We start from the raw sequence: 144,179 nt of genomic DNA on the forward strand, positions 1-144,179 counted from the left end.
TGCTATAGAGCATGCATTTTACCTGCTAAAGAGGAGACTGAAGGGAGTAATACAAACACTGAGTAAATGCATTGAACAAATCAATGACTGGACGAGACAGAACTTTCTTCAGTTAAACAAAGAAAAAACTGAAATGATTGTTTTTGGAGGAAGAAAGGTTAAAGGTTACTGCTCAGCTCCAATCTGCACAGATGAAATGTTCAAACCAAGCCAGAAACCTTGGTGTAGTCTTAGACTCAGAACTTAATTTCAGCAGACACATTAAGACAATTACAAAGTCCGCCTTCTATCACCTTAAGAATATATCAAGGATTAAAGGACTTATGTCTCAGCAGGATGCAGAAAAACTGGTCCATGCATTTATCTTTAGCAGACTAGACTACTGTAACGGGGTCTTTACAGGACTCCCTAAAAAGTCCATCAGACGGCTGCAGCTCATACAGAATGCTGCTGCTCGAGTCCTAACAAGGACCAACAAAGTAGACCACATCACTCCAGTTCTTAGATCTCTACACTGGCTTCCTGTCGGTCAGAGAATAGACTTTAAAATCCTGCTGATGGTTTATAAAGCACTGAATGGTTTAGGGCCAAAATACATTGCTGATCTGCTACTACTTTATGAACCACCTCGACCTCTGAGGTCATCAGGTACTGGTCTGCTTTCAGTCCGTAGAGTCAGAAGGAAACATGGTGAAGCAGCGTTTAGTCATTATGCACCACATATCTGGAACACACTCCCTGAAAGCTGCAGGTCTGCTCCAACTCTCACCTCTTTTAAATCAAAGACTAAGACTTTCTTATTTACCTCTGCCTTCCTATCTTAGATTATTTTAACTCACTTTAAATTAAAATTTTAATGTAATTTTTAATATATTCTAATTTTCCTTTTGTTTTATCATATTTGTCATTTTAATTGTGTTCTTTTATGCTTGTCTGAATGTCTTCAATGCTTTTAATGTTTTAATGTAAAGCACATTGAGTTGCCCTCGTGTATGAAATGCGCTATACAAGTAAAGCTGCCTTGCCTTGCCTTGTCTAACGCCCCAAAACAAACAACAACTGAAAGGCTGCGGTGAAAGCCTGGAAAAGCATCACAAAAGAAGAATGCAAAAGTTTGGTGATGTCAATGGGTCACAGGCTTGATGCAGTTATTGCAAGCAAAGGATTTGCAACAAAATATTAAGTCTTATTCACTTTAATTTATTTTAAGTGTATCTGTTCCAATAGTTTTTCTCACCTAAAAATGTGCTGTTCCTTTACAAATAATGCTATCTTCTAAGTTGTGTATCAGATCAAGTTGTAAATACCTGGAAATAAAAGCTGAAATGTTGATCTCTTGTCTCATGTTTATCTTTTGGTGTCAAACCCAAATGTTTCCAGTCTACAGCAAAAATAAGGGAATTGGCCTCACTGTTCCAATACTTTTGGAGGGGACTGTATATATTATGTTTATTACTTATCATTTAAACCTGATGCTCACACAGAACTTTAAACTAATGCACTTCTACTCCCACTTGACTAATGCAGGAATACAATCACATCCTATCTTGGATAAATGTGTGATGTACTGTTATGCATGATAAGAATTATGATCTTTATTAATCATCCTCATACTTTATAGTTCAATTAATATAATGAATGTTTGAAAAAGCCATTTCCAAATCTCCATCATTTTAAATAATGACTTCTGTTTGAATCATTTTTAATGAAGGACAGAGTCTGACAACAACTGTGAGATTACAAAATGTTACAATCACTAAAACTGAATGGTAATGATCATTTTTGTCTGATGAAACTTGTTTTATCTATCAGATAATGTATATATTTTGTGAGCTGTTTGAGACAACATAAGAAGCACAGCTTTCTCTGAGGTATAAAATTGAGCCAAAGTGATGTAAACATTCTGTTTATCAGGTTCAGGATATCTTATTTTCTGAGGGATCAAGTAGTCATGAGATTTCAGTGGCAGCAATTTACAAAGGAGTGATTTTTACGACTCCTTGGCAACTGTTCGGACAAATGCTGTGAGAGCGATATGCTTTTAAGAGCAAAGATTAATGTTCTGTGAGACTGACTGGAGGAGAGCACACTGCAGTGAAACACCGACACGAGTAAAATAGAAACATGCAGAGAAAAAAATACAGGAAGTAGCAGGAGGTGAGCCAGACTGCCACTTCCTTCCCATCATCTTCAATAAAAGTCATTTCTCCTTGAGCTCCAGCAGCACATGAGGTGTGTCTTAATCCAGACAAAACTGCAGGACGTATGCAGCACGAGGTCCTTGATGAATGCGAAACATCTATTCTGAGCGGACGAGGGGACAAAGTTTGTTATCTCAGAGCTGTCAGGATGAAGAGCTCCTGCTGATAAATGGATCAGGGCTTTAGAGTCGTGGTGTGTCGGAGCTGGGAGGATGATGCACTGATATCCCGTGTTGGTGCAGGGATTTAGCTTGTCCGTATTCAAGTATGAGGACGCTTGCTCCAACAACAAGATAAGACCTTTCTATGTGTCTGACTCTGCAGCTAATGAGGCCAGAGTTAGCTTTGTGATGCCTTTCAATGCCGACCTGAGTTTAGCATTATGAAAGGTTCATTTTGGTGCAAACTGCATCCATCTGCTGAAGAGTAAAGTCTTTGATATCCTACAGACACCTGCATGAATCTGAGATATGTAGGTAACTAAAGTGTACACTATTATAAAAGTAAAGCCATAAATAAAGATGCTCAAATTAAGGACTCAGTCTGATCTCATCTTAATCCACCGTGAGCAGAGCACTTTGCAGAATTTAGCAAGTTACAGTGGCATGGATAAACTTCCTTTAACAGGCAGAAACCTCCAGCAGGACCAGACTCATGTTAGACACACATCTGCTGAGACCGTGTTGGAGAGAGGGATAGAGGGAGATGAAGAGAGAGAGAGATGATAGAGGTGAGATGGATGGTAGTAGTTGTAGCAGCTGGACAGTGCTCTTCAACCACGACATCAAAACAGCAAATCCTAACACCGCAAGGAATTGAGGGAAGAGGCTGAAAATACTTACTACAAATACTCTTGACATCGACAGTCAGATGTGTCACGATTAAGTGGTTAAAACCTGAGGCCCCCATCACTCAGTTCATGGATTGATAAAGTTTCCGAAATACATCTGATGGAAAAGATAACATACTCTGTGAGACTGCAGAGGGATGTGTTTGATGGAAGGTGGAGCCCTGCCTTGATTCTGTTGGTGAAGTGAAGTGCTCTTTTTAGTTTCTTTTATTTATTCACTTCTTTTTTATTTATATTTTTATCTTCCTTCCCTCTTCTGTTATCTCTCTCTCTCTCTATATATATGTATTATTTACTCTTCTTTGTTAACTCATTCATTTAAATGTATGTCTTTTGTGTTTTGTTTATTGTTATATTATATTCTATGAAATCATATAGCAACAGTAAAGATGTGTAAATGAATGTTTAAGTTGCCGAAAGCAAAATATAAACTAAGTTTAAAAAAAAAAGAACAGCAAATCCTCAGAGACAATGACGCTCCAAACACCTGACCCCAGGAGCTTTGAAGGTCCCTGTTTGATCCCTAAGTTTGTCATCCTGCTGGATAGTAACTTAGTGTTTCTGGTAATAAGAGTAGGGATGTTAATTTTAAGTATTTGCTGTGATCAATCTTTGGAAATGTTAACGATCAATTATCAATTAATCATTTAAAAAAAATTTAACATTTCCATGTTTCCATGAATCAAATTTTCCTTCAAGACACAATGTATATAACTGACAGTATTGAATATCTAAGGATCATATTGAGGTGTTCAAAATGTTAAACACGCTGAATATCAACATGTGGAGCAGGCTCATAGTCTCCAAGGACACACAGTCATAAAAGTGAAGACTCAGACTTCAACAAGGGAACTGAACAGAATCATATTTCTCACAGTGTCCAGTTTTCTGTCTACTCGTTCTTATTGAGAAACATAAGCATGTGAACGTGGTCAGGTGTCAGCCGGGAGCACAACCGGGTCAGAATCAATCCGGCGGCGGAGAAAAAAGGCGCTCGTGGAGACCTGTCACTCAGCCGCAGCCCCCAGCTGAGCATCTTTAGTCAGCTGATTCACATCCAAACATGCTTTAAACTTAAAACATCTCCCTGATAGCTGAACCAAATATGAGACCACATGATGTTTGTGCCACGTGATAGAAAATCGATAGTCGATTAATTGTTGACATCCTTAAATAAGAGGATTAAAAGAAAGACAAGCTGACATCATCCAGACCCTGAATCCTCCTGAATGAACGTGAGCGATCAGTAAAAGGATATCATTCTGAGTGCTGTCCGCTCGGATGACGAATCCCTCATCATCCACTTCCAGAGGTGAATTCTGCATGAATGGAAAAACACACACAGGAGAAAGACCGAGTCAGACCGGCTGCACCACTTCAGCTGCATTTCTCACAGGCAGAAGAGCTTTGTCAGTGTTACTCCACTACAGCATACATCACCCGTTGAGAGCTCTGTGAGTAGAAACAGATACTACAGATGCAGTCAGTGTGAGTCAGTGACAACGACTGTGAAACATTTCACACAATATAGCCGACGAGTTAAACAGCTTCAAGTGTGCTGGATCCAAATCTTATTATCAAGTCAGGATGTTTGGAAACATGTAAGCTGCTTTTTTTTGCTGTTGTCATATGATCCTCAAAATAAGAGACATGAGGAGAGGCGATCCAGTCACAGGGGTGCAGTTATTTTTAGACCTAGTACTTGGACACACACACAAACACACACACACACATTGATGGTATTTGATGAGGTCAGATTTCAGTGAACAGATCTACAGGACAAGAGACGCTGCAGACTGAGGTTTGTTCAGTTTCAGATCAGAGATACAGATCACCTGATTCAACTCAAAGTGACTGCAGAGGTTTTGTTTTACTAACTACAGACAATCATTTAAAGCAAAACACTATTCAGCAGTCACAAGAAGTAATCAAGGATTATTCACATAGTTCTCCCTCCTCCTCTGCTGTGCATAGATATTATAGAAGTTTATTACCCGGCTTTCTTACTGATCTTCTGGTTCTGTAAGATGCTTGATTCTGATTGGTCAAAACCCCTTTGACAATGGTTATTAACTTTCACTATCATGAGCAACTCCAGAGGCAAACTGATCACACGTCATGTCAAATCAATCCGTGGAAAAGAGTTCAGACACATTTAGCTTCTGCTTGTTGACACCATAGACCAGTGGTGTCCAAACTTTTTTCAAGGAGGGCCACATTTGATGTTGTCAGAATACCTTAGAGCCAGTGGCTCCTACCGAGACTTAGGAATCATAAAAGTTAAAGATGAAATCTCTATTAAATAACAATTATTTCACATTTGTTCTCAATACATCAGTAACTAGGAAGTCCTCAGTTCTCCACAAGCCATGTAAACATTAGCAAACTTTATCTTCTTCTGGAGGAAAATGGTCGGGCAATGTGGGAAAAATATTGTATCATTATTTTCCTATGGCAGGATCAGGATCTGGATTTCATCACACTTCTTTTTCATGTTGTTTTTAAGACTTGTCTGACCAGCAGACAACATTTTTAGAACTAAATCATTATTTTCCTGCTTTCTGAACAATTTTTATGCACCAAATTTTTCCTTTTCTGCACAATTTCATAATTTTGATTTTGTCTTGTGTCCTCTTTTGTGTCTTCTGAACTTTTAGTGTTCATCAAGAACATTTTCACATCATGATAAAATCATTAATTTGAAGTCAACTTTAACAGTTCTTGTGTTTCTTCTTTATTGCCATCTTTCAGAATTCCCAGAGGTTTGGCTTTATACAAGTAGTCCATATGAAGCTTTTTGAGACGTTTCTGGATTGACTTTAGTTTTGTGTGTGCGCTTGAACGAAACTGCAAATGTACAAATGATTCAGAATGTGATTAATTTATAATGCTATTAATTAATGCTATAAATAACACACTTTAAGATGGAAGCTTGGGGCCATAAATAAATGGACCTTGGGCCGCAATTGGCCCCCGGGCCGTACTTTGGACACCCCTGCCATAAACCGTAAGGTGAGGTAAAACTGTTAGCTTCCGTTAGCATCAAAACAATGTGGCTACAACGTTAGCTTCAGTTAGCATGCTAAATCTGCAGGCTACGTACATTTTCGGGAACATGCCTATGTTCCCACATTTCGGCATCTATAAGCTCTGCTTCAGCTGAAACCCTTTTCGATCAGCCTATTTTATTTTTTCTTGTAATGATTGTGATTGTGACGATTTCTGCTTCTGCTGATCGGAATAAAATGACTCATTCATTCAGTCATTCATTCATTTACTATAAAGTGCTTCCAAAAAATCTTGTGGGAGGATAGGGCTTAAATGTAGGGAACACAAGACCTAATTTTGAAAATGTCCTAGAAATGTGGGAACATAGGGATGACCCCACATTTTCATCTTGGATCCTGTCCAGCAATATGATCAAGGAGTGGAGCAGGTGAGAGAAACTTTGGGTTAGCGATCTCCACAAAGAAACTTAAACCATGAGCGGTGGTGATGATAGCAGCAGGGTTCAAAGTTGTGACATTAGTTTATTTTTAAAGGTGTGTGAACCACAGAGCTCAGAGAAGAAGGAGAGCTGAATGAAGACAGGTTCATGTTCAATCCACCGAAACAGGCAGATCAGAATCCATCACCATGGAATGCTGAATCACTGGGACTATTTTTAAAACTGTTTACATAAATAAGTTTAAATCAATAAAATAGTTTTTGAATAATGACAATATGACAGTCTGCATGTGGCTGGTTGTAGTGATTAAACCACAGAGGGTTATCGACCGGCTCTGTGGCTCCACTTGGCTGTACAGAGCCCTTTAATGAGTTAACTTCATTGTTAAGCACCACACATATACACTGCCAGTCAAAAGTTTGGAAACAGCTTCTCATTCAAGAGTTTGTATTTATTTGAATTGTTTGGAAAACTGTAGATTAATACCAAAGACATCAAAGCTATGAAAGAACATATATGGAATTATTTAATGAACAAAAAAGTGTTACATTTAAAATCCTTCTTTTAACCTACAAAGCCCTTAAAAATCAGGCACCCTCGTACCTTTAAGAGTTCATAGTTCCCTATTACCCCTCTAGGACTCTACGGTCCCAACACGCAGGCCTGCTGGTCGTACCTAAAATCTCTAAAAGTAGTATGGGAGGTAGAGCCTTCAGTTATCAGGCCCCTCTCCTTTGGAATCATCTACCAGTCAGGGTCCGGGAGGCAGACACCCTCTCTACTTTTAAGAGTAGGCTTCAAACTTTCCTTTTTGATAAAGCTTATAGTTAGAGCTGGCTCAGGCTTGGACCAGCTTTTGTTATGTTGCTATAGGCTTAGACTGCCGGGGGAACTGGCGCACTGACACACTGGGATCCTATCTCACCCCCTTCCCCCCCAACCACCCATCACTTACTTTAACTCTGCCTGTCCCATTAAAGTTACTAACCATAGACCTTTCTGGAGTCCCTGAGCTCCCTTATCTCGTAGGTCCCTCTGAGCTGCTGTGGACGTTCTGGACTCCAGTGGCAACAGCTTCTACTACTCGTCTCATCACCAACACCTCTCTCTCTTACTCCCCTCTATCCCTCTTTCAAGACCTAACTCGGTCGAGGCAGATGGCTGTCTAACATGAGTCTGGTTCTGCTGGAGGTTTCTGCCTGTTAAAGGAAGTTTTTCCTCGCCACTGTAACTAGCTAAATACTGGGATGTGCAATGCTCATAATGGACTAAGGTGGGGTCAGACTGAGTCTTATCCTGCCTTGGTGTTGGGTCTCTGTTCATAATTTGACATAGAGTGGTCTAGACCTCCTATGTTTGCAAAAACATCTTGAGATAACATTTGTTGTGATTTGGCGCTATACAAATAAAGATTGATTGATTGATAAACAAACCAGAATATGTTTTATATTTTAGATTCTGTAAAGTAGCCCCCTTTTTCCTTCATGACAGCTTTACACACTCTTGGTATTCTCTCAGTCTGCTTCATGAAGTGGTCTCCTGGAATGGTTTCTAATGAACATGAGCCTTGTCAAGAGTTCATTTGTAGAATGACTTGCCTTCTTAATGTGTTTGAGACCATCAGTTGTGTTGTTCAGAGGTAGGGTTAGTACACAATGGATAGCCCTATTTGACTACTGTTGTAATCCAGATTATGTCATAGTTTTGATGTCTTCAGCATTAAACTATAATGTTGAGAATAATTAAAATAAATAAAAACCATTGAATGAGAAGGTTTGTCCAAACTTTTAACTGGTAGTGTATATTTATGGTTTGTGTTCTCTTATTGCTGCCACAACAGGAAATTCTTTCTTGTAAAAACTCAATGTACACAACTCGCATGTCACCAAGCAGCCGACAAACACCAACAACAACACTCGGTGAAGGTGCATCAGTGCATTTAAACTCTTACGCAACATGTCCTGAAAAGTCACCTCTGCAAATGTTACTGACACCTGAGGAACGTGACGCCGCTGGACGTGTAAAGCAGCAGCTCCTGTGGGCTCTGATGTGCTGTTTACTAGCCTCTGCCATATTCTCTGGCAGCACACACTAATACACACACTAATACACTCACACATGCATTCTCTCTGATACACCCCTTACACGCAGGCAGGCTCGTACATAAACACACATCCACACGCTGTCATGGAGTAACCCACTTCCCCTCAGGCTGCCAGAGTATGTCTGAACATCTCTTCTCAGAAGTCCAGGAATAAACTCAGGAAACCTCACACCGGTGGTTATGTCATCATCACACACTCATGATTTCCTGTTCACCTTGCCACAGATATATACACATGACACGCTGCTGTTCAAAACACACTCCCAGTGAAGAAGCGATCAGGGCAGATTATGAGCATGAAATATATCTGATACTTACAAGTGCTTCTGTCACTGCTGAGTCTCTGCAAACACAAAATCACACACATGTATTAATTACTCTACAGTGTATGAATCCTTCAGCATAGAGCACAGATTAAGATTGAACGTCAGGGCTTGTTTCTGTGTCTCCATGTGTGCACCCACTCACGTAGAGTCTGGCTCCTTGTCCCTCTTTCCCAGGCCGGGGATCCTGAAGGCCTTTGCGCGACTCTTCTTCCCTCCCTCAGGTGCCGTCATGTATTCCTCAAAACCAACCAGGGCTGCAGAAGACAGGTAGATGGATAAGAAGAACATAAACAAACACAAACATGCATATGTGCGTGGGCTCTTCTAGGAAGTCAAACCACTCACTTGCTGTAGTATTTGTCACTATTAATTGTGAGTCTGCCTCCACGTACACACATTAGTGTTTACAGTGTGGGTGTCTCATTGTTATGCAAACTGCTCGTTCAGAGGCATTATGCTTGTGTTTCTCTGCAGCTGTAAAGAGGCACAGAGTTCCCTTCCTGGGCACTGTTCGGTTCAGTCCTGCTGCTGTGGATGTTCCAGACTCCAGCTGATACAGACGTGCTGGACTCACAGCTACTACTACAACTATCCGTCTCCCCACTATCATCTCTCTCTCTTCGTCTCCTCTATCCCTATTTTAAACCCCAACTCAGTCTCAGCAGATGTGTGTCTAACATGAGTCTGGTCCTGCTGGAGGTTTCTGCCTGTTAAAGGAAGTTTGTCCTTGCCACTGTAACTTGCTAAATGCTGCAAAGTGTTCTGCTCATGGTGGATTAAGATGAGATCAGACTGAGTCCTGTCTGTGAGATGGGACTGGATCTTATCCTGTCTTGATGTTGGGTCTTTGTTAATAATAGAACATAGAGTACGGTCTAGACCTGCCCTGTTTGGAAAGAGGCGCTATATAAATAAAGATTGATTGATTGAACAAACCCCAGAATGCTTGTGCTGCTGGTCTGTGTGCAGCCTCTCTCACTCTGACATCCCTGCATGAGTGCACATCCATACAGTCCTGTTTGTGCAGTGTATTTGAGACTACGTGTGTGTGACTTGTTTGAAGAGTGAGACTAGAATCTCCCCTCAGGGATCCATAAAGAGGAGATGTTCTGTACCTGGCCTGTCTTTGCCCGTGCCTTTCTGCTCTGCAAATTTCTGGATGAGGTTGTCGATGCCGATGTTTTCCACGTTCTGCTTGAATTCCTCGTGGACCTGCAGCAGAGCAGGAAGAAAAAGAAGTGAGCGTTTGATTTGATCTACTGAAAGCAGATACCGTCTGAAATGATAACATGGTCTTTTTTTCATTACCAAAGATCTGTGTGGGCATTTTTCATGGTATCATATTATCTTACAATTATTAGCAGTGTTTAAACGAGTCATACAGGAGGTAACAATCCTTAATTGTAGGTCTTCTGAGAGCTCTTTTGTGCGAGGCATGGTTCACATCAGGCAATGCTTCTTGAGAATATCAAACTCAAAACTGGTGTGTGTTTTTTTTATAGCGCAGGTCAGCTTTAACCAACACCACCAATCTCTTCTCATTGATTGGACTCCAGGTAGGCAGACTTCAGACTCAAATTAGCTCTTACTGAAGTCCTTAGCCCCAGGGTTCACATACTTTTTCCAGCCTGCACTGTGAGGGTAGCTGTTTTAAAGCTGCAGTTGGAAGGACTGGGTTAAAAAAAACCGACTTACTTTGTGCCGTGTTTGGCAAAAAAGTTATAACACTCACCAACAGTCATCAATAAATGAGGTATTTTGAGATTATGGCGAGATCTCTGTATTTTCCTATGCCTCTATCCAGCAATCTTTAAATTCCAATCGCTCCCGTCAGCTCTGACCAATCAGAGCCACTCTGCTAATTGGTCCTTCTACATCGTCCTGATTAAGCGTGCACTATGATCTGATGGCTTTAATGGGAAGGGTTCAGAGGTTGCAGGATTGTACTTGTGAAGGAATCTGATAAGAAGTTAAACTCATCGATCTAAAATCATGACATGCTGAGGGGGAGTGTAACAGTTTCAGTCATAACATTATACAACATATAAAATATAAACAATAATATGGAATACTGCTCTGCCATCAAAGTAGGACATAGCGTACCTGTCCCACTTGAACGTGGGTGTCCTCTATGGAGTGAGAGTAACCTTTGATCAGCTGTTTCATCTGACGCAGGTGAGCCTCCTCGATTTCCTGAAACTTCTGCAAACACAAATCAAAAGAAAAGAGAAACTCTGTTACCATATGAAACTTCAAAACTGTTAACGCTGGTTAATGTCACTTTCTGTGTGAGCTGACATTTCCTGCTGACCATCTGTGATGATTTCAATCCTTAAAAGAAATAACAACAAAGCAACATTTACTACAAAACACAGCTGTTTCTTAAAAACCCTGACACTAGATTGGATTATTCTGCTTTGATTAACAGCTTACTGCATTCATTGATTTCCCAACTTGGTTAATTATAATAATAGATATGTTGTTGGGCCTGGAGATACACAGAATAATCATTGCTTTGAGGCTGATGTGTGATTCTGTGGTTATAACTTTGTCTTGCTGTTCATGACTTTGGCTGTTGTTCTGCTGTTTGTTGACTTAAAGCTGTTTGTTTATGTTGTGGCTTTGACTTCTTTTAAAAAAGCAGCCTGGTGGGTGTTTCAGCAGCATTTAAAGAAGCACTCATAATCCAATAAAGCAGAACCTTACACCGTGTTTCTTCATGCAGAAGTTGACACAGCCTTAACGAAGGATCGGGGGGAATGAGCAGCAGCTTTTTTTTTATTTAGCCAGCAGAAGAGGCTCTGAGTTGCCAGCTCTTTAAACCAGATATAATTCAGGAGGATTAAGTCTGATCCTGCTCCTTAGCAGGCAGCTCATTTACTGAGGTCTGGTTCATGGGAATTGTCTTGATGCAGTGCCATTGGCTTTGTTTGAGAATTCAGATCGTGAGCTGAGTTTTGCCAGTTCCTGATCTCTCATTAACACGGCAAGACGTGGGCAGAGAGCAAACATAAAACACCGTCCCCCGACTCCTCGCTGCTGCTGTCATGTCGAGGTAGATCACTCAATTCCCATCGGTCCTCTGCACCTGCTGCTGGTCTTACTAAAGAGTCTCACTCTGAATCAAAACCTCTTTCTACCTTTATTCTATTGCTCTAAAAACTGTATCTAAGACTGCATCTACAACCAAAAACAGGCTCTCAGTCCAATTTCAGAGGGTATGTGGATCAATGAGAGGACTATATTACAGGAGAGAGTTAATTCAAGAATGTATTGCTTGTTAGATTGATGGTAAATCCATCTTTTGATGTGAGGACAGTTCATTCGTCTTTGTATATGCAAACTGTAGCCTACATTGTTCCTATTAAATGGGAATTACTTAATAAGGATTATTCCTAATTTATTTAATGTTTTATGGTTGTGTTGCAATATTTGCAAACAGGGTGTTATTTTTATTTGTTGGAGGTTTGGTTTGAACTGCTCTTGTTTTTTTGTGTGGTTGTCTATAATGTGTGTTTTAGGGCCTGGGTCCATTGACACATTTTTTTGCACCCTCAGCACCCACAACCTCAGCTTTAGAGCGTTACTCACAGCTCTTACTGGTGCAAAGTGACAAACGTTTGCTTCCCCTAACAGTGATGGTTGTGTGCGTTTTAAAATGAATCGTCCCTCAAAAACCAGAGTGTGGTACGGTTCTCCTCCGTACGGATCTCCGCTATTGTTTTAAAACAAATTAAAATAATAATAATAATAATACATTTAATTTAAAGCGCCTTTCTAAGCACTCAAGGACACTTTATAGAGAGGTTAAAAACACAATAAAAACAACAGGATACAATAAATAAAGACAACAAGCAAAGTGACACCAAGTTAAAATGAGGCAGTGAAGTTAAACAGAGAATGCAGATTGGAGCAGATCGGTTTTGAGTTTGGATTTGAATACAGGAAGTGAATCAGTGTTAAGGATGTCTGGTGGGAGTGAGTTCCAGAGTTGGGGACCAGAGCGACTGAAAGCTCTGCTCCCCATGGTGCTGAGACAGGCAGGGGGCACTGAGAGGTGGAGGGAGGAGGAAGACCTGAGGGAGCGGGAGGGGGTGACAATGTGGAGGAGATCAGGCAGATACAGGGGGGCGGGGTTGTGGATGGCCTTAAATGTGTACAGGAGGATTTTGAAGTTGATTCTGAGTTTGACTGGGAGCCAGTGGAGCTGCTGGAGGACGGGGGTGATGTGGTGAAAGGAGGGGGTTCTGGTAATGATGCGGGCTGCAGAGTTCTGAACCAGTTGAAGCTTATGGAGGGATTTGTGAGGGACACCGAAGAGGAGTGAGTTGAGGTGACGAGACTGTGGACCAGGATGGCAGTGGTGTGAGGGGTGAGAGAGGGGCGGAGACGGTTGATGTTGTGGAGATGGAAATATGCAGACCGGGTTATGTTGTTGATGTGAGAGTGGAAAGAAAGTGAGCTATAGAGGATGACACCCAGACTCTTTATCTGAGGGGAGGGGGACACTGTTGAGCTGTATGCTCTATGGTGAGGGAGAAACTGTCGGCTTTGGATGAGGTGGATTTGGTACCTATGAGGAGGAGTTCTGTTTTGCTGTTAAGTTGAAGGAAGTTGGAGGTGAACCAGGATTTGATCTCTTAATAGTAATATAATAATAATCTTAATTTATACAGCACTTTTCTAAACAAAGTTACAAAGTGTGAGTATTAAAGAGCAGCACCTTCTATCTTCTATTCACTTCCTTGGTCCAGACCACATAAATCCAGTAACAGGTGTCCTTGTTGGCAGAGAATAAACCCTGTGATCTTCTCCGGTGTTATGAGTGATAAAAAAAGGATTGTGGTCTCTTGTTTACTGATCTGTTTTTTATTTGATCTTCATTTCTGCTTTGATCCTTCTGACATGTTTTACTCCCAGGTAGCACATGCTGTCCCCCCCTCCTCATAATTATGGACAGGTTTATTCCCTCGAAGCTATTAAAAGAAGGTAATTGGTCACGAGGACTTCAAATGTAAAACACAGAAGCACTCGTTGGGGTTTGTTTTGGACTTCCATGGTAACAGCAGCAGTAACCATGGCAGCGTGGAGGTGGTGATTAAAGGTATGAGGTGGGGGGGCAGGATGTGCGTGCGTGCAGGAGTCAGTGGGTGTTTTAGGAGTCGGGTGTTAGAGTCTCCTTGTTTTGTTGAAGGCATGATGCAGGATAATAAATGAAAGGATGAGACGGGGGTTTTTGTGTGATGGGAGGTTACAGAGAGCGTGAGTCACAGAGATGAAAAAAAAGGATGAAGCCTTAGAGAAAAAGAAACGCATAAAGACCACATCAGAGAGAGGAAAAAGAAGGGTCCCTCTGCTCAGCTGACCTGGGCCGACTCGCTCATCTTCTGCTCGAACTCTCCTCCCACGCGGTTGTACTTCTCGATGCACAGCGCGAACGACTCGGCCGCTTTCTTAGACTTCAGCTCCGCCTAGTGAGGAAGGATAGGTAAAGGAGAATCAAGACCATAAGCTGTGCACTCTCATTCATAAACATTACATACCTCACCAGAACGCAGCAGCTAGGCTTCTAACTGGTTTTAACAGACAACATTACATCACATCACTCTTGTCCTTGCTTCTCTCCACTGGCTTCCTGTGTGTTTTAGATTTTAAGACTTCACTGATCACTTTTAAAGCTCACCTTGGTCTCACCCCAAACTACATTGCAGAAATGCTAAAAAATTACGAGCCATCTTGCGCTCTTGGATCCTCAGGCGGGGCATTTTTGGTCGTTCCAAAGTCGAGGCTCAAATGCGAAGGGGATTGAGCTTTCTCCATCAGAGCCCCTCGACTTTGGAACGACTTCCCTGAGGAGTCAGTGACATCTTTTAAATCTCTTCTTAAAACCCATTTTACAGACTTGCTTTTATGTGACTTCATCCTTCCACTTTCACTTCTATTTTATTATAACTTTTAGCTTTTATCCAACTATTTATTGTTTTAATTTTATTTGATTATTTTATTTGATTATTTATTGTTTGGATTTTTTTTCATTTATTGTTTTATTGTTCCTAATTTATCCTTTTCACTTTTTCTAATTTTCCTGATGTGATGTCTTCCTCTTATTCTGAAAACCTAATAAATTACCCTTTAATGCCTTTATTTACTTTTCCATTTTTATTTATTTTATTTATTTATTTATCCTTGAAAATCCTCTTAAACAATGATTTATTGGTCTATTGCAGGCATGTCCAAAGTACGGCCCGGGGGCCAATTGCGGCCCGAGGTCCATTTATTTATGGCCCCAAGCTTCCATCTTAAATTGTGTTATTAATAGCAAAGAAATGAATCACCTTCTGAATTATGTGTACATTTGCAGTTTCTTTCAAGCGCACAAACAAAACTAAAGTCAATTCAGAAACGTCTCAAAAAGCTCCCCATAGACTACCTGTCTAAAGCCAAAGCTCTGGGGATTCTGCAAGACAGCAGTAAAGAAGAAACACAAGAACTCTTAAGGCTGACAGGTTTTCAAATTAATGTTTTTATCATGATGTGAAAATGTTCTTGATGAACACAAAAGGTCAGAAGACACAAAAGAGGACACAAGACAAGATCAAAATTATGAAATTGTGCAGAAAAGGCAAAATTTGGTGCATAAAAAATTTTCAGAAGCCAGGAAAATAATTATTTTGTTCTTAAAATGTTGTCTGCAAGAAGAAGATAACGTTTGCTAATGTTTACATGGCTTGTGGAGAACTGAGGACTTCCTAGTTACTGTTTTATTGTAAAAAAAATTAAAATAATTGTTATTAAATAGATATTTCATATATAACTTTTAGGATTCCAAAGTCTCAGTAGGAGGCACTGGCCCTGAGGTATTCTGACAACATCATATGTGGCCCTCTTTGAAAAAAGTTTGGACACCCCTGGTCTATTGTCTCACCACTTTATTCTGTTTAATTTCCGTTATATACCTTTTATTCTGTTTTGCATTGTTATAATTCCTCCTCCCTGTCTGTCAAAAGGTTTACTTTGTTCCAAAGCTTATCCGTAAGACAACTGGACTGGTAGAAATCCAGTTGCCTTACGGGTCAAGCTTTGGTTTACCATGACCTGGATGACTGAGAACCTTCACAGACGTTTACTTTGTTATTCATGCCATGCTTTGTTTGTCAAAGCACTTTGTAAACATTTGTTTTTAAAGGTGCTATATAAATAAAGTTATTATAACTAAATATACTGGATCACTACTGAAGAGCAGTTGTGATTATTGGAGGGGGAAAAAAGTTTTGATTCGGTTTCTACTCACAAATCAAGAACAGATATTTACACAGAAGGCCGAGTTCTGAGAGCAGAGTAAAAATACTTTCCAGAATTTTCCCCACAGTGGCAGATTTCAGAATAAATAAGCTCCCAATTTAAAAAGATGTGGCATTCATGAATTTAGAAACACAGGTGTGAATGCATCAGCAGTTTTAGAACAGGTTCATAAATCTGATCTGGAGCGCCTGTGGCCTTGCAGTGTAAGCGTGTGCCCCATATACGGAGACTGTAGTCCTTGTTGCAGGGGTTGCAGGTTTGACTCACAGTCTCGACCATTAGCTGCATGTCTGTACCTGCTTTGTAATCCCCACATTTCCTGTCTCTATTCAGCCGTCCATTAAAGGCAAAAATACCCAAAAATATAACTTTGAAAATATATAAAAATCTGATCTGGACATTTCTTATGAACCCTCCACAGAACCAACCATTATATTTTAAGGGCACTGTAACACCTTCTAAGAGGGGGGTCAGAACACTTAGAAAAAAGGGAAAAGTTTTGGCTAACTTTCTCCAGCTCTTTCTGTGGAGCTCCTTCCTTCCTGAGCCGGTCCAGCTCCAAACACTTGGCGTGGTATCCCTCCTTTGACTTCTGAAGGTGACCGCTCTGAACCTGCAGGGCCTGCACCGCCTCCACTGTGCCTACCATCTCTTCCTTTGTCTGGGACACACACGCACACGCACACACACACACACACACACACACACACACACACACACACACACACACACACACACACACACACAGTAAAGAACAACGCATGGACATTCTGTACAGATCACTATTGTACTTGATACTTTCAGGGAAACTGAAGCAATTACTGTGAAGGGAGGAGACAGTAATTGGATTTTGTGTGAGATAAATTAGATTAGGATGACAGCAGCTCGATGAAGGGCAAATATTAAGAAGCTACACAAGTCCATGTTCAGGAACAGGAACAGAGAGCAGGGACTATAATCTGCAAATTCTGAGAATAACAGCAAAAATGTAAGTCCCTTGATCCAGGTATAAGTACCTTGCGGTGGATTTTGACCTGCTCATCTCCGTACTTGTTGATGTCTCGGATGAGATCGTTCATCTTTCTCATCAGCTCGAGGTGGCAGAGGGCCAGTTTGTCTGAAGAGACTCTGAAGATGTCCCACATGGGAGCAAAAGTCCTAGGAAAACACAACACAAACATCAAGCACAAGATTCAAACTCTTCATCTCAGCTTGAGGCTGAAAATGAGAACATGTTTTTGAATTACGAATTCAAGATAAGAACTTCTAAAAGAAAATGCTTCCAAAAAGTTTAAATAACAAGTTTTAACATCTTTGCTCAACTCAGTGACTGAAGACGACCGAGCAGAAAAAAACATGTTTATCTACAGTAGGGGAGAACAGGGTTGGTTGTCACACTCGTTATATCTCACCACCAGGGGGCACTGTCTCTCAAATTGGGGTATGGACATTACCAGATAACATATAATAACAATAAAAAACCAGACAGTGAGATCTATAAGAGGTAGATACTTCACAAAACTCTGCAAACCGACTCGCCATGGAGCTCGTTTTTACATCACTGCAGGAAAGTGAGAAGTCAAACCTCTGGAGGTCAACAAAATAAAAGTCATTTTAAATAATATTGGTGTGACAAAGTAGATTATATCGTCTTTTAAGCTTTGTCTTATCTTACTGTTATTTATTACACTTCGTATAAAAATAAATTAACTTAGTGCTGTCCTTCCCTCTGGTCTCATGTACAGATCCAGTGCTTGACTTGTAGCATGTACAGTATATATGATGGATGTGTTATAAATGTTAAATGTGTATGGTAAGCTATAAATGATTTGCCCATATTGGGATCAATAAAGTTGTCTGAATCTGAAAAATGTGATTTTCAGCCACTCTTCAGATGTCCTTTAATAGTTTTAATTTAAGAGTTTCTGACATTAAACAGCAACTAAAAAAGCAACAGTCTGATTATAAGAAAGATTCCAGTTAAAAAGTGCAAGAGTTGTAATTAATTCAGAGACCATCATAAAGCTCTGGGAGAGAGGAAGGTGAGATAATTAGATTCAGTATATTGTTAACCATCCAGCTGGCATCACATATGGACTTTAATGTTACTCCATCATATCACCCATCTGTTTCTGTAGGCATGTTTCGAAGCCAATCGTCGGTGGGTGCCATATTGGAAATGCTGAACTCAACCTAACGTCTGTCGAGTTAGTGTAAGGTAAAGAGGCGGGCTTTGAGCCTCCATGCTAACAGCTACAGTGTTCCCGCCTGTCAGTGAAGTCAGCTGTGCCTCTCATTATGTAAAACTTGTAATCATAATATGTCTTAAACTGAAGCATTATAAAAAAAATGTACCCCCCGTACAGTGTGTGCCGATAGAGAAATGAGCAATTCAGACTGAACTAATTTTTTGTTCCTGGCTGTAAAAATGTTTATTTCTGCTGTAAAGATCTGCTTTTTTGAATTGGTGTGTATGTGGTTTCTGGTACTTCTGGAGCCAGCCTCTAGTGGACACTCAAGGAACTGCAGTTTTTAACACTTTCGCATTGGCTTCAATTCTTGCGGCCGGAGGTTGTTGCTCCGTTTGAAGTTGTTATTCCACACTTCTCTAAGTGACATCTTGTCCATTAGAGAGTTGCATCTTAATAAAAACATAAAATGTGAAACTTTCTCACTCTGGCAGAGACTAGCGTTCATGAAGGACCCCATTAGTCAATTTATAAAGAAATTATGATCATCATAAACTATTATAAAGAAGTGTGAGAAACATATTTAATAAAAGTGGATCAGGGAACCTAATCACAGTAAATGGCACCATGAAAAAAGAGCAATACATCAAGATTCTCAACAACAACATCAAGCAGTCTGCAGAGAAACTTTGCCTTGGGCACCAGTGGACAAGGAGACCCTCCTACCTGAAAGAGTTGGAGCTCATCGCTAAAGATGAATGAGCAAAAATACCAGTGGAGACATGCAAAATGCTGGTCAGCAATTATAGGAAGCGTTTGATTGCTGTAATAGCAAATAAAGGCTTTTCTATTGATTATTGAGAAGGGTATGAATAATTTTGGACATACCACCTTTTGTTCAAATGTATATAAAAGCTGAGAAATAATTTTTTTTCCACAATGCTGCCTCTTGTAAATTGTCTTATTGTCTTCTGGGAGACACCTGTGTCATTTCCAATCAAGAAAATACTTGCTGGTTGAATAAAAGTAACTTTAAGTCAAAATTTGCCAGGGGTATGAATAATTTTTGGATTGACTGTATGTATGATCACACAATAGGTAACATATGGGAACAATCTGAATGATAAATATTAGGGGTGACCCCAAATAGTCGAATATTCGACGATTCGTTCTAACGAGCCTTAGTCGACTGCCAATCTCATAGTCGAATATTTGCATGTGAAACGTGGATCATTCCATTCAAACCATGGGGGTGCTCAATGTCTAATTTTACATTATTTTCCTGTTTCCCGTAAAAATAGTGTCTCATATATCCTATTTTTATATAAATATAGACTTATTTAATGTAATTCTGAGAACAGCTCTTGAAGTGTTAAATCTCCTTAAAGTGGTAATTAAATCTCCCCTGGTAATTAAAGGTGGACTCTCCCATTTAGTGGGACCTGTGGAGCAGACATACCTCAGCTGGCCTTTAAATCTTTCTACGTTCATGGCAGCTCAAAATGTCAGGAAATAAAACTTCAGTTGATCCTAAAAAATAGTGATGAAGATGAGGAGCAGCTTCATGAAGAGGACTGTGAGATCAAGGATTACCGGACCACACAAAAACTGTACGGGGCCAAAAGAACCAGGAGGGATACCCAAAGCTGTCCGAAGCCTCAAAAACAATCCACAGCATCCCATCCACCTCCACACCATCAGAGAGGATATTCTCAAAGACAGGATTTACAGTCAACAAAGCAAGGAGCGCACTTCTGCCCGTACACACGATGGTTTTCCTCACGTACAATTTGAAAAGACTCAAACGGACAAAGACGTGATGAAAGACTGTTTTAAAAGGTTCTTTTAAGAGATTTAAAAACCCTTTAGCTGGTTCAGGTTTGATTTTGAACATTATACAAATGTTTAGTCTTAAGTTGGACAAACTACCCTCTGCTGTGCTGCTCTCCTCTGTGTGAACACTGTTTAAATATCTCCTGATTCCTTATTCTATAACGGCGCGTTGTTTGAGGTTTAATGGATGGTGGCCTTATTTGAGTTTTCTCTCCTTCATCACCTCGTTGTTTTTGCAATATAGATTTAAAAAATCTAAGTTTTATACTTATAATATTCTGCTGTCCCTTTTACTATAAGCTACGAGTCTCTTAATTGTAAAGGGTTATGAGTAATATTGTCATGCGGTCACCATCATGCAGACTTTGGGTCAATAAGGAAAAACAACAAACATTCGACTATTCGTCGACTATGGGCAAAATCTGATTAATCAGATTTGACCAAGCAAATCCTTAGTCGGGCTCACCCCTAATAAATATGGACATTTGGTGATGCAGATGGCGTTCATTCATATATCATGTGTAGCCATATGTATAGTAATCATGGAATCATATGTTTTCAGGAGCTGAAGGAGGAAAAGAGCAGCTGCTGGGGGAAGCAGGCCTCGCTGTAATGTCAATAGTGTACAAGGCTGGACTCACCCCTGTGGACTTCCATTGCTGGCCATCTTTGCTAGTTTGCTCATTGATTTGGAGTAGGTCTCTTCAACAGCAGCACTGCAAAACACAACAACATGAGCAGTTTATTAAAAACAATATCTCTAAAATGAAGCTTCATAAGAGACATTTTTAAAAATCCTAGATTCACAGATTCTTTAAGTTTACTGAACTCTAAATTGCAGTAATCAAACAAGAAGAGTGATGCTGTGTTCACTCCTTAAAATGCAAATTCTTCTAATAGACTTTGGACCGGTGAGTTTAATGCACTATCCCACAACACTATTGCCTGTGCTAATGGCCTCATACGTTATGTTCTCTATCTACTGCTTACTTCGCTCCAAACTCCAGACCGAGCCAGAAAAATAAAGATTGATTTTCAGCCGTGTTGGGAAAATGGTGCAATAAGCCACATGTAAATGATAAATGGACTAGTTTTCCAAGGCTGAGCATAAAACTTTAATATCCATCTGTAGACCCTGAAGAGAAAGAGGGAAGAAACATTGATCCAAATGTCCTGAGGGAGAACTGAACAACTTGCAACTGAAAGACATAAACAAACACACCATCAGGCATGATCCGTCTCAGGAAGCGAGGTTGGAATTAAACTGGAACTCAAATCCTGTCACAAAAAGAGCCAAGCTAATATTTTCATTTAAAACAAACAAAAAAAGCCTGTTTGTCTACAAACAACGGCACCAATACACATTTGCATTCAGACCTGAAACTACAAATTCACTCAATACATAATAGTTTGAATCATCATGTGAAATGATGTAAAAGGTTCACTTGTAGTGTTGAATTTATACAGATTTATCACCTTAATCTGCAGCTCCCCTCAGCCTAACAGACCTTCAACCAGCTGTTTGGCTATCTGTCAACACTACTGATCATCTTGCTCTCTGTGCTCTCAAAATGTTACATTTGTCCATAACAAGCATCTGTTAACAGAAAATGAGTCAGATAGCTTCCCTAAGAAAGTGGTGGGGACCAAATACAGAGCAAAAAGAGTGAAATTTGACTTACTAACACTCCAGAAACATAAAAATAAACAAAAAACACTGTTTCTCTGTTCAGATGTTTGCTAATAAATTGCTATAAACAACATAAACATCTAATTATGTGTTAGTTTTGGGTTCAATTTTTGTTTCTGCTGCCCCCAGGTGGCCAAAAATGGCACATGCAGAATTAGATATCAAAAGTTTTAAACCCCAATCAGATCTGTTGACTTAAAACAACACTTGGGTGTTGGCATACATGCCAACACCCAAGTTTGGAGTTTTAACTCTTGATTATTTAGACGGTTGATGATTCAATTATTCATTTATTATGGCCTGGCATAGAAAACTGACTTCCTCAATTCTTTGTGGTCAGGACTTATTATTCTCCTTGATAAGCTTGAAGCAGTTATATACTGTAGCTTCATACAGCTAATAGTTGTAATCTGTTTATTTTTTTATTTTTATTTAAAGTTATATTTTTGGGCTTTTTCGCCATTAATGGATAGGACAGCTGAAGAGAGACAGGAAATGCAGGGAGTAGAGAGTGGGGGAAGGCATGCAGCAAATGGTCGACCGGCCGGGAGTCAAACCCGGGACCTCTGCAACCAGGACTATAGCCTCTAAACGTGGGACGCTTAGACCGCTAGGCCACCAGTGCCCTGATAGTTGTACTCTTAAAGCTGCATAACAAAAAGTGATTGACTTGATTCAAATAATTCAACAATGAATTCTTTATCTGCACGGTCTGACTTCTCCAACTAAGATTGAGATTCTTTAATATTTAATATTTATGTATGCAGTCCGAAAATTATAAACTATTTCAACGACAAATTCTCAAAGACTTTTATCGTCTTAATTTTTCACATCAGAGTCCAAAAGCCCAACAAATAAGACAAATAAGCTAATTTTGCGCTGGAAGAACTGGTGCATAAAAATATTTGGTGTTAATTGCATTAATACCTGATTGAAAGTTTCCTCCATGTCTGAAATAGTTGGAGACTTATTTCTGGTGGTACACAGAATGATTTCAGCCTTGAACTCTTTATTTCAGCACAAGTTAAAGCCTGATTTCTGTTGTTCCAATGATCCCAGGATAACAAAAGACAGTTTAACCGAGTCCTGTTGAGTAAAAGGGTGAGGACAGTTTACGTGACCTGTAGTCTGGAATTGTTACCGAGCGTTTCACCCTGTGCCTCATTTCAAAACCAATTCTCCTGCAAGCAGAGCGTGAGACAGATGGAGGACATTTATATCAACACAATTGCTTCAGTTCTGTCCTGAGGGATCACACACTATTTTACCCACAATGCCACCATTTCATTTCCTGACTGCTGATTTGTTGTCTGTTTCTATCCCAGCAGATAAGTGAATTTCCCCCTGAGAGGAATGTGCACAGGCGGTCTGAATCAATGTCAGGATTATATCATGGGTCTGAGTGTGTGAGTGTGTGAGTGTGTGAGTGTGTGTGTGTGTGTGTGTGTGTGTGTGTGTGTGTGTGTGTGTTAACTTCCAGCTGTGAGAGCACAAACTCCTGTGGGAAACTCATTACTTGCCTCACTTCACTCACTGCTTATCACTAATTAGAAGACAAAGTGCTTATTATAACAAATTAGCCTCTGAGTGAAGACAATTTTAATGAGGTAATTGACTGCCCTCTGCCCTGCTACTGGTTAGCAAGACAAGTTCTCAGTGTATTTAACAATAATAATGGTTGAAGAATTATAACTCATAACTTATAGCACATTTTTGGAATGAATGGGTGCTTGGTTAAAGGGTTGCCAGAACTTGCCAGAACAAAAAGTGCTGCTAGTTTCATTGAGCTAACGTAAATTTGGACATTCCAAACAGCAACAGATGCTAATCAGCTTTAGCCAGCCAACACATCACAGGACTGTTAGCTGTTGAAAACGATTCCTGTCACTAACTTTTTTAATGTTTCCAGTGAGCTTTCAAGCATTCAACTAAGTTACACTCAACAGGTTTGATGCTAACACACTTCATTAGCTTTAGCAAGCCAACACATTACGCTAACGTTAATCAAGGCACAGATTTAGCCAAATGGTTAGTTGTGTGTCCATATAGCATTTTTTCCTTTCTCTGCTTAGCTCTCTCAGTGCTCAGCCCCAGCTCTGCTCACAGCAGAACTTTGTTTTGATTGGTCAGCATGGCGGCCATGCGGCCAATCGCATGTGAGGATATAGGATACAGGTGATGGAGGGGAGGCTGTGTATCTTGGCTTCATCTGTTCCTTCTGAGAGGGTTAGGGTTCTTCTCAAAGACCGGGCAAATACTCACTGAGAGGAGAAATCAGATCAGCCCATCCAAGCTGAGGCATCTGATTTATCTCAATGCCAACCTGAGGACATTAATAATGTTTGCTTGAGTTGGTTCTGGTTCGGTTCTGATTCGGTTCTGGTCCGGTTCTGGTTCAGTCCTGGTTCGATTCTGGTCCGGTTCTGGTTCGGTTCTAGGTCAGTTCTGGTTCAATTCTGGTCCGGTTCTGGCTCGGTTCTGGTCCGGTTCTGGCTCGGTTCCGATTCGGTTCTGATTCCTTTCTGGTCCGGTTCTGGTTCGGTTCTAGTTTGGTTCTGGTTCTGTTTGCTTGAGTTGGTTCTGGTTCGATTATGGTTCGGTTCCGGTTCGGTTCTGATTCGGTTCTGGTCCGGTTCTGGTTCGGTTCTGGTTCGGTTCTGGTTCGGTTCTAGTTCGGTTCTGGTTCGGTTCGGGATCGGTTAGGGTTCGGTTCGGTTCGGATTCGGTTCTGGTTTGGTTCTGGTTCGGTTCTGGTCCGGTTCTGGTCCAGTTCTGGTTCAGTTCTGGTTCGATTCTGGTCCTGTTCTGGTTCGGTTCTGGTGCGGTTCTGATGGGGTCCTTGTTCGGTTCTGGTTACTTGAGTTTGGTTCTGGTTTGTTTGCATTAGTTTGGTTCTGGTTCTGTTTGCTTAACATTAGTTCTGGTTCTAATCCTAACCCTAAGCCTAATCAAAACCCTAACCCTAACCCTAAGCCTAATCAAAACCCTAACCCTAACCCTAATCAAAACCCTAACCCTAACCCTAATCAAAACCCTAACCCTAACCCTAACCCTAATCCTAACCCTAACCCTAACCCTAATCCTAACCCTAACCCTAACCCTAACCCTAACCTTAACCCTAACCCTAATCAAAACCCTAACCCTAACCCTAACCCTAATCAAAACCCTAACCCTAACCCTAATCCTAACCTTAACCCTAACCCTAATCAAAACCCTAACCCTAACCCTAACCCTAATCAAAACCCTAACCCTTACCCTAATCAAAACCCTAACCCTAACCCTAATCATAACCCTAACCCTAATCCTAACCCTAACCCTAATCAAAACCCTAACCCTAACACTAATCCTAACCCTAACCCTAATCCTAACCCTAACCCTAATCCTAACCCTAACCCCAACCCTAACCCCAACCCTAACCCTAACCCTAACCCTAATCCTAACCCTAACCCCAACCCTAACCCTAATCCTAACCCTAACCCTAATCCTAACCCTAACCCCAAACCTAACCCTAACCCTAACCCTAACCCCAACCCTAACCCTAACCCTAACCCTAATCCTTACCCTAACCCCAACCCTTACCCCAACCCTAACCCCAACCCTAACCCTAATCCTAACCCTAACCCCAAACCTAACCCTAACCCTAATCCTAATCCTAACCCTAACCCTAATCCTAACCCTAACCCTAACCCTAACCCCAACCCTAACCCTAACCCTAACCCTAACCTAATCAAAACCCTAACCCCAACCCTAACCCTAATCCTAACCCCAACCCTAAACCTAACCAAAACCCTAACCCCAACCCTAACCCTAATCCTAACCCTAACCCTAACCCTAACCCCAACCCTAACCCTAACCAAAACCCTAACCCCAACCCTAATCCTAACCCCAACCCTAACCCTAATCCTAACCACAACCCTAAACCTAACCCTAATCCTAACCCTAACCCTAATCCTAACCCTAATCCTAACCCTAACCCTAACCCTAACACTAACCCTAATCCTAATCCTAACCCTAACCCTAATCCTAACCCCAACCCTAAACCTAACCAAAACCCTAACCCTAACCCCAACCCTAACCCTAACCCTAATCCTAACCCTAACCCTAACCCCAACCCTAACCCCAACCCTAACCCTAACCCTAACCCTAACCCTAACCCTAATCAAAACCCTAACCCCAACCCTAACCCTAACCCTAATCCTAACCCTAACCCTAATCATAACCCTAACCCTAATCAAAACCCTAACCCTAACCCTATTCCTAACCCTAGGATTAGGGTAAGAATGGTTTTGTAACAGAATAAATGCACAAAATTGGGCGGTTATAAGGCTTCTCCTAAAAACACTGCACATAAAAGGATTTTCAACACAAACCGTTATTTTTTGCAAAGTTGAGGTAAAACATACGGCTACAAAAGATCCTAAATTAAGAGCCGTTCGGGAGTCGAAAGAGTCGTCTATTCTTTGGGAGCCGAGTTAAAAGCGCCGGCTCTCTGAAAAGAGCTGAACTTCCCATCACTAAAGCACATGCTTACTACCATTTGCGCTCTTAGCTGACCTTGGAACTATTTGTATTGTAAAACGTATCAATGTAAATCCTTCAGACCTGTACCACAGTGATAAACAGATAACACTTCAATTTGAATCAAGTAAATACCACTTGTATGCTTTAAAACAGAGGATCATTTCATTCCTTGTGGACTCAACATGACAGCATTTATACTTTTCAAGTAATTGATCTTAAACGCTTTCAGAAAATTAACAGTAGCAAGACTCACATATCCCTTCGAGCCACTAAATGGTATCATAACAATGGTGTATGCTGTTTTGTAATGACACAGCACAATTTTATAATTTATTAGAAATGTAATCAAATTATTTCACAGACCCCCACACTACGGTTCGCGGACCACCAGGGGTCCCAGGACCCCACTTTGAGAACAACTGCTTTAAACCCAGCAGTTACAAACGTGGATAGAAGATATACCTCTGTACTGCAGTAAGCTCAGATAGTCCAGCTATTCAGGCCTGAGTGTGTGAGTTTTTGAAGATGGTGCACTTGAAAAGTAGCACAGTAGTGAGGACTGGGGTCAGAGATCAGAGCATGAGCAGTTGTAACAAAGAGAGACTTGTTGAAGAGCTCTCACTTAAATCTACATTCCTCTTCAGAACTTTGAATTAAGTCATGAAACCTTGTTGGAAACACGAAGAGTTGAAAAACAGAAAAATATCTTTTTTTTTCTGAAGCCTTTCACCCAACCTTGGCACAAACTACCGTCTTTTTTATCAGAGTTTCTCCATCCGGGCCCCATCACCGGTGTCACCTCCCACACAGATATTCACAAATACACACAAACCCTACCTCTCACGGACAAACTCGGCGAGCTCCTTCGTTGCCAGTTGGCCATGCTTCATGTTGTGGTAGAGCACGTCGAAGCCGGCATTCTTCTCCCCCTGCCAAGGTGCAAAAAAACACACACACATACACAACGTCTGTTAGCACCTGAAGGACATCCAGCATGAGAGAGAGAAGTGGTGATGTCAGTCTGTGTTTGAGCACAGGGGTTTCAAATGTAATTTATTAGCAGCTCCCAGGAAACATTTCACCATCAGCCACATAAACAACATTCAACAAACACTCGTGAGATTATGTAAAACCAGTTTGGGTTTCTGATTAGAGAAGGATACGATTTGATGAACTGCAGGCAAATTATGAGTTTCAGCAACACTTACATCAGCTATCACCTTAAACTGACAACACACTCACCTGTCAGTCAAATCAGTCATGCTCTTAATCATGCCTAAATATGCATAACTCTTAAGATAACAAAAAACAGGTGAGTCATAAAAACAGAACCTGTATAGTTGTAACAAATAATGAAAGAGCTTTACACACCAACGCTGTAAAAACAGGCATGTTGGGGGGCTTCTCTGACTTTTAAATTGGGATGTTAAAGTGACTCAATCCTAATCAGCAACCTCAGCCCACGAGAATTTAAGCTAATGCAGAAGTGCTAAAAACTGCAGTTCCTCGAGTGTCCACTAGAGGCTGGCGCCGTAAGTACAGGAAACCACATACACACTCATTCAAAAAAGCTGATCTTTACAGCAGAAATAAACATGTTTACAGCCTGGTTCAAAAAACAAGTTGAGTCTGGATAGCTCATTTCTCTATCAGCACACACTGTACGGGGTAGGCCTGGGTGATAATTTGATAACGATAATTATCGCGATCTACTTTTTCTCAATATAAATATAAAAAATGTTTGATAAAAAAAAATGATATAAATAAACCTGTAATTACACCCCCCAACCACTGGAAAGGGAGGCGCTAATGAGACTTAAACGCTAGTGGCCACCCAACAGTAGACAGACGAAGAAGACTGCATTGAACAGCCAATCATGTTGCAGGGTGAGAGGTAGGCGGGGCTTAAAGACGTTCGGGGCACAGCTGACTTGATTGACAGGCAGGAACACTGTAGCTGTTAGGGAGGAGGCTCAAAGCCCGCCTCTTTACGTCACACTAGCTCAACAGAAGTTAGGTTGAGTTCAACATTTCCAATATGGCACCCACCGATGATTGGCTTCAGACACAGATGGGTGATATCACAGATACTTTACCCATTCACTAAGCAGTCTTTTGCAGTATTTTACACTCATTTCTTAATATCAGAGGTTGCTGCTCGGTATACAAGTCATTTATTCAAGCAAAATGAGTGGGGTTTTTTGCAGCAGATTATAAAATACAGTTTGCCATATTTTGTTTCATCACCCAGCTGCTGTAACAAACTTTTCAAGGTACAGCTTGAAATAAGTACATTAGGTGACCAATCCATCAGCAAAGTGATGGGTTTGTCCTTATACAACAGCTTGTGTTCTTCATGTTCTTTCTCGTGTCACAAAAGTTGAGTTTTAATAAAAGTGAAAATGTGTTCACTGTTAATGTGGAAAACTAGAAATTATGCAAAATAATTTAATGTATTTCTGTCACTCCCCTCTAAGAACGAATTAAACCTGAGAGTAAAGCACCTCTTGCATGCATGAAAAAAATACGACCCTCATGTTGGAGTTTAATAATAATTAAAAGTTCTAAAATGTTGGAGTAAACTGTTAAAGTAAATTCAGTGTCAGGTTGGCAGCCACAGGTATCTGATGCACAAATACCCCAACTCGGTCTCAGCAGATGTGTGTCTAACATGAGTCTGGTCCTGCTGGAGGTTTCTGCCTGTTAAAGGAAGTTTGTCCTTGCCACTGTAACTTGCTAAATGCTGCAAAGTGCTCTGCTCATGGTGGATTAAGATGAGATCAGACTGAGTCCTGTCTGTAAGATGGGACTGGATCTGATCCTGTCTTGATGTTGGGTCTTTGTTAATAATATAACAGAGTACGGTCTAGACCTGCTCTGTTTGGAAAGAGTCTTCAGATAACATTTGTTGTGATTTGGCACTATAAAAATAAAGATTGATTGATACAATATTAGCTGCAATTCACATTATGAAACATGTTTTCCCAAAGTCTCTGGGGCACTTTGCAATTTCCTGCTTGTAGTTGTTTAAACATGGCTGTGATTTAAAGCTAGTGTAAGGAACTTTCATTCTGTATTGGTATTTGGCGCCCCCTGTTGGTGGGGCGCTGGTTGACCTAGGAGTTTAAGCACACCACATGTTCAGAGGGGTCAACTCCCAGCCGCGATCCTTCGCTGCATGTCTTCCCCCACTCTCTACTCCCTGCATTTCTCGTCTCTGATCAGCTGTCTGATCATAAACGGCATAAGAAAAGCCACAAATAAAATAAAACAGAAACAAAAACAAAAAAGTTCCAGCCTCTTAAAAGTTAATCTTTGCTAAAAAATTAAAGAGCAAAAAGGCGATTTCTGCAGCTTGCTATCAATCCCCTTGAAAGTTGGCAGCAGTAACAGGAAGTAAATAATACTGATAATAATGATGTGTAAATAATTGATCATATTTCTGACAGTACCCTTTCCTTTTGTAGGTCGTACAGAGACATCAGTATTAATTGCAGTCTGTGTCATAAGCAGCTCAACCTCCTCACAGGAGCTTTAACTTTGAGGGACCAGAAGTTTCTTTTTGCTGATGCATCACTGTGAGGTTCAATTACTGTACACGAGCCTCTGAACTGCTGCTGCACTCCCAAAGAACTTATCTCATGGTTTGTTATTCATCTGTAGAGCACAAAGCTTCAAGGCGAACGTGACTCAGTGCAAAGTGAGAAACCACAGAGTGCAGGGCTGCTGCTGTTGAGAGGAAAGTTGCCAACCTTGCAGCTATAAGCAGATTTACCACAGACTCCAGCGTCACCTCACACATAATTACACAAAACAACATTTCTGTTTGCTGCAAACTTTCTAATCCTGGAAGATGCTGACTGAGGCAGCATCTTAACAAATCGTCTGCCTCGTTTCTCCAGCCTCACCACATTGTTCAGTCAACAGACGGCCGGCTGTGTGTGCAGACGGAGACGCAGACAGCTGCTTCTCAGGACCTAAAAATACCCCGCTGGAGGAGAACAGACCAGTTCCCAGGTACCAGGGGAATGGCTGGAATGCCAAGGAAGGGTCACCCAAAACCACACACACACACACTCACACACACTTTGAGCATGCACAGGGACACAGTCAGACACACTGAGCTACTCGCACTGAGGGATGAGAGACGGTTGTTCTGAGATGAGTCGCAGACGGATCGATCATGAGATGTGACAGAAAACAAACAAGAGTTACTGCTGACATCAGCTGAAGACGTTCAGCTCACTGAGGCTCATCTTTCAAAAAGCCTGAGAGCATCAAAACTTTCAAAACTTTACCAGTCTGAGAAAGAAAGGACAATATTTTATGTGTCACTGAAGATCCCGTCTAGATGAGTCGTGTAAGCTTGACCTTGAAAAAACAAACAGCACTTGATTATCGGTGGGTCAATAAAGAGAGAGCAATATTTTACATTATCTCTATCCTTTCATGTCTGTCTTCTTCTTCTTCTCTGACTGAAAGGTGAACATCTCTAAAGTTTGGGTTTAACTTGAAACAGAAGAAGCTAAAAATGTGCTGCCAGTTTTTGCACCATTACACCTCTCATGTTTAAACAACTACCTTTCTGCATTTTTTTCCCCATCAAATTAAAACAAACAAAAAACAGGTTGCTTCTCCTGAGACAAATGTCAAGTGAGATGTGTTTTAACGTTGATAGATTGTTTTAAAAAATATTTTATGGGGCGCTGGTGGCCTAGCGGTCTAAGCGCCCCACATCGCAGGGGTCGCCGGTTCGATTCCCGGCCGGTTCTTCCCCTCTCTCTACTCCCCATATTTCCTGTCTCTCTCCAGCTGTCGTTTCGAATAAAGGCCAAAAGGCCAAAAATATAACTTAAAAAAAAAAAATGTATTCCTCTTTTATTGAGTTTATTTTATTTTGGTTTGCTAACCTCAGCTAGCAAAAACAGGCTGGGTAACATTGTCAAAGTCTGATGAAAGATTGTTGGCATTAACCTTGATGATCTTGATTATCAAGTCAGAGCCCCTCAGAGGGCAAAGGCCATCCTTAAAGAGACCGTCACCACCCTCTTCATGCAGAGTTTAGACTTTTGCCAGCAGTCAATGTGTTAACTTCCACTGGATCCAGTTCTTGCATTCCAGCATATCTGATCCAGCAGGTGGGAATGCAACGGATCAGATACACAAGACTTCTATGTTTGCAGGATGCTGGAGCACGACGCATCAATCTCAACAGAGCAGATGGACAGGAAGTCAGGTTTCACCAAAACAAAATGAAAACATCCTGTTAATTTAATTTAAGAATTTAGAATAAAACACTCTGTGTTATCACCAGATCGTATTTCACTTAACTACAACAACAAACCAAAGTCATGAAGAGTGGAGCCAGACCTGGAGTCAACAGGTCAGAGGTTTTCAGAGGACCAGAAAGACAACATGGATGAGGAGAGGAGGGGGAGAATCCTTGATTCAGTACTAATCAATGCAACCGGTGAGTGTTGAAGGATGAGAGAGCACAGAGCCAGATCGCAGTGGATCAGAGAGGGACCGGACAGGGAACTAGGATAGGCTCAGAGGACCAAATCAAACCGATATCTTAGATCATATGTGCCATCAGCACACTGTAGGGTTGTTGCCATTGCACAAAGGAATTGCACTAAGGATCGTGGGGGCTTATGTCTCATATCTCACTGCAGAAAAATGACGTGATCCACGGGAGTCATGTATTTAAATAATATGTATGATTTATGTTTGTTTATCATGTGTACTGCCTGTGTTATATGTGATGCTTGTGGGGACTTCTGTTGCACACCAAATTGCTCGCTTGGGAGAAAAATCCAATCCATTTAAAAGGTCAGTTTATCTCTACATCACACAAGCACAGCTCATGTTTAATGAAAGCTGGAGCGCATCGTCTGAGGACTGAGTTTTCAAAATGTCATATTCCAATGTTTGCAAGATAAACACTGCTCAAGGCGATCCGATCAGGCTGTAAGCAGAGATCTCAGGTCTTAGTGAACACAAATGTCATTTGATTGAACAAATATCTGGCTGGTGTTCAACAGAACTAAATTAAAAGAGATAACATGTTGTTGTAGTGTTTGTGGTTGTAATTGGGTGAACTGACTCTGCTCCTGTGTGTCATGATGTTAATTAAACTGCTTAGATATGACAAATGCAAAACTGAAACTGTTGCAGCTTTAGTTGAGCATGCATTGCCTCTGACCTTTGTTTGATTATTTGTCTTGTCTGCAACACTTTGAGCTGCCTTGTTGGCTGATATGTGCTTCAATAATAAACTTGCCTTAAAAGGTGACATAGCATGCAAAATTGACTTTTTAATGGTTCTCTACCTGAAATATGTGTCCCTGGCATGTCTATAAACCCCCCGAGAATAAAAAAGATCCATTCTGCCCCTGTTCTGATTTCTCCACCTTTCTGTAAATGTGTGTGAAACGAGCCGTTTCAGACTTCCGTGTTTTTGTTACGTAACAACAATATCCAGTCTGTCACGGAGTCAGAGCTCGGAGCTTGTTCAGCCCATAGACTGTATAAAATACAACTCAACCCCTCCTCCGTTTTTCATTCCCTGCACAAATGTGTGCTAACAAGGAGCTTAGGAGGGAGGCATGCTAGTTGTGGGCTGTCTTAATAAACACAAAGGTCGGTTTTACTCCCCACGTCTACAGATTTGAAGATCTAGTGGATGATTTTTATTTACCATGGATAAGTGCTAGCGCTAGTTAGCATAGCTACATAGCCACATGTCGTAGCTGTAGCTGTGTACCAAGACACACGTCGACATACTGACAAATAAAACAACAAGAAACACAGAATCTGTGACCAATCCTTCAGAAAGGTCCCGCTGCCTTTCTGGTAGAGGTCGCTTTTACTCCCCACGTCTGCAGATTTGATGATCTAGTGGATGATTTTTATTTATCATGGATAAGTGCTAGCGCTAGTTAGCATAGCCACATAGCTACATGTTCGTAGCTGTGTACCAAGACACACGTCGACATACTGATAATAAAAACAACTAGAAACACTAAATCTGTGACCAATGGTTCAGAAAGGTCCTGCTACAGGCGCCTCTCCGTCAGGATCAGATTCTGGGTCGGATTCAGAGGGTTGAAGTAACGTGATCTCTGAGCAGCCGTGTATATTCAGCCAACATGTAAACATTAGATCAACGTGCTGGAAAGCCGAGGCCACACCCACTTCCTGAGGGGGCGTGGTCAGAGAGAAAACAGAGTGTTCTGAGGAGGACTGAAGAAGAGGGTTTTTCAGGCAGACCAAAATCTGATTTCAAAGTGTTTTTTTGAGCATAAACTTTAAAGACATGTTTTGGGGACCTCTTAGACCAATATATATTGATGAAAAAAGCGTGATATGTCACCTTTAAAACAGAAGGAACACCAGCACCACTTAAAGAGAGTCACATTTAAACTACATTAAAATAGAGAACTTGTTTGCCTCAATCAGACCCAATATCGTTTTTATTCCATCTTGTCCACTTTTATTCCAGTTTGTTCCACTTCCTGAAGTAAAATGTAGGTTTTTAATATCTACAATGGATGTTTTTTTTCTTTATAAACGGTAGATAAATGTTTCAAAGGCGGTATAGAGTTCACTGATGGCAGCTTTTGTTGAAACTCTACCCTCCCAGCAGAAAGGTGAGCTGCCAGTTCAAGCCTTCAAAGCACACACACCTCCCTCTGCGCAGCACCTCTCCAGCACTACTAGCTAGCTTTTCTTCACTTATAAAGCTCTTAATATTCAGGCAGCAGACTTCAGAGTGCCTTATCACCCTACTCAAACATTACCCTCCAAGAATGCAGGTCTGCTCATACTACCTACAGTCTCTAAAAGTAGTATGGGAGGCAGCACCTTCAGTTATCAGGCCCCTCTCCTTTGGAATCATCTATCAGTCAGGGTCTGAGACGCAGACACACTCTATGCTTTTGAGAGGAGGCTTCAAACGTTCCTTTAAGATGAAGTTTAGTTATGCCGCTGTAGGCTTAGACTGGGAGCTGGAATTGGTTGACAGAATTGCAGAAGTACTTTCTTTAAAAACATAAATATGCACATGAAAATTACATGTGATCCCTTGCAGAGGACAGAGCAGCTGAATTGCCTTTCATAATGCGTCTCATTGTTTGGGAACACTTGTCTCAGACGAGCAGGTGCTGCAGAAATGAACGTGCATTATCAAAGTGTAACACACCGACAAGTCTTCATTCATTCAGAATGATCCAGAACTAACCTGTGCATGTTAAAGTGTGCAGGCTTTTGATTAAGCAACATGTTGAGTCATGCCGAGCAGTCTGAGAGCACATTACATGAAGCCTCCTGACAGCCTTCTTCAGGTTTCTTCTAGCTTCATAATGTATTCTTTAAGTGCTCAGTGAAAGAAAATCCCTCATGTCTGATGTATGCAAACCCCCTCTCTCCTCTCTCCGCTCTCGGTGATCTCTTCTTCATCAATTAAGTTGACCGTTTTGGTCACGCACGATGGACTCCATTACCATCACAATGACGGGGATGATGGGAGAGGAGAGGAGAAGAGAGGGATTGAGGGGGTTTATGGGAGGTGTAAAATCTGTACAACTTTCTCATGAAGACTTGTGGAGGCTGCTGAGAGCTGTGGGGGATCTGCTGAAATTTGTTAAGGGGGATGGTAAGTAGCAGGGTTTTATCATTTCATCTCAGTTAATCAAACGGCAGCTTTTCACTGTGGAGAAGTTCGGATCCCTGGTTTTCTCTTCCTTCCACAAACTGTTTTCACCTTCACTGATCACCTGACAGCTGGACAGGACACTGAGCTTTAAAAACAGGTGGACTGAGCTCCACTTTCAGATATCCCAAACAACACAACATTTGTAGTAAATCAATTGTTCAAGCTTCCCACTCCTGATAGTGCAAAAGCAACTCCTACTAAAGGAAAGAACACATTAGCGTGGGTCAACGACTAAGTTCAGCCAAGGGTCACTTCTTTCAGCACCGTTCAATGGTGGAGACGCTCCAGGCTCATGTGTTGAGGAAACACAAGTCCATATGTTAGTTCAACACTCTGCCAGTTAAGTATTACTTAGAAATATTAAGTTTATTACTTTGAAATTAAAACTTGAAAATGCTGCGTTTTCAGAACATAGCACCGAGCAGGACCACCGGACAGCTGGGGTCATGTGACCGAGGTTTCCCCACAGTAATCACTGAATCAAGGATTCTCCTCCTCCTCTCCTCATCCATGTTGTCTTTCTGGTCCTCTGAAAACCTCTGACCTGTTGACTCCAGGCCTGGCCCCGCTCATCATGACGGTTTGTTGTTGTAGTTAAGTGAAATACGATCTGGTGATAACACAGAGTGTTTTATTCTGAAAATTAACCGGATGTTTTCATTTTGTTTTGGTGAAACCTGACTTCCTGTCCCGCTCCATCTGCTCTGTTGAGATTGATGCGTCGTGCTCCGGCATCTGGCAAAAAATAGAAGTCTTGCGTATCTGATCCGGAGGACTCCGACCTGCCGGATCAGAGACGGAGCTGGAACGCAACAGAGCAGATCCAGTGGAAGTTAACACACTTCCTAGAACTTAAACCTATCAGATCCGGTGCCGTGATATATCAGAGACAGACTGGACAAGGATCTGGTGGAATCTGGCTGTAATGCTGTTGTACTGATGTGATCCAGGATTCAAATCTAATAAATTAAGAATATATATATTATGAATCATCATCAATTCACCTCTTCTAGACTGATCAGCAACTCAGAAGACACAGCACAGAAATAATCCAGGGGTAAAATAGAGACATATTTCAAATGATAACAACAGAGGCATATCCTACATATTGAGCTCTACATATCTGAGGTATCTTTTGGTTATCAGTCTATTTGCGTCTTTACATTGACTTTACTTGAAATTCACTCACATTTATGCTTTAATTCACGCCCCATTAGAGGCTATCAGACCAAGACTGATTTGGGTACCAGTTGCATACATGTTTATTCCTGCTGTGAAGATGAGCTCTTTAACAACATGAGTGTTAATGGGGATTCCTTCGCTTTTGGGGTCAGCCTCAAGTGGACACTCAAGGATCTGTGGTTTTCAGTGACTTCATGATGGTTTATAAAGCACTGAATGGTTTAGGCCCAAAATACATTGTTGATCTGCTGCTACTCTATGAACCATCTGGACCTCTGAGGTCATCAGGTTCTGGTCTGCTTTCGGTCCCGAGAGTCAGAACGAAACATGGTGAAGCAGCGTTTAGTCATTATGCACCACATATCTGGAACACACTCCCTGAAAGCTGCAGGTCCGCTCCAACTCTCACCTCTTTTAAATCAAAGACTAAGACTTTTTTATTTGACACTGCCTTCCTATCTTAGCTTACTTTAACCTAATTTCATTTTGAACACATTTCTAATTTTCCTTTTCTGTTTTATTATATTTGCCATTTTAATTGTGTTCTTTTATGCTTGTCTGAATGTTTCCAATGCTTTTAATGTTTTAATGTAAAGCACATTGAGTTGCCCTCGTGTATGAAATGCGCTATACAAATAAAGTTGCCTTGCCTTGCCTTCATTTTTCAACACTGGTGGTCGCCCCTCGATCCTATCCCCAACATTTTCTATACATTATGCCTTTCACCAAGGCCTGCAGCTGAGGCCTTTCTCTCTTCTACATGAAACAGACGGAGAAACGGCACCTAAAAGAAAGCAGCTGTGACTTTTTGTTTGATGTGCTGAAGAATCAAACTGCAGACATATGGACTGAAGTCAGAGGGGAGTGAGGACTGTTTATATCCTACAGACTTTCAGATTTTAGTGAAGTTTGTTTCTTGTGTTGAGCTTTCTCAATCTGACATCAGGAAAGGAGCATTAAACTCAGGAGGACGACAAGCAGGATCGGGGGAAACTCATCCTTCGCCACATCGCTAATACATTTTCATAAAAGCCAACTGTTGTTTGTTGAAGGAATGACAAACTACGCTCCAGGGAGAGAGCTTTGAGGTGTTTGAGGTAGAGCTGAGTGACGTTTTAAATGAAGTGGGTTTATTTGGCATCTGTTAACGGTCTGTTTTGTTTATTAGACCTCATTCAAGCAGCAGGCGTTGTCGAAAGCGTGATTACATAGTCTGGCATGTGGCACAGAGGAGACATATTTTCATTGGACGTGACATTTTTATTGAGATTTTGATTATTCTGAACTAGCTACGGTTTCTGAGACGAGCCTGAAAGTTAAGATGCAGCTACAGGAGGTCACTTTGAGGATCCTCAGCATTAACTTGTCTTTATTGCTGCTCAGAGAGGTTCAGATCTGCTGCTGTGTGATGTAAGCTGATGTCTCTCAGCTCAGGTGAGGAGAGGAGAAGAGATTCTTGTTCTAACACAGAGGTTTTTAAAAGCTTTACAGTGGGGACTTTTAAAACTGAACAAGGCCCACAAGTCTGGCCTTGATAAATCTTCCTCACACAGCTTTATAGCCAACTGATGATTTTCTTTACTCTGAGTCAGAACCGGCTGACATCTTTCCACCTTCACTTTTGTTTAACTTCTGTGAGGCTGCGTGCCTGCTTGTGTTTCACACCTCACCAGACTTTGCTCTGTCTAAGTGCTCTCACTCGATTCTAATTGGACTCATCTTCAGACTTCCCCTCCGGCTCGTATGAAACTAATTAATGACGGTGAGGAAACCTGGGATGAACTAAAGTCTGTGCTGCGGGGCGAGCTCCACAGCTGCTTCACTACAACAAATAAAAAAAACTTGGGTGAGATGTTGCCTTTAATGTCTTAGTTGTGAAGTCGACCACAAAACAACAGACGGATCGAGAGGCAAGGAAGCAACTGGGGATCTGTGCTGAAGGCTTCCAGCAACAAAACTTTGAACTGTTGCAAAAAACTTTATTATTAAAAGGTGATAAAAACATCTGTTCTCCCTGAAGCTGCAGAAACAAGGATCTTGAGACGCAACATCTTACACATTTAGCTTTTCTCTTTGTGCTTTGGGGCGGCTGTGGCTCAGTGAGTAGAGTTGGTCGTAAGGCTGGGCGATATGGCCTTAGAATAAAATCAAATTTTTTTTTTACAAAAAACTAAATTTACGATTTTAATCGATTTTGTGTTTTTCTCCTGAAAATAGTAATTAAAGCAGTACAACTTAAAGGTGACATATCATGCAAAATCGACTTTTTAATGGTTCTCTACCTGAAATATGTTTCCCTGGCATGTCTACAAACCCCCCGAGAATGTAAAGAATCCATTCTGCCCCTGTTCTGATTTCTACACCTTTCTGTAAATGTGTGTGAAACGAGCCGTTTCAGACTTCCCTGTTTTTGTTACGTCACAACAATATCCGGTCTGTAACAGGAAGTCAGAGCTCGGAGCTTGATCAGCCCATAGACTGTATAAAATACAACTCAACCCCTCCTCTGTTTTTCATTCCCTGCACACGTGTGCTAACAAGGAGCTTAGGAGGGAGGCATGCTATTTGTAGGCTGTCTTAATAAACACAAAGGTCGGTTTTACTCCCCACGTCTGCAGATTTGAAGATCTAGTGGATGATTTTTATTTTTCATGGATAAGTGCTAGCGCTAGTTAGCATAGCTACATAGCTACATGTTTGTAGCGGTGTACCAAGACACACGTCGACATACTGACAAATAAAACAACAAGAAACACTAAATCTGTGACCAATTGTTCAGAAAGGTCCTGCTGCAGGCGCCTCTCCGTCAGGATCAGATTCTGGATCAGATTCAGAGTGTTGAAGTAACGCGGGTCTGTGAGTGGCCGTGTCTATGCAGCCAACATGTAAACATTAGATCAATGTGCTGGAGAGCCGAGGGCTCATCCACTTCCTGAGGGGGCGTGGTCAGAGAGAAAACAGCCTGTTCTGAGGAGGACTGAAGAAGAGGGCTTTTCAGGCATGCCAAAATCTGATTTCAAAGTGTTTTTTTGAGCATAAACTTTAAAGACATGTTTTGGGAACCTCTTAGACCAATATATATTGATGAAACAAGCGTGATATGTCACCTTTAAAGAGACTGAATTTTCCATCTCATGAAAATAATAATTTCTTTGACTGTGACATTAAGCACCATGATCCAAAACTACTTCAAAAAAGTAAAAATAAAAGTACCTCCTCTGGCAAAAAACATGACTTTTGTAGAATAAACCTCCTTGAAAACTAAATTATTTATGCTATTGCTGAAATAAAGATCAATTTCCCCATTGAGATAGATGTAGTGCAAATATATCTTTCATCAAACTTCACATTTTTGCAGATAAATAAAAAGTGGCTCCTATATCCCTGAAGATAAATAAAGTCAACTGCATCACATGTAAGCATGAGCATAACATGAGGTGTGTGGTTTTTATCTTCAGTTTCAACATTCTTTTGTTCCTTAAATATTTTTGGCAATAAAGACCAGCCTGTCTACTAGATACTATTTAGATTCTACAGACTTTAAGCAAACTTTGCAGCGGACAGTCACATGTCGAAGTGTCCTTGAGCAAGACACTGATCCCCAAATTGCCCCCGCTGTTGTTCAGCAGTGTGTGAATGTGTACAAATGAGAGATCAGCTAATATGGTTCCTTACATTAGCAGCCTCTACCATCAGTGAGTGAATGGGTATGAATGGGTGAATGCGACGAGTAGTATGTAAAAGCTCTTTGAGTGGTTAGACTAGAAAGGCGCTATATAAGTTTATTTACCAGAGAGGTGCTTTAAAATAAGGATGGGCAATGATTTTCATATATATGAATATTCATTCCCTTAGTAAAAATCAAAGAGTTACTTTGAATATTTCTCATTTTAAAAGTACAATTTTTCATCGTTTTTACCGGTGCCTGGTTGTAATACGGTATTTCCACCAGACGGTGGCAATAGAGTGTCTTAAAGCTGTTTGCTAACCGCATTAAGTAACAGAAGAAGAAGAATGCTAACTGCATTAAAAAGCAAAAGAAGAAGAAAACATTTTCAGGCGATTTTCTAAATTTCTAAATCTACCTCAGGTGCATCTTTGCTGCTTTGCAGGGAGAATTTGCTGCTATTACAGGGTTCCCACTCTTTTCCAGAGATCATTTTCCAGGACATTTCAAGGACATTTTCAGTGATGATCAAGCTGGTATGACAGTCTAAATTTAGTTCCTAATTTAGTTCCTAAATAGTCTAATAAGTTCCTCTCAGTGGAAGTCTACATTGAAGACATGCGGTCTATGGCTATCCATGAAATCATCTCTTACATGCTTAAAAATTATGGCAAATTGATTATAGAATAATGCAACCACAGATGTACAGCACTTCACTTTATTCGTGCAACCAAGCAACAATGATGGGCAACTCTCATCTCAGCTTTCTCTTTTCTCAAAAAATATGTAATTAGCTAAGTAAAAAACAAAAGCCAGCGAAGGACTCTGGAAGCTGCCTTAGTGAAATAAATAATAATAATAATAATAATAATAATAATAATAATAATCAGAGGATCAGTGCATAAATTGACCTAAATAGATCTGAATGACAAATGGCCACAAATGTTGAATGGGGATGTGTTTTTTTAACCTTTTCAGGTCGCACACATTCATGTTGGAATAATTTTCCAGGACATTTGACTTTTTCTCCCATTTTCCAGGTGTCTTCCAGGACTGGAAAACTGGTCAACTGTTTTCCAGGTTTTCCAGTTTTTCCAGGACGCATGGGAACCCTGTATTACCAAAGCCAGGCAAAAACTAACATATCCTCTCTGACTTATTTTATGCAGAACATTTAAGTTTTTAAACAAGTCACATATAAACACATATTTGGGATATAAAACTTTTCACACTACACCGCTACTAGCAGCACCTTGTCCTGCTGCTGGTTAACGTGACTGTCACACAAACGGGCCGCTAATGGGACATGTGTGTGTGTGTGTGTGTGTGTGTGTGTGTGTGTGTGTGTGTGTGTGTGTGTGTGTGTGGTGTGTGTGTGTGTGTGTGTGTGTGTGTGTGTGTGTGTGTGTGTGTGTGTGTGTGTGTGTGTGTGTGTGTGTGTGTGTGTGTGTGTGTGTGAGAGAGAGAGAGGGAGGGAGGGAGGGAGGGGGGGGATTATTTGAATAATCGTTGAATAGATGCCAATGATTATCGAATAGTGCTTTGGCTTGAAATGCTCATCCCTACTTTCAAACCCAGTGAATAAGAAGTGATTGACAGCTCCCTCTTTCCTTCAGACGTCATCAGCGACCCCTCCTTCACCTGACGGGGAGAAACGTGGACTCAGTGAGCTTTCAGGAGTCAGACTGTGATATTTTGAAAGACTAAAAACTGATTGCAGCTAAATTAGCGTTGTGAAAGTGTATTTGAGACGTTAAAAGGCGCGTGGGTGTGACTACAAGAAGAAAAGGGCTGTGAGGTGTTTCTGGGAGGACAAACAGAAAAGACTAAAAGAGATAAAACAAGTTCAGGCGAATCAAAATCCAATTAGCAAACCTGCCGCTCTATTTCAACATCCAAGAGGAATAAAAGGAGGATAATCCAGAAAACTGGTGCATCCTGTTTTTCAGTTAGTCGGCGGCACTTGTTAGTCCGTCAGAAGTTGAAATCTTTCATTTTTGCACAAAGAGAACTTTTCAAAACTTTCCTCTTCTACACTTTTCCTTTTTGTGTTATTACTCTTCCAATTTCAACATCTCCTGGAGCAGAGCGGTGAAGTGCTGCACAGCTAAGCTCTGGCTTTTTTTTTTTTAATACAGTACTTCATTCTCTGGCAACTTAAGCTCTGGCTATCTGTCAAATCTCTCCTTACAGTGTGTCTGAGAGTGGATCCAGTGTCTGAGGACATTCCTGCTCTGTAATACAGCTCTTCAGTTATATGAAACTAAAAAGGTGCAGAGGAGAGCTGAGCAGAACAAAAGAGGAAAGAAGGGCTGGATAAAGGAGGAATTATGCTCCTCTGGTCTGCATGAAGGACGCAGAGCACTGAGGGCGCTCGGAGGTATTTGTTGATCTGTTTGTAAGACTTCTAAAGGCGTTTGTCTCCTGAGGAGCTTTATTCCACTTAAAGACTCTGTGTGTGTTTTCGGGGGTCACAACTCTACCTGAATATCTACCAAGGAGTCATTCATTGTTCTGTGACTGTAATGTGAATGTGAAGCAGCTACAGCCTGAGTAGTCTCAAGGTCGCATTCAATACACACACCTTTGTTGTCACTTTTAAATCCAGATTTGTTTTATCATTTTTTAAGCAATATTAACAGGATTTTATAATTGTATAACTTTATAGTTTCTCTGGAGTGAAACTCCACAAACTCCACACAGAAAGGCACCTGCCCGGCCGGGGGATTCGAACCGGGAACCTTCTAGCTGTGAGGCACCAGTGCTACCCACTGCACCACCGTGCAGCCCATCCACTGTCCTGTCCTCTCTAATAAACTATGATGTCCTCTAAAAGTCATCTCTGTACTTCTTTTAAACACATTTCATTTGCACCTCTATGCACAGAGTTACTTGAACTTCTGACTGTGTTAAACGTCTCTCTGAATGCAGACAAAAGTTCACTGTTTTGTATATATATATTTTTATTCTGCTGTTTTTCATCTAGGACAAAGTTTCCCTGAGGGACATTAGCGTCACAGACAAGCCACATTTTCTCCCTCTCTCTCTCTCACAACAGTTTTGACGTGCAGCAGATGAATCATTCAGATTACATACTATCTCACTCTGGACGCCGCACATTGTAGCTCCCTTTTATCAGAAGAGCTGAAGGCAATTTGCTCTTACATCAGACAGTAAATCAGCAGCCATCCAGCTCACTCACTGACCGGCCGCTTTTGGCAGTGCTGCGTGAGTTTCGCTGACTCACTGAAACTTTTTCTGCTGACTGGGTCGGTTGAGCTGAACAACAGTCCCACAGCAGAGAGGTGTCAATAACATCAGGAGCAGGTAGCAGCAGCCTGTCATCACTGATGGCTCCACACCAATCTGCTGTGTGAGCCACTCTGAGATCCACTTCTGCTGCTCTAGGAAACTTTGTTCAGAGAAAGAGGAGGGATGTGGATATTTCCTGGAAAGACACCTTTGTTTTCTGTTTTTAATTTAAGACACTTCAAATGATAAAACAGACTTCCTAGAAATTCAACAATCTGACAAAGAAAACAACAAAAACATCTCTTTTTGTCTGACGCCGTCAACTTCCTGTCTGAAACTCAAGCTACACAATACTTTCATGCTTTTAAAACCCCTCATGTGGACTCACATGAACACAAATACAGTAGCTCTTATGTCAATCAATCTTTGCTCTTACTCCAACAGAGACACAAGAAGAAAGACAGATGGGATAGAGGGATGTTTGGGGAGAGATAAAAGGAGAGAGGAGGAGACGGAGGCAGGAGAGGGAGGAGAAAAAGTTCAACGCTGTTTGTTTACTGTTTGTAACCCCGAGAGAAAACACCATGACTCAAAGTGAGGGGAGGGCAGCAGCTTTGGCATCATTAAACTGAGAAGCAGGCAATAATAAAAACCCACTGGGTGTTGTTTCTGTTTTGCGGGTGCGGGTGTGGGTGTGTGTGTGTGTGTGTGTGTGTGTGTGTGTGTGTGTGTGTGTGTGTGTGTGTGTGTGTGTGTGTGTGTGTGTGTGTGTGTGTGTGTGTGTGTACACTTCTTTATCTGCAGGCGAGGAAAGGAGCTGTTTCTAAGAAGAAATGATCCTGTATGCTGAAGCCTCAAACACTTTATCTCATTCCTTGAAATAGTTCATTTGAATCCCCTTGCAGACACAGATTCTTCACGGTCTGAACTGACAGCAGAGATAGATATATTGATTCTAAGCATGTTCAGTTTTGTGGGATTCATGTCCACCGGCTAAAATCCCACCAGACCGAGGTGACTGTCTGCAGGGGGGCCATCGAGAACGGCTAGTACACATGGGCTAGCAGGGCTAAGCTCTCCCTTTTCTATAATAATTCAATAATTTACAATAGATTGTTTTCATTCACCAAGCTGCTGTCTTAAAATATGAAGCCAATGCTGAAGTGCTTAAAACTGCAGTTCCTCGAGTGTCCACTTGAGGCTGGCTTCAGAAACACCAGAAACCACATACACACCCATTCAAAGAAGACGATCTTTACAGCAGAAATAAACATGTTTACAGACTGGTTCAAAAACTTATTTTAGTCTGACTAGCTAATTTCTCTATCGACACACACTGTACGGGGGTGAATTTTGCGTGCGTGCGTGCGTGCGTGCGTGCGTGCGTGCGTGCGTGCGTGCGTGCGTGCGTGCGTGCGTGCGTGCGTGCGTGCTCAAATAATTGTTGAATAGAAGCCAATGATTATCGAATAGTATTTTGGTTTGAAATGCCCATCCCTATGAAAGATATTAAACTTACGAGTTTTGCCCAAATAAGGGCGTGGCTGACTTGATTGACAGGCAGGCAACCTGTAGCTGTTAGCAAAAAGACTAAAGTCCTGCCTCTTTACCTCACACTAGCTTGACAGAAGTTAGGTTAAGTTCAGCATTTCAAGTCATGGATACTACGCCCATTCATTATCATTATACAGTCTATGGTCCGATACAACAATTTGTTCAGCTGCACTCTTGCTGTCATATCTCTCCTACGTTTCTCTCTATATTCTGATTGATTGACAAAGTTGCTGTTTATCAAAGTTGGGAGATAATGCCTCCATTCTGTACCTAACCTTTTAATTTATGCTAGCTGTCAACGTGCACAACATCAGGTATGTAATCAAATATGTAGGAGAAGATTTGAGGTATGGAATCTACTCGCTCTAAAACATGTAGCTGCAGCTTTCAGGCACCATAACCTGTTTGCCCAAAACACTGAGAAACACAGCAACATGCTTTGACAGAGTTTTGACTTTGTTTGGAGGGTGTGTCTGAGGTTCAGCAGTGTGCATATAAACCCTGATGTATTAAACGGGTAGTGTGCATTTGGAACACAAAATACACAACAGTGTGTTCACGCACCACTATTTATATTTCCATAAACGTTTGTCGCTGCTGAACACACCCTGAGTAAACATCAAGCTTTATGTCAGACAACATAAAAATACCTTAAAAGCTCTTGTTAATTAAGTTAATGCTCTGCTTTGGTGGTAAATGCTCTCATGTTTCCAAGCAGTCAAAACACCCAGAATCACCCGGCTGTCAACTCAGACTATCAGAGTCAAAGTGTCTGAAACTCAAGGCATTTGTTTGCTTTGTTGGTTGACACTCTGGACCAGAAGCAGTCACAGGATCAGGGATGAATAACAGAAAGTGAAAGACTTTTTTCTTCATCAGTTATGAAAAACTCTCTCATGAAGAAGTTGCATTGTGTTAGATAAAAGCCTTCCTTAAAGGAAAAATTAGTTCCAAGAAAATCAGAGCAGCCTCAATCCTTTCAGTAATTCAGTTTGTGAGACTCAACAGTGCTTTAATTTACCGAGGATGTACTTAATTATCTCTGATGGGCTTCCCCCTGTGGGCCCTGAGCACAGCCCTTATATAGTTAATGGGAAAGGACAGCGTGCTATGAGGAGGCTTTGTGAGCGGCTGTGAATGTTCTTGAGCCAAACAAGACGAGGCTCTGTGTGTGACTCGTTCCCAAGTGGCTGTGATACTAATTAACTGAAGGGACGATTTGTACGACACAGCTATTTGTGTCTGAAGCAGGCCGGGCAGGAAGCACAGCTCTGAACGTATAAACGTGCATGAGAGCTCATTAATAACACAACATGACTGATGTGGAGGATATCTTTGTGTTCCAGAGGTGGTTTTTTTTTATGACATCTCTGTGATACAGAGGTAAAGCAGTCCTCTGACCTTGTCTTTCTGTCTGGTTGAAGTTCTGCAGCATGACTGCCAGTCTGCCTCCCTCCTGCCACACCACACTGCTCTCATTTTCTAGCTTTTTCCACAGCCTGCAGACCTGCGTGTGTCTGACTCTGCCCAGAGCAAAAACACTGCAAAATCCATGGATCACAGAGGGTTGTTAAGAGGCCAAAAATACACCACCAGCAAGAACTGTGAAGGTCATAATGTCAGCCGTCGATTAAAAACACATGGAAATCAACAAATAGGTGGTTTTGAGCACCAGAGTCTCTTTAATACTTTGACCTTCATGAGTAAGACCTGAACTTCTCTCTAATCAGCTATATTTCTAGATTCTGGAGTTTTTAAGACAAAAGCAGACCGCACAGATCAGAGCTGCTATCGTTGTGTGTTTGGGACTGACTCAGCAGACATTTTTACAGCCACAGTCCATGTTCTGTAGACCTTGAGCACTGAGGTCCTGGAGTACTTTCTTTTTAGCCCAGGAGTGCATAATCTAAATCATTGTTTTAACAACATTTATTTATCATATTTATTTAGTAATCTATTTATTTCTTGAACTTATCTAATACAGTTAACTTTAACTGAGTTTTGATTTTATTTTCTACCCTTACTTATTTTATTAATTCTACTGTATTTTATTTTATTTTAAGTATTTCTTTAAACAAAATTTAAATGGTATTTTATTCCAGAATTTTATTGTATAGATTTTATTTTATTAAGTATTTTTCAAATTAGTTTTACTGTATGGATTTTATTTAATTTAAAGTATTTTTTTATTTTACTGTGTGGATTTTATTTTAATTTAAAGGATTTTTTTTATTTTGATTAATTTTACTGTATAGATTATATTGTATTTTTAAGATATTGTTTTATTAATACTACTGTATGGATTATTTTTATTTTATTCTACTGTACACATTTACTTTATTTTTAAGAATTTATTATTTTATTTGAATGATTATGTCTTGTATCATTTTACCCATTTCTGTTGTTTCTGCCTCTATTGTGAAGCACTGAATGTACTGGTGTTGATGCGTTGACCTGCAGGTCTTGAAAATGAGTGTGTGTGGTTGGGCTGCTCCAATATCAAGGGTGCAGCTTCTCCTACAATAGGGTGCATTTAACTTAAACAGTAATACACACAGACAGGCTCACAGCCCACTTAAAGCCTGCTGAAACAAACAGCTTTGGGTATCATGAGGCCTCTCTGGAGGACGTGCTCAACACCAACTTTTTCTACCTGCGGGCACATTGGTAATTTGTTTTGGGCCATAGCAGTGAAGGGAAACATGGAGAGAGGAGAAAGGGGGATGCCATGCAGCAAGGTGGTCGGGAGTCCAGGAGCTGCATCAAGGCCTATAGCCTCTGTGTACGAGGTGTACTCTTCAAATGCTGAACTAAACCAGCGCCCAGATTTGATAAATTCTGGCTGTAATAGATCGTCTTCTCATTAGCTCCAAAACGTCCAAAAGCAGATCTGTTCTCTGAGCAGAAAAATGTTCTCCAACTTGGCCAATAGAACATTTAAAGAGATGCACTTCATTCTCCTGTTGCTGGCTTATAAAGGGCTGAAGTTTAATCAGTGTTTTACCAAAAACAGACTCACAATAAGTTCAAGGACTAAATCCAACCCTCTGCCTACTTGGTGGAGTTTCCATAGATCATATTTTGAGCGATGCATCAGTAGATATCTGACATTGATTGATGAACAGAGGATGATCGCAAACACAAAGTAAGTTTTATTCATCTCATTGATTTCCTTTTTGTAAAGTTTGTGTTCAAATGTTTAAATGGACTCGCCCCTCATCCTTTCTGCAGACACAAAGAGACTACAGAGCTGCAGCAGATCCACCAGAGCAGCTTTAAGTGGTGAAAGTTTCATTCTGAGAACATCTTTTGTTCAAACAGCTCTCTCTGTAAAAGGAGTTAAATCCTCGAACTCTCTGCCCGATCACTTCAACTCGTTACAAACTTCCCCACGTTTAAGAGAGTCACAGAATCCTGGTTCATTCAGCAACAAAGCTGCACTCATGTCTGATGTTCTGCATGTTTTGTCAGAACCAAATGTCCTTTTCTTTTTTCTTTTAACTCACCGTCTCAAAAGCCCTTTAGAGGACGGGTTTTGCATATTGGCATTTACTACAAACGCTATGATACTTGCCTGGGATGGTTGTTCTCAGCTTGTCTATGTATACTGTATCCTTCCCCAACAAACAAACCAGAAATAAATCTCTGCCCCGGGTTCAAAACCCTGGATGGAAAAGAGATCATGAAGAGGAAAAAGAGGAAAAACCTTCAAGGTTTTAAAACCCTCTAAGGTATATATGTGCTTAGGGTCACCTGAATCATATTTCATGTTTGATTAAATTTGGCCGAACTGCTTGAATCTTACTGAGGACTATTTCTAAGTGTGATGAGGCGAGGAAGAAGAAGAAGTAGGGCACACCTGAAATAGAAGTACCAGGTGTGCAGGGACGGAGCAGACAGAGAGGGAGAGAGAGACCTTGTAAGAACTTACAAAAGTCAGCGGGGTTGGGGTTTGTAGAGGACGGATACAAAAAACATTTTTTGTAGTTTTTTTGTTCATAATTTGACATGGAGTGGTCTAGACCAGGGGTTCCCAAACTTTTCAGCCCATGACCCCAAAATATAGGTGCCAAAGACTGTTGCTTCATACTTCAAAATGAATTTACCTACATGCACATGTGACTGTGCCGCTGTGAAATAACCTGCTGCTACTGATCCTTTTGTTAATTAAAGCTGGGGCTGGTAGTCAGATTTAGATACACTTTTTGTTATACTGGTTAAAATGATCTTTATGTCCTGATGGCAATCAATACATAATGTGTTCTTAAAAAAGAGCGAAGAAAAGCTGCTATCTACAGCCAGAGTAACCCTGGGAAAACACCAACCAATCACCGTTTTTTGGGTGCCAAAATATTAAACCATTCAAATCCCGTCCTGCCGTTCTGCCCGCCTCCTGCACGTTCATTTCCCCGGCGTGCACTCTGAGTCCCCGTCTCCTGCCGCTGCTTCCCCTGACTCTACTGACTGCCCCTCTCGCTCCACCTCGGGCCTGTCCCCTCTGACCCGATGAGGTGCTTTGCTCAGGACTGTAGTCCGGATCAGAGTCTAAAAAGCTCTCACCACGGGGGCTCTGACAAGCAGAAGAATTAATGACATTTAGTAAGTCCTACAGAAAATGTGGATGTATTTTAGCGTCAACCAACAAAACAACAATCAATGTTTGAATGAATGAAGAACTTCTCCTCTTGTCTCTCCTCTCTCCCGCTCACACACTCTACACCTCTCCTAATGCCTTCACTGACTGTCAACACTGTAGGAATTAAGAACATCTACACTGAACCCGTTTAACAAACAGTAGAGCTGTTACAGTATTATATATGTGTTATAACTTTTCTCCTGATATCGTGACACCAGTACAACTGGATAATGCTAGCATGACAGTTGTGAGTGCTAACAGCAGCCATGTTTGTTTGTGTTTTTAACTTTCACTATGAGAATGTTTTGGTGAGGACCGGTTTTGAATCAGTCACCATCATATGGTCGCAAGTCAGCGGCGCTCGTGCATGTGAGCGGGGGGGGGGGGGGGCGTCGTTTTGGAGGAGCTCTGAGGGAGGAGGGGAGGGGTTAGACGGAGTCCTGAGGAAATGCTACATTCAAATTCATGCTAGTTTTCTGAGACTACCAACCCTAGCTTTAACTGTTAGCTAACCCTGACCCTAACTTTAGAAGTCGTCTGGCAACAAAGAAAGGCAGAAAGTTAATGAAATGTACTTATTTGCAGGGTTTTAGCTAAAATGTAACAACTATTTTTGTCTATATTTTTTAAATAATGGGTAAAATAAGCAAATTTAAAATACTTTTTAAAAAAAAGAAATTTGGAAGACATCTCACAACCCCTCAGAGGGTCCCAACCCACGCTTTGGGAACCCCTGGTCTAGACCTCCTATGTTTGTAAAAGCGTCTTGAGATAACGTTTCTTGTGATTTGGCGCTATACAAATACAGATTGATGGATTGATTAAATCTAAATTATTATCCACACACACTGAGGTGTCAAACAAACAAACATTGTGATTATAAAGGATCTAAACATACTCCTCGCTGTGCCATAGATGAGATATACAAAGACGTGAGCTTCAAGATTTTTGTAGCATTTGTAAAAGCTGAAACTAAAATATCAAGTTGTACATTTTCCAGATTGCCCGTTTTATTTAGTAACACTTCGGGGAAATCTCTCCACACAAGAGTAATGTGGATGAAATTGGTTTCCGGGTGGCAGGAAAAAAAGATTGCTGAATACAAAATTGATCTCTTTCATTTTGCGTGTGAAGAAAAGGAGGAGACGACAAGCAATTCCCTTCGAGTACCTGGCAAGCAGCAGGTAACCAGGAAACTGGCTGCAAAGGAACATAAATGAAACCCCAGTGACTCATAACTCAGCTATAATTACATGAAGCAGTAATCTCTGGCAGTGAATGCTTGATGTGTAAAGGTCTGATGGATGTATCGTATGCAGGTGTTCCTTTGTAGAAGCTCCATCATTACGCAGGCTCATTCATCGTCATCACTTACCCAGAAGTTATTCTGAAAGACGGCCATCTTCGCTCAGAGGTTCTCAGCAATCTGTGAAAGAAAAGAAGAGAAAGAGAAGAGTGAGTTAAACGAGAAGGTGAAATCCGTCTGACCTATTTTTGGTCTTTGCATCACAGTTTAAGTGAATTGCCCACAGGCTCTGTTAAACGCCCCGCCTTGTCTTCGCCCTCAGACGATAAACTGTGGAACTGAAGTCTGCACACAAACAGGCCTTCAGAAAGTCCTGACTTTAAAACAACTCCTCCTGAGACACCTTCAGTGTAGGAAGGGAGATCCTGAGGGAGAACAGAGTACAGCTTAACAAATGACTTCAAAGGATAAACTCAGAGGATGGAGGGAGCAGAGGAAGGAAGCACAGAGGAGGAGGAGGAGGAGTGACAGGAGAGATGGGGGAGGACAGCGAGGGGAGATTAATCGATAGAGGGAACGAGTCGAGCTTCAGAGGAAGCCACAGAGGATACTGGAAGCTGTGGTTCTTGTCTCTGATTGGCTGAGCAGACTTTGGTCCCAGGATGCTGTTGATGAGCTCCATTTCTAAACAGGCTGTTTGATCTGCGACATCAATGCACTGACGATACGAGTGAGCAGATTCAGTGTTTATTTACTTTCCAGTCCACATAACACATTCATGTTACAGAAATCCAAATTATACAACAAAATTAATATTTCAGCTGCCTGAACAAGACTTAGAGGAATAGTCTGGGACTCGTTTGCTTTCTTGTTGAGTGTTAGACGAGAAGATTGAAACTCTGAAATCTGAAAGTAAATGTGATGATGATGATACAGCTCAAAGGATCATTACAGAGGAAGCAGCCTCACAGGTAACATGACGTCACTCTTAATAAGCATAGTCCTCAAAAGTTGAGTATCTGCATCAAGTTAGTGACATCCTCAGCTTATCTCTTGGGAACAAATAAATCATTACACTGGTGTTACAAAGTGATTAGTATAATTTATTCATTTATTTGAAATAATAATAACTATTCTTGTTTTTTATTATTATTATTATTATTATTATTATTATTATTACTATTCTTCTTCTTATTGTTGTTATTATTAGTATTATTATGTTTATTTATTTATAATTATAGTTATAATAATCATTATTATTATTATTATAACAATAGTTATTTTTTAAATTTGTATTCATACCTATTATTTTTTTTATTCTTATTATTAATATTATTATTATTAGTAGTAGTAGTAGTAGTAGTATTATAATTAGTAGCAGTATTTTTATTTATTTATAATTATAATAATTATAGTTATAATAATAACGATTATAATAATTATAACAATTGTTATTTTTTAATTTGTATTCATAACTATATATTTTTTTAATTTGTATTATTACTATTGTTATTATTATTAGTAGTAGTATGTAGTATTTTTATCTATTTATGATTATAATAATAAAGATTAATAATTATAACAAATGTTATTTCTTTAACTTCTTCTTCTTCTTCTTTGTAGTTGTAGTAGTAATAGTAATAGTAGTGGTGGTGGTGGTGGTGGTGGTGGTGGTGGTGGTGGTGGTGGTGGTGGTGGTAGTAGTAGTAGTAGTAGTAGTAGTAGTAGTAGTAGTAGTGGTAGTGTTAGTAGTGGTAGTGGTAGTAGTAGTAGTAGTGGTAGTGTTAGTAGTGGTAGTGGTAGTAGTGGTAGTATTAGTAGCAGCAGCAGCAGCAGCAGCAGCAGCAGCAGTAGCAGTAGCAGCAGCAGTAGTAGTAGTTATTTAGTTATTTATTTATCTATTTATATATTTATCTATTCATTTATTGTGCATTTTTTCCCCTTGCATTGATGGTCTACTCTATCATAATGTTCCAAGCTCGCCCTTCTTTAAATATATTGTTGCTACAAAGTTTGGAAGCGATTACCAAACTTGTTCTAAGTTGAGGAAGATAATACCTGTCCAACATCAGCAGACAGAGTCAAAGGAGTCCCCAGTCTCTGACAGTCACAGGTGCTGCTTCTTTGGTTTAATTTGAGAAGTAAGCATATTGAACTTCCTGCTTATCTTTTGCTTTGATAAAATGTAACCGAGCTCTTTGCACATCTAGCCATCCTCCCAAGGACCTGACCACCACTATTCTTCTTTGTGTAGTTTAACACTTGATGACTGGCGAAGCAATGTTGTTCAAAAACTTTATCAAACAATTGATAAAGTTTGGCCTGCAGGGATTTCATTTAAGAGACTAAACTGGAGATATAAAGTTCCATCAAAGGGCCGACGAGGCTCCACAGCAGAGCTCAAACATTATTGCCTTTTAGGTTTTGAACACTCCTGAACCGTGACTTTAATAGAACCAGATTTGGATCTCTATCCCTCTCAGTAAGCCGTCAGAGACTAAAGGAAAAGCTGAGAGTTTTTGATACCTCTGAAGAGGATTTCGTGACTTTAGTGATCTTGTTCTCTCAAACCTCACACTGAATTAAAAATGAATCCCCTTGCTTTCTTTTCAAAGCGACTTTAAACAAGATTTGTGGGGATTTGGCGTCTCAAAAGACTCAGAGCGAGTCACTGTCAACAAGTAATAAACAGGATTTAGGAACGTCTATCTCTGCCTCATCATTTCTCCTTTTCTGTCCTCTCTATGTCGACCTTCTCTTTGTCGTCTGGCTTCTGCCACAATGACAGGAGTTGTTTACTTCGGCCCTAACTTATCACTGGAGATGGTTACCTCTCATCCCTTGATACATTGCAGTGTGATGTATCATGGTTTCTTTCCCCCAGTGAAAAAAAAGGCTGTAGCATCATCATTTAGCAGTTATTTGAGGTTCATCAGTTACATAATGTTGCTTTAAGCATCCAAAAGTCTGACTCTAACCTACAAAGGACGTCTTCTTAACTTCTGAAATTGAAGTTTGCTTTGTCATGACTGCAGGCGGTGTCTTAATGGATGAAGAGCTTTTTAATTGGGCGATGGAGGGAGGAATTAAACTCACAGCAGCTGAGCACACACTTTCTGACCCCCAGCTCACTCGCATTAACACAAGCAAAAGCACTGAAATTTGTTCCTGCCCTTTCCAAGTGAGTACATAATGCCAAAGTGTCTCCCCAGGGCTGCCCTCCTGCAGGGCGCGGCGTGTGTGTGTGTGTGTATGTGTACTGACAACAGCCCTCTCCCTGTTTTGGCACAGGCTCAGCTCAGGCCTGTTGACCTGGCATCCGGCAGGAGCAACACGCAGAGACAAAAACACAACACACACACACCTCACACCACCCCCCACCTCACACACCTCACACCTTGTTAATTAGCTCAGTGGTGGGACTGGAGGCCCCTGCAGACAGCACTCTGTTTGGCAGAGCAGGTTAGTCCGACACAGAGGGGGGTGAGGATACGAAAGGATACAGAAAGGCCAAGTTACATCACATTAATAATTCAATAAGCCATTTTAATGATTATCAGGGGTGACAGGATGATCAGGTCCTGTGTTAGTTTATTTTAGGCTGGGTAATGAATTTGTGATCATTAGAGAGGTCAGTTATTTCACAGAGCCTGATAAAATCAATCAATCAATCTGTATTTGTATAGCGCCAAATCACAACAAACGTTATCTCAAGACGCTTTTACAAACATAGGAGGTCTAGACCACTCTATGTCAAAGAGACCCAACACCAAGGCAGGGTAAGACTCAGTCTGACCCCACCTTAGTCCATCATGAGCATTGCACATCGCAGTATTTAGCTAGTTACAGTGGTGAGGAAAAACTTCCTTTCAACAGGCAGAAACCTCAGGCAGAACCAGACTCATGTTAGACAGCCATCATGCCTCGACCGAGTTGGGTCTGGAAAGACAGATAGAGGGGAGTAAGAGAGAGAGGTGAGAGTGATGATAGTATCAGCTGGAGTCCAGATCGTCCGCAGCAGGAGGACGTCTACGGCAGCTCAGAGGAATCTACAAGACAAGGGAGCTCAGGGACTCCAGAAAGGTCTATGGTTAGTAACTTTCCATGGGACAGGCAGAGTTAAAGTACGTGATGGGAGGGTTGGGAGGAAGGGGGTGAGCTAGGATCCCAGTGTGTCAGTGCGCCAGTTCCCCCGGCAGTCTAAGCCTGTAGCAGCATAACTAAGACCTGGTCCAAGCCTGATCCAGCTCTAACTATAAGCTTTATCAAAAAGGAAAGTTTGAAGCCGACTCTTAAAAGAGAGGGTGTCTGCCTCCCGGACCCTGACTGGTAGATGATTCCAAAGGAGAGGGGCCTGATAACTGAAGGCTCGACCTCCCATACTACTTTTAGAGATTTTAGGTATAACTAGCAAGCCTGCATGTTGGGAGCGTAGTGTTCTAGAGGGGTAATAGGGCACTATGAGCTCTTTAAGATATGAGGGTGCCTGATTTTTAAGGGCTTTGTAGGTTAGAAGAAGGATTTTAAAATGCACCGTCATGTAAGGCTGCGTGGTTTGACTGCATCATGTCTGCTGTAGAGGAATAGAACGACATCCCCTCAGTGCTCTAGTGTCTTCTCACATGTACGCTTGTGCAGATGGGAAGCACACACACCTGAGGTTGATAGTTATAAGCATGTGGATAAACACCTGCTGTATATGTGGGCTCCATACCTTAGTGATATGCACGGCTGAATAGGCTGCTGTAACGTGGATGTTAGGGGTGTAACGATTCATCTACTACATCGATGTATCGATTTATATTCCTATCCTATCCTATGATCCAACTACATCTATCTGTGCTCGGCAAGTTGGCCTTCCATGACATCTATCGATCTAACGTCTTTTTAAAAGGTAATAAATCGATTGTATGGATGCTAGGAAATAACACATTGGATTTAAAGCTGCTGTTGGTAGGAATGGTGTAAAAAATGTTACTTTTTATCTGCTGGGTTTGAAGAAAAGGTCATAATACCCATCGATAAGTGGAGTAATTTGAGACTATTGCGAAATCTCTGCCTTTTCCAATGCCTTTGTATCAAGCAATGTTATTATTCCCCTTGTTCCCATTATGACGGACCAATCATAGCTAGCCTCCAATCCTCTGTCCTGATTGGTTAAGGGGCGGCCCCTACTACATCCTCCGATTGGTTATGAGTCCGGCGCTATCATGACTGCACACGCCGATCTGTGTTGGGGGGCTAAGAGGAAATCTGGTTGGGAGGGGTAGTGTTGACATTCAAAGTCCATCTCTCTGAACAGATGTTTACTCTGTGAATACCAACAGCAGCTTTAAGCACGGCAGACTTTATATGGATGTGGGTTTTTTTTTGCACTTTTAATGATAGACATGAAACGTTCCTCAATTCAGGCTTCCTGTCTGTGATGTCATCACCACGCGCCAGCAGACAACAAAACATAGCATGGCAGATTGCAGAGAAGAAGCCGGTGAGCAAGAAATTGCGGTCCATTGCGGTCCAGTGTGTGGAAACACTTTGGCTTTTGCATAGACGGAGATGTTCTTAATAAGTCGCTTGCTGTTTGTAGGATATGTAAAGGTCAAGTAAAGAACCACGGTGACACCACAAATCTATTCAACCACCTACTAAGGCGCCATGGGATTTCACACAACGCCGGCCGTCCAGGCACCACTTGCAGCGTTCATCAAGCTAACATCGGCTCTGCAGAAGCCTCAGCTCTCACCAGCATGTTTAGTCAGAAACTAGGACAACACAGGAATCTAGGACTGTCCAGTATCAAGGTATTTATTGAACTGTCACACGGGTTGGATTTTGGGCTAAAAAGTTACTGAATCGATTTCAAGTCACTGAATCATTTCAGATCGCATCGTTCTTAATGAATCGAATCATTGTTAAAAAGAATGGTTACCCCCCTAGTGGATGTTGCTGCTGCACACTTCCCAGCAGTGCCTCTGCAGGTTCGTGCATAAAGTTAAAGCAATGGCTGGTGTCCTGTTATAATGTCCTTATTCAGTTTTAACCAATAATGCTCATTACAATAGCTTCCCCCTGTGTCTCTTTCTTGTCTTCTGGATGCAGAGGGAAACTGCTTTCAGCGGGTGTTTGTGGGCTTTAACGGTCTTATGCAACCTGTAATGAGACACATTTCTCCCTCTGTCTAAGATGCTGAAATTAATTGGTTGTGCTGCTGCCTCCAGTTGGAGCAGCCTTTGAACAAACTTTGCAGTGGACTGTGGTTTGTTTGAGGTCCAAATGGCTTATGAGACTGTGGCACTGTGCCTTTTATAGGAACAAATTCTCCATTAACTCTGGCAGCCATGTTGTTGTTGGTGCCTCTGTAGGAAGTAAACAAGGGTGGAGGGTGTGAACTGTGAGAGGGGGAGCAGCGGAGGTAGGAAAGAGAAAGTCTTGATTTCCATTTTAAAAAATCAACCTGAACTCATAGACTGTATAAAATATGAGCGTATCTGTTCCTGAGCGCTGTTTAGAAGCCAATTGCAGCCATATTGGAAATGAAGAACTCAACCAGGCAGAGTGTGATTTAAAGGGGCGGAGTTTGAGCCTCCTAGCCAACAGCTATGTGTTCCAGTCCAGGAGTCAAGCCAGTCATGTCCTTATTTGGGCAAAAACTCGTAATCTTAATATCTTCTGAACCGTCGCGTTAGAAAAAAATTCGCCCACCGTACAGTGTGTGCCGATAGAGAGATTAGCTACGTAGAGCCAAGCTGTTTTTTGAACCAGGCTGTAAACATGTTTATTAATGCTGCAAAGATCGTCTTTTTCCCATTTATGTCTATGAGGTTTCAGGTGTTTCTGCAGCCAGCCTCAAGCGGATTCTCGATGTATTGCAGTTTATAAAGCTTCCGCATGGGCTTCATAGTTTGAGACCGGAGGCTGCCTCTTGCCTGAACTACATGAAACACGGTCTCAGCAGGTGTGTGTCTAACATGAGTCTGGTCCTGCTGGAGGTTTCTGCCTGTTAAAGGAAGTTTGTCCTTGCCACTGTAACTTGCTAAATGCTGCAAAGTGCTCTGCTCATGGTGGATGAAGATGAGATCAGACTGAGTCCTGTCTGTAAGATGAAACTGAATCTTATCCTGTCTTGATGTTGGGTCTTTGTTAATAATAGAACAGAGTACGGTCTACACCTGCTCTGTTTTTAAGAGGCTTCAGATAACATTTGTTGTGATTTTGATTTGGCGCTAAGATAGATTTGGGGTGGAAAGAGGGATAGAGGGAGATGAAGAGAGAGAAAGACAATAGTGAGATGGTTAGTAGTTGTAGCAACTGGAAGGACAAACTTCTTTTAACAGGCAGAAACCTCAAGCAGGACCAGACTCATGTTAGGCAGCCATCTACTGAGACTGTGTTGGAGTTGGAAAGAGAGATAGAGGGAGAAAAAGAGAAAGAGAGATGATGGTGAGACAGATAGTAGTAGTTGTAGCAGCTGGAAGGACAAACTTCTTTTAACAGGCAGAAACCTCGAGCAGGACCAGATTCATGTTGGGGTTTGAGAGAGGGATAGCAGGAAATTAAGAGAGAGAGATGATAATTGTTATGTCTTCTTTGATCAGTAGAGTTTGGACCTCTAGATTTGACTCACTGATCACTTAAGTGTTACAGTAAATATCCCTTGTTATCTTAAATACTCGTATTCTAATGATATGGGGTCACGTCAAAAGTCTGAAAAACCTAAAATAAAGCAGCAGCTAAGACAAGGAGAAGACCAGACTATGGGATAAAGAAATACAAAAAGAGTTTAATTTAATATCTAGCCTAAATTTATCACAGTATCAACACTCTGTATATAAATTTACAGCCCAAAAACGACAAAGAGGAACTCCAACACAAGCAACTGCTGAAGTGACACTTTAAAGGGTCACCAGCTCACAGCCAATAAAAGCTCCTTAGGCAGAGTTTAACTGCAAAATTCCCATGCAGAGGGAGACCCTGACTGGACCAGATGGTTTTAAAGGAACAGACTGGAGACAAAGAAAGAACGACAAACAACACTTGTTTACTTATTGTAGACATGCAGAGGATCTGAGTTAATCAACTGTTGTCTTGTTTTCATCCTCACGGTTTTGTCACAGCACGATGGAGACACACAAAGACAGGGAGAGGTGTGCACTTGGACCCCATGTGGAGAGCAGCCATGGTGGGATGCATGGAAGAAGCTGACACCCAGCATTCTCCATCTGCTTCCTCCTGAACGTTCGGCTGAAATCAGCTCTGAGGCAAACCAGCAGAGAAGAAGTGGGACACGCTGTGACCTTGATTCCTCGTGCTCAAGATCATCTTTTATTCAGAAATTAATGCCCCCACAGATTTGGGTCTTGGTGGTGTTTGTATACAAGCTCGTATGGTTAGAAAACTGCAGCTAACCTCAAGAGATGGATTACAAAGTGTGAAGAAACGTAAACATAGAGAGCAGACAACGCAGAGATGGGAATATCTTAGAATCAGTGATACTTTGAGTTTGAAGGACTGTTTTTTTTAATAGATAAAATGTCCAGATTTTACTAATCTACCTGTTATAGGTTAATAAACTCCCCTCTGGAAGGGTTGTCAGAACAGATACAGCGGACAACTCGAGGTTCCTTCTTTTCACGTTTATTTCACACTTCAAACGCTCAGTGGCTAGAAGTTGTAAGACTCTTAATTAGTTAGGTTGTAAACCTGCAACATAAGCAGAAAACACAACTCAAAATTAACCACTATAAGTCTACATTAATTATTGTTTGAAACATAATCACTGACAGTATACAATTACTCACCGACAAGGCGTACCAGTCCTGACGCTTAACTAAGTGAAAATGAAACTTTAAGGATTATCTTTACTTTTTGGTAAGCCCTGCCCACTCCACACACACAGTTGGGAGATCAGGATACTCCAATCAAATACAGTCATGTTATGCTCTCATGAAACACCTATCACTTAAACAGAAAATGGTTGCAACTACTGTAAAGTTATACATAAATGAAAGCTGATGGGAATTGTCTAAGAGGCTTAAACCAAGGTGTTTAAGTGAAGCATAACAATATTCAGTTAATCAAGTCAGAAGTAAACTGGGACTGTTCCTCTTTATTGAAGAGCTTATTTTGTTTTTAATAAAGGCATTGTGGGTTTTTATAACAAGAGAAAGGGGAATTCTAAATATGTGTTTAAAAAAAAAAGTTCAAAAAATGTACTCGATCAGTTTCTGTCGGACAACTCTGAAAAGCTTTCAAAGAGGAAACAACAGTCGTAGAATTAAAACAGAGACTTCAGCAGGCTGATATCTTCATGATGACATGGTAACATAATGTTTAGGGATGCACAAAATTAATCGATTAATCGATTGTTAAGACATTAAACGAAACACGCATTTTTGTTTTCAATGTTCCGTCACATGGAATGAACATCATGTGGTCTCATATTACATTCAGCTATCAGGGAGGTGTTTTAAGTGTAAAGCATGTTTCAAAATGAATCAGATGACTGAAGGTGTTGCGCACAGCGGAGACGCTCAGCTGGCGGCTGCGGCTGAGTGACAGGTCTCCACGAGCGCTTTTTTAAAGAGGATCAATACGCAACTGCTGCCAACAACGACACAAAGGTTGACAACTTTAAACAGGAGATTTTAACCTTTAAGATACAAACCAACAGACTGGTTGGAATTGCTAGTAAACTATGTTTGCAGACCAGCAACATCAGAGTCATCTGGGCTTCTCTGCTGCTGGACTGATTATCAATCAATCAATCAATCAATCAATCAGACTTTATTTATAAAGCGCTTTTCATACAACGACATTGTAACACAAAGTGCTGTACATAACTTAAAAATAGAATAAATTAAGAAAAAGATCAAACAACAATCAAGATATTATCTGAGACAATAAATATCCCACAGCCCTCGGCATTACCAGGAGTCACAACCAAGAGTCGTAAAGTATTGAGGTGATCAGTTCTGATATAATGCCCCAACAGTATTTTGTCCCATCCCTATAAACACAGGTATTCCTGGAATATATATATCTATTACCTGTGCCTAACACTTCTGTTTACAGTCCATCCTGCCTGATTAAGTCCTGTTTTTCATGGTGGACGTTGTACGATGAGTCAGAGAGTCACACAAACAAAGAAAATGTGTGCTGAGGGAGAGCAGCAGCACCACAACACAGATAAGGCAGTAAATAAAGAAACACGAGGCTTAATGTGAGCGTCATATCTTCAACAGACAGACAGCAGGTCGGTTCAGGAGTCGAGCCAATCGTTCTTATCAATGGAGACACGCTAACCTCAACTCCTGCTCTCTGCCACCCTCACACCGCCTGACAACACACAGATGGCTGCATTGAAAAATGAAACCCAAAGAAAGGCAGAAAGAGAAGAGTGAAAGAAAGTCTCGTAGACAGAGAAATCTTTTCACGGCTCATTTCATTCCTGAAGGAAATAAATGGAGAATCCTCTCCGCCCATACTAAGCAGCTCTGTTTATATTTCCTTTTTCTATTTCTTGCTGCAGGAGAGAGAGACAGAGAGAGAAGTACAAGCAGGTGTCTCTCTGAAGCAAGTGAGGGAGTGGAGGTCAACATGAACTCCCGCCTCCTCACCGTCTCCTCCTGCTCTCTCTCTCCTCCGGGTGACAGAGGAGATATGAAAGGTTGGACAGAAATTACTCCCCGTGTCACTCCAAACTCTGTCGGTGAAATTACCCGAAAACAGCACAAAATCAAAATGGATTTGGGTTAGATGAAATGACACAAGAGAGAGTGGGATAAAGATGCTTCACTAACCTCTGAACAGACACATTTGTCACACGCTCAGGGAGCAAGGCAGGAGGGAAATGGGAAACGACAAAGAGCTGGAAAAGAAAAAGCAGAAAGACCTTGCAGAGGTGAAAAGCAGAGGAGGAGGTGAATGGAAGATGACAAACACGACCAGACACGTTGATGAATGAGACAGGTAAACATAAACACGCCTCCAAACAGGTGAAGGACGAGTTGGATAAAGGAGGTATGAGTAAAGTGACACAGCGGCTGTGGAATGAATGAGATGAATAGATGGAGAAAAAGAAAACAGTGAAGAAAGCAATGTGACAGTTTGTGTTTTACAGGCTGATGATGGAAACCTTTAAAGATTAAAAACTGTAAGTGTCTGAAAGTGATGACAGAAATGCTCCTGAGGTTCCTTTATTAATGTACCGCCAACAACTGTGTGGACTTATACTCCGTTCAGCCATTACATCATGACCCCTGACAAGGCGAATTCCCCCAGATCCATGTCCGGACCATTAGGGCTCTGTTACAGCACAGGATCTGATTCTAGTTTTCTATTCTAGTCAATGTGTTAACTTCCACTGGATCCACTCCGTTGCGTTCCGTCTGCGTCTCTGATCCGGCACACCAGAGCCTTACGGGTCAGATACAGAGCAGATGGAGCAGGACAGGAAGTCAGGTTTCACCAAAACAAAATGAAAACATCCGGTTGATTTTCAGAATAAAACACTCTGTGTTATCACCAGATCGTATTTCACTTAACTACAACAACAAACCGCCATGATGAGCGGAGCCAGGCCTGGAGTCAACAGGTCAGAGGTTTTCAGAGGACCAGAAAGACAACATGGAGGAGGAGAGGAGGAGGAGAATCGCTCCATCCTACGTTCTGAAAATGTAGCTGGTGGGTGTTGACAGACAAGAGAGCACAAAGACAGACCACAGGAGATTGGACTAAGCTCTGGTGGAAGTCCGACGTTATTATTATTATCACGTCAGTGGGAGGGATTTGTTATTAAAGAAGAAAGAAAGAAAGCTACTTTATTAAGCCCCAGGGGGGAAATTCTTTTTTTTCACTCATGCTATTTTTTGACATGCTACACATACAGTTTTTTTTTGGTATATTCATACAAATGCACACACATGCAGTGAACATGCTTAGGGAGAGATGTCAGAGTGAGGATGCTGCCATCAACCAGAGCACTCCGAGCAGTTGGAGGTTCGGTGCCTTGCTCAAAGGCACCTCAGCAGTGCCCAGGCAAGTGAACCAGCACCTCTCCAGCCACCAGTCCACTTGCCAAACTTCGTCCATACTGGGACTCGAGCCGGTGACCCTTCGTTTCCCAGGCCAAGTCCCTATGGACTGAGCTACTGCCGCCCCCAACTAGTGAACATTTAGTTGTTGAAGTGTTAAAAGCAGGAAAAAATGGGCGAGTGTAAGGATATGAACGACGTTGACCAAATCGAGATGGCTGGACCATTGGGTCAGAGCGCCTCCAAAACTGCAGCCCTTGAGAGACCGTGTTTCCAGTGTGCAGGGGTCAGTACCAACCAAGCAACAACCGCCGGTCTAAAAATATAAGTCCAATGTAGATTTGCTAAAAACTGCAGTTCATAGCCCACACCAATTCAACAAAGACGATCTTTACAGCAGAAATAAACATGTTTACAGTCTGGTACAAAAGACGAGTGTAGTCTGGATAGCTCATTTCTGGATCGGCACACACTGAACAGGGTGTGAATTTTTTTCTAACGCGGCCATTTCGAAGATATTGAGATTACGAGTCTTCCAATGACAGGCACAGCTGACTTGATCGACAGGCGGGAACACTGTAGCTGTTGGCGAGGAGGCTCAAAGCCCGCCTCCGTCACAATCGCTCCACAGCAGCAATATGGCTGCCACCGACGATTGGCCTCAAACAGCGCTTCAGAAACAGAAGGGTGACGTCACGGACACTACGTCCATATTTTATACAGTCTATGGTCAGTACCTACCAAAAGTGGCCAAAGGAAGGAAAACCAGTAGAAGTGGTGACAGGGTGTATTAGGTAAGCGTTCACAATGCTCTGGCTGATTGATGTATCTTATCAAGTAATCGCAGTGACAAGCTGGGTCATATTTTCAGAAGCAGCAGGACCTTTGGAGGTTTATGTCCACAAGTCTGTGCTGAATGTAGTTACCCATTGTTTTGGCCAAGTGGTTATGTGCTGGTACATTCTGACCAAATCCTGATCAATGCATTAGATCTGACGATGGCACAATTAAGTATCTCAGAGCAACATTAGTACCCGAGCTAAATTTAAGGACAATCTGTCCAATGGATTCAGTGAGAATCAAACAGATCTGTGTTAGCTCCAGCTTCTGGGTTGCTTTGAGACTATCATGGTAACTTTATATTATCCAAGTTAATCATTTAAAATAATAATCTCCAGTTAATCAGAAGTGAAAAGAATCACTTGTTGCAGCACTGCAGCTGTAGGGTGTTGAGAATAACATCTCCAGTATGCAGGCAGTGACAGGCGGTGGGAGAGGTAGGACGAGGACAAACAGACTGAATTTAAAGAGCAGCTGGAGGATCATAGGGAAGTCTACTGCACTGCAGATCGACTCGTCCGTCCTTCAGTGTTAGTTTTAAACTTGATTTGCTGAGGCGTGGAAGGGAGATCATTTTACGTCAGGCCTAATTTCCCCTTCCCCACCGCTGACAGCCTTCTGCACCTCTCTGCTACGTCTACCAGCGTGGGATGACTCACTGCTGTGCCTGGTTATTTAGAGCAAGACTTCTCTGTGGACATTTGGTAGCTTTCATCAATATGAAACCTGCGTGGGTTGTTAGGATTGGTCAAGCTCCGTTACAGGCTGCAGTTAATCTCTAAAGATGACGCACGATTGAGTTTCTGTGAATGGACCATATCTTTTAAAAGCACAATGAAGCACCGGATACATTCTGTATCACTGCATTGGGATCACTAAAGGTGGGGAAACACTTTGCCTCAAGGCACAACATATAAAACAGTGAATCCAAGCCAACACATCAACCTTTAAAAGACTCAGAGCTTTTAATATTTTCATTTGAATAATTTGAATTCCCTTTCATTTTGACTCAACCAGTCACTATATCATGACCTCTCAAGGAATAATTAATACAGAAACTTACTTTGTAAGGGCAGTTTGTGGTTTTTAGTCAGATATAATGATGCACCTTTATATGGTTGTCTTGCAAACTGAAAAAAATAATGCAGAGTTCCTGTATTGTGATAATATCGCTGGGTGTCTAATCTTATTGTTTAGTTTCATGATGTATCGTATTCTATTGTTTTGCATTGTGTCATGAGTTACCCTGAAAGTAGATAATAATGCTTATAATAGAAACCTGTCCCCTACAGGATATCTCAGTCCAATTCAGGGTCTGCAGCCTTCGAAGGCCGCATTTGAAGACCAAATGCATCACATTGAAGGCAGTCCTATTTCGAAGGCACCTCCAAATGCATCATACTTTTCCCATGGAGGACGCATCAGGCACATCCTTCATGGTCCAGCATATCCTGTGATTCTTTTCACGCCAGCTCAACAACAAGATGTTGGACTTAAGACAACTGCATTGTAACTTTAATTTATCTTCAAAATGTCTGATGCAGGGTGCCTTTGGTCTAGCGGTCAAAGCGTGAGCCCCATATACAGAAGCTATAGTCCTCGTCACAGAGGCTGCAGGTTCGATTCCAGCCTCAACCATTTACTGCGCGTCTTCCCAGATTCTCTGCACCCTACGTTTCCTGTCTCTCTTCAGCTGTCCTATCCATTAAAGGCGAAAATGCCCCAAAATAATTTTGGTATGCTAACAAGTGAGCAAGCGAGCTACCATATGGTAGACAACAGGACAGGAAAAGATAGTGACGAAAACAGGGAATCATCCATAGACCCAAGAAGCAACCTCCAGCCGCAAGAAAGGAAGCCAATGCGAAAGGGTAAAAACTGCAGTTCCTTGAGTGTCCACTAGAGGCTGGCTCCAGAAGCACGGAAAACCACATACACACCAATTTAAAAAAGCAGATCTTTACAGCAGGAATAAAGATGTTTACAGCCTGGTTGAAAGACCGATTTAAGTCTGGATATCTCATTTCTCGATCGGCACATACTGTACAGGGGTGAATTTTTTCATAACGCAGCAACTTCAAAGATATTAAGATTATGAGTTTTGCATAATGAAAGGCACAGCTGACCTGATTAACAGGCAGGAACCATAGACTGTATAAAATATGGATGTAGTATCCGTGACGTCACCCATCTGTTCCTGAGAGCGGTTTTGAAGCCAATCGACGGCGGCAGCCATATTGGAAATGCAGAACTCAACCAGGCAGAGTGTGACGTAAAGGAGTGGAGTTTGAGCCTCCTAGTCAACAGCTATGTGTTCCAGTCCAGGAGTCAGTCATGTCCTTATTTGGGCAAAAACTCGTAATCTTAATATCTTCTGAACCGTTACGTTAGAAAAAAATTCACCCCCGTACAGTGTGTGCCGATAGAGAGATTAGCTACGAAGAGCCAAGCCGTTTTTTTAACCCGGCTCTAAACATGTTTATTAATGCTGCAAAGATCCTTTTCTTTGAATTGGTGTCTATGTGGTTTCAGGTGTTTCTGCAGCCAGCCTCTAGTGGACGCTCAATGAATTGCAGTTTATAACACTACCGCATGGGCTTCATATTTTGAGACCGGAGGTTGCCGCTTGGCAGTAACACTGTAGTTGTTGGCTAGGAGGCTCAAAGCACGCCTCTTTACCTCACACTAGCTCGACAGACGTTAGTGAGTTCAGCTTTTCCAATATGGCACCTGCCAAGGATAGGCTTCAGAAACAGATGGAGGACAGTCTACAGTCTATGGTTACACCAGGCCGAGCAATAATACCAAATATGTTCTGGTTTCAGCTTCCCAAATTTGAGGATTTGCTGCTTTTCTCAGTTTCATATTCTATGAAGGGAATAACTTTGGGTTTTGGATAGCTGGACATTATTTTTTTTACATGTAATCAAACAAAAGTTTCATTGATAAATCCAGAAAAACAGATAAGGAAATACAGTTCCATCAAACGTCTGCATCAGACGCTAATCTGAGAGGAGAAACAGTATCCTGATGGTGAGTCATTGTGCGTCTATAATGAAGACAAGATAATTACTCTGCTACAATCATCAACAACAAATTCAACATCCCCTAATTGTCAGCACAGCCCACTAAGCCAGATGCGTCAACAGAATCACTACAACCAGAGCCTGCATTTAAAGATGACACACTGCAACCAACAATCACATCATCATCGCCAACTTGATGACAGAATTACAGCCTGTGTTTAATGACTAAAACAGCTCTGAGACTCTGCTGCACACAGCTCCCCCTCCTCCTCTGAAGCCATAAACAGGCTGCTTGGTGAACATGTGCTTGAACCCCCGGTGACTGAGGCAAACAGTGAGACAGTAACACAATAGACAGGAGGCAGAGAGACGGAGAGACGGGGAGAGAGAGAGAGAGACAAGCAGAGTGATAATCACAACCCAGGCTGTCAGCTCCCCATTGTCTCGGCCTGAATGTGCTTTTGTCACTGCAGCACACAGCCTCGGTCCAGTCCAGTCTGTGACAGCGTGCCAGGCGGGCACCACTTCTGAGCCCCAGCATGACCAGCAGAGTGATAGAAAACACCCTCACAACACCAACACACACCGAGGGCCACAGACCGCAGGAGGTGAAGACTCGTGAAGTGCTGCTGTGAATGAAAACAGAGCTGGAGGTGGTTGAATCGGCGGAGAGACTGAGGGAACAATTTCACATCCAAGCTCCCAGTTTTAATCCTTTAACTCATTAACTGTCTCCCTTTTATTCTTAAAGGATCCATCAGTACATCATGCACTTGTTATCAGACAAGGGGAAGGTGAGGTAGCAGTGTAAACACACTTTAAAGGAGTAAACAAGCGTCATCTCTCCGTTTGAGACTCCTTCCCTTCTCGCTTCTGTTCTGATAAAAAATGATCTCACTCTGAAATCACTGCCAGCGACTCTCCATGCTGCAATTAAGACAACAAACAAAACAATTAGTGTTGCCACTTACAATCACTTTTTTGTTTTGCCTCGTCTGAAACCCCAGAATTATCATTTTGATGACGCGAGTCGAAGTAAGAAGCAATGATTATACTACAAACATGAGCAACAGGCGACTGTTTTGCATCTCAGGCTGATAAATGACTTCAATTATCAAGAGATTATCAAAGTTATCCCAAGTTCCTTTATCTTAAAGGCTGATGACTGATTACTCCAGCTCTACTTATCTGTTATGTGAATAATAAGGGGAAATGAAACAAGAAAAACAAGCGATTAAGACTGAAACTGTCTCCTCTGCTAAGCCCTGAGATAAAAATAACATGTCGGTGTTTCTTTGCAGCTTCATAATGGTAACCGGCACAGGATGGTTGTGTTACAGCTGCTAAGGCAACAACAGTTCATGCAGAGAACAGAAACTGATACGTGGTTTCTTTTTGGTGGTAATAAATAGAAGAAACAAGATTTAACAAGTCACCGTTACCGCGTTGGTGTTTCCCTAAAGACATCTGTGCATTTGAATGAAAGCAGCAGGGCCTGAGTTTCAGTCTCAGCAGATGTGTGTCTAACATGAGTCTGGTCCTGCTGGAAGTTTCTGCCTGTTAAAGGAAGTTTATCCTTGCCACTGTAACTTGCTAAATGCTGCAAAGTCCTCTGCTCATACTGCATCAGACTGAGTCCTGTCTGTAGGATGGGACTGGATCCTATCCTGTCTTGATGTTGGGTCTTTGTTAACAGGTCTAGACCTGCTCTGCTTGTAAAGAGTCTTCAGATAACGTTTGTTGTGATTTGGCACCTTCTAGATATGATTGATTGATTTTATCAGTATGCTTAAACATACTGTATTTAAGATGGTTATGAAACAGACTTGAATTAATCCTGATGTCTACATATAATCTGCATCAAAAGCTAGCTCAACCACCAGGAAACTGACTCTATAGTTAGTAGGGGTGCAACGGATCAAAAAACTCACGGTTCGGGTCGGGTCACGGTTTTGAGTCACGGATCGGATAATTTTTCGGATCAGCAAAAAAAAATACATATATATATAACTTTGTCCTCCATTTATTTTGTAAAACACTTGTAAACTTTTGCCCATTAAATAAAAACAACATTCAACTCAAAATGTACTGCATGTGCAAAGCACCCTATCTGTGGGCCCAGTCCTGCCTCATTCACTGCATTTCATGGCATGGCAAGTGAAGGAGCAGAGGAACTTCAAAAGTTTCACTCCATTCTTCTTTCAACCGCTGATTTTTACCGTCCACTTTTCTTTGAGCAGCAAACTGTGAACACACCGTTTTATTCTAGGGTCCTACAGCTGGCAAAGTGCCAATATGCGAACTGCTCCATAAACAAAAGTGAAAGTTAAAAATTGCACTGGCAGCATTGGACTCTAAGTGACCCAGTAACAGCCTGTCTGCGTATCGTTGACATGGAGACAAGTCCCGGTAAACACTCGGTGATCCGACCAAAACACAGAGTGAAGGAATAACAGTTCGGGGACCACAAATGGGCGGCCGGATGCGGCCCGCGTGCCGCGTATTGACGGCCTCTGGTCTACTGGGTGCGCAACGGAATTTCATAACGTGGCTCAAGCACATTCAGCATTCACTGTATTTCACAGGGAAACCAAAATGCTCCCATACATGTGACTTACAAGATACAGAAGGGTTTTCAAGTCCTTCTGCTCCTTCACTTGCCATGACTACCACTGTGCTTGACGAGTGAGTGTGGATTGAACATGTGGTCATCACGTAAACATGCACAACTTTTTTCATCAACCGATCCATGGACCACGTCCGTGCCGAACCGTGGAGAGGCATCCGTACGGTTCACGGATCAACGATGATCCGTTGCACCACTAGTAGTTAGTTTCTGTGTAGTTACCATAGACTGTATAAAATATGGACATAGTATCCGTGACGTCACCCAATCGACGGCGGCAGCCATATTGGAAATGCGGAACTCAACGAGGCAGAGTGTGACATAAAGGGGCGGGGTTTGAGCCTCCTAGCCAACAGCTATGTGTTCCTGCCCGGGAGTCAGTCATGTCCTTATTTGGGAAAAAACTCGTAATCTTAATATCTTCTGAACTGTCGCGTTAGAAAAAAATTCACCCCCCGTACAGTGTGTGCCGATAGAGAGATCAGCTACGTAGGGCCAAGCCGTTTTTTGAACCAGGCTGTAAACATGTTTATTAATGCTGCAAAGATCATCTTCTTTGAATGGGTGTGTATGTGGTTTCTGGTGTTTCTGCAGCCAGCCTCAACTGGATTCTCGATGAACTGCAGTTTATAACACTTCTGCATGGGCTTCATCGTTTGAGACCGGAGGTTGCCGCTTGGTAGTTACTCTACTGCCTGTCACCACTCTGACAGGGTCGAGTTTGATGAAGGATCTAAAAGCACATAGACAAGACAGGCTAGAGGCTAACCAGAGATGTTTTTCTTTCTGGTGTTTGTCTTTTCATTGCTTCACCTAAGTTATGTTTCTAATGTCTTATCATCAATCAATCATTATCATTAGAAGATGGAGAGGCATGTTTTCCCTGTTTTGGTTTTGGTCAGAGAGAGAGAGAGAGGTGAGGCAGGGTGGAGAGGAACAGATGGTTACAATAGAAATACGCAAACTGGCGGCTCTACGGAAGAAACGTGTCACATCATCATTATTATTCATTTATTTTTAAGTTACATTTTTGTAGCTTTTACCCCTTTTTTTGTATTTCTAGGAGAAGACAGTGGATAGAGAAGGTGACGGAGAGAGAGTGAGGGGATGACATGCGGGAAGGAAGCTACAGGCTGGAATGGAACCCTGGCTGCCTGCTAAATGCACGGGTATCTTAACCATGAGGCTAAATGCACGCCCACATACCACATCATTTTAATGCAACATAAGTATATTGATATAAACAATATTGTCTTACCCTAAATACATTGATATATCTTCAAAACTTGATACATTGACGAGGAGTAGTTATCAGATTTGCCTACAGACTAATATACATAATATTGTATAGTGCTTTTAGCACTAGATTGATGAGCGCTTTGTGCTGATCTGCACTCAGGGATCCAAATTGGCTTCAGAAAGGAAAATGTGGTTTTGGAACACCTCTGAGTAAAACTTTAAAAATTATACCAATTGAAACAAATTGTCTGTTTTGTCCAAGCTGTTTAAAACTGAAAGATCTTCAGGTAACAGTGACGTAAAACTAAAATTAAACATCACATGAGAAGCTGAGACCCGCCAATGTTTGACACTTTAACTATCAGTCCATGTACAAATTGTAGCAGTTTCAATATCTTGCCTTTGCTTCATGGATGGGTACATAAATGATATATTAATTGATAAAACAGCATAAAAAACAAGACATCTAGAGCATCATTAACAAGTCCTATGAATGAACATCAGATTAAAGGTGTCCCTCCTCCTGGATGACTCCTTTCTTCCTCTGAGGTAATTCAAATAATCTCAAAAAGAACTCATCCTTCATGCTGCTGTTGAGTGAATTAGCTGAACCATATCTCTTTTCATTCACCTCTCTCATCTTGTCGCGCTTGCTTTTTAGTCACAGCATTAAATGAACCAGTAACCCAGAAATAGATCCAGGACTAGAGCCAGGGGGGATGCCGCCCCCGGACCCTCCCATCTGCCACGAGGAGACCTTGGCCGGGCTCATTCACAACCTCAGGCGTGGGTCGTTGTTTTACCCAGAGGACACGTGTACGAGATCACACAGCGTTACACCACCTGTTACTGTCACCTGAACATGGAGAGCATGTATCGCTTTATAAATCCAGAGCTCTGAATAGAGAGTCTAAAGAGTTTCACTTGTGGTTTCATTTCATAAAAAGGTGACTGATTCCTGCCTCTTATTTCCTGCCTTTGGGTTCTGCCCCGCTTGGCAGAGAAGCAGGGAGGCCTTGCAGCACTCTAGCCTACATATGAGAGGCTACACATGTATTATTAATATTTGTCACTGGCATCGTACAATGTGCCAGTGACAAACGGGGTCACAATAAGTTATAGTAAGAGGATCCTTGTAGGTCAAAGAGAACAAGAGGAGTCATCAGGGTAGCTGGAGTCTGACTGATTAACTATGCATGACTGCGAGCGTGAGCACATGAGCGTTCCTGCTCGTTTGAATATTTAAGTCGGCGTTCAGCAGGTTGTTGTTAGATAAAGCGTCACTCTTGGCGCAGGAATCAAGCTCATTCAAATAAAAATGCAAAAGAGGAAGATTATCTTATTCAACGGCCTCTTGTCTTTCGCTCTCACCCTTCTGGTTCTCTCTGTCAGCCCGTGTTTGTGGAGGCTGGAAAAAAGCACCAGGCTTTTCAATTTGTGGCGCAGTAATTGGTTGTATGCTGAGCGGATGTGAGGAAGCAGCCTGTCAACCAAACCTTGAGGATGTCATATGAGTGTTGGGCACTGTTTTCGTGCCTCAGATAAATTCTCAAAGGTCCAGCTTTTTTTCGTTTTGTGAAATCTAAGTGACAACATGTAAAGTATCTCAAATGGAGCGATTCTTAAGTGTCACTTTCAGAGGTTTGTTTTCATTTTGCCGTCATCGAACGAGAGCAGCCCGACTACTTTGATTGGTGATGAATCACTCCAGACATCTTCAAGAATAAAAGGTTAAACTTATGCCCTTCTAGCTTCTTACAGGAAAACACGTCTTGATTGAATCTGTCTTCTAATTTTTGGCCATTTTCGCCTTTTATGGATAAGACAGCTGAAGAGAGAGAGGAAATGTGGGGAGCAGAGAGAGGGGGAAGACATGAAGTAAATGGTCGAGGCCGGTAATCAAACCTGCAACCGCTGGGACAAGGACTATAGCCTCTGTGTATGGAGCACGCACTAAGACCATTAGGCCAGTGGAACCCCTTAATTGGTCACTTTTAAGCGCTGATGAAAAGTCTCTGAGCTCTGGACTGAGGAAGCGATTTAAAGATTTCATTTTAGGCTCTTGGAATCTGTGATGAGCATCTTTCTCAGTTTCTTAAATTAATTAATGTCGACGTGTCTTGGTACACAGCTACGAACATGTAGCTATGTGGCTATGCTAACTAGCGCTAGCACTTATCCATGATAAATAAAAATCATCCACTAGATCTTCAAATCTGCAGACGTGGGGAGTAAAACTGACCTCTGCCAGAAAGGCAGCAGGACCTTTCTGAAGGATTGATCACAGATTCTGTGTTTCTTGTTGTTTTACTTATCAGTCTGTTGACGTGCGTCTTGGTACACAGCTACAGCTACGACATGTAGCTATGTAGCTATGCTAACTAGCGCTAGCATTTATCCATGATAAATAAAAATCATCCACTAGATCTTCAAATCTGCAGACGTGGGGAGTAAAACCGACCTTTGTGTTTATTAAGACAGCCTACAACTAGCATGCCTCCCTCCTAAGCTCCTTGTTAGCACACATTTGTGCAGGTAATAAAAAACGGAGGAGGGATTCAGTATTATTTTATACAGTCTATGGGCTGAACAAGCTCCGAGCTCTGACTTCGTGACAGACCGGATATTGTTGTTACGTAACAAAAACACGGAAGTCTGAAACGGCTCGTTTCACACACATTTACAGAAAGGTGGAGAAATCAGAACAGGGGCAGAATGGATTTTTTTCATTCTCGGGGGGTTTGTAGACAGGGACACATATTTCAGGTAGAGAACCATTAAAAAGTCAATTTTGCATGATATGTCACCTTTAAGAGACTTCATGATGAGAGACTTCGGATTATAAAAATAACAATGACCCTGATGATCTTTGCATTCGTTTCTTGTAATTCCTTCATGTCTTTTTTTTCAAATGAATTTTGGTGTTTTTAAATTGTGGTTAGTGTTTCTTCCTCTTAAAACGTCACTGGAACATGTTTCACAAACTGCCTGTTGCTAAACTATCTCAGAGAAGATGCAAACCGCCCACAATGCCAGCATTTCCTTTCACGTTGGACCACGGAAAAAAAACTGAGTTTGTCCAACGGTTGACTTTTTTATTAGCCCACAGAAAACCCTCTGCTCTGAGTCAGGAGTTAGGTGTACAAGCTTTCAAGCATTAAATTGGAGGGTAGAGATAAGGATGTGATAAGATACAGATAACATTAGTTTCTGACATCGATGCATGGAGCATTTTTACCATTTCTGTGGAGTGGACGGGGTAAATATCGTCTGATAGTGATGTTGAATCTTTGTTCTAAGCAGATCTACTTCAGGTTAGTCGGCTCCTACCCTGTAGTAGAAGTAGGCCCTACTCCACAGCCTTTGTTCAGTGAATAAACACTCATCATCAAGCACCACGCAGTACCAAATAACACTTGCCAAGATCGCTTCTCTAATCTGATGAGAGCTGAAAGAAGACAGCTGTTCTTTCCACTACTTCGTTTCTCCCTTCCCTGTACCTCTCTCTCTCTCTTCCTCTCTCTCTCTCTCTCTCTCTCTCTCTCTCTCTCTCTCTCCATCCCTCTCACCTTGATTTTCTTTCTAAGCATCTCACCTGGGAAAAGTCTTCCTCCTGTTTCAACCAGAGCTCCAGGAGGAGTGTTTATTTACCTTTTCTGATATCGAAACACCGCACAGGGCCACGCAACTCACTCCTGTCATTTGCTCTCAGATTGCAGAGAGGGAGAGAGAGAGGACACTGGCAGAATGACAGTTTGAAGATACCGTGGGTTATGCTTTATCTGTTGTGAAATTATGCATTTACTGTGCAGAGGGGAATTCCAGTCTGGTTGCAGAGATTCACTCGCAGCAATAATCAAGTAGAGTGCCTTTAAGAACACGAGGGTTTGTAGAGTTCAAAGATATTTAAAGAAATGCATTAAAGAATAAAAGAGTTGAATCTTATAACTGGTTGACATTTGATGGATTATCTGTTTCTTTCTAAGAGAAACCTTCGCCACATTTTCAACAAGAAACATTCAGACAAAGGGGGCAGTAGGTCCTCTCCTTTAGATCAGGGGTTCCCAATATTTTCAATCCCCAAAATATTGGTGCCAAAAACTTGCGACCCCCACTGTCCCTCAAAGTGATTTAATGTGGCTTCATTTAGCTGGTCTGCAGAAAATGACCCTACCTATCTGAGCATGTGTCTGTGTTTCCTGTGCCGTTATGAATGAACCTGCTGCTACTGATGCTTTTGATAATTAACTGTTCACTAACTCTAAACTTAGGAGTCATCTGACAAAAAGAAAGGCAGAAAACTCATTACATTTTCTATTTTCATGGCTGTATTAAAAGTTTAGCTTCTATTCGTGTTGATATTTTTTACTATAATGGGTTAGATGTACTATTTTTAGATCATTAAAGAAAACACATTCTGGAAGGCATCTCACGACCCCCCAGGGGGTCCCGACCCACACTTTGGGAACCCCTGCTTTAGATGAGTGATTTAATATTTGAGGTTGTGAAATAAAACGTGCTTATGCAGGAGAAGATGATCTGTTAAAATACTGCATGACATCAAGGAACCACTGTGTTGGGGCGCTGGTGGCCTAAGGGGGTCCAAGCGCCCCACGTACAGAGGCTACAGTCCTCGTTGCAGGGGTCGCTGGTTCGATTCCCGACCGGCCGACTATTTCCTGCATGTCTTCCCCCTCTCTCTACTCCCCACATTTCCTGTCTCTCTTCAGCTGTCCTATATAATAAAGGCAAAAAAAGCCCCAAAAAATTACTTTTAAAAAAAAGGATCCAGTATTACTGTCAATATAAAACACTATGTCGATGAGGTTAATCCACATGAAGTACAGAGTTTCTCATTAAAGCTCTACTTCTTCACATCTCCATCTTGGGTACCATTCTCCAATGGAGGCAAACACATCAGACCGCCATACATCGGATCTCTACAGACCAGGTAATACTTGTATGAACAGCTCTCTCTCCATCTAACCCAGAAACCCAATAACAAGTCTGTGATGTCCAGCAGTTAAAGTGACTCTGAGTCAGATTTGAGGCTGAGCTAAGAGTCAGGAATAGTCATGACGGGAGGGGATGATTTCAGCATGTCATTAAGATATAATCTATCATGTTCAGGATGCTGTAATCTGAGAATTATGAATGTTTTTCTTCACTAAAACTTAAAGCAGATAACTTACAACTCAGAAATGTTTGCAACTGATCTCCTGCTGTTGACTTATTAATACGGAAACAGTAAAAGCTGCTTCAAAACATCCGCATGAGAGCACATGGAAACTTCTTTCAACAAGAAAATCATCACAATTATTTGAGAAACACATGTCAGTGTTTATGTTTGTTTTTGCAGATTCTTCATCTCTGAAATACTGATGTGTAAATGTATGCAATATGACAATCATGCACCGGTAGGGCTCAAGTCAAAGGGTTATATGAATGCAAACTTCCAAACCAATAACCCCACATCAACTCTAGAAATGACTCATTTGAGTCCCTTGAATGCCACAGTGCCAACTGAATGTATGTCAGTAGGAGCTATATGAAAATAGGGCTCAAATCAAAAGGTTATATGAATTCAAACTTGTTAAAATCATCACTGCAAGAGGTAACTTGTCATTTAAAGCAGGAGGATCTTTTGACCTATGAAATTCAGTGATATTTATTTAAATTTCCAAACCAATAACCCCACATCAGCTCTAGAAATGACTCTTATTTGAGTACAAGATGACTGCACATCATTTGAATGCCACAGTGCCAACTGAATGTATGTCAGTAGGAGGAATATCAAAATTCAGTCTAAGACAACCCTGCCCAAACTTAAATCAGATAACTTACAACTCAGAAATGTGTGCAACTGATCTCCTGCTGTTGACTGAAACAGTAAAAGCAGCTTCAAAACATCCACATGAGAGCACATGGAAGCTTCTTTCAACAAGAAAATCATCACATGTATTTGAAAAACACATGTCAGTGTTTATGTTTGTTTTTGCAGATTCTTCATCTCTGAAATACTGATGTGTAAGAGTATGCAATATGACAATCATGCACCAGTAGGGCTCAAGTCAAAGGTTTGCAAACTTCCAAACCAATAACCCCACATCAGCTCTAGAAATGACTCATTTGAGTCCCTTGAACGCCACAGTGCCAACTGAATGTATGTCAGTAGGAGGAATATCAAAATTCAGTCTAAAACAACCCTGCCCAAACTTAAATCAGATAACTTACAACTCAGATATGTGTGCAACTGATCTACTGCTGTTGACTTATTAATACTAAAACAGTAAAAGCAGCTTCAAAACATCCACATGAGAGCACATGGAAACTTCTTTCAACAAGAAAATCATCACATGTATTTGAAAAACACATGTCAGTGTTTATGTTTGTTTTTGCAGATTCTTCATCTCTGAAATACTGATGTGTAAGAGTATGCAATATGACAATCATGCACCAGTAGGGCTCAAGTCAAAGGTTTGCAAACTTCCAAACCAATAACCCCACATCAGCTCTAGAAATGACTCATTTGAGTCCCTTGAATGCCACAGTGCCAACTGAATGTATGTCAGTAGGAGCAATATGAAAATAGGGCTCAAATCAAAAGGTTATATGAATTCAAACTTGTTAAAATCATCACTGCAAAAGGTAAACTGGTCATTTAAAGCAGGAGGATCTTTTGACCTATGAAATTCAGTGATATTCATTTAAACTTCCAAACCAATAACCCCACATCAGCTCTAGAAATGACTCTTATTTGAGGCCCTTGAATGCCACAGTGCCAACTGAATGTATGTCAGTAGGAGTGATATCAAAATTCAGTCTAAGACAACCCTGCCCAAACTTAAATCAGATAGCTTACAACTCAGAAATGTTTGCAACTGATCTACTGCTGTTGACTTATTAATACTAAAACAGTAAAAGCAGCTTCAAAACATCCCCATGAGAGCACATGGGAAATACTTTCAACAAGAAAATCATCACAATTATTTGAAAAACATATTTGAATGTTTGTGTTTGTCTTTATCTCTGAAATACTGATGTATAAACATATGCAATATCAAAATAGAGCTCAAGTCAAAGGGGGTTTACATTATTGCAAACTTGTTAAATCTTCAAGCAGGAGGATCTTTTGACCTATGAAATTCAGTCATATCTTTGTAAACTCCCAAACCAATAACCCCACATCAGCTCTAAAAATGACTCTCATTTGAGTCCCTTGAATGCCACAGTGCCAACTGCATGTATGTCAGTAGGAGGAATATCAAAAATCAGTCTAAGACAACCCTGCCCAAACTTAAAGCAGATAACTTACAACTCAGAAATGTTTGCAACTGATCTACTGCTGTTGACTTATTAATAAAACAAGACAATCAGCACAATTATTTGAAAAAAATTTGTTTGTTTTGCAGATTCTTTAGCTCTGAAATACTGATGTTTAAGAGTTTACAATATGACAATCATGCACCGGTGGGGCTCAAGTCATGGGTTTACATGACTGCAAACTTGTTTAAATCTTCACTCATCATCATTTAAAGCAGGAGGATCTTTTGACCTATGAAATTCAGTGATATCTATGCAAACCAATAACCCCTCATCAGCTCTAAAAAATGACTCTTATTGAGTCCTTTGAATGCCACAGTGCCAACTGCATGTATGCCATTAGGAGCAATATCAAAATTCAGTCTAAGACCACCCTGCCCCACCTTGCAGAAGATGCTCATTCATAATCCCTCTGCAGAAATACATCATTGTTTTCAAACCTTCCATTCCCTACTTAACTTTAATCTCTTTATTAACATTAAATGTTAAGTTCTGTATGTGCTTTCCTTGTGTTAGTTTCTTCAGTGTTGCAGAATGTCCACACAATGTGCCACACTAACGTGTCTACTCCTGCTGCCAGTCTCAATTCAACAATGTCACTGCCATGCACTACCAACTCGGTGTTTTTAACAGCCTAGCATTAGCCCAGTGTGTCGGGTCAAAAGCTGAATATAACTCAGACCCAGAGGGAAACAAAGACAGAGGTTCAGTAGTTACCTTAAACTCTTCTCCAGCCTCGTCTATGGAACATTTCCCATCCTTTCAGCTGCTACGGTCCAACACTTGTGAGCTCCCGGAGCGGTTTCCCTGTAGTAGTAGAAATCCACCAGACTCTTTTCAGTGTGCGCGCACACTCCCGCCCAGCTCGGCGCTGATTGGCTGCTGCACTCGTCAATCAGGGAGAGACGTAGAGTAGGCATAGCAACCGCAAGAAGGCGGGTCTTAAAAAGTATACTAGACGCTTATTGGATAACTGCTTCCAGGGTCACACCCACTTCATACAGGAGGTAGAAATAAATGAAAAGGAGCTGAGAGACAGAGTTTCTGTGTCCTAGCTTTTTTATAATAACATCAAAGAAAGGTGAAGGAAAGTTCAGTCATTTCTAACTGTCTGAAACAGCTTCACTGGAAACTGCAGCTCTCCTTATTTAAGGCATCACTGTCAGGAAGTATCTCATGTATATTAAGTCTGGTGGTGCTTCTGCTCCTCCCTCAAGCTTCTGAATTTAATGATGATTGATGGGTTTTTAAATGAATCCACCTGTCCCATACAAATAACTGAGCAACACACTTTACCTTCTCCTGCACTGTCACAGCTAAATTAAATGTAACACATGAAATAGAATAGAATAGAATAGAATAGAATAGAATGTACTTTATTAATCCCAGAAGGGAAATTCAGGTGTCTGTCAGCTCATCTCACTGCAAAAACTTAAAATCTTACCAAGTGAATTGTCTCTTTTCTAGTCAAAATGTCTTCTCCCACTTGATTTAAGATACATGTACCTAACAAGTAACATTTGAGAAAGATAGAGGGACTTGTTTTAAGACATCTTAAATATCTTGTTAAGTCAAACAATCTTGAAATGATCTTGTTTTGAGTTTTAATTTAGAAGAAACAAGGTTTAGTTTACATTTCATACATTTTTCAAGCTGAGATCTTATTTGTAGAAGACGGATAATCTTGATTTAAGTCAAATACTTTACCTGATTTAAGTAAATGCATTTTTTTGGAGAATCTATCAGAAAACAGCTCCATTGATAAAAGAAAGAGAGAAAGAAAGAAAGTAAGAAAAGTTTTTTTTTTTAGGGTGGGTTTCAGTTTTCAGACACTGTTTCTTCTAAATCAGATATAAATATACATCCTCAAACTACATGCACACAATGAAACACCTACTTTAGAGCATAGCTGGCTTATCCTAAAAAACAACATGACTGACTATTAGTATATCCAGCTCACTATGAGAAGACATTATACTTAAACCTAGACATTATACCTTAAACCTAGGCTTAAACCTAGAAGTGCCGCTATAATACAACTCAAATTAAGGTGAATATATCTCAGATGAAGAAGTTGACATGAAATGTATTAGTGCAAAAATCTTTTTTTGAGGTAAAAAATACTAATTGTTAGCATTCCTGTCTTATTCTGTGACACTAAGATTTAAAATACTGGTAAAATATTGCTTAAAATAAGTTTTCCCTGCTAATTTTAAGATCACAGTTTTCTAAATATTACATCTTATTTTAAGAAATCTTACCAAGCAAACTTTCACTTTTTCTATTGGCAGATTTTTTTTGCTTATTTCAAGGTAAAAGTAGCTTGAAATAAGTTTTTTTCCCTGTTTTTGGAGGGGCACCTTTTCCAGTGCTCCCATTGGCTAGAGAGTTCTGAAGCCTAATGGCTGCAGGGATGAATGATTTTCTGTATCTCTCAGTCCTGCAGCGCAGGGAGATGAGCCGTCCACTGCTGCTGTTTCTCTGGTCCACAAAGAAGTTGTGTAGTGGATGATCTGTGTAATTTAGAATGGCCTCTAGCTTCTTCTGTGTGCATCTCTCCACCACAGCCCCCAGTGAGTCCAACCTGGTTCCAATCACAGTGCCAGCTCTTTCCACTAGTTTGTCCAGTCACCTCGCATCCTTGTGTTTTATACTGCTTCCCCAGCAGACTGCAGCATAGAATAACACACTTGCCACCACAGACTGTTAAAAAACATCTGCAGCATCTTTCTGCAGATGTCTAATGATCTGAGCCTCTAAGAAAAAGAGGCAGCTCTGCCCCTTCCTGTAGAGTGCATCTGTGTTAAGGGACCAGTCCAACTTGTTGTCCAGGTGTACACCTAGATATTTGCAGGTTGGCACAACCTCGATGTCCACCCCTCGATTGTTGGATTTGTTGGAGCCTGGATCTTTGGACATCTTCTATCATTTCCTTTGTCTTTGAGGTGTTCAATAGGATGCAGTTTTTGTGACTCCATGTATATTAAGTATGGTGGTGCTTCTGCTCCTCCCTCAAGCTTCTGAATTTAATGATGATTGATGGGCTGCTAAATGAATCCACCTGTCCCATACAAATGACTAAGCAACACACTTTACCTTCTCTGTACATGCAGACACACTTACACACACACAGGGAGGAACCTTCCCCTGCACCATCACAGCTACTTAAAATTTAACACATGAAACATGCATCAACTTGCATCCTGTTGACCTCTATTTTTCTCTCATCATATTGAGCTGTATGTATATGTAGATAGGCCTCTTGGGACCTTTTACAGACTCTGTTTTTTACCACCAATACACAAAGTCACGCATGCACACAAGCTTTTGCGTACGGTCACAACAGATGCCATTTAAAACCACAACACAATCTGTTTGTTGCCTTGTTTTGCGTCTGGAGGATAGACTTGTCTTTAAGCAGAATGTTTAGCTGCAGGGCTCCCATTGCACCAGGTGATAACGGTGCCCTGCTAGCTGCCTTAAAAGGTCTAATGCAACACTGCTGCAGTGCTGTTTTTTGTCTTGCAATGTCATTGATCAATCTTAGCTAAAGTGCGCCTTAGAATTTGGTCCTAAGGAAGACATAAAAGAGCAAATATGCATATTAACTTTGAAGAATACATAAATTGTGTGTTAGCAGAAAGCAAACAGGAGCAGAATAATGTCATCTATACATTCTCGTGAGCAGTTATTTTGAAACAACCACTAAAAGAATGGCATACAGTCACTTTAATGTATAAGAAGAGGTCAATTTGCTTTCAAAAACTGGTCACTTTAAATGTGCAAATAGCAGGTGTGTCTACCTGACAGATGTGAAGTTTTAATGTTCACAGCATGTCCATCAAACCACAGGATGCCTCTCAGGGGATAAGTGACAGGAAACTGTGTACCTCCGTTTACACGCCTCATCAGAGTCAGATAGGAGGGTTGTGATGCTGACAGCGCTGTGCAGGTGCACTTGATTGACGGTGTGGATATAAATCTGTCCTCTCCATCAGTTCTTCAATGAGGCCTGTACAAAAACATACAGCACACTTCATCTTTGCTCTGAAATGTAGAACTAGTCTGCAGTCATGTTAGTGTGGATGAATGATGGAAGAAATACACACTGTAATGAGTGTGCGACACACTCTTGCAAACAAGTAAGGTGTCATAGAGGGCGTCTGAGATGAGTTGAGTATATATCTTATGTATATTAAGTTCTCCTCATAACATGGCTGTAGGTCGGATTTGGTGAGTTTGAGCAACTCAAGCACAGTAATAAGCTTCTTTTTGTAAATACAACTATTTTTAAAGATTGATTGTTAGAGGGGGAAAGTTGCTCTATGTTGTTTTTAGCTAGTTTGATACTTTTTCAGACAATTCAAAGTCTGGAAATGCAGAATCAACATGCAATAACTCGTACAATAAATCCATTTAAACTGAGGAGGATGGATCTTACCGGTCAGTCTAAATTCATTCTAGACCAGATTTTGCATACGCTTTCAAATAAGGTTTCTTTTGTTGTTTTTTTTAATGTTTTTTCAGGATTTTTTTATTCAAACACTCAAGAGACACAAATAATAACAATAAGATACAAAAGGAAAAAAGACAAAAATGAAACTGAACAAAATCAAATCAGAAAAAAATCCTAATAAGGGGCGCTGGTGGCGGAGCGGTCCAAGTACTCCACATGCAGAGGCCATAGCCCTCGTCGCAGAGGTTGCAGAGGTTGCAGAGGTTGCAGAGGTTGCAGAGGTTGCAGAGGTTGCAGAGGTTGCAGAGGTTGCAGAGGTTGCAGAGGTTGCAGAGGTTGCAGAGGTTGCAGAGGTTGCAGAGGTTGCAGAGGTTGAGGTTGCAGAGGTTGCAGAGGTTGAGGTTGCAGAGGATGCAGAGGATGCAGAGGATGCAGAGGATGCAGAGGATGCAGAGGTTGCAGAGGTTGCAGAGGTTGCAGAGGTTGAGGTTGCAGAGGTTGCAGAGGTTGAGGTTGCAGAGGATGCAGAGGATGCAGAGGATGCAGAGGATGCAGAGGATGCAGAGGTTGCAGAGGTTGCAGAGGTTGCAGAGGTTGCAGAGGTTACAGAGGTTGCAGAGGTTGCAGAGGTTGCAGGTTCGATTCCAGCCTTGATCATTTACTGTACATCCTCCCTCTCTCTCTGCTCCCCACATTTCCTGTCTCTCTCTAGCTGTCCAATCGAATAAAGGCAAAAATGCACCCAAAAAATATAACTTCAAAACTATGAAAAAGCTTTTTAAAAAAAAATTGGGGTAGCGCTGTTGCATCACAGCTAGAAGGTTCCTGGTTCGAATCCCCGGCCGGGCGGTTGCCTTTCTGTGTGGAGCTTGCATGTTCTCCCCGTGCATGCATGAGTTCTCTCCGGGTACTCTGGCTTCCTCCCACAATCCAAAAACATGCTCAGGTTGATTGATCACTCTAAATTGCCCGTAGGTGTGAGTGTGTGCGTGAATGGTTGTCTGTCTCTCTGTGTTAGCCCTGTGATAGGCGACCTGTCCAGGGTGTACCCTGCCTTCCGCCCGAAGCCAGCTGGGATAGGCTCCAGCCCCCCGTGAGCCCTAAAGGGATAAGGGGTCAAGATAATGGATGGATGGAGAAAAAAGGGGGAAAATACATGAAAATAATCTCAAAACAAAGAGACAAAAACATAGAATTGACAGATTATTTACAGCAAGAAACAATGTGAACATAAATAATTTAACAAGAGAAAAATATCACACACATGCATATTTATGCAACCATAAACACATGTACACATATTAAAGAGAAATACATAATTGATCATGTACATCATGTATGCTTATGAAAAGTAATACTGTAACATTGAGACCTATACATGTTAACCTCTAAACATCACCATCATTTTTCTGTTTATTTCACTTGTTTTCTTATGCTTATCTCCCTTTTTGTTTTTACTGTTTATTATTATTATTTCTTGAATATTATATTTTTTTTCTCTTTGTTGGTTTTGTATAACTCATATGATTTGTTAACTTGTGCTGAACAAATAAATACCTAAAACATGCATTCAAAAAGTTGAATGATACATTTTTTTTTTTTACAATTTAAAAAATAAAGTTGGGGGGTTGTATTGTTTTTTTTAACACTGTTAAACACAAAGACAAAGAGTGGACAGGTTTTCAAATAACTTAACTTATGTGTTTGTAAAGCTTCTTGTTTTATTCTTTAGGAGAATGTTTGACTGTCATGTCATCTCCTTATGTTGCTTTTCGTCATTTTTACAAGTATGGCGCTATTTGTACTTTTCTTTTCTTCTTTTTTTTGTTGTTGTTTGTGTTTTTGGTTTCTCCCCTTCCTTCTTATTTTCATTTTATTTTAATTTATTTCATTTTTTTGTTTAATCTTGATCTTTTTAGGGAGCCTTTTTTAACACCGGCAAGGGACTACGGATGTAAACTAGCCTTTTGGCTAAATCTGGCATATTTACAGAAGTGTTAATTAATATGCATGGTCCTTTTGAATGAAAAATAGAATAAATAAATAAAATAACACACATATGTGGTTATAATGAAGGACGCCAGCTTTTTTTTTTTTTTTTTTGAACTTTGTTTATTGATTTTCACATAGAAAAACAGTCACATCCAAAATTAAAAGTTTACACATTTTCCTTTTTCTTTGAACAAAGAAACACACAAATGACATACTAAATACAAAACAACAAATAACCCCCCACCCCGACAGATACTCCCTCCTGACTAACTAGATAGAATTCCAAAAAAGGGAAAACATAAGATAAAAAGCAAGTATAATAAAAATTTACCGATGAAAGCAATAATCTGAACATAGTAAGACACACCATGTTGATGCTCAGTCTAAAGACACACAGCAAGCCGAGCTCTCAACATAAGACAAGAATGGGTCCCAGATCTTTTTAAAGATGTTAGCCCTGCCACCCAGGGTCAGCCTAATCTTTTCAAGTTTAAGAAAACAGAGTATACTCTTAATCCAGCTTGAATGGGTAGGTGGGGCAGAGGACTTCCAATTTAACAATATCAGCCTTCTGGCCAGTAAAGTTCCATATATCTTTGCCAGACAAGCTTTAGTGTAGTGGGCACGGTGTAAAATCCTACATTGAGTAAAACTGTGTTTGGCACAAATAGATGATCCATGAACCCTCCGCAGCGCCTCCCCCCAAACTTCATCAGAGACCACCTCTCCCAATTCTGATTCCCAGGTAGCTTTAAGGGTGCTCTGAGAGCCTGAGCTAAGGTTGCAAATATTTGAATAAATAGAATAGATTGCTCCCTTTAGTGATTGAAGAACGCCAGCTTTAAAAGAGAGGTTCAATTTGACACATAAAATCACTGAAACTGAGAATCTGACATTAGATGTGACTTCAGTTTGGATTGGTTGGGTTTATCTGCCTTTGTTTCTATGTTGTCTGTTTTCTTTTGTTTGGTTGTTTAAAATAGTGTTCACTGTAAGATGCTTTATACCTCAGTTAAAAATCTGTTGTCTTTTTATTACATTTGGATATTTTTAATCATGTTTTCATTCATTCATGCAACTGATATTTTGAGGCCACCACAGCTGTTCTGACTCACTGTTTCAGGTTCCCATGTCCTTTCAGCTGCTCTTTAAACATCAAAGCCGTGATCGCTGAGAGTCCTCTGCTGGAGCTCGTGGTGCTTGATGTGCTGCAGGATTTAAATGGAGACCATGTGCACAGCAACATAATGTTAAAGACAGGGGAATATCACAGAGTAAGGCTATAGATAGAATCCAGATGTAAAGATTATGAGACATACATTGAACCACAGCCAAGAAGACGTGCTTTTACCAGCCTGTCACACGTCTTTATATCTGTAAGGGTTAGAGGATGAGATTGAGATGATAAATTCTTCTAATCCATATGTTGAGAGCTAGATAAACATACAGGAGGGTGCTGTAAACAGTGTGATTGGCAGTGTCCTTTACTTCCGTCTGCACAAACAAATGAAGAGCAGGATAATCTTTTAAACCTTTAATCCTCTGCAAAAATCCTCCAAATCAAAAGAAATGAGCTGTCGAATTTAATTATGTATCATCAGTCCATGCCACCTGTTGCTGTGCCTATTCTTATCCTGCAGTGAGTGCTGCATCAGAACATTTGCTCGCGTTTGTCTCCCTCTAAAGGTCTTTTCTGATCATGTTTCACTCGTCACATCAATACGCCATCGACAAATCAGCTGTGACGGACGTTTTTGGAGCTTTGTTTAGATCTCACAGATGTCACGTGAAGGACTTTTGGCAGGCTTCTTATTCAGCTATTGAATGTATAACAAAGAATTACACTCTCGTCTGTCAGTCATGTACGCCTCTGTCCTTTGATCGATCTCTTATTGATTCTGGTTTGTTTTTCTTTTATCTGCCTCACACTCAAAGACAACAGGCCTTTTCAAAGTATGTGCTTCGCTTCCTCTCATGATATTTGGCTGTTTGATTTCCTGTTTTGAACTCATCTTTCATTTGCTCATTTTTTGCAGCAACACCGCCAGAAAGATACTGCTCTTTGATTGAGCTGCAAAGATGGCAGAACACACTTTATCAACCCGTCACGGTCCAGTGTGCATGGCCTGCATCCTCCCCTCCTCCTGTGTGTCTCCGTGCTCCCCCCCTCTCATCCAGCTCAGCGTCACTCCTGCTTGAACAGGCGGCGTGATTAAAGCTGCCAGCTCAGAAGATGGCCTCCGCTGCTCACACAAGCACAAACACAGTTTTTGGATCCAGAAAAAGAAGCTTACTCTCCCCCCTCAGCGCTCCTCTCCATCTCCCCAGGAGGCCGAGTGTGCGAGACATCCATCTGTGATAATGGAAAAGTGCTTTGTGCCTCGTCTCGGGGATGTGTCTGCTTTTTGCTGGTGGTGTCTGTGGTTCAGGTGTCCGTCTGCCTCTCTGTGGGCTTGTTGGCCTGCAGGGAGTTAATGCCTGTTAATGTTACATCAAGCCTGTGTAAGAGGAATGGTTTTGAGACCTCTCGATCGCCAGATTGGAACAAAGAAAGCCTCAACAACACAATAAATACACAAGACTTGAGTTTCCTGTCCACAGATTTCACAGGAGCTTCACTTCTGGAGCATAAGGGGGTAATTAGGCAGACTGTCACTCCTGCACTCGCTCTGCATCCAGATGGACCACAATCTGGTTTCTCTAATCTTCACCCTGCCATGTCATCATCTTACATTGCATATTGCAAATTGCACTGCAGCACATTCACGTATTAAAACATCTGAATTGGGGCACTGGTGGCCTAGCGATCTAAGCGCCCCACGTACAGAGGCTACAGTCCTCGTTGCAGAGGTCACCGGTTCAATCCCCGGCCGCGACCATGTCCTGCATGTCTTCCTCTGCTCTCTAATTCCCACATTTCCTGTCTCTCTTCAGCTGTCCTATCCAATAAAGGCAAAAAGGCCAAAAAAATATATAACTTTAAAACATCTGAAATAGAAGGGAGCTTTTGCACACACAGATAAGGTCCTTGTGGTGTATGTGCAGTAGGGTTGCAAAGGGGTTGAAAGTTTTAGGTAAATTTCCATGGGAAGTTAAGCTGGTGAATTCTGGAAATATTCCAAATGTGAAACTTTTCATGGGAATTAAGTGTGAATTGAGGGTAATTTAATGGAAAGGTATCATATCCAAGCATAAATATTTGTTTTGTTATAAGCAGACATCCAACCAAAATAATACAATTAAAACAGATTTATTTCTAAGTAGAACTTTATCAAGTATTAAATATTTTATTGAACAATCAATTATTTCATTGAAGTCCAAAAACATGAATGTTGAGTTATATATTACTCATCCCCCCCGACCCAACCCATTCAAAAATTAACAAAAATGCAATCCCAACAAAGTCCCATTCAAAATGTTAAATTAAAAGAGCCGCTCTCCCTCCAAAAAAGTCCCATTCAACATGCAAATAAAAAAGCATCTTCCCTCAAGCCTCAAGATTCTAGAAATCATCAGTGCATGTGATGGAGGAATGCACAGTACATGCAGGGGGCGTGGTCTCAATAGCCCTGCAGTAAGCAGTGTGCTATGTGCATGTGATTGAGGAATAGCAGAGATATTCAACTGTACTTGAAACTGGTTGTTTTAGTCAGGATTATGCTAAAATATATTTCCCCAAATTATATTTAAGTTCCCTATTAAGAGCCAACCTTCAATTTAGTAAATTCCTGGTTTATTCCCATGGAAAGTTTCCAACTTTGAAAATTCAAGGAATTTTGCAACCCTAATGTGCAGGAGGTCAAAGAGGATGTGGAGGTTGAGTAAGAGCAAACATTAATTAGTAACACGACTGTAAAGCAACTTTAAGGTTAAGCAACATGATACTGACCTTTCAAACTAGTGCAGGGCAGATGCTGTACTCAGTTTAAACACCAGGGGGCGCACTGACTCTACTTCTAACACTATGACCCTACCAACTTCTTCATAAGGCGTCAAATGAAGATAACAGCACCCTTACACTTCCTCTTTTCTTGGTGCAAAAGTGGGGGGAACTGTTGTCTACACTTTCCTTGTTTACCAGACCCTTTTATCATAACTGACACCAGAGCACTAATGAGCATTTCACCCCTAATTGGATCATGACACAATGGGAAATAAATCCCACAGTCCAGCAGCACTTCCAACCACAAAATACCTCGAGTGAAGACCAGCCCTGAAAGATGGAAATACATTAACACGGTAATCAGTCTGAAGAACTGAGACTGAACTCGTCTGTTGTTCTTTAATAAAAACACGTTATGTAAACAGCTTTTAACAACTGCAGCGGCTATAAACCGGGGCTCAGTCAGTACCCACCCAAGCAGTCACTGAAGACATCTCAAAGGCTTTGAGGAAGTAATAGTCCTACAACAGTGCACAAATAAAACAACAGAGGATGAAGATCTATCTCTGGTTGACATCATGGGGTTGGGGTTAAGACGGTTGTTTTCAGCCTGAAACACCATCAGTCATAGGTTCAACTCCCGGCCTTGATGACTTTCTGCATGTAGCTTATAGTTATAAGCTATATAGTATATGAATATAGTTATGCTGCTATAGGCTTAGACTGCTGGGGGAACTGACACACTGACACACTGGGATCCTATCTCCCCCCTCTCCCCCTATCATTTACTTTAACTCTCCCTGTCCCATTAAAGTTACTAACCATAGACCTTTCTGGAGTCCCTGAGCTCCCTTGTCTCGTAGGTTCCTCTGAGTCGCTGCTATGGACATGCCAGACTCCAGCTGCAACAGCTTCTACAACTATTCGCCTCATCACTATCATCACTCTCTCTCTTAATCTCCTCTTATTAAAAGCGTCCTGAGATGACGTTTGTTGTGATTTGGCGCTATATAAATAAAGATTGATTGATTTATTGATATATTTATTTGCTTTTGGCTGAACAAGTTACCATAAGTTGGGGTTCTTCTCTCTCTCTTTATCTCCCTCTATCCCTCTCTCCAACTCGGTCTCAGCAGATGTGTGTCTAACATGAGTCTGGTCCTGCTGGAGGTTTCTGCCTGTTAAAGGAAGTTTGTCCTTGCCACTGTAACTTGCTAAATGCTGCAAAGTGCTCTGCTCATGGTGGATTAAGATGAAATCAGACTGAGTCCTGTCTGTAAGATGGGACTGGACCTTATCCAGTTTTGATGTTGGGTCTTTGTTAATAATAGAACATAGAGTACGGTCTAGACCTGCTCTGTTTGGAAAGAGTCTTGAGTTAATGTTTGTTGTGATTTGGCGAGATATAAATAAAGATTGATTGATTGATGTATCTTCCTGTCTCTGTTCAGCTGTCCTATCATTAAAGGAAAAATGCCTCCAAATACAATTTAAAAAATAAAAAACACCTAACATGTGAATTGATGTGTAGAGTAGTTTTGTTTGGTTTTTTTATATATTTTTAATAAGTTAAAAAAAAGAAATACATTGTTTTAAAAACCTCAATAATTTCTGTTGTTGCCTCTTAATTCAATTAACAGAATAAAAATGCTTCCTTCTGGTATTTATGTGAAAATATTGCATATATAGTCTTTATTACAAACACTTCCTCTCTCAGCTGTGGAAAGTAACTCAAGAACTAAACATAAATACAATCTTAAAGGTTTTTATTCCTCAGTGTATTACAAGGATGTACCTAGAAGATAATGATTAAACAAAAGAGATCACTTTATAAAACTTTTAAATGCTGTAATTTTAAGAGAATGACATGAAAATGTCTGTTTGTTAAGATGTTTTAATGTTGGATATATTATTATTGGATGGATAAACTGCTTTTGCTGGAATAATGATTAAGATGTTTCCAAATCAAGCTGGTTAGAGAACAGCCTGGAAGATAATAACTCCCTGCTGAAGGCTGAAGTCAAAGATCCTACTGGACTTCAGCTGACTCTCTGACTCTCCATATGGTATTGATTTGAATAACTCAGTCTGCGATGACATGAAGGTGTACAGTTCACCCATTCGTCACATAATAGCCAGTCATAACTGTTTTTCTTTCTCTCTTCTGCTCGGAAGTGTGTGAAGTCAGCCGTCTGTCTGGCACAGATGTGTGTTGGTGTGCTTCCAGCTGTTTGTGGGGAATCATGAAGTCTAGACCTATGGTGTGGCCGGACTGGAGGACCCTCCCTTCAGCCCGCTGTGAGATCATCACACTTTTAATTAGACCGGATCTGTCAATTAACAGGAAGTCAGCTGGTTTCTGTCAGGCTTTTTAAAGGCAGTGGAGACTAACCTCAGGCAGGATTCTGACGGACGCTCAGCACAAGGTGAGTGACTCTTTATTCTCCTCAGGCATTGATGTCAACACACACCAATGAAACAGAGTGAGTCTGACTTATTCCTCCTGTTTGTGCTCTGCTTGGTTTCAGACTGAAAGAAGGATGTCTTCCACAACATTCTGCGCTGCTATTCTGCTGCTTTGTGCTGTGACATTCAGTGCTGCTCAGAGTGAGTACCAGAGAATTATTTTATTTTATATTAAGTACTGTGATAGCCTGATTTTTGTCTTTAAACTGCAATTTTCCTGGAATATATCACATGTCCTCTAAGCTTGTACTCATTCATGTTTACTCTCTTGATAATTAGTTACCAGATACACTTCAAAAATCAATACATGGTACAGCTGTATTATTTACAGACTGTGTCCTGAAGCACCCTCTGAGATACTGATGTCAAAACAATGAAATGCACAGATCACATTTTTTACTTCTGCTTGTTCTTGTCTGATATTGTCCTCCATGTATTTATTTTTAATAAACAGCAAGTTGCAAAGGCCGGTGTGGTGCAGAGTACTACCGGGGTTACATGTGCCAGTGTGATTACACCTGTCTGTCATATGGAGAGTGCTGCAAGGACTTTGCAGCTCAATGCACAACAAGTAAGAACTTAACCTAAGTATATGATCCCAACACTTCACAATCTATTCAACCAAAGAGAAGGAGTTTCAAGGTCCAATAAATGAGACAAGGAAGTAGTCTTAAGTCTGTTTTTAAGTGCTGAAACTTGCTGGTTTGTGTGCAACAGGAGACTCTTGCAAAGGTCGGTGTGGAGAGAGTTTTAGAAGGGGCCGGCTGTGCAGCTGTGACTTGGACTGTGCGAAGTTCAAACAGTGTTGTTCAGACTTCCAGAACCACTGTGATGAAACCGGTAAGCCTTCCTCCAGCATGATTGTGTGCGTGCGTGTGCATCATGTTCTGCATGCTAAGAGATTTCCCTTAGCATTTTTATACTCTGGAGTATGCTTGTGAAATTTGCATTAAAGCTGCTGTTGGTAGTCCTGGAATAAACATCAGTTCAGGGAGAGATTTCGAATTTCAACACTAACCCCTCCACACCAGATTACCCTCTCACTGCCCCCCTCTCTGCTCCTGTAAGCCCCGCCCACAAACAGATTGTAGTGCAGGCTCAATCAGGACGATGTAGAAGGACCAATTAGGAGGGTGGCTCTGATTGGTCAGAGCTGACGGGATCGATTGGAAATTTTAGATTGCCATAATCTCAAAAAACTGAATTTCTTGATGGCTGTTGATAAGTGTTATGACTTTTTTGCCAAACACGGCACAAAATAAATACCGCTCTTTTTACCCTAATCCTACCAACTGCAGCTTTAATTGGTCACAAATCTTTAAAGTCATTTTATGCATTACATACAGACACAGTGATGATCATGTGACTGCATGACAGCAGATTAAAGTCAGTCTTCATCTTTCCTAGCTGCCTGTCTCACAGAAATCAGAGTTACAGCACACTGAGTCTTGCACATGTGCATGGAAGGTGACTTGGGTATAAGATATAAACCTGCATGTCCACCAGCATGTGGAGCAGCATGCATTGCACAGTAGTCTGCATCAATGCAATGGGTTAAATTTGACTATCTATCTCTATCTCGGTAAATATCACAGAAGAAGTCAGTGGAGCAACAGGTGGAACATCACCAGGAAAGACTAGTTCATGCAATAATGACAATAATTACAAACCAAAAGGTATATCTGACTTGGAAACACTTTAATTCTAATTTTCAGTGATTATAGATTTAAAGATAATTGATCTTAAAGGTTTAAGTTTCTTAAATGTATTCCTGAATATTCCCACAGAGCCGCTTGTGAGTGGAGCACCAGATCAGACTTCTACATTCAGCGAGGGTGACAATGCAGGTAACATGCTTTTTGAATATTTGACACCATGACTCATTTCTGTCAATTTAAAGCTCTCTTTAAGATTTAGATTGCAGACATGTCAGGAGCTGAACTCAGTAGAAAGAATAAGGCATATGTCAGGAGGATGTTTACAGCTGACATAAACACAGTGGCTGTCTTGCTTTGGTTTGCAAAGAAGCCAACCCTGAACCAGAACAAGCCAAGAGCACAAGCCTTGCTGGCCAATTTGAAGACAAGGGAGCAGTGTTGTCATGAGTGTGTAGGAGTGTTTCGGGCACAGGCTCAGTCACAAGAGAGGAAAGCTTTGAATGAAGTCAAGGAAAGATGACAGAACTTTCTCTTGGAGGTTTTAAGGCAGAAGTTGGCAGGGGACGGTTCTGTAGGTGGAGATACTCTTGCATCGGATGAGATGTCGAAACATTTCCATCTGGGAAAGTCACAGAGGATGCTCAGGGAAACAAAAAGAGCTGCTTCTAATCAAAGTGTGATTAATCAATTACATTCATGTTATTTAACTTTGCTTTTGTTGCCCACAGATGATGATTTGATTCCCCTGGTCGGCCCAACGACGTACCCTGAAGATGACCTCAGTGATGGTGAGTGATAGGACGCATGGAAAACTCATCTAAGAGTTTTTCCCTTCAGCAAAGTTTTATGAGTGTGACACCCAGGTGCTCACCTTTCCTCGCATTCCTTCAGATATGTACGGCCCGACTTACCCCAATGATTACTTTTCTGACAATGACGTGGAAATGCCCGAGGCCACTCCGATCCCTGAGAGCACGAGTGGTTACGGATCATCTGCAGCTGACCTCCCGGATCAACTCTCCACTGAACCCACCCAGGACCCGGATGTTGTGGAGATCAGTACAGAGGCAGCGGGGATCAGCACAGAACCCACCCAGGACCCAGACGTGTTGGAGATCAGTACGGAGGCAGTGACTGAAGCCTCTCAGCCGCAGACAACTATTTCTGAAAATGAGCCCACACAGGCCAGCGACAGCCCCACGACCCTCTCCCCAAACACTGAAGCAGCGTCCACTGACAGTCCAGGTACGTGGTGGATTCTATCAAAACATGAGACCAATTTATCCAATGGAAATCCCTTAATGTGATGTTTGTCAGTTTGGGTTGAGAACTGGTGGCAACAACTCTACTAAAGCCTAGCTTTTGTTTCATGAAACTTAACACATAGTTTTCACTCATCTACACTCCTAGCTTGCACTACCATTCATCTAAGACCTCTCTGTTCACTCTCTCTCTGAGCATGTTAACCAACAGACACACACCAAACTGAGTCTGGACCCTTCAACCACTCAGAGCAACACAACTCATTCAGTAGTGAAAGGCTGCTGCGGCTAGGTAGCTAGTTCCGAACATCTAATTTGTAGGGCTTCCAGTTCAACAGGATACAGAAATTATTTGACTTTAAGGCAGATGCTTTCAATGTAGTTCAGGGGCAGCCATATTGGCTCTTAACAAGCGGCAACCTCCGGTCTTAAAATATGAAGCCCATGCAGAAGTGCTAAGAACTGCAGTACCTCGAGCGTCCACCAGAGGCTGGCTGCAGAAACACCAGAAACCACATACACACCCATTCAAAGAAGACGATCTTTGCGGTTGTGGATAAGTGGGTAGAGTCGGTCGTCTATCAATCGGAAGGTTGGCGGTTCGATCCCAGCTCTGGCAGTCACATGCCGAAGTGTCCTTGAGCAAGACCCTGAACCCTGAATTGCTCCCTCTGTTGTTCAGAAGTGTGTGAATGTGAACGAATGAGATTAGCTAACACTGATGGTCCCTTACTATAGCACCCTCTACCATCAGTGAGTGAATGGGGATGAATGGGTGAATGTGAGGAGTAGTTTAAAAGCGCTTTGAGTGGTCAGAAAGACTAGAAAAGCACTATATAAGTACAAGTCAATTTACCATGTTTACAGCCTGGTTCAAAAACAGTTTATTAATAGCTAATTTCTCTATTAACACATACTGTAAGGGGGGGATTTTTTTTTTACTTGTTATTTTTTTTGCCCATATAAGGACATGACTGACTTGATTGACAGGCGGGCACCCTGTAGCTGTTAGCGAAAAGGCTAAAGGCCCGCCTCTTTACCTCCCACTAGCTCAACAGAAGTTAGGTTGAGTTCAACATTTCCAATATGGCACCCGCTGACGATCTGCTTCAAAATAGATGGGCGACGTCAAGGATACTACATAGAGAGGGAGGGGTTAGGCACAAACACAACATACTTGTGTCCTATTAAAAAGTTTACTCACCCATTAACATCCAAACAGAGAGGAGAGCTCAACAATGGTTCATGCTGTTTGTATTTCCATTGTACTTTGATGATTACAGTTTTTAGGTTATCGTTCTCTTCATGTGTGTAAGGCCATTCATGTGCTTGTCAAACTAGTGCATGGATTCATCAACATAACTCTCACTACATCTGATTTGAGTGCAAGAGTTCATAATCATGTTTTTCATCCAGATGCCAATGATCCCACAAGCTCAGGAGTGACTCCTCCTCAGCCTACGACACCAGCTGTCTCCAGCCAACCAGCTTTACCCACAGAGCCCCAACAAGGGGATTCTCCTGCCCCCGACATCCAAGAGCCCGTGAAAGAAGTGCCGCCTGAGGCTGACATTTCTCCTGAGGCGGAAGAAACAGACCCGACTGTACTCCCCGCTGATGAACCAGATGTTACAACCCTAGCCCCAAACACAGCCTCCAGCCCCACTGTGGCTTCAGCATCCACAGGACCCACACAGGACTCTGCTGCAGACTCCACCAGCCCCGCCGCATCAATGCTGGACCCAGCGGCAACCACTTTAGCTGGAGGACCAAACGATGCCAACACAGCGGAGGTCACAACAGAACCTCCATCCCCTCTACCAGACCTCGAGGACTCCCCAGTCAGCGTTTCAACTACCAGGATACCGACTGAACCCGACGCTGCAACGACTATTATCCCAACATCCACAGACGCAGTGCAGGGTGACGTGGAGGATGCTACACCAAAGGGGACCACAGCAGATCCACTTAATCTCACTCCAGTCCCAACAAAACCTACAACATCTGAGGCCACCTCAAAACCTCAGGACAAACCTGAAGTGTTGAAGCCTGTTCCAACATCTGAGGCCACCTCAAAACCTCAGGACAAACCTGAAGTGTTGAAGCCTGTTCCAACATCTGAGGCCACCTCAAAACCCCAGGACAAACCTGAAGTGTTGAAGCCTGTTCCAACATCTGAGGCCACCTCAAAACCCCAGGACAAACCTGAAGTGTTGAAGCCTGTTCCAACATCTGAGGCCACCTCAAAACCCCAGGCCAAACCTGAAGTGTTGAAGCCTGTTCCAGTGCCAGTTCAACCAGCTCTGGCTAAACCAAGCTCCAAACCAGTGACTAAACCTCTGGACACTCAAACCCTCAGTGTGGATGATTCTAGAGGCTACCAAGCAGGTAAGATGAACACCACACATTAATTCTGTGGCTCAGAGAGGAGAAATCCTTCATCCTGTAGCCTCTGCTAACATCTAATTTGTTTAACGAGACCCTTACAGTTTCTGGCTCATATTTATGGCTGTTCACGGCCTGCTTTATGAGCCTAGTTGTTCCATTTCGCCTCTGGGTCAACAGAACCTCCTTCAAAGCATGGCCACACTATATTAAGTGACAGAGGTGGCTGTTTTCCCACACTGTAAATGAACCCAACAGCCCTTTAAAAATTGGCAATGAGGCTTAAATACTTTGAAAAATGGAATAAATAAAAAGTTCTTTCAGCTCCAGGAGCCAGAATCACATTTAACACCCTGTAACTCAGTCTGTAATTGCACGGTTGCCTTGTTTTAATGTTTGTGTATTCAAACAGATGGGTTGCTGTATAAATATGTCCCTTTTTTCCCCCCTCAGATGACAGTAATGATACAAATCTGTGCAGTGGGCGGCCGGTCAGTGGAGTCACCACGCTGAGGAACGGCACAATAGTGGTTTTCAGAGGTGAGAGCCAGCCAGGCAGCTGATACTGAGCACTCATTAGATCTGCAATTATATCCTGTGGTATTCAAACAACACTTCATTAACAAATAGGAGAGTAGTGGTTGGAAAGTATGTCGTGTTATACTCTAAAACTCAGTTGAAAACCATTTTTGGTTCAGCAGTTGCATCATTCTAAATCATCTCATTGGTTTTTATGTGTTGCTGTTTTTTCTTTCAGGGCACTTCTTCTGGTTTCTGGACAGGAACAGGGTGCCAGGTCCGGCCCGTGACATCACACAAGTGTGGGGCGTCCCATCCCCCATCGACACCGTGTTCACCCGCTGCAACTGCCAGGGCAAGACTTACATCTTCAAGGTAGACTTACTGATTTCATCCAAACCAATGGTTTCCAACAGCTTCCTCAGTCTTACATCTTCTTATTCACCTGTCTTTGGTTTGTGATCTCTTTAGGGGCCCCAGTACTGGAGATATGAAAATGACATTCTGGACCCAGGCTTTCCAAAGGTCGTTACAACAGGTTTTGATGGGCTCCGGGGCCACATCACGGCTGCTCTGTCTGTGCCTCAGTATCAGAGTAGGAGAGAGGCGGTTTACTTCTTCAAGAGAGGTAATGAACTATTTTAAGAGTATCATAATATATTCTCTTTAGTTTTTCCATACCATTGTAAAGTTTTTGTGATAGTAACTCTTGTCTGGTCCTCTCAGGTGGAACAGTCCAGAAATATTCATACCAGTTTGGCACCAGTACAAGTTGTGGCAGGAAACCTCAGTACGCCATTTACACAGTCAAAAACCGGATAGTCCGACAAGCAGGTACGTCTTACATCCATTCAATGCTGACCAAACCAAGAAAATATTGCACCAACACTCAATGTTAACCTCATATTTCTCACAAATAGTTTGTAACACTGATGTGGGAAATTCAGATTAACATATCTATATTGCAAAAAGAGCCATATAAATGACAAATCTCACACCAAACCACTACACTATAAAAACTCTGTGGTGTGCAAAGTTTCTATCTCCATGTGAAAGGAAATACTCCACCTTAAAATTTCCGGTAGCTGTCAAATGATGGCTGTACAATAGCATCACAATGAATTTGCTTTAGCCTGACTACTGTAGAAAAAACAAAAAGCCTTCCTTATTTTAGCTGAACTATCCCTGTTATCTCTACCTGACTGACTGGGACCCCTGGAGTTCCAGCACAAATAGTCACATTAATATTCACCAGAATGCAGGGATTAAAGGTGACATATCATGCAAAATGGACTTTTTAATGGTTCTCTACCTGAAATATGTGTCCCTGTCTACAAACCCCCCGAGAATGAAAAAAATCCATTCTGCCCCTGTTCTGATTTCTACACCTTTCTGTAAATGTGTGTGAAACGAGCCGTTTCAGACTTCCGTGTTTTTGTTACGTAACAACAATATCCGGTCTGTCACGGAGTCAGAGCTCGGAGCTTGTTCAGCCCATAGACTGTATAAAATAATACTGAATCCCTCCTCCGTTTTTCATTACCTGCACACATGTGTGCTAACAAGGAGCTTAGGAGGGAGGCATGCTAGTTGTAGGCTGTCTTAATAAACACAAAGGTCGGTTTTACTCCCCACGTCTGCAGATTTGAAGATGTAGTGGATGATTTTTATTTATCATGGATAAGTGCTAGCGCTAGTTAGCATAGCCACATAGCTACATGTTCGTAGCTGTAGCTGTGTACCAAGACACACGTCGACATACTGACAAATAAAACAACAAGAAACACTAAATCTGTGACCAATCCTTCATAAAAGGTCCTGCTGCCTTTCTGGCAGAGGTCGGTTTTACTCCCCACGTCTGCAGATTTGAAGATCTAGTGGATGATTTTTATTTATCATGGATAAGTGCTAGCGCTAGTTAGCATAGCCACATAGCTACATGTTTGTAGCTGTGTCCCAAGACACACGTCGACATGCTGATAAATAAAACAACAAGAAACACTAAATCTGTGACCAATCGTTCAGAAAGGTCCTGCTGCAGGCGCCTCTCCGTCAGGATCAGATTCTGGATCAGATTCAGAGGGTTGAAGTAACGCGATCTCTGAGCAGCCGTGTATATTCAGCCAACATGTAAACATTAGATCAACGTGCTGGAGAGCCGAGGGGACAGCCACTTCCTGAGGGGGCGTGGTCAGAGGGAAAACAGAGTGTTCTGAGGAGGACTGAAGAAGAGGGTTTTTCAGGCATGCCAAAATCTGATTTCAAAGTGTTTTTTTGAGCATAAACTTTAAAGACATGTTTTGGGGACCTCTTAGACCAATATATATTGATGAAAAAAGCGTGATATGTCACCTTTAAGTGTTAGATGCTCAAAATGTCCTGGGGGAGGACCCCTCGACCCCCCTCTTGTCACCTCTGCCTCTATATGTTTAAATGAACCCTAAACTTTGAGTATCAGGTTTGAAAGTATCTATTTTCCTCGTCCCTGCCCCTCAAAGCTGCCTGAGTACACCACTCTCCATTTTTGTGGTGAATGCATGAGTGATGAAAATAAGTGTATGTGGTTAAATGCAAGTGTGATAAAAATCTCACTCCTGTCAGACACTCAAAGTTGGCAACCCTGATATGAGGCCAAATAAATCAGGTTTACTATGCCTTAAAAAGTATAGACTTGAAGGACTTGAGCATCTCTGAGTTATTACTTATCTAAGGTTTTTTTGGAGTAGTAATTTTGGGTCTAAACTATGGACCACTTAAACTAGATATCTGTATATTTGTCATGTGTGGTCTAGTGAAATTTTAACAGAGATGAGTGTGCCGGGTGTTTGCAGAACATTTAAAAGATTTACTCATGCTCAAGTAAACATGTTTAGAGTTACATCATGAAAAGTTCCCTGAAAAAATGAGTCATACTTTAGTGGTGGGTGGAGGGGCAGCGAGGTCCATCCCTGTCAATGATTGGCAGGAGTAGATTTCCAAACTGTTGAAGGTTTAAAAAGGTTAAAAAGTGGGACAATGAATGTGGTTGAGGATTTCAACTTCTAAGAACATTAGATAGTTTTACTACACTTTACTAATCTTCCATTCACTTGTCTTGTTTCCAGTGTCAGCTTTGGGGACCACCATCAACATCCGGGCATCTTGGAGAGGTTTCCCGTCCACCGTGACGGCTGCTGTTTCCATCCCGAGCTACAGAGAACCAGAAGGATTCAAATACTACGTCGTCTCAAGATGTAAGTTACTTAAAGGCCAATACATATTTAATAACACTCGGTAGTCCTAGCGATAACAATAATAAATCATTAAAATTTAACATTTTTTTTTAAAGGCTCTGTGAGGAGTTTTGAACTGGCTGAGAAACAGACTGAAAATGATACTGATGCCTCTTTATGACCTTTAATAACAAACAAGTCCATCAGCAGCAACACTGGCACCTTCTCTGTTGTCATTTTTAATGCCTGAAACCGCCCTGAGGGGGTAGGTGTCAGACCAGATGATGGACATCTCGCTTCAGAAACAGCCTTTATTTGACTGTTTTCATGGAAAATAATCACATTGCCTGATAAAGTTGACTGGTAAAAAACAACAGGATGAGTTTTTTTTTTAAAACACTACTTTTGCATGTATAGGACAAGAGATAAGAGGTATCACTTTATCCACAAGGGGGCGTCAGAATCGATACAAAACAAAAGTTCCTCACAGCAGCTTTAATCAAGATGAGGGTGATTTGAGGGCGCAGTTACAACTTCCGATATTTTCAATTACGTCTCAACCGTAGACTGTAAATAAAAATGGACAGCGTTGCTCCGCCTCTTCCTATTGTACGGTTCTGTAGCCAAAAGATCCCGCTCCTGGGCGCCGCCATTGTGCAGCCAGAGCCTGTGAAGCCACTGTAATAAGCTCCGCCCTACAGCGTGGCGTCACAAGACGCTGTGTGCCCTTTGAAGTTTCCCTCCACGGCGGCTGTGAATCAAAGAAAACCAGGAAGTAAAACCCCGTTTTTTAACCTCTAATAACTAACGAAAAAGAAACTCTTCAGGAAAAAGAGGCCTTGGACACAAAACACTCAAATACTAACTACATATAACCACAGCATACGGAGGGGAGAAACATTCGTACCACGTGTATTTATTTTTTAAAGTTTGACTGCTCCCCGATTCAAATGAATGGGGGAGACGGATTTTTTGACCTATACTGCAGCCAGCCACCAGGGGGCAGACACACTGCTGAAAGCTTCACCACCAGCCGAGGGAGCTGCTCCCCTGGTCTCAACCGTTACATGATGCTTTACTATCTTATCGTGCTATATCCCTCCGCCGTTAACATTAAAGGCGAAGTGCACTGTGTAAAACAGTCCGCTTAAAATACCCGGAAAAAAATGACGAATCAACTATTAAATATTCCGCAGATCACATTTTTCATAACTAATGAATTTAATGGATTTATTTTATTGTTACAGTCTATGATTTAAATGTATCTAAACAGTACATGGATTTAGTGGGAACTTAAATAGTCCCACCATGAAAGGTTTGCAGAATTAAATTGCTTCCTAGTTTTATTATTTCAGCAAATAATGACAGACATTAATTGAAGCCTCTTTGCCCTGTTTGTTTTGAATAAAGAGTTGCATAACTTCAAAAGCATACATTTTCCTATTCTTGTCCGTCTGCAGAAGGACTTTATTGTAGCTGTCACATCATGTCTGAAAGGCATAACAAGGACCATGTGTGTCAGGGAGAGGTTGGGGGATTATAGGCAGATGGAAAGGTCATTGAGGGAGGTGTCCATCACCAAAGGCTCTAGTTAAATACGGAGAAACCACAGTAAAAGTTTCCATTTTAATGTTGATACCTGTGGTTGAAAGAAAAATGGAGTTCCTGTTTACATAAAACCTTCATGTCCAGTCTTGCGTGTCGTTACAGAAAAACTGCATCACTCAAAATGAACTTTTCGTTGCATCCAGCAGCTGTCCAAGCTAATGTCCTGAAAGCTCTGAAGTCAGAACTGTCTGAAAACACCAAATTTACATTCACTAAAATGGAAACTGGCTCAAACATGGATAAAAAGTATATTCTAAATACCACAGACTAATTAAAATGCTAACTCAACAACTGTTATGTTTCTTTTGCAGCCAAATCCTACAAAGTGAGGATGGATAGCGGACGTCCTCAGCTCGCTGCTCCTGCAGCCAACACTTCACCTCAGAGCAACAGCATCTTCAGATGCCCCAAGAAAGTCTGACGAAAGAAAAATGCTGTCTTGTAGATTTAAAGTTTATTACATTGTTCTTAAAACACACTGCTCCAGCATGGACTGATTACAAAAGGTACTTTTCAAGCACATAAAAAAACACAGGCTTTGGAGCAAAGGGAACATTTTGGAACATTATCTGAATACAGAATGAAAACACTTTAGTTTGAATGTGTCTATGATAGGAATGACAAGTTTTCTGTCATGGTTGTGAAGTTGTCTGATCAGTGCTTCATCTCTGGAATCTTCTTCCGTGGAAACCTGGAGAAAACCGAGAAGGAAACCCTTGACCTGTTGAGACATTAAACATTTTTTAATAGTGGAACGCCGGCTATACCGGTGTAAAGATTCTGTACATGGCTGTATAAAATGTAAAAGGATGTGAGCATCTTCTGTATTTGTATTAACAATAAAGTGGATATTATTATCTCAGAATATGTGTTGAATCCATACGAGTGGTGTTGAAATTTTGGGTGCACACAATACATTTATAATCTATGACCTCCCTGAGGAGATAAGACTCGCAGAGTCAGTGACAACCTTTTAAATCTCTTCTTAAAACCCAATTTTACAGACTTGCTTTGATGTGACTTTAGCGTTCTAACTGTTTTAACTTCTATTTTTTTATTATTTTTATTTGATTTTTCTAATATATACTTTTGGGCTTTTTTCGCCTTTATTGGATAGGACAGCTGAAGAGAGACAGGAAATGTGGGGAGTAGAGAGAGGGGGAAGACATGGAGGAAATGGTCGACCGGTCGGGAGTCAAACCGGCAACCTCTGCGAAGAGGACTGTAGCCTCTCTACGTGGGACGCTTAGACCGCTAGGCCACCAGCACCCCATTATTTTTTGTCATCCAACTAATTCATTGTCTTAAATTTTATTTGATTATTTATTAAATACCTGGGCACCATCTTTGACCACCTGCTGAAATTCTCCTTAAACACAGAGGAGATCCTCAAGAAGTGCCAGCAGCGGCAATACCTCCTTAGGAAACTCAGCTCCTTTGGAGTCCATAATGACATTTTATTGACTTTCTATTACTCTTTCATTGAGAGCATTGTCACGTTCTCAATCACCTGTTGGTTCCACTCTACCAGCCTCCAGAACAGAAACCGCCTGCAGAGCACTGTCTCAGTGTGCTCTAAGATCATTGGCATGCCTGTCAAGACTCTCACACACATTTACGACCAACAGGCACTCCGGTTAGCAGGCAAAATCATCAGGGACCCCTCACATGTCCTCCATCCAGCTCCCCTCTGGGCGGCGGCCCTGCTGCCCTGCATGCAGAACTCAAAGGAGGAGAGCCACCTTTGTCCCCAAAGCCATCCTGCTCCTAAACTCCAACACCTACTCACCATCCCTCCCCTCTCTCTCTCTGTCTCTCCCTGCAACTTAAACCCCCTAAAATTCCTCCTCCCTGTCTGTCAAAAGGTTTATATAAATAAAGTTAGTATAACTCCAGAAAAATAAAACACATTTCTAAGCAACTACTGCAGATTACTAAAATAATAAAACAATAAAAGATCAGTTTATGGTGACTTCAACAACTACAGAGTGATTACAGAATAATTTAATGTTTTTTGGGAGTCTTAAAATCATCCAGGAAAACTGTTGCAACTCATTTTTCTTTGCAATAAATATTATATGACTTCCTCAGTCTGCCTTTTATTAAAATAGAGCACTACCAAAGCTTTTATTTCCCTGTATTGAAGTGACTATGCAGAAAAAATGTGTCCACTCACTCCGTAAATCTGCATGGATGCGTGCAAGTATGCCGCATCACTGCCTAACTATGTGGTATGCATATCATTCCTCAGGAGGAAACAGAACCTCTCTACTGATACTGCTTTATAACTTTAAAATGTCATGGATTTCTTTCATTCACAACATCAGATAAAGCTGATGGTCATGATATTCCACTTGAGATATAAATTCAGCAGCTGTTGGTGCTCTTTTGTCCTTGCTTCCTTCAATGTAACAGTTTCATTTGAACACTGTAGCTCTCGATCACGTGAGACTGAGCCAACGTTACCTCCTCTCTTCATGCGTCCACCTCGGCTTTCTGGCCAGCTGTCTGCTGGTTCCAGGTCTGGAGGGTCTAGGTGGGGCTCTGCTCGTGTCTGGAAAACACTCATCACCCTTGTCAGAAGTGAGCACTCGTTTTAAGAAAGCAGATAATAAATGAAATGGTAAGGTTTTTAGGATCTGCACTCTGAACCTGCAGAGCTGGAGGAGGTTCTCCTGGCTGGTGGAGGGGAGGCTGGATTTGTCAGCATCTCCCTGTGAGACCACTGGATCCACGGACACCTCTGCACTGGACCTGGAATAAACAGACCTAACAACACATATAATACAGTCAGAAGTTACAAAAGTTACACTTTATAAACATGCAAACATCTGCTGGTTTCAAATGTGATTCATCTCTCATTATTTACAAGAATCTACATTTTACATCTTGACTTTATGTCTGCATGGAAGTGGTTCATAAACACTGATATCAAGGGGAAGAAAGCTTGGCTGTAAAACCAAAGTCTGAATCTCATCAGGAGGAAATATTGACAAACAGCAGACAGGAGCGAGCCTCACCTATCAGTGTCCGGCTCCAGGAAGATGTTGTCTCTCTCCTCCCCTGTGCTGCCGCCTCCTGGCACAACCCGGCCTGGTGTGGACGTGCTCACCATGGGAACCGACTGGGAGGCGAGCTCTGAGGCGTCAGACTGAGCTGCCTCTGAGAAAACAGTGACTGGAAGAGTAGAACGGAAAAACAAGATTATCATGTTGTAATAACTGATAGTGCTCAAAAATTGAATTCAAACTCCCACACGGCCGTTTGAATATTGAGTCCAATTTAAGAAGTAGAATAAACAAAACAAACATCAAACAAACAAACAAAAAACACCAATTGATGTGAATTTCTAATGAAAAGTTCTCTTGAAAGCTTTCAAAGCAGATAAATAAGAATAAAATGTATGTGCTCTATAGCCTATCAGTTGCATACGTAACCTAAACGCAAAAATATAAAGATATTGCACCTCTTACGACAGCACCCCCGACTTATCTGCATCTGAGTACTTTGAAAAGTGTTATATAAGCCTTAACAATTATTATTTATAACAGTCATTGAAGAGTAATCTTTTTATTCTTCTAATCTTCATACAATCATATTATATAGGCCTACCTGTATTTATTTATTATAACGCTTAAGGTAACACTTTACAATAAGGGTCCCTTAATTAGCATTAGTTAATGCATTATTAAGCATTAATTAACAGTTTAATAATAGTTTAATAATCGTTACAATGTATTACCTAACATCAACTAACACATTAGTTAGTGCATTAATAAGCAGTTAATTAATGTCCACTGCTCAGAGTTAATTAATACATTATTAAGCATTAAGAAAAGTTACAAAACTTAATTAGTTAACCATTAGTGAATGCTTTCTGGACCCTTATTGTAAAGTGTAACACATGCATCACTTAAGTAACACATTATAAATGCTAAACTGCCTCATAAGCATCAGCATAAGCATAAGCGTGTGCATCAATTTTAAGTGTCCTCTGGAAACACTTCTGTTGTGTTGCTGTCTATTTGCAGCGTGTTTTTCTAATGTATTGTGTTGTGGTCTTTGCATCGCGTTTTCTAAATGCTGCACATGTGTTGTCAAATTGATGAAGATGTTTTCTTAAGTTGCAGTGCTGTGAGCTCTCAGGGCCACCGTACTTCTCTGTGCCAGTTGAGATGTTATCTGTGATTATCTGTTTTATTCTAAATAAAATGTGTTGAATTCTTTATATGTGTTGCTTCAACTACATTTCAACTCATTTTGCTTCAGTGTATGTGTTACCTAAGGGATACATGTGTTACACTTACATGAATGGTCCAAAAAGCATTCACAAATGCTTAATTATGGTTAAGTAATGCTTATGAGGCAGTTTAGCATTTATAATGTGTTACCTAAGGGATACATGTGTTACACTTTACAATAAGGGTCCAGAAAGCATCCACTAATGGTTAACTAATTAAGTTTTGTAACTTTTATTAATGCTTAATAATGTATTAATTAACTCTGAGCAGTGGACATTAATTAACTGCTTATTAATGCATTAACTAATGTGTTAGTTAATGTTAGGTAATACATTATAACGATTATTAAACTATTATTAAACTGTTACTTAATGCTTAATAATGCATTAACTAATGCTGATTAAGGGACCCTTATTGTAAAGTTTTACCGCTTAATCTGTCATAACCAAACCACAATCACACCATGTCAGCCTGAATCAATGTTTAATTCTGCCTGTAATTACTACCACTATTTAAACCATTTGTAACATTTGTATATATCTTAAATCTGTATTATTTTATTCATCTTTTTTTATTTGTACTTATTTTATTTATACATATTTATTCTTGATTGCACTTCTGTCTGTCTGGGTTGCTGCAACAACCGAATTTCCCCACAGGGATCAATAAAGTAATATCTTATCTTATAGTGTTAGGAGTGCTTAAATATCAGGATTTGAATGTGAAGAGGAAGAAGTAGCTAAATAAATATTTTAAATAACAATTCATAGGAAAATTTGAAATCAGGATCAGGATCTATTAATGTTCTCTGCAGATCTGTTTCAATTTAATGTTTGTCATCAGTTTGCCTTTTCCTGTTCTTTCATTCCAAACCATGTGTTTCAAATAAATATTAAAAAAAAAGCTCAAAATGTCAAAAAATAAATTGAATTTTGGATTAATGTGTCTGTTATTCATGGGCACAGAATAACTTGAATCATTAGAGAAAATATAGTGAATCATTAACTGTCCTTTTTCTGAGACGACCTGTTCTTTGGCTCCTGCCTGCACTGTGCCACTGCCTCCCTTCAGACAGACAACAACATATTACATCTCTCTCAGTCATCCTGTCCAGTCAGATAACTAATAGGACGGCGGGACAGTTAGTGAGAGCATGTGGAGAGTCTGAGGTGGATCTACATATGTGCGTTCAACAGGGTTTCCTGGATCTTACAGCTGGGTGTCTGGGAATCTGCGGGTGGAGTCAGACGCCCCCAAACTCTCCCCTGTCTCTGTGCCCAGGTCTGTGACGTCTGCTCCCTGAGAGAGGAAAGAACAAAGGGGAATAATAAAGACGACGTAAAACTCAAGAGGAATTTTAAAAGGGGTTAATAAAAACTTTAAGATGTAAAGAAAGTTGGTCATGTGAGAGGAAGCAGGTTGTGGACTGGTTGCCTCACACTCTATAGAAGGCAGCATGAACTGGAAAATCCCCACTTATAGATTATGATTCATTTCTGCCTAAGGCGTGCTTCAGAGGAGGACAAACATTTGGGGGAAAACACGCAATACTTCCACTTTACACTAAGACAAACATGATGATGCTAGAAGAGTGAATGTTTAGTCAAAGAAATAATCCAACATTGTCACTCTCGATGGACGTCACCAGAATCATTAGTCTGTTAAACTAAATGTGGGCTCGACTTAATAGCTATGGCCGTAATGTTATAATTCTCTACTACCTGGATGAAAACAAGCAAAGGAGACAGGTGGTACCTTGTAGTGCTTCATGTAGGCTACACCCAGAGGGAAAATGTTACTGCTCAAGGCGTTCTCTTCTAAGTCTCCGGAGACAAAATTGAGATTCTCACTTCAGCTTCATTCAAGTTTCAAATTGTTCTCATTAGTTTCTCCTAAAATTCACTAGGAGAAATAGTCGAGACCATGACATGAGTCTTATTTGAGACTTAAATGAGAGATCTCATTAATGGCTAATTTTCTTCTCTTTTTTTAAAGATATTTTTGGCCTTTTTGCCTTTATTTGACAGGACAGCTGAAGAGAGACAGGAAATGTGGGGAGTAGTAAGCGAGGGAAGACATGCAGGAAATGGTCGACTGGCCGGGAATCAACCCTGTGATGAGGACTGTAGCCTTTGCATGTGGGGCGCTTAGACTGCCAGGCCACCAGCGCCCAAAAGAATCCACCCCTTTAATTGTAATAATCTGGCTAAATCTGGTCAACCCTTTTGCGGCCCATATGTTAAATAAATGGTCTGTCATACCTGGAGATATGACATCTCTATCTTTTGCAATTTCTCTCAAATCCACTAAATCTTTGTGAAGTTGTTTTGTTCCAAACAGACTTGTAAAGGAAGGACCATATTGTGAAGTCAAAGAAGAGATCATTTGACATCTAAATAGCTGATCTTGCAAGTGGTTCAAATGTTTTAATGAGAATTGTAAGTTTGTGGACAATTACATTGAAATCTTAATTTTGCAGGGCACTATAAATGTTGATGAAAAGATGAGCTCAGGCTCTTTCTTTGCTCCATCTGAGCTCAACTTGAGACACAAAAACTGAGTCTGACAAAAACAAATGGATGAGGTTAGATTGAGAGAGCTCCCTGATTTCTCCACCTGAGCTCAAAAGGAGTCACAACACTTGAGAAATACCTGAGAATCATTTTAGATTTTGACCAGATCTCCTTTTGAACTGAAAGGGAGACTAAGCTGAGACTTTTTGTAACTTTTTTCTGGAGGCAAGAATGAGAAACAGGAGACATAAGCTATAGTCTCATTTTGCTTTCTTACAGATCTCATTGTTGTCTAGGAGACATAAATGAAACACTTTTGAGATCTCCTCTCTAAATTTATTTTCCTATGGGCATCTAGTTAAACAGACATATAACCACTTGACTGAATCAATGCATGGTACAGGGAGCTGACGCAGGATACAACTCAAACTCAGCAGGTGGTGCTAATGTCCCTTAAAACCAAGTAGTGCTTTGCATTGTGGGAAACAGAGGCTGTTTTTGAAACCGCCTACTATACAAGTAGTAAGTACTGATGTGGCCAAAATTCAGTATGTAGTATGTGAACAAGAGCAAAATCTGCAGTTGAAATTTATTTGTGACTGAAATATATTTTATGACTCTGAAATTTATATTTGTGACTCTGAAATGTATTTTTGTGACTCTGAAATGTATTTTATGACTTTGAAATTTATATTTGTGACTCTGAAATGTATTTCGTGACTCTGAAGTGTATTTTATGACTCTGAAATGTATTTTATGACTCTGAAATTTATATTTGTGACTCTGAAATGTATTTCGTGACTCTGAAATGTATTTTATGACTCTGAAATTTATATTTGTGACTCTGAAATGTATTTTGTGACTCTGAAATGCATTTTGTGACTCCTACATTTAAATTTGTGACTCCTAAATTTATTTTGTGACTCCTAAATATATATTTGTGACTCTGAATATTATTTTGTGACTCTGAAATGTATTTTATGACTCCTTAATTTATATTTGTGACTCCTAAATTTACATTTGTGACTCCTAAATTTATTTTGTGACTCCTAAATATATATTTGTGACTCTGAATATTATTTTGTGACTCTGAAATGTATTTTATGACTCCTTAATTTATATTTGTGACTCCTAAATTTATATTTGTGACTCCTACATTTATTTTGTGACTCCTAAATATATATTTGTGAATCTGAATATTATTTTGTGACTCTGAAATGTATTTTATGACTCCTTAATTTATTTTTGTGACTCTGAAATTTATTTTTGTGACTCTGAAATGTATTTTGTGACTCTGAAATGTATTTTGTGACTCTGAAATGTATTTTGTGACTCTGAAATGTATTTTGTGACCCCGAAATAAATTTTTGTTCTGTGATTTTTTTTTTGCTAAGTGAAATTAATTTTGCACTTTTGAAATATTTATTACTATTGGCCTTCAGGGCCACCGTACCTCAGAGTTAACAACATGCAATGAAAAGAAACAATCACACAGATCATGTTTTCCTTTTTTCTTTTTTTAAAGAGTTTGCTCAAAATGCTCACTGTTGTCTTTACAGGACAGTATGTTCTGCCAATTTATTTGTGCTGGTGAAGACTGAATGTTCTCCAACACTCTTCACATTTTCTAAATCAATGTGCATTACAAATCTGAGTTTAAGTGTGTTCTTGTTTAAATGCCAAGTTCAGCCTCCTCTCTGCCGTCCCAGAGCTCTGCGGCGCTCTCTCTGGACGCTGCTGGAAGCTGACCACTCGATTCGAGCCCAAGGCCATCTGTCCTCCAATACTGACCAGCACTCAGCCCATCTCAAAGTCAACCGTGTGCAGCTGGTTAGAGGGGAGCATGAGTATTGAAGATGGCGGCAGCAGCAGCAGCACAACAACAACAACAAACACTGACACAAACTCTTTCAGGACATTTATTCCCTCTTTAGAGGTTTTATAGTTTAAGGCCTGATGAGTAACTTCTTACAGCCGGGTAAACAAAGCTTCATTTATAAGAACAAACACTTTTCTATTTATGATTCAGTGAATAAAGATCAAAATAAAACATCCCTCGGTGTGGTTGTTTGGAGAAACCTTCATGTGACTCTAAATGCCCTTTTTGTGATGCAGTTGTTTTCCCTTTGTCTCATTAAGCCTCGTTGATGCTGTGGTTTATTCATGCATGTAGGTTTGCTTTCTGGTTTTGTTTGTTTTTGTGAAGCACGATGTAAACAAGTGAATTTAAAGAGCTATATAAACAGTTTTACGCCCTTCCTTCTTCGCCTGCTGTCCTGTTTTCTGCACGATGACGACGAAGTGCATGCTGCAGGATGATTCTGCATTTATCAAACTGCGTACTCTTTGATTTGTCCTCTTTTAGAACCCTGACACACTTTGTTTCCTCCATCATGAAGCGCTGGTACACAAGCTTGTTTTCAACAGCCATAAAATCAATTCTGCCACCAGACCACAACACATGGTGAGACACAATAACCTTGCATGTGATGTGAGCCAGCAGTGGATATTGTTGCCTCATAAAGCTGAAAAGCAGAGAAACCTTAAGCAGACATGCATCCATGTATCTTAGTTACTCTGTGTTTTCCTGACAACAAGAGCCATAAAACCCAGAATATAAGTCGCACCAGTTCATGAGATGCAATCTGTTTTGAGGGGAAATGGTTTTAAAGGTTCCTGCATGACTATTTGAACCGTGTTCAGCAAAGTCAACAACATAGAGTCTCTGTGCAGCTATGATAGCTCCTTGTAGTACCACCTGTTTGTCACAGAGACTGTATTAATAACGGACGTTATAGGGGAGAACAGGGTTGGTTGTCACACAGGTTGGTTGGCACACTCATTATATCTCGCCACCAGAGGGCGCTGTCTCTCAAATTGGCGTATGGACATTTCCAGAATTAGGATCAGAGCTCACCTACAAAGTCTTCTCTGGAGTAAGACAGCTGAACTTGAGGTGAGAGGACTTTTTTGTGTTTTTCATGTCAAATTGTAAATATTCAGCTCCTCAGTATTTTTCTTCTAGGCTTTTAAACGATGGGTTTATAACAAAACAAGTGTTACCCTTACAGTGTTGTGTTGTCAAATTTGTCAAATGTGAGATAAAGCGACATACGGTCCTCCTTTGTCCCCTCCCGAATTCTCGTCAATCATCTCGCTCCACACACACCATCAATGTATAAAAAAAGACTCCACCTGTACTGAAAGCGGCACGCCACCCACCACTCCTTTTTTCCTGGCCTTCGTTCCAAGCGGGAAACACGAAACACAGTCACGTTCAATCAAAGTCATTTTCAGTGCCTTATCAAGCTGCCGTTTGGACGTACACTCGATTATTAAGATAAGATAAGATAAGATAAGATAAGATAAGATAAGATAAGATAAGATACTCCTTTATTCATCCCACAATGGGGAAATTCATGGAGTTACAGCAGCAAACAAGAAGGTGTACAGTACAAGAATATATATAGAAAAGAAATGTTCATCAGAGACGACAGCTTGGCCATAATTCCCCTGTCAGCCACCACCTCCACAGGGTCCAGGACTGAGCTGGCCTTCTTCACCAGTGTGTTCAGTCTTGCTCTCCTGTATCCTGTCCGCCCACAGCAGGTGAAATCCTTCCAATGTGGCGTTCGTGTCCAGTGTTAGCTCTGTTAGCATGATGCTACTCTGCCAGTATTCCCTCTGGTGCTGGGTTAGCTCGTCCACCTTATCGTAGATAGATCTTACATTCCCCATAACGGTGGGTGGAAGGACAGGTCGGTGTCGTCTTCTTTAGCTTGCACCTCAAGCCCAGCACGTCGTCCTTGCCTCCTTCTCCTCAGCTCGCAGGGAACATCAGGCCTAGCCAGTGGCGGTTCTAGACCAATTTTACTGGGGGGGGCAGGCTGGGGCCAAGGGTGTTGTCAGAGGGACACATTCAACCCTGACAAAATAGACTGAGAAGGGTGAGGACCAGCTGAGAACAAACTGGCATCCCACATCAGTGCATCCCTTTACACTAGACATATATACTACTGTGTACTAGATCAACATGCAGACTGACAGCAGCTGTTTGGCTGCTTACACTCAACATGAGTCCCTTAGTGTTCCGCCTGTAACATCAGCACGATACTGAAGCTTTTTTTATTGTAGAATATTATTTTGGGGGGGCCACTGGGGGGTCCAGGTTCAGTTTTACAGGGGCACTGGCCCCTGTTGGCCCCTCCCCAGAACCGCCACTAGGCCTAGCATCGTTTAGCATCGACATGCTACGGGCTGCTAACAGCTGATCTCGTATGTAAACAATGTTACCATAGTTACACGAAGGATCTCCGGACACACACAGGAACAAAAATAGTAAAAACACAACAAACGTAGCCAGTTTGGTGTCCATGGCTAACAAATGAGTCATTAAAAGTCATGACAGGCTCCAAATACAAAGAGAACTAAACAGATATGAAAAACGAACAACGAAGAGAGAGCTGCTGCAACAAGCAGCCACTCAAGCGGCAAGCCCCCTCTTGTGATTCGGACAGACCTCACTTCCCCAAGTTTCTCTTCCACAAACTTTCCGATCTTGTGAGGATCCTTGAAAATATCACCTTGCCGGGTCTCGGCCACCATTCCCACTACAAAGTTTTCCTCCATGATCCCCTTTTGACTACAGTCACTGGATGAACCATTCTTTTTTCACTTGTGTTTACTGGAGCATCCCCTGGAATCTCCAATTCCGAACTCGCGCTCCGACTCCTGCTCTGACTCCATTTCACTTCAAGGCATGTCCCAAGAGGCAGTCATGTTGCCACAGGTGCTTTTTCTATGGTTCACCTGATTAAGGAGAGGAGTTGACCTACTTCCAAGAGGCTGCATTCAAAGCTAACAATGAAAAACCAACACTAGGTGAACTGCTCCCACTGCACATGTCTGCTATTGTTAGCTCAGCATGGATTAGCTTCAGACGGTCACTAATTGTGACGGCTGAGACGTGTTCTCGCTCCCGTAGTGCTGAGAATTGTTTTGGATGAATGGAGCAGGTACTTTGAAAATGTTAATCTTTGCAGATCAACGACTTAAACACAGTGAGTTTTTCCACTTAGATCATTTAATCAGATTAACCTCAGAGAGCTCCGACAGATCATTTTGTTTATGCAGTTTATTGTGGATCTTGTTTTTTTGAACAGGATGACTCATCTTTGTTCCAAAACATCCACAGACACACAGAAGAGACATTCAGCTTTCATTTCACTGGGATGAGGTGAAGCCTCCTGTCTCTTCAGCTCAGATCCTCCAGCTAGGTTTAAAACAAGAAGGGAAGAAAAAGAAACGACTGAAAATTTTACATTTAGCTCCACATATAAATGTAGAGTGAATTTTTAAAAGTCACTTTTTTATAACATTTAGAGGAATATTTGTGATCTTCTACAAATTTAATTTTGTTGTAAAAAAATATATAAAGTTAAAATAATTGTTAAATCCAATGCTAAATATAAATCTAAATGTTAAATATAAATCTAAATGTTAAATGTAAATCTAAATGTTTAATATAAGTATAAATGCTAAATCTAATTGTTAAATATAAATCCAAATGCTAAACATAAATCTAAATGTTAAAGCTAAATCTAAATGTTAAATGTAAATCTAAATATTCATTCTAAATCTAAATATTAATTCTAAATCTAAATGTTAAATGTAAATCTAAATGTTAAATATAAATCTAAATGCTAAATATAAATCTAAATGTTAAATATAAATCTAAATGTTAAAGATAAATCTAAATGCTAAATATAAATCTAAATGTTAAATATGAATCTAAATGTTAAATCTAAATCTAAATGTTAAATCTAAATCTAAATGCTAAATATAAATTTAAATGCTAAATATAAATACAAATGCTAAATATAAATCTTAATGTTAAATATAAATCTAAATGTTAAATGTAAATCTAAATATTAATTCTAAATCTAAATATTAATTCTAAATCTAAATGTTAAATGTAAATCTAAATGTTAAATATAATTATAAATGCTATATCTAAATCTAATTGCTTAATATAAATCTAAATGTTAAATATAAATCTAAATGTTAAATATAAATCTAAATGTTAGATATAAATCGAAATGCTAAATATAAATCTAAATGTTAAATATGAATCTAAATGTTAAATCTAAATCTAAATGTTAAATCTAAATCTAAATGCTAAATATAAATTCAAATGCTAAATATAAATACAAATGCTAAATATAAATCTTAATGTTAAATATAAATCTAAATGCTAAATATAAATATAAATGTTAAATATAAATCCAAATGCCAAATATAAATGTAAATGCTAAATATAAATCTAAATGTTAAATATAAATCCAAATGCTAAATATAAATCTAAATGTTAAATGTTAAATGGTTCTCTGCGATTCTAAATATTTAGCTGATATGCAAATTCACTCTCCCACCGAGCAGAAATACCAAAATAAAAGCTTCATTTGTATTGGGCGCTGTTAGTTAGATTTAGCATTTGTATTTAACAATAATTTTAACTTAATATATTTTTCACAACAAAATTAAATTTGAAGATCCCAAATATTCCTCTAAATGTGATAAAAAAGTGACTTTTAAAAATTCACTCTACATCTATATATGGAGCTAAATGTGGAGAAATGTTGCTGTTATTTTCGGTGTGCACAACTTTACAAAAGGCGCCCCATACTCATTGTCACATTTGGTTAAATTAGTTGAAATCTGTGTTTTATTTGAATAAAATCTCCCTTTTTTTAATTACAGGTTCCTCTCTGATATCCAGGAGGTTAGGAGGAAATGTTTCTTATGTCTCGTGATATATGATGTAAAACGAAACTATAAATATTACAGTGTAGAACCCTGTAATAACAATAAGAATTGTATGTTTGAAATCTTAATTTTGCAGGGCACTATAAATGTTGATGAAAAGATGAGCTCAGGCTCTTTCTTTGCTCCATCTGAGCTCAACTTGAGACACAAAAACTGAGTCTGACAAAAACAAATGGATGAGGTTAGATTGAGACAATTGAGAGAGCTCCCTGATTTCTCCACCTGAGCTCAAAAGGAGTCACAACACTTGAGAAATACCTGAGAGTCATTTCAGATTCTGACCAGATCTCCTAAGCTGAGACTTTTTGTAATTTTTTTTCTGGAGGCAAGAATGAGAAACAGGAGACATAAGCTATAGTCTCATTTAGCTTTCAAACAGATCTCATTGTTGTCTAGGAGACAGAAATGAAACACTTTTGAGATCTCCTCTCTGAATGTATTTTCCTATGGGAGGGTCTAGGTTTATAGGTGTCCAACAACCTTTAATCGTCTGTTGTTCAAGTCTTAAAGTAAATGTGAGTTTCTCCATTATGAAAATATCATGGATTACATCGATCCAGTTCTCAACTGTGGGGGCAACTGTTGACATCCGTTTTCTAGTGAGCGCTTTCTTGCTTGATACCAGTAGAATTTTGAACATGTATGTTTTCCTCATTGGAGCTTTAAACAGCATGTTTGTGTCAATATCAGACTCTGGACTCATGATGGAGTCTTCAACAACTCTACTGCATCATGCATTGAACTGTTGGTGATCAAATGTCTTAAAGCGATTCAAAGTGTAGAGAAAGTAATGTGTTATATGTGTTATTTTCTGCCAATCTTAAATTGTGTCTTATGTGTGATACACTGCACTGCATCAACAGTAACAACTCTTGTGCTTTGATTTCTCTCTGTGTCTGCACACATATCTATCTTCAATCTTTTGCAGATGATGTTTTTAAGCTGCTGAACTGTGCACAAGCTCTCATATCTTGAAATAATGATGCACGAGAAGCATGAAAAAGAAGATATGATTCAGTAGTATTAGTAGCGATAGGATGGATCTGCTCCCTCTGTGTCCTGTATCACACACCCCGCAGGCTGCACAGTGTAACACATGGCGGCCTGCACTCCATAATTATTGACAGGTTTGATGGACTCAGTGAGTGGAAAGTATGGGGAAATTGGAGTTTCAGTTGTCTGCCCCCCGGCTCATGACTGTAATGGAAAGATTAAAAGCAACGGTCACATCAGTGCCAAAATACAACCCTCCCTGTTTACTCTCACGCCTCCTTTTTTACTTTCTCCAACACTTTAACTCGATTACAGAGGATTCACTTATTTAAAGACTCTGCAGTTTATTTTTGGATCACCCAAGAATAACACGACTACAACAGCCGCTCCTGAGCCTGCAGAGGATCCAGTGGGGGTAAGTTACCTTTGCCTTGTGGGGCAGAGTTGTGTAGTAAAGCAGGCAGTCAGTCAGAGGATTAGTAGGTCAGCTCAGTGCTGCGTCTACACTCTGTGACACTCGGCTGGACTCGCACTCTCTCTCTGCAGCAGAGAGAGGCTCTCCTGCACAGCTCCAGCATGTCTCTCAGGCTCCTGCCGGCCATCATCATGGACAATGATGAGGACGATGATGGGAACTTCACCAAGTGGATGAGCAGTTACTGGGGACACGGTTCAGAGTCTGGACACTCCAGAGACAGGAAACGCAGCTTCAGAAGACCAGGAAAAACGCACGCTGACAGGAGAGCATCACTGCCCACTGTGGTAAGGACAGCATTTAATAGATGCATGTGACTCTGAGCGGTGATACTAAAGTAACCCATAGCAGCATTCATCAACATCGTGCTGGGGTAGATAATGGAGGTGCATGTGCTTAAAAATGATTACACAAGATCATCTATTGCATGAAAATAACTTTCACAAACATTCTCATTAGAGCTTTTTGATGAAGTATTTCATTTCCTGTAGCTCAGGGTGCAAAAGAACAATGACCGCCACTTCCTCATGCTTAGACGGCAGCAGTGATAAGGGATATAATATTTGTTGTGCAGACTTACAGGTGAGTCTGTGTGTGTCCATGAGTTTCATACTGGTTAAGTCTAATTTAGCTGTAGATAATAAGCCTTCCTTTGTGCACACGTCTCTGTGTTTCCTCTGCTGCTGTGAATTAACCTGATGCAACTCATGCCTTCATTTATCTGTTGTAATCACCCCGGGAGTCAAAGCAACAAAGAAAAGCACCAAATACGTCACTCAAACTTCTTCAATACAATTGGTTGATGCGCACCTATGAGACTCCAGTAAGATTACATAGATTCAATGACAACATTCCTGACCTTTGTTTTAAGTGTGGTCTCATAAAAGGAACATTCATACATTGTATATGGGAATGTGAGAACCTAAGGCTGTTATTTTAGGGGTTTATCCTCTCAACCTTTCATGGAGAAAGGAAGAATTTATATTTACTAAGTTCTGCATCCTGCAAGCAAAACGGCTGAAAGGACTATTCTGGAAAAAAACTGAAAGACCCAGTATTGGGGCATGGATTAAAAATATGGCTACATGCATGGTTATGGAAAAAAAAAAAAACATACTCAGAGGAAAACTGATACTGTATGAAAAGTTGTGGGAACCCTTTTTGGAACGCAGTGATTTGTGCAATGTGCTTGTTGATTAGCTGTAAATTGAACTTGGACTTTGTCTAAATATATGAAATACCTCTTCTCTTTTTATATATGTGTTTGTATATACGTGCATGCGTGTGTGTATACATGTATAAATATGTATATGTGTATATATATATATTTAATATTTAATGAAGTGTATTTATTTGCAGGGTTTTACTTCAAATGTAATTACTACTTTTGTCCAAAATTTTACAATAATGGGTAAAATAAGCAAATTTGGATTACTTTAAAAAGAATTAAAAATCTGGAAGACATCTCACGACCCCCCATTGGTGTCTCACAACCCCCAGGGGGTCCGGACCCACACTTTGGTACCCCCTGCTCTAGCCCATCTGTTCACCTTGACTCACAATGGTTACAATATTCATGTTAAATTAAGTTTTTGCCACCTATATATATATATATATATATATATAAATAAATGTATTCATGTGTATATATAGATAGACTTTTCTTACTTGTTCTTTTTTTTTATGAAGTTTTCTTTTTAACTATATCATGAAGTTTACTGGCTGCTTATCCCTTTTTAAAATAAAATGTTATGCTTTATTTATTTTAAAAAGGACACACATGAAATATAAAATTTGCAGTGGTATGAACACATTATCTCCTTTGGCCTATGTTTTTTTTTCTTTTTGTTCCTCTATTCTTTTGCCTGTTTTTATTTTGTTTTATTTTATTATTCTACTTTATTTATCTGCAAAGAGATAGTGGGTGGGGGATTAAAGGGAAGTAAAAAGTTTTTTTGTGAGTGTTTTGCACTCAAAAAAGAAAACAATAAAAATAATATTGAAAAAAACCCCAAAGAAAAGCAGAGAAGTGATGACACTTTGTTTATTTTCATGGTTTTGTTTGAGATGTAAATACTACTTTTACATATTCTACAATAATGGTTAAAATGTGCAATTCTGAATTCTTTAAATCTTTAGGTTTTTCTTTGTAGGCATCTTGCAACCCCCCAGATCGGTGTCTAGAAACCCCAAATACTTTGAAACCACTGCTCTAGCCCAGGGGTTCCCAGACTTTTCAGCCCACGACCCCCAAAATATAGGTGCCAAAGACTTGTGACCCCCACTGTCCCTCAGAGTGGTTAAATGTTGCTTCATACTTCAAAATGAGTTTACCTTCATGCACAGGTACGTGTGTTTTAAATGAATATTTCTGCCTCACCAACCCTAAACTTAACTTTAGGAGACATTTGGCAACAAAGAGAGGCAGCACACTTATGAAATGTACTTATTTGCAGGGTTTTACTTCAAATGTAATTACTATTTTTGTCCAAAAATGTCACAATAATGGGTAAAATAAGCAAATTTGGATTACTTTAAAAAAAAAAAAAAGAGCCTGAAAGACATCTCACGACCCCCCATTGGTGTTTCAGACCCCCAGGGGGTCCCGACCCACACTTTGGTACCCCCTGCTCTAGCCCATCTGTTCACCTTGACTCACAATGGTTACAATATTCATGTTAAATTAAGTTTTTGCCACCTGGAAACAAAATGCAGAGTGCATGATGTGTGTTTGCATACAAACAAGAAAAGCAACAGACTTTAAATTGAATATTTTTTCCAGTTTAAAGACATTTTTAATGAGTTTTCACACTACTGAGAGAAATGTGTTTTTAAACCACTATAAACATATCATTTTTAACATCTTTAAAGATAAATAAATGACAATTTTATTGATCTCAGTGTAATGTGCAGCATGGAAAATGTCACACAGTTATTTTCAGGTTATTCCGGTGATAAGTTTGAAATAAGACAGCAGGGTGTTTGTGTTATTCTGGCAGACAGTGAGAGCAGATTGATGCATATGTTTACTTTCACTCTCACACTGGTATGAACACTATGCAGGTCATAAAGGTTGATTATTGTGTTTAGTTAATGGATGTCATGGCCTCAAACTCTGCATCAATAATATGATGCTGCTGCAGCACGCACATGCATTCTAGAGCAGTGAAAGTGACTCCTGAATTTATTTAACTTATTGTTCATAAAAACATACAAAGAGTCTCTGGCTTTGACTGAAATAAAGAATCAAATAAAAGTATTTTTCTGTCATGGTCTTTTGCATGCAAGATCTCATACACAGTGCCATAAGGGACCTGACTCACTCTCCTCCTGTCAGAGAGAGGTCAGAGGTCAAAGTCCGCTTCACAGCTGCAGCTTCTGGCTCATATTGGAGACACACACTGAGCAACAATGAGCAGGCAAAGTGGAATATTATCCAGAACTATGAGTTTATCCTGCAAGGTGTTGGTGGGACTTTTGATGGATTTAAAAATTATGCGCAACTTTTTAAAACTTCATTCAGTTCAAGGAGAGATGCATCATGACATACAAGAGCAGTATTGTGCAGAGAAAGTTTCTATCAGATGATTACACTTGAACAATGGTCATTTGAAATCTGGCTCTGCAAGCTGTATTCGTGGGTAGAATTAACACAGTGCCTATATTGTAGCTTGCCGATTTTTTCAAAGGATGCAGAGATGCTGACAGAAACAAGGAGGGTTCATCCTGGTGAAGACTCCCTGAAGCTCTTTTCCTCTCCTTTTTAAGAATACTTCTCTAAGTCGGCTTTCATCGTTATCTTTTATGTATCTATTCAGTCCCTTGTCTTAGTTTGGATGTCTGTTTGTGTTGTATCATGTGCCTCATTTCCCAAAAGCCTAACCAGGCACAACGCACTGCAAATGAGCCATGGCTAGAAGTCCTCGGCTGCACTTTAACTAGCTGCAACAATGCCTGCATCATGGGTTCCCACTCTTTTCCAGAGATCATCTTCCAGGACATTTTCAATGATGATAAAGCTACACTGAACAGGTTTAACAAACAGTAGAGCTGTTACAGTATTATATATGTGTTATAACTTTTCTCCTGATATCGTGTCACTGGTACAACTGGATAATGCTAGCATGACAGTTGTGGGTACTAACAGCAGCCATGTTTGTTTGTGTTTTTAACTTTCACTATGAGAATGTTTTGGTGAGGACCGGTTTTGAATCAGTCATGATCATATTGTCATGAATCAGTGGTGCTCATGCATGTGAGCGGGGGCGTCGTTTTGGAGGAGCTCTGAGGGGATGGGGGGAGGGATTAGACGGAGTCCTGAGGAAATGCTACATTCAAATTCATGCTAGTTTTCCGAGACTACCAACCCCAGCTTTAAGTAGTAGATTGTAGTTAGATCAACTTCCTGAACTTTGATCTCTGAGTTAACACAAAGATGGTCTTTAATTAAGTTGGCCACCGGGGGACTCACACCTCCGAGTTAACCCAGCTGTGAAATTCTAAAAGTGCACAGACGACACTGTGCTTAAAGGTGACATATCATGCAAAATTGAGTTTTTTAATGGTTCCCTACCTGAAATATGTTTCCCTGGCATGTCTACAAACCTCCTGAAAATGAAAAACATCCATTCTGTCCCTGTTCTGATTTCTCCACCTTTCTGTAAATGTGTGCTGAAACGAGCCGTTTCAGTTTTCAGTGTTTTTCATACGTCACAACGACATCCGGTCTGTAACGGAAGTCAGAGCTCGGAGCTTGTTCAGCCCATAGACTGTATAAAATACAACTCAGCTCCTCCTACGATTTTCATTCCCTGCACATGTGTGCTAACAAAGAGCTTAGGAGGGAGGCATGCTAGTTGTAGGCTGTCTTAATAAACACAGAGGTCGGTTTTACTCCCCACATCTGCAGATTTGAAGATCTAGTGGATGATTTTTATTTATCATGGAAAAGTGCTAGCGCTAGTTAGCATACCCACATAGCTACATGTTTGTAGCTGTGTACCAAGACACACGTCGACATACTGACAAATAAAACAACAAGAAACACAAAATCTGTGACCAATGGTTCAGAAAGGTCCTGCTGCAGGCGCCTCTCCATCAGGATCAGATTCAGAGGGTTGAAGTACAGAGGGTTGTCTAAAATCCTTTCATCACTATGCCTCTCTGTGTGTGGTCCACAGACACAGTTAGACGCCATGAAGTTAAACCGGCTCCACGCAGCTACAATGGCCCCCAGCCCGAGCCACGTCAAAACCAGGGAGGAGAAGGGGGAGGTCCGGCCCCACCAGAGGGCTCGACGCGCCTCCTCAGACGACAACAGCCGGGGGAAGTCGGCCTTCCAGGAGATGCGCATCGGTACCATCCCAGAACTCACAGAGTCCTTCGAGAGGAGACTGTTCCTCAGAGATAAGAGGACCACATCCCAGGTGAGCACAAGAACCATGAAATTAAAGCTTTACACTACACTACACTACACTACACTACACTACACTACACTACACTACACTACATGTACACAACACTACACTACACTACACTACATGTACAGAACACTACACTACACTACACTACACTACACTACATGTAAACAACATTACACTACACTACATGTACACAACACTACACTACACTACATGTACACAACACTACACTACAATACATGTACATAACACTACACTACAATACATGTACACAACATTACACTACACTACACTACACTACACTACACTACACCACACTACATGTACACTACAGTATTCAGACAAAATAAACTGAGTGTAAATGTATGGATAATTGCAACACTAATTCGGTTTAATTTGCTTTAAACTTGAGCTCTAAAAATAACTTCATGTCTGTCTTTTTACAGAATGATGAAGAAAAGCTGTGCCTGATCTGTCACGAAGACGTGAGGATGAGTGGAGGAGGAGTTCACGAGCTGCACTGTACACACCGTTTGCACAAAGAGGTAATTAATCCTTTAATTAGTCAGGTTTGCATGCATGCCTCTCCTTCCTCTCTGTGCTCATACTGCCCAGAGGAGCCTCCACTTGTTCACTCCACTCCCAGCATGTCAGTCATGAAATCCACGGTGCATGAAAGCAGCTCGTTCCTGGATGTGCATGCTTTGAAGTGAAATCAGTCTGCCTGCACCTGAAAGCTCTCTCTGAGACAGCATGAAGCCCTCTAACAGCTCTCGCCTGCTCTGAGGAAACTTACTCATATCGATGTCTCCATTTGTTGGAAGACAGCCCGTAGGTCAGAGCAGAGTCGGCCTGGCAGCAGCGGGGAAGCAGCGGCATGTCAGGGGAGGAGACCCTCGAATGAGAGGCGGAAGTCTGCGGATGGACCCATCTCCATGGAGAAGGAGCAGCACACACCCCGCCGTCAGCTCTCCCTGAGGAGACACCGCTGACTTTCTCTGTGGATGGAAGAGGAGAGAGTGGTGGATTTGCAAAGGGCCAAACATAACGATACCCTCCTGAACTTTTTTTTACTTTAAGGTGTGACATGCAAGTGTAGAAGTCCTAGAGTCTGGACCTGAACCTGTGAGGGCTGATCCATGGGTCCTACACTTTGTCAGCTTGGAGGCAATGTAACTTTCTCTTCTGGGTGTCTTAAGCATAATTTACAAACATGCACAACTCATGATTCATTCTTTTTAAGCAAAGATTTCCTGACTGGTTTTACAGCTCTGTTCTTTTTTCAAGCTGTTGTCCATTGTTTTTTTTTAATCAGTTGAGGGTTGATATATATATATAAGGTTTATGTTGTGTAGCCTTAAATAAGGCTGAAGGGTTAATTCTGCTGCTAAAATCAAGGAATTGCAGCTTACTGCTCTTATGCATTAGTTTAATTTCTCAACACCTGGTTTCTTATTTCATACAGTCTATGCTCAGAACTTGTAAGGATGACCTGACAGCTGGAATAGAGGTGCATGAGTTCAGGAGGTGCATGACTGCCACCTACTGACCTGGAGTGGAACAGAGGCAACATTTGAATCTCTTCAGTCTGATTCAGTTTCACTCATTTTAACCAAAAGAGGAGGATTCCATCCATCCATCCATCCATCCATCTTCTTCCGCTTATCCGGTCCGGGTCGCGGGGGCAGCACTCTCAGCATAGACACTCTCCCCGGCCACTTCCACCAGCTCTTCTGGGAGGATACCGAGGCGCTCCCAGGCCACCTGAGAGACATAGTCTCGCCAGCGTGTCCTGGGCCTTCCCATGGCCTCCTCCCAGACGGACATGCCCGAAACACCTCCCCAGGGAGACGCCCGGGAGGCATCCTAACCAGATGCCCGAACCACCTCATCTGGCTCCTCTCGATCCGGAGGAGCAGCGGCTCTACTTTGAGCCTCTCCCGGATGTCTGAGCTACTGACCCTATCTCTAAGGCTGAGCCCAGCCACCCTGCAGAGAAAGCTCATTTCGGCCGCTTGTATTCGTGATCTCGTTCTTTCGGTCACTACCCACAGCTCGTGACCATAGGTGAGGGTCGGAACGTAGATTGATCGGTAAATTGAGAGCTTTGCCTTCTGGCTCAGCTCTCTCTTCACCACGACAGACCGGTACAGCGCCTGCATCACTGCAGACGCCGCCCCGATCCGTCTGTCAATCTCCCGCTCCCTTTTCCCCTCACTCGTGAACAAGACCCCGAGATACTTAAACTCCTCCACCTGGGGCAAAGACTCCCCTCCGACCCGGAGAGGGCAAGCCACCCTTTTCCGACTGAGCACCACGGCCTCAGACTTGGAAGTGCTGATCCCCATCCCCGCTGCTTCACACTCAGCTGCAAACCGTCCCAGCGCGAGCTGGAGGTCACCGCTCGATGAAGCCAATAGGACGACATCATCTGCAAAGAGCAGAGATGGAATCCCAAGGCCACCGAACCAGAAACCCCCCGCCACTTGGCTGTGCCTAGAAATTCTGTCCATAAAAGTTATGAACAGAACCGGTGACAAAGGGCAGCCCTGGCGGAGTCCAACCCCCAAGAGGAGGATTCCTTTGGACATAACAAACAGCTTTATTCTTTTTAAGAAAATCCTGACTGAATATTTGGAAACAAACATAATAAAATATATATATTAGGCAACTGGTGCCAAGTTTAAATATTATGCTACTTTAACTGCACAAAAACACTTTTAGACATTTTATCTTGTAGTTGCTGAAAAAATATGTGAATTCTTTACACTTCACAGGTCACATGTTGAACATTAAACTCTGTAAAGATGGATTAAATGGTTACAAATATTAGTGGAATTTAAAATAGTGTGATTCTAAAAAGTGTAAATAAATATTAAATATGCATTAAATGAATTAAAGTCGTCTCAGCTGTTCTTATTTGTCTCCCTTTTACCTGTTGGTGTAACTTTCTCTGCTTTTATATGTGAGGACTGTTATTGAAGCCTGGGTTAATCTGATTGTTTGAAAGTTATTTTAATGACAATGTGTGTTTTTGTGTTCAGTCTGAACTTCAGTGTTTGTAACAGCCGAGAAAATAAATCTGTGTATGAGCAAAAAAATAAAATTATGAAGATGTTTTTTTCAAGATGTAAAAAAAAATGAACAGTTTATATATATATATGTATGACTGCACTCAGTAAATAAACAGCAGAGTATAACAGGTCAGGGTCAGTAGTGTTTCAGCATGATGGATGTCATAATCTGATTTAAATGTGTTTCAGTGCATGGAGCAGTGACTGTGGAAGAAACAGACGTGTCCTACATGTCTTCTCCATGTGGTCATGCTGAAGCTGCTCTACTGGTCCTCATCCCGAACCCAAGTCCCGTAACCGTCCTGGAGGATCCATGTGACCATCACTCCTCAGTCCTTTTGCATGAACGCCCCCTGGTGGACATGAGGCTGAGGGTCTGCTAATAAAAAGAGGAGGGTGGATATCATGTTCAGTCACAGGGGGACGCTGTGTAGAATAAGAGAGAAAGACTTTTTCTGCTGGGATGTCACATTTATTGTTTACATAGGATTATAACTTTCTGTGAATTAATGCCATAAAATGAGAGTTTTTAAAAATTGTTGTTTGTTCCTTTTAAAAACCCATGACCATTGTTTTAAACCTGCACTTTTATGTAGTAAATTATCCTCTTATTCCATTTTTTAATCAATCAATCTTTATTTGTATAGCGCCAAATCACAACAAACGTTATCTCAAGACACTTTTACAAACATAGGAGGTCTAGACCACTCTATGTCAAATTATGAACAGAGACCCAACTTCAAGACAGGATAAGACTCAGTCTGACCCCACCTTAATCCACCATGAGCATTGCACCTTGCAGTATTTAGCTAGTTACAGTGGAGAGGAAAAACTTCCTTTTAACAGGCAGAAACCTCAGGCAGAACCAGACTCATGTTAGACAGACATCATGCCTCGACCAAGTTGGCTCTTGAAAGAGGGATAGAGGGGAGTAAGAGTGAGAGGTGATAGTGATGAGACGAGTAGTAAAAGCTGTTGCCGCTGGAGTCCAACACGTTCGCAGCAGGAGGACGTCTACGGCAGCTCAGAGGAACCTACGAGACAATGGAGCTCAGGGACTCCAGAAAGGTCTATGGTTAGTAACTTTAATGGGACAGGCAGAGTTAAAGTAAGTGATGAAGGGGTTGGGGGGAAGGGGGTGAGATAGGATCTCAGTGTGTCAGTGTGCCAGTTCCCCCAGCAGTCTAAGCCTATAGCAGCATAACAAAAGCTGGTCCAAGCCTGATCCAGCTCTAACTATAAGCTTTATCAAAAAGGAAAGTTTTAAGCCTAATCTAGAAAGTGGAGAGGGTGTCTGCCTCCTGGACCCTGACTGGTAGATGATTCCAAAGGAGAGGGGCCTGATAACTGAAGGTTATACCTCCCATACTACTTTTAGAGATTTTAGGTACAACCAGCAGGCCTGCATGTTGGGAGCGTAGTGTTCTAGAGGGGTAATAGGGCACCATAAGCTCTTTAAGATACGAGGGTGCCTGATTTTTAAGAGCTTTGTAGGTTTAATGCCAGTATCAGGACTATTATCTAGGTTTAAATCTTTTTCAACTTTTGCACGTCTAATTTCCCCACAGAGATACTTTATTTCCTCTTAATGCCTAGTTTTAGGATATGCAAGTTGTTGCTCTTTTGTCCAATTTAAGATGAGGAGATCAATACTACTATAACATCTGTCTGTTAAATGGCCAGATGCTTGTTAGCTTAGCTTAGCTTAGCTTAACAAGTGTAACAAGGGATAAAACCTGGTTTTTGATCCTTGCAAACAAAAATGTAAGTTTGCAAAATGTCTTTGTTTTTTTCACTGATTTTTACATTTTTGCCTTTGAACTGGCCAAGCTGCAGACGCAAGTGAAAGTTGCATTGATTTCATCCCTTAAAGATAGTGTTTACATTATACATACACTTATATTTAGCCGTGTCTATCTGTCATATTCTAGAATCTAGACTGAAATGCTCCCTTTCTCACCCCTACTGATGGTGAAGTGATGGTGGCCTGCAAGGACAAGACGCTGTGACTCATGAGAAGTATGAGCCTTCATTTTTTTGTCTTCCAACTGTTGCATTTCGTACGGCCACTCACTGAATACAAAAGAACTTATGTTACTAGTTTGTCTGTTCTGTGCTGCTGTAGGAACCTGGCGGTGCAAGATGACAGCCTCTGTGGAAGGGGACCCGCTCCTTATAGTTAGATAGATAGATAGATAGATAGATAGATAGATAGATAGATAGATAGATAGATAGATAGATAGATAGATAGATAGATAGATAGATAGATAGATAGATAGATAGATAGATAGATAGATAGATAGATCTTTATTTGTCCTTAATAAAGAGATTTGTTGTCATTGTCTGTACAAGAATACATGTATAAAACACAAATAATCAATAAACATCCACCCAGCCTCACAACAATGGTGCACCTCATCCCACATATAAACACACCAGACACATATGAACACACAGGACACATATGAACACACAGGACACATATGAACACACAGGACACATATATATACACACCGAACACATATGAACACACCGGACACATTACATTCGCATTTTATTCAGCATTGCTATGGCTGACGGGACAAAGCTTCTGCCAAACCGGGCTCGCCTACAGTATGGGGATCTGTATCTGCGACCAGATGGGAGTAGTGTGAAGACTAAGTAGAGGGGGTATTGGGGGTCCAGTGTTATAGTGTGTGCTCTGCGCATGATGGCTCTGTTGTTGAGGTCAGACAGGTTGGGTGTGGGGAGGAGGATGATTTGATATGTAGATACAAAAGGCTCATCTTAAGTTAACAAAAACAAAATGATTAGAATACACTAATTTACCTATGAATATCACATTGTATTGCTAAAAACTGTGCACTGTTCCTTTAAGGAGAAAGTAAATAGGACTCCTTTGCTTGCTCTTTAATACAGCACATTTTATCCGGCACTATTTCCTGGCTTAAAGAACGGGAAGGAGAGGAGTGGAGTAATCAAGTTAAAAAAGGGGAAGTTATAAACCTTTATAAATGCATTAAAATGCTTTATAAATGTGCTTTAATGCATTATAAGTCATGCCTCTGGTGTTACTAAAGTGAGCTCCTCCTCGTGTCTGCAAGTCAAACCTTATTTCCATCTGCTCCATCCTTTTGCCTAAAGTAAGCTTTTGTTTTGCATGTTTATTAATTTGCATGCAAGGCTTAATGTGCGCTCATCTCTTCAGTGGGTTGTATCTTTTACTGAGAAAATCACAAAACCAGAGTTTACAGAGAAATACGACCGCATGTTTCAACTTATACATTAACATAAATGTGAGGGAAACTGTATTCATGTTACTGATGTCTGTTAAAGCTACTCAATGTGATCACTATTTGTGTACGTCATCCCAGAACAGATGGAGTTTGTTAGGCCGGGTGTGATATTATCCAGGGTTTATCTAGGTCTTTTGTTACGACTTTAAACCATCATTATTAGTGCTGCACATGTAACGGCACATATGTTGTCCTGCCTGAGTGTCATTAATCTGCTTTTGTTGGACTGTTTTTCATACATTACACATTTGACAACTTTCAGATAACTTAAATACAGCCTACAGCTGCTGTGTTGACTTCACCTCAGAGTACTTGTTGTCCATCTTTAGCCACTTGAGGAAATCCTATTAGCATCCTTGACGGTTCTTACAGCACTAATAAACATATTTACAAATACATGATTTCTTAGCAATTCATAATGGCTCCTAAAATAACACCCAAAATCCTAAAAAAGTTCTAAAAGTCATTTTTTAGAGGCTAAGTTTTGCACAATTAGGAACATAGGTGGCATGGCTGACAGGAAGTGTCAAGCCTACTTCAACTCTGCCTTTCTGCCTCTTGATAAGTCTTCCAAAAATTAGGTTGAGTTAGCAGTGCCAATATAGCGACTGCCATTGTTGGGTTTTTACAACTGCGCTCCAGAAATGCGTAAGGGTAATGGGTGTCGTCAATGAGACTAAGTCTATATATACAGTCGTCTCTTTTATCCAGGCTGCAGTTTCAGGATGGAAATTCTGGCACACCTTTGGGATCCTTGTGTTGTTGCAACCATTAGGATGGTGGTGCCGTCAATAAATTAGGTCCTGAATCTGCATCCTCTGGGTCGGCAGAGTCATGCTACTCAGCTTGGAGGACCGCATTTCTTGCCCAACAATTCTGAGACCCTTGATGTTTGCAATGGCACCACCTAGTGCATTGGATCAGGGGTTCTCAAACGTTTTTTTGGGGGCCAGGGATCCCTTACAGGCAAGAATATCTTCCAAGGACCCCCTCATAATTGTAACATAGATTAAGTATGCTTACCACCATTGGCACTGTTAGATGCCCTAGTAGCTATTTGAATTGTAAAACTTATCAATCTAAATACTTCAGACCTGTTCCACAGTGATAAACAGAAAACACTTCACCCTCTGTGTTTTCTGGCGGATGTATCCCTCACTCTTTCACTGGAAAAGTTTTTAGTTTTGTCCTTATCTTCCAGGTGATCAGATGTCGCTTTAGCGTGGCTGGCTTCATAGCTTTGTTCGCAAGCACCTGAAGGCACATGACGCATTCTGGTCTCCCGTCACTGTTCTCAATAAAACCAGACTCTATATACCTGTCGTCATATAGTCTTAATTAAGCTAGCTTGGGCTTAGCACCACTTCACGATGTGAACTGTTTTAGAAATGGCTCCATGCTAGCGAGCTAGTAAGCAAAGCTAAGTAGTAGCAGGAACAGTTGTTACCGGAGTGATGTGTGAATGAGTGATACGTGACATATTGATGTGAGTGTCACAATCATATCAGTTTCTATTGGCCCAAAGCTAGCTAGGGTGGGAGTAATGGGCACAATATGATGGTTTCATTGGCGCAAATGATCCTCATCTGTATATATGCTGTTTTTGATGACACAGCACAATTTTATAAATTATTAGAAATGTATCATAATTATTTCACGGACCCCCACGCTATGGTTCGCGAGCCCCCAGGGTCCTAAGACCCCACTTTGAGAACCACTGCATTAGATCACCAAGGACAGCATTTTTAGTGTCTACCTGTGACCTTTACCCACAGACTCAACTGGATAATAAATGGACGTGGTATACGTGACATCACCCATCTGTTCCTGAGCGCTGTTTTGAAGCCTATCGCCAGAAATGCTGAACTCAACCTAACTTCGTCCGAGCTTGCTAACAGTTACAGGGTGCCCACCTGTCAATCAAATCAGCCACGCCCTTATTTGGGCAAAACTCTTAAGTTAAATATCTTTGAAAATACAGAGTTATGAAAAAATTCACCCCCCATACAGTTTTTGCTGATAGAGAAATAAGCGACTCAGACCTAAACTGTTTTTTGAACCAGACTGTAAACGTGTTTATTTCTGCTGTAAAGATCGTCTTTTTTTTAATTGGTGTGTATGTGGTTTCTGGTGTTTCTGCAGCCAGCCTCAAGTGGACGTTCGATGAACTGCAGTTTTTTATACTTCAGCATGGGCTTCATATTTTAAGACCAGAGGTTGACGCTTGCCTTTACCCTAACCCTGGTCATAATGCTAACACAAGGGACTAGAATTGTGGTCCTGAAACTGCAGCCCCTGGTTCTTCAAACACACAATATTGTCCAGGTCTGCAGAAGCATGCTACCCCCTCATTGCAGCACAAGAGGTTGGGCCAGTGTTGCCAACTTAGCGACTTTGTCGCTATTTTTAGCGAGTTTTCAGCCCCCTCTAGCGACTCTTTTTCAAAAAAGCGACAAGCAACAAATCTAGTGACTTTCTCTGGTGTTATTGGAGACTTTTGGAGACTCTGAAATCAAAGCATGTATCTTTCTAAATGAGCAGCAGGTGCTGCAGTGGCCCCCTCCCCTGTCCCAAAGCACTCACAGACGGCTCAGTCCGAGTCGCACAGCAGTCCCTCGTACCCGAGTCAGAGCAATGTTACAATGTTACAATGTCATTTAGCAGACGCTTTTATCCAAAGGGACGTACATACGAGAACAAGAACAACACAAACAAAGATCTAGACAAGAGGAAACAAGATCAGTAAGAGTAACAAAGTGCTTCAAGTCAATTTGGATGCAGGTACTGCCAAGCAGTGTAAAGGCAATGCACAAAAGTATATAAGGAACATCTACAATGAAGCAACCAAACCATTTAAGACCTTCCATTATCATCATCAACAATTAACATCACCACAATAATGACCAAAGTACCAAGTGTTGGGTCACTTCAGAGCTGAACACAGAGTCCCAGAGTAGAGCAGGACAGTGTGAGTCTACTGTAGCTGGAAGACATGATCTGCCACTGGGGACAACAGTGGAGAACAGTCTAGCTAAGTGCATAGTGCTTCCTAAAGAGCTGGGTCTTTAGCTGTCTTTTGAAAGTAGAGAGGGACTCTGCAGATCGAATGGAGTTGGACAATTCATTCCACCATTTAAGGTGGTGATGTTAACCCCTCCGCGTCCAGACTGCAAAGGAATCGCGCAGGTACGAAGACACTGCTGGCTGATCCATTTAGATTGTTAATGTAGATTGTATACAATAAATATTTTGAAAATTATATTGTTGACAAATGTAATGTTTTACTTTGACTTTTTTAGGCCCCTAAGTGTATTTATAAACATATTTAGGGTGTTTTTTAACCTCTTTATGTCTCTCCCTTGATGTTACAGGTCTCTCTGACAGCGTCTATTACAATTCAGATTATCAGATTAGGCGATGGCGTCATTTAGCGACTTTTAGGACAGCCAATAACTACTTTCCTCACTGAGGAGTTGGCAACACTGGGTTGGGCCACCTCACTCCAAAAAGTCTGACACGCCCCTGTTACCAGTCAAATCAAGCTGATTCAGAGTTTTGGACATAAATACTCAGGAAATGTTTACCCAGGTTCTTTCATAATTAAAGTGTCTGTAATCTCTGGACTTACAGTGTTTCATAAAGTTTTTAAAGGTGTTTAAAAAAGTTGGGGTGCTGTAAACCCTTATTTAAATGCTATCAGCTACTTGTTTACCGAGGAAACGAACTTCCTCCCTGCCGCTCTGGACCTCCTCCTGCCCGCAGAGACTTAGTGTACGTGCCGGTGGTCTTGTCCCGGTCCGGCCTTTCCCCAGTCTGGATGGAAAGTAGCGGTTTTCCTCCAAACAGGGAGGGCTCGAGCGGGCGGAGTGAAAGTGCACACGTGGACACCTAAAACTGACGCTCGGTGCAGCCAATCACTGCACGAGCTGATGACTCAAGCGCTCCCCAGCCAACCAATGGGATCGTTTATTGAGGGGGTTAAAAAATCCTGAAGTGTTTGGAGTCGGAAAAATGAGAAGAAGGTTGTGAAACGGTCCTGGAGGCAGCGGAGGAGGCTTCAGATGTTTACTTCATGTTCTGCAGAATAATTCTGGATATATCTGACTGTTTTCTTTACCAGAGGAGGAGATTTTAGAAAGATAACATGTGGATGTTTTGATTTCTCCATCTGCAAATACTTATCAACTTTCCATCTCCAGACACAGACATACTTGGGTAAGACCCCTCGGTTTTTTTCCTGTCTACTTTAAAGGAATCCTGTTCACTGTATCCTGTTAAATAGCTATAAAGTGTTTAATACAGCTGCGTTTTGGTTATACTGCCAAAGCTGGTCGCCTATAGTTCATCAGATCTTTATAGAGGTTGTTTTCATGAGCGACTCTTTGAGTTTTCACTGTATTCAGAGGCTGTAGAGCCTTGTCAGCTCTTCGAGTATTATAAAACATCTGTCTGAGGAGAACAAAGCCTCTAAACTCTGACTTTAAAGGCCTGAGCATCTTTTTATTCTTTAAATGTCTCCTCCTTTGTGTCACATCTAAGTCTAAATCTATACCTCCATGTATCTTCTCCACAGTTTCATAAACCAATATGAAAAAAACCTATGACTCACATTATCCCACAGAGGAGAGTTAGGTCTATGTGGACATAGGCTATGCAAAACTGTAAAATGAGATGCATATGCAAACTTTAATGGACTAAAAACGTGACGTGTTTCAATAATGGATGATACTTTAATTTGAATATTGTTTGTCTTCCTTTTAAATAATAATAACTCTTTGTTGTTGTTTCCTTTTCATTGCTCTACCTCCTCATCTGACATTTTCACATCTTTATTCTCATCCATCATACATTTGAGGCATGTTAGGTGTTTCCTGTCTTATGCAATGTGTGATATAACAACTTATACATTGAATATTAAGGTTTTAGTCCTATAACTCAGTATATTTCATCAAACAAACAATATAGAAGTGAGCTTTAAACAGGAGTGGAGAAACAGGTCAAACATTAAATCAACACTTTAATAGAAAATAAACAACAAATCTGTAACAAATAACAAAACTAAAAGTACTTATTATGTAGATAGAACATCCTTACTATTAACAATACAGTACTTTAATACTGGTTTCTGGTGATAGTTTTGTTAATGTTAACTTTTTTACAGTGTTGAATAGTTAAATCTGTAACTATTACAGCCTCTTGTGGCTGTGGCAGAGTGGGTAGCCCACTAATCACAGGTGTGGTGGTTTTGATCCCAAGCTCCTCCCGTGCACATGTCCTTAAAGGCGTCCCTGTTCCATTATCCTGCAGGAGATACTACTGCATACAACGTTAAATACATATATTGGTTAATGGATAAGTCGATCAAAACAAAATAATTGCCATCTATTTCAATATTTCATCAAATCAGTGGCCCCTGTCTCACTGGAGTTAGTCATTCCAGTGTGAGGAGAGGACACCTGCTTTCCTAACTGAGCTAAACCAGCACCCTTTCTTTCACTTTTCAAGCTAACTCTGTCAAACAGCTGCTGTTCCAGCTCTTGCAACCTCTTTTCTTTTTCAATCACCTTCAAAAATTCTGAGTTTTTCAATGTTGGACTTAATTTGGACTAATTTGGCAAATTTAGGACCTACTTTTAAATGTTTTTAACAACTATAAGATACATATTTCGAATTCTTTGGACATCGTAATTATAGCGACTATAAAGAGCCAAAAGCCGCTGAGAGGCTGACGCTGGGCCTAGTTATTGTCGGACATGCTAAAGCAAAAAAATCACTATTGCACAAAAAAGTAAGTATAACCTTTTATTAACAGAAAAGGATAATCAACTCATGATAAAGTGCACAAACAGAAAATAGCAAAAATAAGTGATAAATAGCGTAAACTGAGCGTAAACTGAGCGTAAATTAAGTGTAAATAGCGACAAAAAGTACAGAGACCCAGCTCACCCCCTTTCTCTACCTGCAAAAACATAGAACACAGGTGGCCTAAATGAACTCAATATCCCCGCCCCTAACACATGACCCGTAAATAACCTAATTAACTGATCCCACAATAAACCATATCGTAAACAAACAACAAAAATAACACCACAAAAAGTATACAAAACAATGTCCTACCCTAATCCTTGAAATATCATAATATAAACACTTGAATCCCTTCATGGCTCCAACAGTAATTCTGAAAATGAAGCAGATTCACTGCTCGTGAAACACAGGGACGTGACCAGAGGCGTGGCATGGGCCCACCTTGAAATGTGATTGGCCACCCTTGGTGCCATCCCAAAATTCAAAACTATGATTGGCTATGTGTCTTGTCAGAGGTGGGACTTCTGTTAAAATCAACAAAAGGGGCTGTGTTGCAACCAAGCGGCAACCTCCGGTCTTAAAATATGAAGCCCATGCTGAAGTGCTAAAAACTGCAGTTCATAGAGCGTCCACTAGAGGCTGGCTGCAGTAAACCACATACACACCAATTCAAAAAAGGCGATCTTTACAGCAGAAATAAACATGTTCAAAAACGGTTTGTGTCTGACCAGCTAATTTCTCTATCGGCACACACTGTACGGGGATGAAATTTTTTTACAACTTGGTATTTTCAAAGATATTAAGCTTGAGAGCTTGCCCAAATAAGGGCGTGGCTGACTTGATTGACAGGCAGGTTCCCTGTAGCTGTTAGCGAGGACGCTAAAGGCCCGCCTCTTTACCTCACACTAGCTTGTGTGAAGTTCAGTTGTGTTCAGCATTTCCAATATGGCACCCGCCGACGATTGGCTTCAAAACAGGGCTTCAGAAACAGATGGGTAACGTCACGGATGCTACGTCCATCATTTATACAGACAGACTATGGTTGCAACAGGGTGCTAGTGTTTGTTTGGCGTCACATTTCTTTTGTGAGTACTTTAATTTGTGACTTTGGACATGCATCTACTTTCTCAGATTTTATGATTATTATAATTATGAGATTCATTTGTGTATGTGTGTGTGTGTGTGTGTGTGCAGCTACTTCAGGCCACCCCTACATAAGTCAGAGCCCCAGTTGGGCCACTTCAGTCAGTAAGTCTGGACACGCCCCTGCTGCACCCTGATGGTGTTGACCCACTAAATAGTGGGGTTCTATCAAGTAAATAAACTTTAAGGTTTGGTTAAAAAGACTCCTCATTTTCAAGACAACAAGTGAAGCATCCAAAGTGGGCGGTGCGTGTTTATGTCTGCACTATTATTGCTGATTTTCACGTGTGTGTAAACAGGGGAACACGGGCCAAATGTTTAACGCTCTAGATTCAGTAATTTGTAACTAGTCCTTTAAAAATAGGGTGGGACAGAGCATTACTTCTATTTGGAGTCATGTTATAAACTAGTCCCAAATGTAAATACCTTAAACATAAGACCTTAAACACTTTACTGAAGCCACTCCAGCCTCTGTAGAATATTTACTTTATGTCATCAGTTTTGAACTCTGAGCACAAACTATTTATTTACTCCAATACTTGAAGTTAAAAACGGTGAATATGTAAGCATGACTGCACAGATGTTGTCGCTGCTGTCATGAGTAAACAAACCAAACACTGAAGCCTCTTTCAGCCGCACTCCAGGTGACACAAGGAGGGAGTGGTTGTCATAGAAACTGAAGTGTTTACCTCTCCAGTGCTGAGAGGTCGCACAGGGTGTGTGAGGGCCGTCCAACACAGATGAGCTCAGTTTAACATCTCAAACAATCAGCGTGTTTAGAGTGTCGTCCTTCAAAAGGTTCCTCTTTGTCGCCGGGCAGAATAAAGTCTGTCATCTCCATCACAAAGGAGAGTGCAGCCATGCAGCTCGGTCTTAGTCTTTCTATGATCACTACTGATGCTGCAGCTTCTGGAAAGATTGTTTATTGCTGAAGTCAAACAGGTTTATGAAGCTTCTTTATACTCTCTTTGTTTTTGCAGTGAAACCATGAGGAGGAACATGATACACGAAAGAGTGCAGGATTGATACTGAAGCCAGTTTCTGATCTTTTCCTGGACGCAGGTTTTGTTTCCTTGAGAGCTTGAGAGCTTGAGAGCTGCCTGATAGATCTGTAATGTACCATCATTGCAGGATTGAGGCCTTGTTATAATCTCTTCACCTTCACAGTTCTAATGCAATCTCATGAAGCTCAAGCTTACTATCAGCTTTGCTCAGATTCATGGACATGCACAGATGGTGTGTAAAATATGAAATACCTCAGATAGACATAGAAACTGAGTCCTCCTCTTCCATCCAACTCACCCTCCCACCTGCTTGCTTTATCCCCATGGGGTCGAGAGCCTTCAGTCGCTCGCCCCCCCCGCCTCTGGAACTCTCTCCCCCTGGACGTACAGAATTCCACCTCTCCCACCACCTTCAAATCCCACCTCAAAACTCACCTTTACACACTCTAATCCGTCTCCCTGGGACTGGAATGACTTCCCCTCCCCCCTTTCATCCTTCTAGTATTGTATCTTTATTATAATGTATTTATTTTTTACTGTTGAGTGTTGCTTTTAGTATTGCTTTGTTGTAAGGTGACCTTGGGTGTCCAGAAAGGCGGCTATAAATAAAATGAATTTTTATTTTTATTATTATTAAACCTGTTATGCACTCTTTAAAGACATAATTTCTTATTGTTATAGTTTTTGAAGAAGGGTATTAAAAGGTGCTTGTCAAAAGTAAGTGCATAACCCAGGACAACAGCCAACTCAGTGACTTTGTTAAGAAACCAGCACGGAAACTTTGCTATCAACCGCGGCAGAAGGGGGTTAATCTTACCTCGTAGTTAAGCTCATTTTAAGAAACTCCCAACCAATCACGATGTCGGTCTGCGCTCTTTTAAGAAATGTTATTAGCTCTTTACTTTGCCATTAGAAAGCTCGTTCAGTTTTGCCCTCTACAACCTCTGGTCTTAGAATTTGAAGCTAATGCGGAAGTGCTACAAACTGCAATTCATCGAGTGTCCACTAGAGGCTCGCTGCAGAAGCACTGGAAACCAAATACACACCCAGTCAAAGAAGCTGAACTTTACAGCATAAATAAACATGTTTACAGCCTGGTACTAAGAAATGGTTTAAGTCTAGCTAATTTCTCTATCAGCACACACTGTACAGGGGATGAATTTTTCTATAACTCGTAATTTTTGAAGATATTAAAGTTATGAGTTTTGCCTAATTAAGGGTGTTGCTGACTTGACTTACAGGCTGGAACTCTGTAACTGTTAGCGAGGAAGCTAAAGGCCTCAACTCTGCCTCTTTGCCTCTATGGACCTATATAGACTTCAAAACTCATGGGTGACGTCACAGAGACTACGTCCATGTTTCATACAGTGGATGTTTTTTGCGTTATTCCTAGATGTGACGTGTGTTTGTTGTTTTTAGACTCTTTTTTTTTTATTAAAAGTGTTGCTTAATGATACAAGACGGGTGAGAGACATGACAATACCATACACAATATACAAAAAGTGAAAGACAAGACAACAAGTGAACATTGCAGAGAATAATGTGTGTGTGTGTGTGTGGGTCTGTGTGAGTGTGTGTATATGTGGGTGCGTGGGCGCTTGTCTCTTTGTATGTATAATTGTATCAAATAGGACAGTAGTTTGAGATAAACTGGGTGGGAGAAGGTAGTGAACGACTGGGCCACATCCCGACAGACTACCAGGCATCCCGGACAGCCCCCAGACCCAATGGGAGGGAGCTTGCCTGAGTGGGCCAGGACCCAATCTGAGCTTTATCTGCCCCTAGAAAGCGACTGTTTTGTCTCTGCAATATTTGTGGACTCAACACTCCTGCTGCTTATCTTGTTTACCTCATACAAGCCCACTTCAAAAAAAAGAAGGAAAAACTGATCAGTTTACTATTTGTGTATTTGTTGTATTCCATAATGATACTGCAACACTGAATTATTTGACCGAACATCCCAACATTTTCTCACATGGTGCAGGTCTACATCAGAGATTCAGAAGCAAACAATTCCAGACACATCATGACATCAGTGTGAGATCCTGAAGTTAGCATTTAAATAACCCGGCGTCATCCTTTGTTTGATGCAGTGAAGCAGAAGAGAGATTTCACATGTTCAAAGATGAAGGTGAAAGCTTTGGTCTCTCTCTCTCTCTCTCTCTCTCTCTCTCTATCTGTCTAGACTCACTCGTACTCAGGTCAGCTGGAGGGCGTTCACAAACCCAGTCACACACTAATTATCTCTGATTATGCTGTTTAAGTCAATTGCAGGCACTCCTCAACGTTTACCTTCACGTGTCTAATTCTTTCAGCTTCAACAGCCGGGCTCAAATAAATGCTGTGAACAACATGATACTGAAAGAAAGCAGTATACCAAATGGTATAAGTTGTTTGTTTGTATTGGTATATTTAACACCTGAAGGAAAGGAGGAGGGAGCCGTAGGAATATTTCTGTCATTATAGATAGTTCTCTTCATGCTGATTTATGTCCAAGTGTTCATGTTTCTGATTAGTTTAGTTTTGATTTGTTAAAGCTAGGGTTGGTGTTCAGATTTAGATACACTTTGTGTTATACTGGTTAAAATGATCTTTATGTCCTGATGGTAATCAATACATAATGTGTTCTTAAAAAAGAGCGAAGAAAAGCTGCAATCTACAGCCGGAGTAAACCTGGGAAAACACCAACCAATCACCGTTTTTGGGGTCCAAAATTTTAAACCAATCAAATCCCATCCTGCCGTTCTGCCCGCCTACTGCATGTACATTTCCCCGGCGTTCACTCCCCGTCCCCCTGCCTCAATTTACTGCCCCTCTCAGCTCAGGACTGCAGTCTGGATCAGAGTCTAAAAAGCTCTCACCACGGGGGCTCTGACAAGCAGAAGAATTAATGACATTTAGTAAGTCCTACAGATAATGTATATGTACTGTAGCGTCAGTCCGGACACTGTAAGGATGACGAGCCGATTGGTGAACACGTTGATCTTTAATAACCGGTCACTGTCGGCCGTGATCACGCCAACCAACAAAACAACAATCAATGTTTGAATGAATGAAGAACTTCTCCTCTTGTCTCTCCTCTCTCCAGCTCACACACTCTACACCTCTCCTGATGCCTTCACTGACTGTCAACACTGTAGGAATTAAGAACATCTACACTGAACAGGTTTAACAAACAGTAGAGCTGTTACAGTATTATATATGTGTTATAACTTTTCTCCTGATATCGTGTCACCAGTACAACTGGATAATGCTAGCATGACAGTTGTGAGTGCTAACAGCAGCCATGTTTGTTTGTGTTTTTTAACTTTCACTATGATAATGTTTTGGTGAAGACCGAATCAGTCACGATCATATGGTCATGAATCAGCGGCGCTCGTGCATGTGAGTGGGGGAGTCATTTTGGAGGAGCTCTGAGGGAGGAGGGGAGGGGATAGACGGAGTCCTGAGGAAATGCTACATTCAAATTCATGCTACTTTTCTGAGACTACCAACACCAGCTTTAATTCATGTTGAAATGATGATTGATTGACAGCTCTGTTGACAAATCAGGTTCCTGCAGTGCGTACCGTATTTACAGAGTAGAGGAGGGTCAATGATGGAAGGAGAAAACGTAACAAACACTAACACAACAGTCATTGAACTTTTCAAAGCCATGAGTGTCTGCTTCACTCCGCAACAAGAATCAGTTCTGCTGTGGACTGTTTCCACCGGAGGGATCTTTGTCATTCGTTTGGTAAATGTGTGTTTTGTTTTTTTGAATATGGGTGTTGGTGGGGACCATAGACTGTATAAAATATGGACGTAGTATCCGTGACGTCACCCATCTGTTTCTGAAGAGCTGTTTTGAGGCCAGTCGGCGGCGGCAGCCATATTGCTGCTGTGGAGCCAGTGTGACGTAAAGAGGCAGAGTTTGAGCCTCCTAGCCAACAGCTGCAGTGTTCCCACAGTCAGCTGTGCCTCTCATTGGAAGACTCATATTCTCAATTTCTTCGAAATTGCCGCGTTAGAAAAAAATTCACCCCCTCACAGTGAGAGCACATCGAGAAATGAGCTATCCAGACTACACTCGTCTTTTGTACCAGGATGTAAACATGTTTATTTCTGCTGTAAAGATCGTCTTTTTTGAATTGGTGTGTATGTGGTTTCCAGTACTTCCGGAGCCAGCCTCAAGCGGATCCTCGATGAACTGCAGCTTTTAACACTTCCACATTGGACTCATATTTTAAGACCGGAGGTTGCCGCTCAGTGGGGACTCTTCGGCTTTTAGAGCAAGCTTCAAGTGGACACTTGAGGAACTGCAGATTTCTGTAATTTCCAAACAGTGTAGTCTCCCCCTGCTGGCCATTAGAAAAAAGAAACCGGTTCATTCCCTTCACTTTTGAAAACAAGAGGTGCTGTCCACCTTACACGTCTTACATCCTTATGTCCGCTTTCTGATTTATCCATAACAGCTGCTAACAGATTTGTTACCTCCTACCATTCAGGTGTGGTGAATCATGGGAAGCTTTAAGGGCCACGCTCTGCCTGGAAGCTTCTTCCTGGTTGCGGGGATCTGGTGGACGGGGAAGCACTGCCTGTGGTACGCCACCCGCAGGAACAAGAACATCGGCTCCACCCGCCTTTCCAGCAGAGCGTCGCAGCGCCGCCTAGAGGTCATCGAGAGCTCCATCATACTCTTCTTCTCTGTTGTTGGTAAGGAAGTCTTTTCATGATCAAAGACTAAGGGTGGCTTTATTGTCGTTTCAGCATATTTTAGCACACAGGAGGGACAAAGGGTCCTCTGTAAAAAGAGAGCAGTAATATAAAGAAGAACAATAGTCTCAGGAATAAAATGATGGCATATACAATTTAGGGATTCCTCAAAAGACATGGTCAAAAAACACTAAATTAAAACTTTACCCTGATAAAAATGTTTAAATATGGAGAAAGAATGTGAGTATAGAAACTGAGTAAAAACTTTGACTGTGGTTAAAACTGAAGGAGGAAAGTCTGACATCAGATTTAGGGTTGTGTTTATTTCCAAGCAGGTTATACATATAAGGACTTTGTCTTTGTCTCTCTCAGGGATGCTGCTGGAGCAGTTTGCAGCAAACGGGCCGAAGCTCCAGCTATACGACTTTGCGGAGAAACACTGGGAGGATCTGATGAACTGGCAACACGCCACCATGTATCTGTTCTTTGGGCTCGCAGCGATGGTTTCCCTGATCATCCACACCACGGAGGCTGCTCCGCTGGCACTCGACAGGTTAATGCTGGCTGTGGCTTTCTTTAATGAAGGTGAGAAAAAGGATGTTTCATTTTGACCAGTCAAGAAAACCAGTCAAAAGTTGTCTCACAGTTATGTCGGTCAACTATTTATAAATATTATATTTCTAAGTGTATTGGGGTTTTTTTTATCAGCTGCAAAGTTTTAAAAATCTTGAAAGTAAAATACTTTAAGATGAATCTAGTATTAAAGATGAATACAGCTCTTTAAAGTAAAAAAATCAGGCTCTTGTTTTCGTATCTTATTGTTTCTTTTTTTCCAATTTTTGTGAAAAATAAATGATCTAAACTGCAATATTTCAGAGTGTTTACTGCATAAATGCTCCCTTTTATAACCAATGAAAACACTATCCTGACAAGCAGATTCATTCAACTCAACTCAACTCAAACTTTATTTATAGAGCACGTTTAAAGCTGGGGTTGGTAGTCTCGGAAAACTAGCATGAATTTGAATGTAGCATTTCCTCATGACTCCGTCTAACCCCTCCCCTCCTCCCTCGGAGCTCCTCCAAAACGACGCCCCCCCCCCCCCCCCCCCCCCGCGCTCACATGCACGAGCGCCGCTGATTCATGACCATATGATGATGACTGATTCAAAACCGGTCCTCACCAAAACATTATCATAGTGAAAGTTAAAAACACAAACAAACATGGCTGCTGTTAGTACTCACAACTGTCATGCTAACATTATCCAGTTGTACTGGTGACACGATATCAGGAGAAAAGTTAGAACACATATATAATACTGTAACAGCTCTACTGTTTGTTAAACGTGTTCAGTGTAGATGTTCTTAATTCCTACAGTGTTGACAGTCAGTGAAGGCATCAGGAGAGGTGTAGAGTGTGAGAGCGGGAGAGAGGAGAGACAAGAGGAGAAGTTCTTCATTCATTCAAACATTGATTGTTGCTTTGTTGGTTGGCGTGATCACGGCCGACAGTGACCGGTTATTAAAGATCAACGTGTTCACGAATCGGCTCGTCATCCCTACCACATCCCTCTTGTGCCAAGAGGATCCCATGATCCAAAGTGTCAAAGGCAGCTGTTAAGTCGAGGAGCATGGCAGGGTTTCCAGAGTCAACAGTTACCAGCAGATCATTAAAAACACGTAATAATGCTGTTTCTGTGCTATGGCGTGGTTTAAAGCCTGATTGGAATTTTTCACAAATATCATTCGCCACTAAGAATGACTGAAGCTGAATAAAAAACACTTTCTCTAAAATATTTGACAGAAATGGTAGCTTAGAGATTGGCCTAAAGTTGGACCGCACAGAGGGGTCCAGATTTTTCTTTTTGATCAGAGGCTGCACAACAGCAGGAGATTAAAGCACACTTGATGCCCATAATGTGCTCATAAATCCCAGGTTTAACTAGAAATGCAGTCAGGATGCGATTTGAAAGTTTGACATACTGAAGACTGGAACTGAATCCATTCAATAGATAAAGATCCCTCATTTATTCTCCATCTCCTTGTGTCGGCAGGGTTTCTCTTCCTCTATCACCTGCACGGCAGGAGCATGCTGGACGTTCACGTTCATCAGCTCCTCCTTTACGCCATCTTTGGCGACGCTATCGTTTCCTTCATGGAGGTCTTCCACAGAGGAAACATCATCCTGGAGCTGCTGCGCTGCACCCTCACTCTGCTGCAGGGGAGCTGGTTCTGGCAGGTAAATCTCTGCACGGCATCTATAATGTTATGCTCTTATATAATTTATCTTTAGTGCAAAGCTACACTTCCCCTGATTTGTATAATGTATTTGCACATATCTCTTTTTTATCCCATCCTGTCTTCACAAAGAACAACACCTGACACTTCCTCCTCTCCACTCACAGATTGGTTTCGTGCTCTACCCTCCTCATGGTCCTGAGTGGGACTTAAAGGATCACAACAACATGATGTTCATCACCATGTGTTTCTCCTGGCACCTTGCCTTCGCCATGCTCCTTGTGAGCGTGCTCTACTGCACCGTCAGCTGGTAAGAACCTGTCCCTCACAGGTGCTCCCTCAGTCCCTGGGGGGTTTGGTTCACCTGAGGTCTTGCAGATTCATCCAGGAGAATCATCAAAAAGGATTTCAACTGAGTCAGCTGTGTCTACGTTAACAGGAAACTGTCATTGTGAAATCAAAAGTTAATGTTGACGTCTGTTTAAAGGAGTAGTTCAGATTGATTGAGGTACTTGAAAATAGTTAGTACATTACTGACAAAGGATTTCGGTCTGTTCAGCCCTCTACAAGAGGAACCTTTAGCTTAAAGAAACTAGCTGTCTCAGAATAAAATGTTCCCTGGTTGCTGATATTTGATTGCCACCTGACAGGGATGTGAGGTGGATGATATCTCAGTGGCCAATGAGAATGAACGGAGGACGGTGATACAGGTTATTTCTGCTCTTGCCGGATTTGCAAATACTTAATTTTTCTGTTTTTGACCTTTGATCCAAATGCCAAATCTAAATGTTAGATATAAATATAAATGTTAACTATAAATAGAAATGGTATATCTATGGTAACGGGGATTTATTTTCTATTATCTTATCTGTCCTTTCTGTTTAATTTGGGATTTTTGTTCTATTCTATGCAGATACTATTTAGATTTAATATTTAGATTTATATTTAAGATTTATATTTATATTTAACATTTAGATTTAGATTTAACATTTAGATTTAGATTTAGCATTTAGATTTAGATTTAGCATTTAGATTTAGATTTAACATTTAGATTTAGGTTTAGCATTTAGATTTAGATTTAACATTTAGATTTAGATTTAACATTTAGATTTAGATTTAATATTTAGATTTAGATTTAGCATTTAGATTTAGATTTAACATTTAGATTTAGATTTAACATTTAGATTAGATTTAGCATTTAGTTTTAACATTTA

At 41.0% G+C, this 144,179-nt stretch overlaps 4 protein-coding genes and 1 long non-coding RNA gene across 7 annotated transcripts in view; 3 read left to right on the forward strand and 2 right to left on the reverse strand.

Annotated features, from left to right (window-relative positions):
* Positions 1 to 4,204: 4,204 nt before the first annotated feature.
* fcho1 (FCH and mu domain containing endocytic adaptor 1) lies at positions 4,205 to 78,647 on the reverse strand. The gene is made up of 13 exons (XM_034705487.1): positions 78,521 to 78,647; positions 50,847 to 50,897; positions 27,302 to 27,393; positions 20,895 to 20,969; positions 17,248 to 17,389; positions 16,740 to 16,892; positions 14,296 to 14,400; positions 11,033 to 11,131; positions 10,045 to 10,141; positions 9,072 to 9,183; positions 8,922 to 8,946; positions 4,266 to 4,370; positions 4,205 to 4,219 (listed from the first exon to the last, which is right to left on the reverse strand). The coding sequence occupies exons 2-13, from the start codon at positions 50,871 to 50,873 to the stop codon at positions 4,205 to 4,207; spliced, it is 1,047 nt and encodes a 348-aa protein (XP_034561378.1). The 5' UTR covers positions 50,874 to 50,897; positions 78,521 to 78,647.
* An 11,506-nt stretch (positions 78,648 to 90,153) lies between these two features.
* On the forward strand, positions 90,154 to 102,106 carry LOC117825262 (proteoglycan 4-like). Of its 2 annotated transcripts, XM_034701003.1 has the most exons (16): positions 90,154 to 90,200; positions 90,310 to 90,560; positions 90,663 to 90,741; positions 91,055 to 91,171; positions 91,318 to 91,440; positions 92,388 to 92,447; positions 92,987 to 93,046; positions 93,150 to 93,503; positions 94,937 to 95,529; positions 95,587 to 95,908; positions 96,359 to 96,445; positions 96,663 to 96,799; positions 96,896 to 97,052; positions 97,151 to 97,258; positions 99,529 to 99,657; positions 101,556 to 102,106. In XM_034701003.1, exons 3-16 carry the CDS (start codon positions 90,675 to 90,677, stop codon positions 101,663 to 101,665), a joined length of 2,424 nt encoding a protein of 807 aa, XP_034556894.1. In that variant the 5' UTR covers positions 90,154 to 90,200; positions 90,310 to 90,560; positions 90,663 to 90,674; the 3' UTR covers positions 101,666 to 102,106. The 2 variants fall into 2 exon arrangements, with proteins under 2 accessions (XP_034556894.1, XP_034556885.1); XM_034700994.1 differs by having other exon boundaries at positions 94,937 to 95,908.
* Positions 102,107 to 115,860: 13,754 nt separating this feature from the next.
* On the forward strand, positions 115,861 to 122,715 carry lnp1 (leukemia NUP98 fusion partner 1). Its single transcript, XM_034701049.1, has 5 exons — positions 115,861 to 116,231; positions 116,363 to 116,578; positions 121,472 to 121,717; positions 122,158 to 122,256; positions 122,536 to 122,715. Exons 2-5 carry the CDS (start codon positions 116,393 to 116,395, stop codon positions 122,701 to 122,703), a joined length of 699 nt encoding a protein of 232 aa, XP_034556940.1. The 5' UTR covers positions 115,861 to 116,231; positions 116,363 to 116,392; the 3' UTR covers positions 122,704 to 122,715.
* LOC117825296 lies at positions 122,183 to 131,934 on the reverse strand. Its single transcript, XR_004633829.1, has 3 exons — positions 131,794 to 131,934; positions 125,016 to 125,164; positions 122,183 to 122,709 (listed from the first exon to the last, which is right to left on the reverse strand). It is a non-coding gene; the product is annotated as an uncharacterized LOC117825296 (long non-coding RNA).
* tmem45a (transmembrane protein 45a) overlaps positions 131,906 to 144,179 on the forward strand; it is a 14,383-nt gene continuing 2,109 nt past the window's right edge. The window contains exons 1-5 of one of the 2 annotated variants that reach the window (XM_034701015.1): positions 131,906 to 132,296; positions 140,521 to 140,728; positions 141,101 to 141,313; positions 142,782 to 142,966; positions 143,133 to 143,275. In XM_034701015.1, the coding sequence (XP_034556906.1) occupies positions 140,533 to 140,728; positions 141,101 to 141,313; positions 142,782 to 142,966; positions 143,133 to 143,275 (737 nt within the window). In that variant the 5' untranslated portion in view covers positions 131,906 to 132,296; positions 140,521 to 140,532. Of the gene's footprint in view, positions 132,297 to 140,354; positions 140,428 to 140,520; positions 140,729 to 141,100; positions 141,314 to 142,781; positions 142,967 to 143,132; positions 143,276 to 144,179 lie in introns of those variants that run through there. The other variant, XM_034701026.1, reaches the window with a different exon arrangement.

This window comes from Notolabrus celidotus, chromosome 2, assembly GCF_009762535.1.
Source record: "Notolabrus celidotus isolate fNotCel1 chromosome 2, fNotCel1.pri, whole genome shotgun sequence".
NCBI lineage: Eukaryota > Metazoa > Chordata > Actinopteri > Labriformes > Labridae > Notolabrus > Notolabrus celidotus.

What these genes read in the sequence shown, in the direction of transcription:
- fcho1 (XM_034705487.1), bottom strand. Translation starts at nt 50,873, where the DNA reads ATGGCCGTCTTTCAGAATAACTTCTGG. An exon ending in GCCGAGTTTGTCCGTGAGAG is followed by an intron (nt 20,970 to 27,301) that starts GTAGGGTTTGTG and finishes TGTGTTTTGCAG; the next exon opens with TGCTGCTGTTGAAGAGACCT. An exon ending in GACAAGGAGCCAGACTCTAC is followed by an intron (nt 8,947 to 9,071) that starts GTGAGTGGGTGC and finishes TTGTGTTTGCAG; the next exon opens with AGACTCAGCAGTGACAGAAG.
- LOC117825262 (XM_034700994.1), top strand. Translation starts at nt 90,675, where the DNA reads ATGTCTTCCACAACATTCTGCGCTGCTATTCTGCTGCTTTGTGCTGTG. An exon ending in CAGCGAGGGTGACAATGCAG is followed by an intron (nt 92,448 to 92,986) that starts GTAACATGCTTT and finishes TGTTGCCCACAG; the next exon opens with ATGATGATTTGATTCCCCTG. An exon ending in CCGGATAGTCCGACAAGCAG is followed by an intron (nt 97,259 to 99,528) that starts GTACGTCTTACA and finishes TCTTGTTTCCAG; the next exon opens with TGTCAGCTTTGGGGACCACC.
- lnp1 (XM_034701049.1), top strand. Translation starts at nt 116,393, where the DNA reads ATGTCTCTCAGGCTCCTGCCGGCCATCATCATGGACAATGATGAGGAC. An exon ending in GAGCATCACTGCCCACTGTG is followed by an intron (nt 116,579 to 121,471) that starts GTAAGGACAGCA and finishes TGTGGTCCACAG; the next exon opens with ACACAGTTAGACGCCATGAA. An exon ending in ATAAGAGGACCACATCCCAG is followed by an intron (nt 121,718 to 122,157) that starts GTGAGCACAAGA and finishes GTCTTTTTACAG; the next exon opens with AATGATGAAGAAAAGCTGTG.